Source organism: Equus caballus, chromosome X (assembly GCF_041296265.1).
Source record: "Equus caballus isolate H_3958 breed thoroughbred chromosome X, TB-T2T, whole genome shotgun sequence".
Lineage (NCBI taxonomy): Eukaryota > Metazoa > Chordata > Mammalia > Perissodactyla > Equidae > Equus > Equus caballus.
In genome coordinates, this window is record NC_091715.1 from 115,637,530 (window position 1) to 115,781,708 (window position 144,179).

The 144,179-nt window shown below is 43.1% G+C and overlaps 2 protein-coding genes across 8 annotated transcripts; one reads left to right on the top strand and one right to left on the bottom strand.

The window, feature by feature from the left end:
- Positions 1-725: 725 nt before the first annotated feature.
- LOC106781382 (cancer/testis antigen 47A-like) lies at positions 726-14,330 on the top strand. Its single transcript, XM_070257149.1, has 4 exons — positions 726-844; positions 10,994-11,556; positions 12,516-12,657; positions 13,717-14,330. The coding sequence occupies exons 1-4, from the start codon at positions 726-728 to the stop codon at positions 13,727-13,729; spliced, it is 837 nt and encodes a 278-aa protein (XP_070113250.1). The 3' UTR covers positions 13,730-14,330.
- A 2,651-nt stretch (positions 14,331-16,981) lies between these two features.
- On the bottom strand, positions 16,982-81,448 carry KIAA1210. 7 transcript variants are annotated; one of them, XM_070258295.1, is made up of 13 exons: positions 81,154-81,378; positions 61,505-61,628; positions 59,591-59,662; positions 58,529-58,599; positions 54,081-54,249; positions 48,255-48,381; positions 47,803-47,940; positions 30,735-30,935; positions 28,280-28,388; positions 23,315-26,560; positions 22,144-22,307; positions 20,576-20,681; positions 16,982-19,112 (listed from the first exon to the last, which is right to left on the bottom strand). In XM_070258295.1, exons 4-13 carry the CDS (start codon positions 58,587-58,589, stop codon positions 18,880-18,882), a joined length of 4,554 nt encoding a protein of 1,517 aa, XP_070114396.1. In that variant the 5' UTR covers positions 58,590-58,599; positions 59,591-59,662; positions 61,505-61,628; positions 81,154-81,378; the 3' UTR covers positions 16,982-18,879. The 7 variants fall into 7 exon arrangements, with proteins under 7 accessions (XP_070114396.1, XP_023489130.1, XP_070114395.1 ...); XM_023633362.2 differs by having other exon boundaries at positions 61,324-61,628; XM_070258294.1 differs by lacking the exon at positions 59,591-59,662 and having other exon boundaries at positions 81,154-81,317.
- Between the last annotated feature and the right edge of the window lie 62,731 nt (positions 81,449-144,179).

The window sequence follows — 144,179 nt, forward strand, 5'->3', positions numbered from 1 at the left end:
AAATATGCCTATCAACCTGTTTGATAAGAGATCAAAATCATCTTATGAGCCAACAGAAGATGAAAATAAATGGAAATAAATAGATGGAAATCAGGTCTCGAGGAGACAGTTGTTGAGGAAATAAAGACAAAACTTGAGAAAAGGTCTGAAGGTAAGATCTACCCTAAAAGAATTCTTTATTTGTGGGTGGAAAGTTTTGAAGACTGCAGAGTTGCTCTGAAATGTGGTTTGGAACCTGATGAACCTGTTTTAGAGCTCCTGAAAGATATTTGGCTCAAGTCCTCAGTTGCTAGTGAGCCTGTGAGTTTCACCATAGAATTCTCTTTGAAACCCAATGAATATTTCTCAAATGAGGTGTTGACTAACACATATATAATGAGGTCATACCTGGGTGATTCTGATCCCTTCTTTTCTCATGAGCCACAGGTTACAGGCTGCATTGGGTGCCAAATGCATTGGGAGAAGGAGAAGAATATCACTCAGAATGCATTAAGAACAGGATCGCAAAGGAAATGGGACATCTAGAACAGTGTACAAAGCAACTTCCAAAGACTCATTCTTTAATTATTTTTGTACTCCTGAAATGCCCAAGTTTGGAATCCTAAGTGGGGTTGTTACGGCTAAAATTCTTGAAGATCTTCAATTGGGGTTCTTCTTTTATGAGCATCCAGTCCCAAGATCCGTATTATACTTGGCAGGACAAGGCACATAGAATGATGACGACTATGACACAGGGGAAGAACCAGGTGAGAAGAAGAAAAGGAAGAGGAAGAAAGATTAACCAGAAGTGGAAGAAGTACCCTAAAACACACTATTTTGCAGAGTGCAAGCTGCAGCGAGTCCGGTGTGTGATATATCATTAAAGAGGACCCTAAACATACCAAGTTGCTTACAGCCTCATTTGTTAAATTTTCTAGATGGCTAAATAAGAAGCTTTTTAAAGACTTTAAAACCAATGCTTTCTCCTTAGAATTTCAATGGTCCCACTCTTCTGCCAGATACAGAACTCACTGCATCCTTGAACTTCCACCCTCCAGAGCTTGTGAAGTACTTTTGTCATAGTCATAAGACTACAGCTGTAAAATATCAGAATACTTAACGGAGACCAGGGGTGGTTTAGAAAACGTTCCCGAGAAACCAAGTGAAGTATTTTTCAAGCCAGCTTGCATGACTTGTGCCTTCATCGTTGTGTAGTAGAAATGTAGTCTGTTGTACTAACTAGTAAATGACACACTTTTGACCTGACTGTGTGCATAGTTAAGAGTTCCAGTCAGACCATATTCAGTAACTATTAGCTTGTTTGAGGATTTTTGTATTGACTGTTAAAGGAAACTTAGTTATAGTCAGGTGACTAATCACTGGGGTACTAATAAAGTCTTCACTTTTTACTTTATCATAAAGTACATTTAAACTGTTACCAAAGCAGTTTTTGCACCACCCGACCTGCTAGGAATGCTATCTTTTCACCTTTTTGTAAACTCGTATCAGACTATTTTGTTGAAGGAGGGCTAAATTATCAAGGGAAAAAAAGATGCTCTAGAGCAGTGGTTTTCAAAGTGTGGCTCCCAATGTGATGATCTTGGTGGGTACGTCGTGCAGCTGAGCCCAGCCCTGTATTTTGGCTTAGGACAACAGGGGAAGAAGCTGACGTTCACCTAAGGAAAGAACAACCTTTAGTCACTGGCTTGAAAGTGCTACAGGTAAACTGACCAGGATGGCAAGGACTCAGCTGGGGAGGAAACTAGAACTCCCTAGGGCCTGAGCCACATACCTCTCTCAGGGTAATGATTGGGTGGTGCTAAGGGAGAAAAGTGTGAGGCACAAAGCTAGTGGCAGAAGAATACAGATACTATGATGCCATTTATATAAAGTTTTAAAACATGCAGAAATACTATATACTTTGGGATATAAGTGTATATTTAACAACACATATTTCATTCCAGTGAACATAGGCAAAGTAAAGATGTGCATGGGAATGAAACTCCAGCTTCATAATACTGGTTACTATTTGAGGATAGGATGTGCAGAGCGTCAACTCCATTTCTAACGTTTTATTTCTTAAGCTAGAGAGAAGTTACATGAGTGCCAAGGAGGTTCATACTAGTGTTCATATTAATATTTCTATAGTTTTATGTGTGACTTTAAGTAGTAAATGGGCCTAATCTCTAGAATCTAGATGAGAAAGTAGGTGAAAATGCAGTTGATCAGAGAAAAGGAAGGTGACCCATGAGTTTGGGGAGAAGGCCTTGTTTCTACATTTAGTGAAGATTACTTAGATATCGAATCTGGATGACATTGATAACTTCCGCTCTCACATGTTCTAATAGCGCATTTCATAACCTGTTTTACATCAGGCTTCCTACATTGTGAGCTCCTCATTGGTTGGAACCTCAAAGGGTCTCATTCATCTTTCTGTCTTAAAGTACCAAGTACCTCCAAAGACAAGCTGGCCTGAAGCAAAGCTATGAAAATAGGACACTACTTGCATCCCTAGCTCCTTTGCCTCTCTTTCCAATGCCCTCCTCTTTCCAGTGACCTCTGTCCCTCTCCACAGCCCCATCATTATCTCCAGGCACCTAAAATCAGGGTTACCCACTGTCACTCCCCATACAGACCTCCCTTCCCTGGGAGCACCTTATGCTCCAGATCTTTTCTTCATTCCTTTATTCCTTGCCTCCTCTCAAAATTTCTGTTCTACTTCCTCAAGACCCTGCCTTGAAGTAATACCTGGTTAAGGATACTTTCAGGTAGGTTGTGATACCATGTTAGCTTACAGTGTACTTGTCCCTGAAAAGTCCCATGAAGTGATGCTAAGATGGGAAATTTCAGGCCCTGTGGCAAGGCGGAGGAAGAAAATGTTAGAAGATTTTAACTTACACTATGTAAAGACGGCAAGTTGGCTTACAGGTGACCAAACTCGCTGACCTCCCAAAGTTGCAATTTAGTGTTAGTTAACCACAAAGCAAACAAACTTTAACACTGCTATAATCCCATGCAACATTACATACACTTTTTTTTTTGAGGAAGATTAGCCCTGAGCTAACTCCTACCAATCTCCCTCTTTTTGCTGAGGAAGACTGGTCCTGAGCTAACATCCTACCCATCTTCCTCTACTTTTTTATATATGGGACACCTACCACAGCATGGCTTGCCAAGCGGTGCCATGTCCGCACCCGGAATCCGAACCAGCGAACCCTGGGCCGCCAAGAGGCAGAACGTGTGAACTTAACCGCTGTGCCACTGGGCCGGCCCCTTATATACACTTTTAATTGTCAAATTAAGACAGTTTTTCCTATGAAGTTGCCCCCTCAGTCTAAGGATAGTTATACCTACTCTGGCAATATGAGATGTACTGGTATCCAAGGACAGTACTAACAGTTTACAGAAATTCAAGGCTCAATTTTAGTCTCACTAACCTATTGGGGGCTCACGCAATTCATAAATGTGATCCTATGATCTAATAACATTTGGTTTTGCACCTTGTACAATTAACCAATATAGAGAAAGCAAGTTGCTTATAGTCAGTTAATAAAAGTTTGACTATTTATTGTGTTCCAGGCATTGTTCTAGGTGTTTGGGGGACATATCAGTGAAGAAAAAAAGACAATAAGCCCTACCTTTGTGGCATTTACCTCTTGGGGGTGGGGATAATAAAAACAAAGACAAAACTAGTTAAATGGGAAAAATCCCCATTTTTTCCCATTTAAGCTATGAAGGAAATAGAACAGGGTGGTCATATGAGAGTGATTGGGGTGGCAGTGGGTGACAGCCTTAGTTAGGTGGTCAGGGATGATCCTGTGAGTGCTCTATGACTAAAACCTGAATTCCAAGAAGGAGGCAGCCGTGGGACAATCTGGGAGGGAGAGTCCCATGAAAATGACTAAGAACATAAGAATGAGGTGGGGAGCCTGCAGGCACTTATTTCTAGGAATTTCTTCTATGTAGAGGGCAAGCATTTACTGATTGAAGGTGGACACGAGGACCAAATTAGAATTCTGTTTCCTCTGAAAGAACTGTATGCTTAAAAAGCAGAGACCCTTACAAACCTCACTAGTACCCCTTAATTGTGATAATGCTCATTGTATATTATCACATATGATTTTCACAAGAATCCTGTGGGGTAGTAACTATTAACTTTTTTTTTAATTAAGGTTATGAAAGTTAACATCCTTGTGAAATTACAGTTGTACATCATTATTAGTCATGTTGTAGGTACACCATTTCACCCCTAGTGCCCTCCCCCCACCCCCCTTTCCCCTGGCAACCACCGATCAGTTCTCTTTGTCCATATGTTAACTATCACCTATGAGTGGAGTCATACAGAGTTCGTCTTTCTCTGTCTGGCTTATTTCACTCAACATAATACCCTCAAGGTCTATCCATGTTGTTGTGAATGGGACGACTTTGTCCTTTTTTATGGCTGAGTAGTATTCCATTGTATATATATACCACATCTTCTTTATCCAATCATCAGTTGCTGGGCACTTAGGTTGGTTCCATGACTTGCCTATTGTGAATAATGCTGCGATGAACATAGGGGTACATGAAACTTTTGGAATTGCTGATTTCAGGTTCTTAGGATAGATACCCAGTAGTGGGATGGCTGGGTCATAAGGTATTTCTATTCTTAACTTTTTGAGGAATCTCCATACTGTTTTCCATAGTGGCTGCACCAGTTTGCATTCCCACCAACAGTGTATGAGGGTTCCCTTTTCTCCACAGCCTCTCCAACATTTGTCACTCTTGGTTTTGGATATTTTTGCCATTCTAACAGGTGTAAGGTGATATCTTAGTGTAGTTTTGATTTGCATTTCCCTGATGATTAGTGATGATGAGCATCTTTACATGTGTCTATTGGCCATCTGTATATCTTCTTTGGAGAAATGTCTGTTCATGTCCCCTGCCCATTTTGTAATTGGGTTGTTTGATTTTTTATTGTTGAGTTGTGTGAGTTCTTTGTATATTATGGAGATTAACCCTTTGTCGGATAAATAACTTGTGAATATTTTTTCCCAATTAGCGGGCTGTTTTTCATTTCAATCCTGTTTTCCCTTGCCTTGAAGAAGTTCTTTAGTCTGATGAAGTCCCATTTGTTTATTCTTTCTATTGTTTCCCTCATGTGAGGGGGTATGGTGTCCGAAAAGATTCTTTTGAAGCTGATGTCAAAGAGTGTACTGCCGATATTCTCTTCTAGAAGACTTATTGTTTCAGGCATAATCTTTAGGTCTTTGATCCATTTTGAGTTTATTTTAGTAAATGGTGAAAAAGAATGGTTGATTTTCATTCTTTTACATGTGGCTGTCCAGTTTTCCCGCACCATTTGTTGAAGAGACTTTCTTTCCTCCATTGTAGGCCCTCAGCTCCTTTGTCAAAGATTAGCTGTCCAACTATTAACTTTTTTAAGAGATGAAACTGAGGACCAGAGAAATAGCTTACCCTAAACCACACAGCTACTAATAACAGAGGAACAGGAAACTTTAACGTGATAAAGAATATCTATTTGCAATCAACAGCCAACTTCCTATTTAAGGATGGGGAGAAGGAATTTCTAGTCACAGAGGAGAGTTAAGAATTATAGTTTCTTAACAACTTGGAAAAATGAAACTGAACTATGCATCAAATAGCAGAGTGATTACTTCTGGGTAGTGAGATTAAGGGTGATTTTTATTTTCTTAATTCAGGCTCTGCCCCTTACTGGCTGTGTATCCTTGGGAAAGTCGCTAAACCTCTGTTTTAGCTTCTTCATTTGCAAAAGATGGATAATAGTACTCACATCATAGGGTAGTTGCAAGGAGTAAATAAGATAATCTATGTAAGTGCTTAAAATAGTGCCCAACCTATAATGAGCATTTACTAACTGCTAACGATTATCATTACCTCAATATAATTTTAATTTGCATTGAGTTTGAGCATATGTCCATATGTTCAAAAGCTATTTGTCCATATGCTTAAAAACAATTTGTATTTATCTATGATTTATCTATCCCTGTCCTTTGCTCATTTTTCTATTGCTTGTTATCTTATTGATCTGATGTGTGTGATTTTTGCATCCCTGTTTTGGCTTATGTGTTTTATTAATCTGTTGTACAAAGAATATGTGTTATTTTTATAAAAAGAAAAACTGTGGATACTAACACTTGCTGGAAAGAGCTTTGAAGGCCTTGGCAGACCTTTTCTTGACTCTATTCGTTCCTGAATGCACCACAAACTATTCTGCTAACTCTGCCAGCATCTCAATGGTCATTTGTTTGGAAGGCAGAGACCTATTTTCAGGACAAAGGCAAACTCCTTACTGAAACATTCATGGCCCCAATCTGCTTTAAAGGCCCATCTACCACTCTGCCCAATGCTCCAGCTATTTCATTCCCTGAATAGGTACACACCCATCTCTGCCACTGTTCGTGCTGCTTCCTTTACCTGCAGTATCCTCTCTCCCACCCCTAGGTACCAACCCACCTCCTTCACCTCTCCCCTGACACAGCTAATCATTCTCTCTCCCATGCTCCCATAGTACTTTGTGCTTATCCCTGTTATAGTACTTGACACCTGTGTCGTCATTATCCAAGTGTCTGTCTTGCCCTCTAGAACACGAACTAGGACAAGCCAAGAGTCTTAGGTACCTGGGAATCCCTGACCCCTATCATAATTCCAGGCAGACAGTAGGTGCTTAATACATGCTTAGTGAATGATTGAATGACTAGGGTCTGGAGTGTTTGTCCTGTATCTTCAAGTGGACAGCCCAGATTTTCATGACCTGGGAAGACATTTGTATGGTTTTTTGTTGTTGTTTTTTCCTTCTTCTTCTCCCCAAGCCCCCAAGTACATAGTTGTATATTCTAGGTGTGAGTGCCTCCAGTCAGTGCTGTGTGGGATGCCACCTCAGCATGGCCTGATCAGCAGTGCCATGTCCGGACCTGGGATCTGAACCGGAGAAACCCCAGGCCGCCAAAGCAGACTGCATGAACTTAACCACTCGGCCACGGGGCTGGCCCCCTTTATGGTTTTTGTTTTCTGTTTGGTTTTGGTTTTGGTTGTGGTAACACGCTATCTCCTCTAAAGTGAACAGTGATGGCCCTGTTTTGAAAAAAGAATGGATGGAGACAGGAAGGAGGTAAAGAAAGCAGGAATACTCTGCTTTTGTAGGAAAAAAAAATCTACCTGGGAGTGTTTGTTTCTGCTAAAGAAGAGAGGAGGAAGCCCTGGTCCTAGCATGCTGTAGGAAATGGGGGTGCCATGTTAGACACCTTCCCCACCACAGGACTTCCATCACATCACCTAGGTCTGCCCTGTGGCCAGGAGCAACATCCGCTTCCTTTCCCTACCCCAAGGCTCAGTCTTTTCTTATAGCCAAGGACCCTCTTAGGTTATGAGCACATTTTTACAAGGGCCATATGGAGAAAATGTCGTGCCTTCACTATCCTTCTCAGTCAGCGCGGGGCCAGCACAGTGGCGCAGTGGTTAAGTCCGCACGTTCTGCTTCAGTGGTCTGGGGTTCGCTGGTCCGGATCCTGGGTGTGGACGTACGTGCACTGCTTGTCAAGCCATGCTGTGGCAGGCGTCCCACATACAAAGTAGAGGAAGATGGGCGTGGATGTTAGCTCAGGGCAAGTCTTCCTCAGCAAAAAATGAGGAGGATTGGCGGCAGATGTTAGCTCAGGGCTAATCTTCCTCAAAAAAAAAAAAAAAAATAACCAAAACCCTCAGTCAGGGCATCTTGCCCATCGTTTGAGTCCAAGTCCTCCCTCCTCTGGAAAACCTTTTCTGAGAAAAGCCCACCAATTATGATGCTTCCTGACTCACTTGGCTGAGTTAATATTACAGTATAAAGATGGAAATGTTTTACATTGTCAACGTCCTTCAGCCAAAGACCATAGAAACACGCCTGTAGTTGAACAAGCTGGGTATATTACTCACTGCAGTGAGGGAGAGCACATACCACGCGGAACCATGTGGTGTCTCAGTAAGAAGTGCCAGAAAGAACCTATTATAGGATTTGGATTTTGGTTGAGTTATTTTGGGAAGTTTTGAAGGAAATGAGGGTTTGCTCCAGATTAGATGCTGTTAGAAAGCAGGGGCAACTCTATGAGTGGTATTTCATAAATCTTATCTACAGGAAGGGGAGCCTAGAACCAGGATAGAGCTATAATGGGTAAAGCGGTGGACACTCATTTTGGTCAAGAGAGGGAGATGTTTAGTATTTTGTGACCTTGTTTTTGTCACTGCTTAAATCTACAAAATGACCTTGTTTTGTCTCCTCTTATCATTGTCTCAGAGTGAGCTTGTCTGATGTTGGTGTTCTATGACATTCTGTATGTCCAATAGGAGAATAAGATGGCCCAGCTGTGAGTGCCAGTCCAGTTCTAAATGTCAGGGGCTGCCCTTTTTTTGCATTCTCAACATGCAGTCCTTTTCTCTCAACTAGACTATGAGATGCTTATCGCCAGAGATGATGGCACTTGCTTCTCCATCCTTGGCAAGGTCTTGCACAAAGCATTATATGTAGGTGCTTAGTAAATACTTGCTGATTGACTGGGATCAGGAGGGCTGGTCTGGGACATTCAGAGACCCTCAACTCATGGCCATTTACTTTGTGCCTGGTTAATTAACCTTCTGCTGTCAAGTTTCTCCTGAAGCTGCATGTATAAGAAGTAGGCCTGTCTCAACTTCAAATTAAAGGTCGGGAGATTGGTTCTAGTCCTGGCTCCTCCATTAAGTGACACGACCTTGGGGCAGCCAGTTTGCTGCTCTAGGCCTTAGTTTTGCCATTTAAAAAAAGAATGGGCTTAGATTCAATATCTAAAGGCCTTGCTAGCTCTAGAATTTTAGAAAAATATGCATTTTTCTCTTCCATCTCTTCTATCTTTGTAGAAAGTGCAAAAAGGTACATGGCCACACATCATTATAAAGGAGAATAACTACTCAATAAATGGTGCTATAGTTGAGCTGTTTAAAATAAAAATCAACTGAGATTTTAATCTTACATGTGTCAGTATTAATTCTAAACGGATTAAGGAGTTACATGTAAACATTCAGAAGACCTCCAAAAAGAAGAAAATATAAAATTTATCGCTGGATGCGAAAAGATTTGCAAACTTACAATGATGTTAAACCCTTGAAAAAGAAACTATTATTAGATTTTGCAACATAAAAATGAAAAACTACATACTTAGAAATATTAACCAATTTGATGGCAAAATCAAAGTAGGAAAATATTTTCAACAAACGGTTAATATCCTAAATATAATCCAATCTCATTACATCTACCTATCTCACTCAAATCTTGACTGAAAGCAGGGTGTGAACTCAGCCAGGGAGGAAGTGTGTAACTCCATATACCTGGAAACAACTGATTCCTCCAGAACCAAGTCAGATGAGTCTCTCTAAAGGCCTGAGGGACTACTCAATAGCTTCCCGCCAATTTTTCAAGAATGGAAAGATTATTATTGATATAACAAAACCTTGTATGTATAAAATTTCAGTATGAAAAAGGGCTTTCACCTCATTATCTTAGTTGATTCTCAGAGCAACATTGTAAGATAGCTAGGTAATCATTCCTCTAACTTAACAGATGATAAAACTGAGGGCTAGAAATGATAAGTCACTTTCCCAAGATCACACCAGAGGGCAAATCTTAAAACCAAATCTAGACCTCAGATTGGGATTTTGCCTCAGTTTTGCTGTCTTCATAGTGCAGATTTTGGATTACAGATTTTCTACATTACCTTCCAGATTTAAATCAATGATTTATGACAATACCATGCTCCATTCTTGAGGTGGGACCAGAGGAAAAATAAAAGCATTGAGATTTGGTTGTGTTGATGAAAGGAAAAAAACATCCCTCGTCACCTTGATGTGATTTATTGGTAGTATTTTTCCTAAATTTAATATCCAAATATTATTTTATTTGCTATGTCTTTTTCAAAAAACATTTTTAATATTACAAAACTTTTTTACAGACTAAGTATAAAATAGCAGTTAATTTTTCCATAATTTTCCAAATTACTTACATTTGAGGACTTAAGTGGATTTTGAAACCAATAAAAACTCTTTAAGACTATTGCCTCAGAAACATCCTAGGAAGTCTGATCTTTTAATGTCTATCATGCTTAGCTCTTAGGAGATGACCTGATCCTTTAAAAAGATCCTTTAAAAGAAGTTATCTCTTTTTTTATTCATTCTTTAGAGGCTTGAAGTGAATTTGTAAGAGTTCACTATATATCTCCCATCTCCTGTCATTTACCACTTCTTCAACGTCAGTTCTGACTGCAACCATTTCAATTGTCTATTCTTTTCCAACTAGTTCGATTCACGTTAAATGGTCCAAATTCTTCTCTCTCCCTTCCTAAGAGGTTTTTACTACTGCGAGGGTCTGAGCTATACAATTTATGACACCGTCTCCATTCACGTGAGCCATTACCAAGTGAAATTCCTCACAGTTCACATGGCCCAGAGTGCCTCCATATCGGACCACTATAGTTTTTGGACAATTGTAAAATTAAAAGGACAGGAGTTACGTGGACCTAAAGGTAGCGCAGGACCCTAAGGCCTCAAAGAACAGGGAGGTGATTGTGAGCAATCTTAGAACCTAAGAGTCATTCATTGGTTATTCATTAGACACAGGGCATGTCGATCCTCGCTTCTCAGCAAATGAGCTTGGAGCTCATGGTGAGGGGGCGTGGCCCTCTGACCTCTGGCCCCGCCCCCGTCACCTGCCTAGCGGGCTCTTCGCGCCTTGTCCGCTTCGGTCTGAGGCGCCTCTCCTGACACTGCTGCCCTGCCCTTCGCCCCTGGGGCCTCCTCGGGCACCCCACAGACTGTTGTCCCCTCAGCGGCGCACTCCTCTGCCGCCCCGTCGGTCCGCCTCAGGCCGGGCCCCACTGCCCACAGCCTCCCCTCAGCGGCGGCCACCTCGGGGGCCACCATCTTTGCTGTCGACGCCACAGCCTGATCGCCACCCCAGTTGAGGTACCGCCTGGCGCCATGTCTGCCACAGGAGAAGGAGACCTGGCCGCAGGTGGCCTGAACAGGCCTGTGGGCGTGCCGGGGGCGTGGGCCCTGGCGGCCGGCTGGTCGGCGACTCGGGGCCCCACGGGGTGGCGAGAGTCACGGCGGCGGCGGCGGGAGCCCTCGGGGAGGCGGCGGGGGAGCCGGGGGCCGGCGGCCCGGAGGGCGGGAGCGCCGAGGAGGACTCGGACATCGAGCCGGCAGAGGAGGGCGAGGAGGCGGCGGCGGGCCGCCTGGCGGTGGACGCGGCGCAGTTCCCGCGGGCGAGCTTACGCCTCCTCTTCCTGGAGTTCGCGCAGTCGCTGCTGCGCCGCCTCTTCTACAATAACCACGTGCTGCTGCGGCCATGGCCTCTGGCTCACGACGGCTTGGCCCAGCGCCCCGCGCCCCGCGGGCCGGCGCCGCAAGAGCTGGCCGCCTGCGCCCTGCCGCCGGTCCAGGAGCCGGGGAAGGGGGCCACGACCCAGGAGCCGGGGGCGGAGACCGCGACCCAGGAGCCGGGAGCGGAGGCCGCGACCCAGGAGCCCGCGGAGGAGGCCGCCGCCCCGGAGGGTGAGGAGCGCGAGGCGGGCGGGCGGAGGCCCAGGCGCGGGGCCGGGACGCGGGGCGGGCAGAGGCCCAGGCGCGGGGCCGGGACGTGAAGTGGGCGGGCAGAGGCCCAGGCGCGGGGCCGGGACGCGGGGCGCGGGGTGGGCGGAGGCCCAGGCGCCAGGCCCGGACGCGGGGCGGGCGCGTCCATCCGAGGCCCGGGCCGCCTCTCAGTCGGGCTGCGGGGCCGTGTCGTGGGCACCGTGGGCACCGCCCAGGCACCTGCCGGCCCCGGGTGAGGCCGCGGGTCGGGGTCCCCAACCCGCTGGGGGGCGAATGGGCCCGGTGCCAGAAGGCCCTTCAGGGTCTTGAGGAAAGCCCGCTGCCCTCTCCCGCCTCTGCTTGCGGAGCTGAGCGCCTCCGGCGGTGGTGTTGGGAAGCGAGCGGGAGGAAGCGGCAGGGCGGCAGCAGATGTCAAGCCTGTGTGGGGGTCGTGGCTTCCCAGATTCGAGATTCTAGAAAGTTGATCCCCAAACATTATGAACATCCGCCTACGCGAGCCTCTGGCAAAATTAAATGTCCAGGGGCTGCAGGAACTAATGAGCTTCACCATAGAGTTTGTCCTTGAAGCAAAAGGTATTTGCACAAGCAAGTTCTGATGGAAGCATACAGAATGCATGAGACCCCGATCACTGGGATCCCCCTTCTCCGAGGGCCAGAGACAACCAGCAGCACAGCGGGGCGGGTTCCTGGGAAGAGAGCAATCATGTCACCCACCGCGCAAACGAGCAAGCGGAGGAAAGGCAGGGCCGTGCAAGCGCTGCTCTGACCAGTAGGCCGGAAGGTGCCCAACTCTCCTTTCTTAGTTACGTCGAGCCGCCTGCTGCTCCCGAGGGGACAGTACTGGATGTCCCCAGTCCTTGTGAATTGGGACTTTTTCTGTGAATGTCCGGTCCCAACATCTGTATTATTCTTCACTACAGAAACAACTAAATATCGGTGTGAAAACTCGAATGAAGAGGCCCACGACGCTGAAGACAAGGACGAAAAAGAGAAGTTTAACAAAAAACAAGAAGGACCCGAAAACGCTCTGGACCCCACAGACAGCACACCGAGAAAATCCAGGTATCTGTCTAAATTGAGTATCACCCAACCATTCCTGGCATTTACCTGTTACTGACAGCTTTATTTTTCTTAATTCTTCCAGTAAATTAATTAAGGAAATGTTTGTTTAAAATTCAATTTTATCTACTTAGAATGTTACTAGAATACTCGTGTACCTAGTAATGTAAGATGCGTTCTGTACCGCAATACACTTCCTGGCTACTCATTGGTTCTTGTGACGTCCTTTGTCCTCCACCTGTAAGTCTACTAACAAGGAGTAAATGTCTCAGTAGCTAAGACCAATATTTGTTTAGAAAACATTCCTAGAAGCAGCAGCCAAAGTAGCTGTGCTGTCCACTAGTTGGGCCTTCATGACTTGGCTACAGAAATGCAGTCTCCTGTACTAACGGGGAGACAACGCCTTTTAAAATGTGACTACTTACAAAGAGCAAAACGTCAAGAATTTCAAGGGCCACATTCAATGATTAATACCTAAACATTTGTCCACTTGTAGATTTTTGTATTTGTGTGACAGTCAAAAGACAAGAAACTTAGTCATAGTGTGACTATTGTTTATCACTGAATTGGTAATTAAGTCTTAAGGTATATCTTGTCTTGGAGTATATTTAAATGATTAACATATTTCTTTTTCTTTTTTGCAATTTCACAGCTGTGACTTTCATACTAACAGCCTCTTTGTCATATGGTAGATATAGAAACCAAGGGTCTGGGAGGGTGAGGGAGTAGCATTTGTGGAATGAGCACAGGCGCTTAAGGTGACACGAGTTCCTTAAATCCCAGAATGGCCTCTCAAGGAAAAAAAAAAGCAAAGCGTTTGTGGTGTTGGGCAAGAGGGAGACAAGCTTGGTATGATCGCATGATTGAAGCCATCGGTTGCACGAGCACCTTATAGCCAAGGGTGCAGGTTACAAGAGCACAACGTGGTGTTCTTCTCTGCCCGTTGAGACAGCCCACAGATGCAGCAGCTATACTCGGGCTGACTATTTTCTTAGATTTAGAAAGTGACTGGTGCTGGCTGATGCTGTATAATTGTTAATTTTCTCTCATTTCATCCTGCAGTTGGGAGGAATAGAAAGAAGATGGAGAAAGAAGAAAGAACCTGCTCTTCACCCTTTAGGTTTTTCGTTTTTTAGAAGCCCAAGGGAATTTTATCAACACTGATTTCATTCCAACTTCATCACCCCAAAAGTGACATCCACTGACATCTGACTTTTCCCTTACATTTTGCAGATATATTTGACAGCATTTCTTCTAGTTAAAAAATTTGTTTTAAATTAATAAACTGAAATGAAGGCAGATTTTATTTACATAAATAATCCTGACAAATCTTTTACCTCGTTTTTTTTTTTTTGGCTTACTGTACCTTCATTAAGACTTATCACTTTCCACCATTTGGTAAGCCTATATTTATTATTTTATTGTAGCTCAAAATAAGTTAAAATGTCAAGTTTAAAATAATTTTGTGAAGAGAGAGATGGAGGTCAAGCCTTTAATGCTGCACTGTCCACTGTTAGTCACTAGCCACATCTGGCTCCTGAGCACTTGAAATATGGCTAGTCTGATTTGAGATGTGCTACAGGTATAAAAAAAAGTTACATGTCTTACTAATAATTTTATACTGATTACATGTTGAAGTGATAATATATTGAATTAAAATATACTATTAAAATTAATTTTGCCAGTTTCTTTTTACTTTTTTAATGTGGCTACTAGAAAACAAAATTACACATGTGATTGCGTTATATGTCTATGAGGCAGCGCTGCTCTGGAGCATGGTTTTGAAGGAAACCTCGTGGATGGCCCAGCTTGCCTGGAGGCCAGATGATGCTGCTAAGCCTGGGCCCAGACACTGATTTGGAGCAGTGGTTCTCAAAGTTTCGTCCCCAAACAGCATCAGCAGCATCATCCAGCATTTCGTAGGCTCTACCCAAGATAAACTGGGTCAGAGACTCTGAGAGTGGGCCTAGCAATCTGTGACCGTGTTTTAACAAGCCCTCCAGCGGATTCTGATGCAGCTAAGGTTTGAGAAGCACTGGTTTAGAGCCAGAGGGGAAGAAGCTGAGACTCACCTAGGGTAGGACCAGCCTTAATTCACTGGCTTGGGACTGTGGCAGGTCAAGTGAACAGGATGGCAAGGGGGGACTAGGGAGGAGACTAGAACTCAGTGGCTGAGACACAGACGGACTAAGATTGGGTGATAGCAGCAGAAAAATGCATAAGGGAAAAAGCTGGTTCCAGAAGGAGACAAACATTTTGATACCATGTATACGAAGTCTAATAAAACATATAATCACCATATATTGATTGTGGATACACATAAAGCATAAAAGGCATGCATGTTAAAGACAGATACAAATGTAGCACACAGAAAGGCATGTGTTAGAAAGATAAACACCACATTTAGGATGGTGGTTACCTCTTGGGAAAAGAAAGGGAGGGGGTCCTACTGGGGAGGGCTCCACAGGGGGCTTCAATGGTATTTGTAATGTCACACTTCTTAAGCTGGGTTGTGGGTAAATGGACGCTCATAGTAGTATTTTCTGTAATTTTATGTAGATCTGAAATATTTCATAATAAATAATGAGAAAAATAAAGAGGAAAGAGAAAGAATGGGCTTTATCTCTGGAATTTGTTTAAGGAAAAAAAAGGATAAAGTCAAAGTTGACCAGAGTAGAGGATCAGAGAAGGAGAAGAGGCGGGGGTTTGAGACTAGACAGCCTCATTTCTGCAATAGCTTAAGGCTTCCTAGGTGCCCCCTTGCTAGCACTGATACCTTCTCTTATATTCCGTGGTGGTACATGTCGTATTCTAACACATTATATATATATATATAATCTAACATATATAATATATGCTACTCCACCAACACCAACCCCTGGACTGAACCTCTGAATGGTTGGACCCTTAAAGGGTTTTATTTATCCTTCTTTCCCAAAGCCCTAGGCAACGAGTTTTCCTCTTCCTAGGTACTTAATTAGCGTCTGTTAAAGTGAAGTAAACTTAACACTCCCACAACTCTCTTTTTGGTCACCAGGGTTGACATTTTAAAAGGTATTATCACGTAGTATTCCTTATGGTTAGAAGCACATGGTGAGACAGAAGGCAAAGGGCTCATTGTCACCGTTATTTAAACTGAAAGGGCAGGCCAAGTGGTGTGATTTGAGGGCCTTCAAACTGGTTCTGATTTGTTAATGCTTCTGCTGTGCTAGTTGTTAATATAGTATTGCTTTTAGACCCAGGCAAGCGGGACCTCTGTCCTGAGCTCCATGCTTTAGAGGCCCCACTTTGGCTCCCTTCCAACCACACCCCTCCCTACAGGGCCAGGAGCCCAGTGCATGGGAACAAGGGGTGTGTCCCTGCTAGACCCTGTTCCAGGTGCCTGGCACCCCTAACAGTCCCAAGACGGCTGCCAGGGCCTGCGTGCCCCTCTTGCGGCTGTCCCCGGGAGGGCTGACTGCACGGCCGGCGTAGGCGCTCCCAGGCCTAAGGGAGGCTTGTATGCCCAACACGGATGGGGCCTGGCCTAGGAGCCGGGGCAGGGGCAGGGGCAGGGGCAGGGGCAGGGGCAGGGGCGGGGGCGGGGGCAGGGGCAGGGGCGGGGGCAGGGGCAGGGGCAGGGGCAGGGGCAGGGGCAGGGGACTGGGAGCAGCTCTTCCCACACCACTGGAGCAGAACGGAGAGGAATCCACCAATTCTAAATCCCAACTTGGCCTTTTAGGTCGTTATGAAGGTACATTTGTCATGGAAGGAGATAAACCATTAACTACAACATGCCTTATTAGGTGATTTAAACATTTCAAGTATTTAGACACGGTACATGGATCCCCAGCTGAACTCTTTTTCTGAACCCTGCAAATGTTACAAATGTTACAGGAGGGCCAGTTAAATGCCTGGTCTATCACCCCTTCCCCTTGCTCATTCCGTGTTACACTTTGTTACCTGAGTGCAGTGAGGCACCTTCCTTTTGCCAATGACTTGTTCCAATAGCCCATCTTTCTACAGAACTTAGACCTAGTCCCTGGGCCAGACTGGAGTACAACCACCATCTTGCCCCCTCTACTCACTCCCATGTGCATTCTCTCTCCCATCTGGCTCTTTGTCCCCCAGGTGTTCACATACATGAAAACCTCCTCTTCAATACCACTTCTCCCCCATACAAATACCCATCTGGAGGCCATCAGCTTAGTCAGGCACACCTGCATGGGGGCCCTTTATGCCCTGCACAACCTCTTAAGATCATTTTGCTTCTTTTACAACCCTTGGGTTTGAGTTGCCAATATCCTATTCAATTTCCCTCCCCCTGTGACAGAAACAGACAACAGAACAGGTGTTATTAAATTTATTTGCATACAGCAAAAATCGAGAATGCCAAAAGAAGCTGAAAACTTGTCAGAATGTGCCTCTACGCATTACTAAAACTTAATCTTCTTACTTAAAAGCAGGGTTTTGTTGTTAAGCGTGGAAAAGTCATTGTTAATAGAGAGTTCTTAGAGTGAGAATTACCTAATAGAGGTCCACCCTGAGAGAAGGGGGAAGGGTGATATAACAGCTAATCTACCAGAATTACCTGGAAAAGGGCATCAACCTTAAGGAACGGTTCACTATAGGAATACAAAGCAAATCAACCTCAATAAATCAAAAACCTAGAATTACCAAAAAGGCAAAGATACAGTATCAGGAAAAATAGATGTTTTATAGAGAAAATGCAAATTTCAGCATATGATTGTGCAATGTCACATTATACTGTCGTCAGCAAAACCAAGCGCCAGGGGTTTAAATAAGCTCTGGCAGCTCACTCCCTCTCTGATTTTTTTTTTCCACGAAGCAGCACTCCACTCAGAACGCAAAGGCACAGTTATGTCTAGGCCTGCATTTCTGTTTAAGCAAAGTAACCCTGAGGTCACAGAGGAAGACACAGTGAAAGGTAGACTGAGAAGACACTTCTGGGGCTCCTAAGAAAATGAGCTAGGTCCTGTCCAGGCATCCAAAGGAAGTTCTCAGTGTTTGGTGTGTTTGGGGGATGAAATAGAGAGGAAGGACTTGGGGTGAGTGGTTCAGTGGGGAGGTGGGGGCTGTCCAGCCTAGTAACTTTTGAGGTGTGTGCCTCTAGGAATGAGGGCAGGGAAAGGCTGATTTAATCACTTAAGGCTTCCAGTTAGCAGAAAGTTAATTGTTCTATGGCTTTGGGATGGCAGTCTTGCTTTGGGCTAAAACTTTGTGAAACAGAGCCTGCTGAGGGGAAGGAACTAGAAGTTTCACTACATGGAGTTCTCCACCTTAAGATTGGAGCCAGGGGGAAAGACAGCTCTCCAGTGGCCCTAGGCTTCCTTGTGGAGGGCTTCCCATCTGCCCATTGAAAGTATAGCTTTTAGCGTCTATAGAATTTTGAATTTCAACAGGGTCTTAAGTGCTTCAACAATAGGGTGTGTACGACATCCAGTACATTTCTGAGCAACTGGAGAGGGTCACAGTGGTGTTGGGGCAAGAGGTCAAACACTAATGGACTAACCATCCAGAGGAGTATGATAATCCCTAAGAAATGTTCCACATCATAGGAAGGTGCCCATTGCTGCTGGACCTGCAACAGCTTGACATGGGGCATGTGTAAAGAGAGAGTTCTGTATAAGTTGCAGGCATTGGGGTCCTCCAGGGAGACAAAGAAGGTGTTTCAAAGGGCAGTGGGCTGATTAGGGGACTGGCTGTGCAAAGTTTTTCTTGAAGATCCAGAATTTTTACTTCCACCACCTCTTCTAGGGGCCTTTGCAAAGCCTGGAGCAGCAACCAAAGAATTGAAGGATTTAACTAGGCTCATAAAACCCAAAAGCCAATCCTTAGGCCAAATTGTCTGGACATTTCCATTAGAATAAATTTATTTGATCAAGGGAAATGTCCATCTCTTAGTTGCCCCAATGAAGTGTTTTTGCTTTCTCCCTTCTAAAGCATATTGTCCAAAGTCAAAGATTTCCCAGTTCTACAGCAGTGCAAACATTTTACATAGTTTCATAGAGGAAATGCTGAGTTTTCAGGTGCTGGCAGTGACTATTGAAGATTAGGCATTCATGGCATTTGTTTCACTCAAATAATTATTAGCTTTAATTCCCATTTCTAAGGTTCTTTTGCTTAATAAAAAGTGGTTACAGTAAAAAAATGACTTTGTGGCATTAATACAGCTATTGGCGATTATCATTTGAAATGCTGATGCTCCACCCAGGAGCTATTTGATTACATGATTTCTGCTATTTGGCTCCACGCTTTGGCTTTCTTCTTGGCCAGGGAGAACCAGACTGGCTCAACCTGCTCGACTGACTCAACCAGCTCCACTGTATCAGCTGGATCCACTGGCGCAACCACCTCAACTGGCTCAACTGGCTCTTGGAACATGGCTGGGAGAGTTGAAGATCGCCGGGTTTCTTTTCCCATGGCAGGCACTTGAAATATCTTCAGATCTTCAAATCCTACCAGAACAACAGCAAATAAAACACAAGTAGTAAGAAGCCCCAGAGATACTGATATTGCATCATGAGATCCAATACAATTTTTCCTCCTTTCAGGTTTCTTCTGGCTTCTAAAAGTCAGTGCTTGGGCACTGCCATTGGTGGTATGTCAAAGATGTAAAATCAATGTGGCTATGACCACAGGGGCCTGGACATGGGAAGGTCTGAGAGAAAATACCCACAGCTATAACTGCCAGTCTTTGGATGGCTATTATTAGATTGTCTTACACTTTTGAAGTGAGACTACAGAAGAAACATATTGTATGGTATCTGTTCAGTTTTTTAAATTTTAAATAAGGTAATATTATTTTTGTTTTGCTAATCCACAATGTTGTGCGAAATGACTGATGACTCAATAGATCCATCCAGTAAAAGTAAAAGTCTGTGCTAAATGACATTGTACCAACTGCTCTGACCAACCAGACTACCTCCCTATTCCCCAATTCTATTCCTTCCCTCATCCTGCTTTATGGTTGATTGACTTATGGCTTAGACTCAAACAGTGGTTCTCAACCCTGGCTACACGTTAGAATCACCTAGGGCTCTTTTTAAAAGTACCAGTGCCCACGCCATTTCCTGAACTAACTGAATTAGAATCTCTAGCAATGGAGCCAGGGCCATCTGTAATTTTTTAAAAACTCACTGTGTGATTCTAATGCACAGTGAGAGTTGAGAACCACTTGGCAGGAGTACAGTGCCCATGAGGCCATTAATAGCTATAGTCAGGCACTGCTATTTCATGGCCAGACAGTGGGTTCCTAAATTCCTAGTCTAGTTAATTTCTTCATGAGGGACCTAAGGGAGAGGACAAAGATGATGCAATGTAAATCCATTCTCCTCTCCTCTTGCTCCTGCTGAAAAAACATCCCTCTGGCACACAACCCTACTGATAAGACCACATTCTATTCTATCCCAGCAGAGTGTTTTTTCAGCTTTCAACATTTCCCCACCTCTCACATCCCTGCTCAGAATATGAAGTGGCTGAAACAAGCCTTTTAAATAGTTAAAAAACAATTCAATACCATTGGGCCTTTATGGTGGATTATTTTCAACAGTTTCATTGGGAATATAGAAGGTGAGAAAATACTGCTTTGATGTGAACTGGAAGGTAGCTTGGTTCTTTCCTCTTAAATACTAGCTACAGGAATGTATAAGTGAGTGATCATAATATTGTGCCTTTACAGCTTCCTTGATGGGGTAAAAGACTGGAAGACTCTCTGAACCTTACACACTGGACTTCTAGTAGTCATAATAATTAGACTTTCCTAAAACAAGCTAATATTTGTATCTAATGAAAGAGTCACGAAAGACTCATGAAGCTGATTTGGGGAGGAAAAGACATGTATTGTCTAAGCCTGAAATTGTAAAAGTTTTACCACATTTCACCAGAGCTATTTTTTGGGGAGCGGGGTGGGGGTTTTTACCTGCTTTGGCAGACTTAGGTAGCTTCATTTGTGCCATCTTCTCCTGTCTATTGACATCAGAAGTGAAAATCATTCTTGGTTGGTTTTCATTTGCATGGCTAGTTCCCTTTAATACAAAAATTAAAACAGAAAGTTTATAAGTCCTGACATGAAAATAAAAATTATTTATTCAGAAGACCACAAAGTACCAGCCCTATCCTGGGTATTATGAGTTCAACATTAATCAAAGGGAAAGAGAGAGAGAGAAAGAGAGAGAGAAGGGAAGAAATAGCACTGAGAACACCTTGGTTCAGAATTTAGGTTCACAGAACCTAGCTGGTTCAAGTTTACTACCTTTCAGATCTGGAAGAAAATGTTGTCTAATCATACAAATAGTGTAAACAGGTTAACAGCAGAACTAATTTAAGAACAATCCTTTCCCTCGCACTTTACCAGCACCTAACAGCAAGCTAATAGAATGTGGTGGTTACACACAAATCTTATCAATTAATTGAAGTGAGTTCCATAGGATTTCTACTTAGCAAACCTTGTTGACATCTGACTGGCACTCCTTGCATTAGAAAGCTATATAACTATAGGTCTTTTCAAAATTGTACAGTTTAAGTTTTTCAAATTAACCTCTCCATAACTGGTCTAAGTTAACGAGTTTGTATTCTCTAGTGTATTTCCCCCTGACAAAAGCTTTAACCAAGGTGGACTTTTCCCCTGTATAATCCTGCTCCCATAAAAATACTAATGATGAAAATGAAAAGATCTTTAAAGCAAAGAGTTAAAGAGATCCTCACGTGATCTCTCAATGACAGTAAGCACTTAAAAATATAGGAACTTAGACATCTCTCTTGATACGTAAATTTGATGTTTTCTTGAGTCAGTTTTCTGCAGTTTTGACAAGAGGGAGTCTCATTCCAACACTTCCAAAGACATTGCAAATGGGACATTGGAAGCAAAACATAATCCCAGCACCCGTGATCCACATGTGGTACCATTAGCCTAGTTCATCACATAACTTTTCTTTTAACCTACAGGGAGGTGCCACACCAAACCAAATCAATATGTAGAAACCCAAACATCAAACATTACCTTTATTTACATGAAGGTAAATCGTTATGTACTGATATGGAAAGGTACTCAGAAATAAAAAGTTAAGTGAATAATAATACGTATAGTTTGATTACATTTATAGTTTCTTAAATACATATACATATCTATGGGCATAAAACATCTGTAAGAATAGTTACTCAACTCTCACCCCAGTGGTTACTTTTTTTTTTATAACTTACTCCTTATCTTTCAACCAATTTCATAGAATCCTGCTCTAGAATATTTAGGATAGGATTGATTTATAGAATCTTCTCATATTCATTACTTTTCACAGATCCTTTAAGAGCATAAAGTGGGGCATGTTTGTATGAGTACAAAGCAAGTCTTTTCCCTGAAGGGTCCCCCTGCCTTGATTAATGCACCCAAAGAGGTGGGGAGCTGTATGCCTGGCAAAGTTCCCAATGCAAGCTTAACCAACTGGCTCCAGCAAACTTTTGGAGTGTTTTCTGGGTTGCCCCAGGTCCTACCCCATGTCTAGGCTCCTTAGTCTCAGCCTTGGCTCCAGCTCTGTTCTTGGTTTTTGGCTCTTTCATAGGAGTGTGGGCCTGGGAACTCCTTTGCCTCTGCTTTATCATGGTTATCCAAGCTGGCTGTGGGGTAGTAGAATCTGACTGTTGATCAGGAACCTCTCCTGAGAAAGGAATGACAGGAGTTAGAACTGAAGTGAGGCAGGCAGGGTCTTGAGCCTGGCTAGGGCCTACCCACAATAATGTCCCAAATGAGATCCTTGTTAGTTGACAAGGGAAAATAAACAGATATCACGTAGAGAAGGGCCCCCTTCTTTTGTGCCCTCCCCACAACCTGGCAAGTCAGGAATTCCTTGGGTAGATAAGAAGCTTTACTTCAAAGTTTGCATACTGTCCTTTTACTGGTCCCCTTCCCTCCCGTCTTCATCCCTCTTCTTATCCCCAAATCAGGGTAAGATAATGGTTGCCAGGTGGGCTGGGAGAATTCCTGGGAGGCCAGAGACTCAGGTCATTGATATCATTCCTCTAACTCCAAGAAAAATCTTATAGCATTTGTTACTTCATAGGCCCTCATGCAAGTGTGTGGTTACATGGGCGTGGTCATAGGCATATACAAGACTATGTGATAGTGAGTCTGAAGGTAAAAAGGCTTTGAGAAAGATTAGTGCTCAAAAGATCACCTAGCTCTGGATTCTTAGACATTTCAAGTGATTGAAATAGCTGTGGAAATACAAACATTTACAGTAAATTAAGATTTCAAGCTGAGAATCTGAATATAGTGCTCTGTAAATGAGTTGACTTAAAAAACCCATATGGTATTGGGGGGAGCATAATGTATGTAAAAGTATCTTGAGAAAAGCATAAAATTCCATCTAAATGTAAGGTGCACAGAGGGTGGTAGAGAGGGAATTCCAGTCATGTGTCTATTACAAAATGTGAATGGATGTCCATAGGGGGCCCCCTGAGGAAATAGAAGACTCAAAATTAACCATCTCCAAATCCATTGATCTAGAATGGAGCACTATCCTGCCCCTAAATCCACAAGCCAGCCCAATCAAAGCAACAATTCAGCAGGCAAGGCTACAACAGACTTCCTCCCATTCAAGACTTTGACTTCCAGTTCTTCCCTCCATTTGGTACTTACTTGCCATCTGGAAAGATAAAATCTCACCTGGGATCGTGTAAGCCGGTTGCTTCCTGGCCATGCTTTCAGATTTGGGCCTGCTCTGTTGCTTCTCTGCAAAGTCAGATGTTGTGGTGAGGTTCTCCGCAGTGCCCAGGAGCCCCTGGGAGGTGCTTCTTCTGATTTGCTGTTCTCTAACTATGGAAGATGAAATTGGGCCCAAAGAGAATGAAGGAAGCTTGGTAAAATCACCTTGTTTCTCACTCTTGCACTTTGGTGAGGAAGAGATTCTTCTCAGTCGGACTCCAAAAAGGTTTTCAACATCAGCCCCATTGGCGAATAAATCTGAACAGCTAATATTTTGATCACCACTCTCAAGAACTTCCTCCTTAGAGTGAGTGTCCTCTGAAGTGGATGCTTCCCAGGCAGAAGCAGTGGTGAACTTCACAGGTTTGGTAGCAGTAGTCAGCATGTTCTTAATGAGGTCTTCAGCGACTTGGCGGTGTTTCTTGGTTTCGTTTGGAGAAGCTGGGCTTCTTGGTGGGGACCAGCTGCTAGAATTGCTCTCAGGAGTGGTTCCCTCAGCAGCAGCACTCACGGAACTTAAATAAACCTGTTGCTGATATTCAGGGTCTGCAAAAGCCTGAAAAGAGTGTCTTGGAGGCAGGTGCTCCTCAGAAATGTTCCACTCTACAGGTACACTCACTGAGTCTGTTGAGAAAATCTGTGGCTGGAATTCAGCTCCGTCCTCAGCTCGGAAAGGGCATCTGGAAGACAGCTGCTGTTCAGAACTCGGTTCTTCAGTAGAGCTCTCAAAAGCTGAGTAGACTTCTTGCTGATAGTCAAGCTTCCCCAGTGCCCGGGAAACGTGTCTGGGAGGCAGCTGTACTTTCAAACTTCTCCACTTCACAGGAGCACTCTCTGAATGTGACAAAACTTCTTGCGGGTCTTCAGGCCCCTCCGAGGACTGTAAGGGGTGTTTCGTAGGCAGCACTTTCAAAGAAATGCCTCCCTTGATATCGGCACTCTCCCAACTTGAGGAAACTTGGCGGTCAACTTTAGGCCTCAACAAAGATTTGGAAGGTTGATTTGAAGACAAAGGATCCACATAAACATCCCCCTCAGTAGCAGGGCTCTCTGAAAAGATTTGCTGTGCCATAAACTTCACAAATGACTGGGAAGGATGCCTCAGAAGCAGCGATTTCTTAGACATGTCTCCTTCAGCAGCAGTGTTCTCTACACATGAGAACATTTCCTCAAAATTAGACCTCGTTAAGAACTGAGTTGGATATTTGCCAGGGAGTGGGCTTCCAGAAATATCCCCCTCAACAGCAGCATTCTGAAAACTTGACATTTGCTGGACTTTATGTCTCACAAAGGACTGAGAAAGATGTTTGGGAGGCAGTGGCTCTGTAGAAGTGCTCCCCTCAATGACAACACTCTCTGGACCTGCAGAGATTGGTTGGTTGACTACTGGTTTCATCAGGGGCTGGGAAGGCATTGTGGGAGGCAGTGGCTCCATAGAAATGCTCTCCTCAACACCTGTGCTCTCTGGACCTGCAGAGATTTCTTGCTTAGCTCTTGGTTTCACTGGGGGCTGAGAATGATGTCTTGGAGGCAGCAGCCCCATAGAATTGATCCCTTCAACAGTAGCAATTTCTGGATCTGAGGAGACTGGTTGCTTGACTTTAGGCCTCATCAGGTGTTTAGAAGACGCTCTGGGAGGCAGCGGCTCCATAGAAATGCCCCGCTCAACAGCAGCGCTCTCTGGACCTGCAGAGGCTTGTTGCCCGAATTTAAGGCTTACCCAGGGCTGGAAAGGGTGCCTGGGAGGCATCGGCTCCACGGGACCAATCCATTCTACAGAAGCACTCATTGAACCTGAGGAGACCTGTTGCTGAACAGTCGGCCTCACAAGGCACTGAGAAGGGTGTCTGGGAGGAATCTGCTTCACAGAAACACTCCACTCCTCAGGTGTGTTCTTTGAAACTGAGGAGACTTCTTGTTGGTCTTTGGGCTTCCCCAAAGCCTGGGAAGGGTGTCTGGGAGGCAGATCTTCCTCCAAGCTGCCCCAATCCTCAGCACTATTGTACTTTTCAACATAACTATTTGATTCTGTGGAGACTTCTCCTTCAGCCTCCCTCAAAGCCTGGGAAGCGCATCTGGGAGCCAGCTGCTCATCAGAACCACTCAATTCCACAACAAAACTTTTTGATTCTGTGAAGACTTCTTGGCCATTTTCAGGCTTCCCCGAGAATTGGAAAGAGTATCCAGGAGCCAGCTGCTGCTCGGAACTGCTCAGTTCCACAGCTGAACTCTCTGATCCTGGGAAGACTTCTCGTTCATCTTTGCACTTCCCCAAGGACTGGAAAGAGTATCTGGGAGCCAGCTGCTGCTCAGAACGACTCCTCGCCTCTGAAGTGCTCCCTGAATCTGAGGGGTCTTCTTCAGCTTTGGGCTTCCCTAAGGACCGGGAAAGGCTTCTGGGAGGCAGCTTCTCTGCAGAAATGCCTCCCTCTGCCAAAGCACTTGCCATACCCGAAATGCTTGCTGTAAAGGCCTGGAGAACATTTCTAGGAGGCTTCTCTTTGCAGATAGTTGGGATATCTTGAGGTGACTCCATTTTAAATTGGATGTTTTGAGAATCAAAGCTGGAAGCTTCCTCCTCTTCTGACTGAAGATGAGAAGGATCCATACATACCTGAGCCTTCACTGCCACTGAGAAAACGACATCTTCTTCCGTTGTGGAAGGGCTTTCCACCACTGGTAAAAGAGAAGCTCTGACTTCCATCTTCTCAGCTCCAGAAGCCCCATCTTCACGGTATGGTGATTGACCACTATCCGTGGACTCTTCCATGTCTTCAGGTGTGGGTTGTGATGCTGATGCTTTGCTGGCTTCAAAATCTGCACCAGCATTTCTCCTTCCCATGTCCTCTTTAGCTGAAAGCAACTCCAGAAGAGTAGTGGTTTCTGCCTGTGGTGTTATGGGCTGCTTCATGACTTGCTTCTCCAGGGACAAGAGCCAGGGAAGGCAATCCCTGGCAGTGTTATCATCAGTTGGGGACCCAGCTCTATCAACTAGGCCAAGCCTGTGATTGGATTGTTTCAAGCTTCTTCCTCTGGAACCGCGCTCACTCATTACTGAAGCACTCCACCCTTTTCTTACATGTTGTCTTCTATACACTGCTGACAACGGGCAGCCCTGACTCCAAATAGCATCTGTGTTTGAAGCCTGATCTACTGTCTTCTTCTCATAAATCTCAGTTTTGTTGCTCTGTTCCTGGCTCGAGGGACCTGTACCAAATAGAAATAAGGGAAGGAAAAATACGTGTAAAATAAGAATACTCTGCCCTGGCCCAGTGGGTACCCGTTTGCTATTGAATTCCCTAGTATGCAGAAGTAGCTATGCAGAAGATAGAGAACAACTTGGTCACTATAAGCCTTCGGCATTTGGAAATTTTTAAATCAAAGTGAAATCCCAGTTTTACAAACTGATTCCAAGGTTGGCTCATCACCATTATATCAATAGTCTGGTCCACCGTTTGGTGTGAGACACATCAAAAGGCAATTTTTGAACTTGTAACAATTACCTTTTAGGAAACTGCCTGGGACAGGGCGAAGGGAAATTTTACTTTCTAATTAGCATTTATATTTTCTACTTAATTCCACTTAATTTTCATATCATGTGCACGAATTGCTTTGCGTTTTAGAAAGGTGTCAACAGGGGTTATCTGGGAGGTAGGATTATGGCCCTCTCCTGCTCTCTATTCTCTTGTATTAAAATAATCCAATGTAATACACATGCAAAGCAATTCTTGGAAAGCCTTAACAATTGCATTGGTCCATAGGCTTCAGGTCAAGCACAAAGCAGCAGTTATTCAGAATGCTCATCTCTCTAGTACTCTTACTAAGGAATGCAGTTTGCTCTCCAGGTGGGAGGGCCCCCACTGCCTTCCCTCCCTCATCATCCACTGCATCCCTAGCGCCATCTAGTGGTTTCATATCCATCATACAGCACTGAGCACACCTAGCTGCGCTCCACACCACTCCCATTATATGGAAAAGCAATCAAAGTATCTGCTCCCATGGACACTGAATCAGTTCTATCCTCTGTGTATAAAAGGGACAACTATTAAAAAGAAATATGAAAAAAGATAAAAAGAAAGTGAAAGATTACTCAATTTGTTTTTTTTCTTTTTCTTTTTTTTCTTTGCAGAACAGTTTTGTGGTTTTGTTAGTTTTCACGGGAAAATATGTTTAGGGATATCCTGTCTTTGAACCCACATGTGAAATCCTTTGTGACAAAAATATGAAAAAACTGTTTGACTTGATTTGTGGAACTGGAATTTTATTTTATCAAGTATTGCTTGAAATTCGATTGCCATCAGCTGGAGCCAACAGCCGCACGTATACACACACAAACACACAGAGAGATTTTCACTCCAGTGGTATTTGTTGTTTGGGGATCTAACAGGTGTTGGCTGCCAAGGACATCTGTCTGCAGCTGGCCAAGCCCTCTTTGCCCGTGGATATGGGAACTGGTCTCACTGTTAACATAAGACCTTTTCTCTCGACTGGAAGAGGAATGCAGCTTTAAAAAACTAGTTTTGGGCCAATTGTGTTATTATCGCTGAGGGGGAATGCTGAAGGGAACTCACTGGCTGCCTCAGATATCTGGGCTCACTGAGGAACTCAGCATGTACATTAGACTTGGAGAGGATTAAACCAACTTACAAACAAACACAAAACACCTCTCTGGTTGCAAATTCACTTAGATAAAATTGGGATCCAGGTATAACCCTTTACCTAAATCCCACACAAGTGGCAATTGTACTAATTAGGTAGTTTAGATGGAGAAACTTGGACCACATTAGTAAGTATCTTCAATTGAAAGCTCTCTGAGGACCAAGGACAGCAGGCCTGAGTAATTCTCATTATACAGCTCCTGTCACATAGCACTGTGCAACTAAGCTTGTAGTACATGTTTCTGGGTGAGGGTGAAGATGTGCCAACCTGCACTGTCTTTTTTTGGCTTCTTTTGGTCAGCTTCTTTTGGTTGGTTTGTACTCTTGTCTTCTTCAAAAACCAGTGCAAGGCTTGGCTCCTCCGGCTTTGGTTTCACCTAAAAGAGGGAAAGAAAGAGCTTGAATCAGACTGTGCTCTCCACCCACCCCTGCATGGTTGCCAAAGAAAAGAACATCAGGAAAAAAGTCCTTGATATCCAAATGGTTCGTTGGGAGCATAACAATACCATTAACGACGGAAATTCTTTCCAATGGCATTCATCACCTGGTGATCATTTTACCTATTGGAAGTAGTTCATCTAGATTGGAAATTTCTGATCTCTGAATGATATGCTGCAGGGAACTCTCTAAAACACCCCGGAAACCACTGAACCACACTGCAAGGCCATCAGTCTGAAAATGGGGTTGCTGGGCCTGACAACAATCATACTCTTGGCAACACTGGAATTCCCAAATTTGCTTCACCAGGTCTGGGAGCCAAATTCAAATCCTGTTTGGCTTCTTTTCAGGGAATTTATAAAAGCATGAATTACAACTTTCCAGCTGAAAAGAAGAAAGAAGATCGGGGTTTTGTTTGGAAGGAAGAGAGAAAAAGATGAAGCATTCAGCCTTTACACTGAAGGGGTCAAAATTAGCTTAGTATAAACAAGGTTTTCAGAGAATTACGGTGCAGCTTTGGGAATGTCAGAGTAGCACCACACTGAGCAGTGTTTGGAATTCGCTTAGTGTAAGCCTTTATGACATGCTTTTAAAGACAAATGTACAACTCTTTATGCTCCCAGTAAAAGTGCCTGTGCAAACAGACTCAGCTCAAAATTATTCACTTTTGAGTGATGAGGTCAGATAGACCTGGGTTCAAATCTCTGCTCCATCATTTTCTCTCTGTGTGACCTTGGGCATGTTAGTCTCTAAATCTCTGTGTCCACATCTACAAATCAAAGATAACGGGAAGCCTCCTGTGGGCCTTGCAGACGTAAGAAATTCGAAAGCAGGGAGCAAGTGGCAGCAGCCTTAGTGTCAGAAATGATCCTGGACCCTTTTATATTCATCCGTGTGTCAGGGAGAAAGTCACAAGGAAGAAGTAGATGTCACAGTCTTCTTCAAGAGTGCTGCCTAGGTCTTTCCTCAATTAGGCTATGCAGAAGGAAGAAGGTCAGAAGGGTCACACTAAGTTTCCTTTAGCCAACCCTCCCCACCTCCCAGGTTTGCAGTGAAGTGTCCAGGTTGGCCACCCTCTGCTTGACACTAAACTATGGAGATCCTCTCAGGGCCTGCCAAGTGTTCATTCAACTTGTACTTTGTTCTCTTTCTAAAGCTAAACTGAGATGACTAAGCAAAGGGCAACATGGTGAGGTGAAAAGAGTCCTGGGCTGGAAGTCAGAAGACTGGGTTCTGGCCCTAGCTCTGCCACCACCAGGGGATTTGACCTTGGGCAAATATTTATGCTTTTATGTCCTTCCCGGTAAAATGTTCGTAACTACAAAATCTTTTAGTCTCTTTCAGCTCTGATTTATAGCCCTTTACTTATAGCCCAGAGTCACTGAGGAATTGGGTGTTTGACCAAAGTGAATCTTCCAGCTAACTGACATATCCTTTTAAACACCAACATCTTCCCATCTGTCTTAGCTTTTAGTAAAAATCTTTTCCAAAGGCATTACTTCCCTATCTTCCTAAACAAAGATCAGGGAACATAGTTAAACTTTTCTTGATGACTCGGACAAATAATGAACACGATCTATCACACTGGACTATGATACAGTGTGGCCCTGAGGGACTTATTGAGGTGGGCAAGGTTCTTGGTCCTTATACTAAATGGCCCCAGATCGTTTCTGTGATCTCTCTCTGTTATCAACTCTCACTTCTCCTTGCTGTCAGATCTCTAAGTCTGATCTGTGGCCATGTTTTCAACAAAATTGGCTTGCCTAAGTGTAGCTCTGCCTGCTAGAAAGTCATGTGACAGGACTTTGTGACATCTATGTGACACCAAGAGATTTTTGGAGAGGTTAATAGCTGAGTTCTGAATGCTTAGAGTTGCTGGGAGCCTGACCTCAAGTGACTGGAACAATTTGTAACTCATGGGTCTTATCTGATTAATAATTAAAAGGATCCTGATCTGGACTATAGTTGAGTATCTTCTACAAAGAGGGCTGAGCGAATTCCCAGATGCTAAGCCAATAATCAGTTTCTGGGGTTTAGGTCACTGTTTCTGCTTTCTTCAGTGCCTTTTATGTAAGTTCCACATGGTTGGGGCATCCCACCCACTAGATGCAAATTTGCTCACCTCTCTGGGGGTGTCAAGCCTGGGACAGTGCTCTTGACTTTACCGTCCCTACTTAGGGTACGGATCCCCCAAACCATACCACTTCCATAGGAGCAGTTTGCAAAGGTTGGAACTCGTCTTTTATTTTATAGGAGTTTATTCCCGGGCCTCTTGAAGGACTTACAGTCACTTGTGGGTTATTCTTCTTTTGCTTTCGGGGGTTTAAAGCCATCTTGTGTCGAGCCGCTGAGGAATCCAAACAGCCCTGGGTGGTGGCTGGGATGCTGAAACTAAGAGGCAGCTGAGCGCTGCTGGGAGAGGCACGCGTGGCAAGCATGGTCACAGACTGTGAGTGAAGAGATCCAGGTGAGGGCTCAAAGGTGCTCTGGAGAGAGTGGGAGAAAAGAAATGAGTCAAACTCCATTTCCTGTCACTGCTCTCAAAGGTTGGAAATTGCTCTCACTGAAGCATTCCTAAAGAAGAAATCCTTCATGAACCACTGTTCATTTTTCCTACAGCAATATTGGCACTTTCAGTTAATAGGCTCATTGGAGGCAAGGTGCACACTTTCTGCTTGTTCCCTTGCAGGTGAAAACAAGAAACAAGAAGTTTGGGTTACTTCTCTGCTCAGAAAGCTCCCCTTTGACCACGGGATAGAAACCCAACCATTTAATGGAGTTTACAATGTCAGAGGGCTTGCATGTTCTCTTGTCCTGTACCGCCTTTTGCTAATAGGATGGGGTGATTGTGGTGAGAGGCACAGTCTGTGTCATTAAAACCCAACAGGGCTTTGGGATTCTCCATAGGAAGGCTTGGCGGAGGGAAGAAAATCAGGTTGGAAGAGGGCTTGTCTGTAAGCTGTGTTTGCATGAACAGCACACTACTTTTACTTATATTTACCGTTCATGGGTGCAAGGCTGATGGGAGCGCCCTGAGGAACTGAGTCCTCCCACCCCCAATGGGGTGGGGATGGAGACTGTCACCTTGTCCTCATTATGGCTGCCTCCACCTCTCCAAACTCTCTGATCCTGGGGCTCCTAGTTGGGTTCCCCTGTAGGAGCTTCAAAATAGTCTTTTCTGGGCTTCTTGACATAGCATTTTCCACACCTCAAAGAGACACCCCAGAGTGCCTCTCATTCCTAGGAAGCTCTAGACATTTGTATTAGCAGAAGTCCCTTTGAAGACCAGGTGATGAGCCATCTCTCTCCTCGACACCAGTGGCAAATGATGTAGTTTAGAAGGTGGGCAAAATTTCCATTTGTGTTTATTTATTCATTCTTTTCAAACTAGCTTTACACAGTGCCAGGGACCCCTTTGGTATTTTCAGCTTTCATATCCCTTCACATTTCCCCACCTCCATTGTATGTTGATCCATTGATAACCTTAGCTACTATCTTGGTTCCAAATATGGTTCTTTTTTGGCCTGTGATTCCAGTGCCTGAGGACTTAACACAGGGCTAATGGGTGAAGCTGATGATACATCTGGCTCATCGTTCCAGTGTTGGGTTTTTTTTGGTGAGAAAGATTGGCCCTGAGCTAACATCTGTTGCCAATCTTCCTGTTTTTGCTTGAGGAAGATTGTCCCTGAGCTAACATCTGTGCCAATCTTCCTCTATTTCGTATGTAGGACGCCACCACAGCATGGTTTGATGAGTGGTGTGTAGGTCCGCACCCAGGATCTGAACCCATGAACCCTGGGTTGCCGAAGCAGAGAGTGTAAACTTAACCACTATGCTACTGGGTTGGCCCTCATCCTTCTGTTTTTAATTCTAGGAAAAGGAGGAGGAATATTTCAGTCAACTTTTGTGGAGTCAATCACACAAAATTAGGAGTCATCCCAAGCCTTTCCTAACTTCTTTATGCAACTGTCATCCATGAATTTATTTAGCACTTCTTCCTGATACTGCATATTTGACTTACGTTATCTCTTGGAATTATGAATTTAATACTCAGTGTACCAAGTAATGTCTCTCGTTTTATTGTTCTGAAAATTTTTCATGCTTCAGGGTAGTCTCAAAGTTCTGGTCTCCTGGAACTAGACGAGAACATCTATGTTCCCACTAATCTCACATGATCTATCTCCCCATTTCCTCTCTGACCATGTCTCTTACTACTTTCTGCTCCAGACACACTGCTGGTTTGCTGTTCCTCAAACATGCTATGCATGCTCTTCCCTCAGGGCATTTGCACTTGCTGTTCCCTCTGCTGGGCATGCTCTTCCTCATGTCCATGTGTCTAGCTCCCTCACTTCCTTCAGGTCTTGATACAAAAGGCACTTTCTCAGTGACACCTTCCCTGGCCAACCTATTTAAAATTTTTGCCCTCCACCTTGACACTTCATGATCCCCTTCCCTGTGTTATTTTTTTCTCCTTGGCACTTTGATCACTGTCTAACATACTGTATATTTTGCTTATTCTCTTGTTTATTGTCCATGTCTCCCACTACAAAGATAAACTCCATGAAGAAGGGCTTTCATCTGTTTTACTTACTACTGTATCTCTAACACTTAAAGTTGTGCTTGGTACATAGTAGTTGCTCAATAAGTGCTTGTTTAAATGGTGAATTATTTATGTTAAAAGCTTCCACCAGCTGTTGCCTTTTTGAGACATCATCAGAGAAAGCTCCTCTGTTCTCTATCATTTTACTTATTCTTTCTGAGACCTCACCAGCTTCAGCCGAAGGGAAATGGAAAAAGTCAAGGAGGTCTGTGGGCCTGGAAACCCCAAAAGGACACCATGTAACTTGCTTTGCATGAAAGCTAATTTATGATGCCTAGACAGCAAGGAGATACACATTTAATAAATATTTTCAATTCAGTTGGTATCCCAAACCTTGTGGTATTAACACTATAGACAGAAGCACTGTTTAGTGAAACTCATTCTATAGCATAACAGAGAAATCTGGCTCAGCAAAATTCTAGCAATTTCTAGATTGAGTGTGCACAGGAGAAGGCTTACCTGTTCCCAATCACAGCCTAAGCCAAGAGTCCCTCAAACTTAATAAGAGCCACTATCCTTCCTGTGCTTTATTGACTCTCATTAAGGAATTGCTAGGCATTAGCTCTAAGCACAGAACCACAGCTATCCTCAATCCTGGGCTAAAAATGAGAGAGCAAAGCCATCAAGCATTATCCCCACCTGATTATGGTGCTCAAGCTCAGGCATGTGATTCAAAACAGCCTCAGGAGGCTCTCTGTTGTTGGGTTTAGAGTATGTTGTATGGGTATAGAGTATGTGTATATTTTATAACTTCCCTTAAACTCACCAGTGAATTAAATAAACTATGCATTAAATAAACTATTCAAACTCTCTGGAACTCTGGGCAGTGTCTCTCAAAGTATGGTCTAGGAACCCCCCAGCATCAGAATCACCCAGATTGAGTGATGAAAAAGCACATTTTAAGGACATTATCAAGATCAGATGAGTAAGACTATCAGGGGAGGGGCCTTAGACTAGCTTAACAGGCTCTCCACGTGAGTCTTCTGGGGACCAGGGTTGCAAACTACCGCCCAATCCTCTGGCATGAAAAGAAAGCCCCCCATCTTCGAACAGAGCACAGCAAGTCGCTAAATAGCCCCATCAAGTGCCTTAGAACAGGAGCCAGCAAGATCCGGATTCCTTCTGGGAAGTAAGGCTCCTGTTTAGTCCCTATCTTTTCCCTCAGCGATATTGGTTAGGAGAAGCCTAGAAAAGTTACCACAGGAGCCAACCTTAGAATTTTATGAGCTACCCAGAAAAAGCAAACCTAATCCCTTCCTGGAAGGTTTCTGAAAGAAAACTGAGTGGAGGAAGTGGGACTTGTTTCTCTACTTTTCCTTCTGCACCCCTCCTGCAACCCCACTCCTCCCTCCCTGCACTCTGAGAGCCGACACACCCTCTCTGTACCCAGTGGCAGATGTCTTCATTCCTTCTTCTGTGTTTAGATGGAGGTTAGAACAGACAACTGCTGATTAACAGCTAGAGTTGAATGAGCTCCTTTTGCCTCAAGATCTGGGAGCTGTACCAAGCCTGGCACCTATTAATCCAGAATCTTCCTGGAGAAGGAAGCTGGGTCAGGCCTCGGGCCAGGGGAAGGGATCCTTCAGCACTGGTTGCTAGGGGTGCTGGACACTCAGTTGCTGTAAGTTGGGGTAAGGGCTGCTCTTTGGAAAATTAAGACACATTTTGGCTCCTTTTTCCCCTTCTGTCAAGTTTCTAGGCCCAGTGCAAAATAGTTCCATCAATAATGCACCCTTTTGGTCTTCTTTTTGATGGTTCCTTGTCTGTTGTATGATGCTAGGGTTGTCCCCTTTTCCTTTAACGGTTGATAAGAAACACTTGAGTGGGGATAGGGAGCAGTTTGGCTGCTTCTTAGAACAAAGAAGAACCCCAATTACTATGTCTTAAATAAGGGCATTACTTGGTGGCTATTTAGGCCCAGATTTCATTAAGCACTTAGCCTGAAAAGCTGTCACCCTGGGGAAAAACTTACTCTGAAACTGTCTGGGAGGTTTGACACTGGGACGCTGGGGAGCTGGTTTCTGTGCAAGCCATTCAGCCAAAGGCTTGAAAGGCAAGTAGTCTTTCGAACATCTCCAGAAGAAGCAGCAGCTCTTGGTGGGAAAAGTGGTTCTTGGTGCGAGGCTTCTCTACTAAGATGTACTGGCAGAGAGGAACCGTCACACCTTTTGCCGTGTTGGACTTCTGTCCCTGACAGAGGGACGTCAGCAAAATGGCGGGGTGAGCTGACCCAGGACTCTCTCCCCACCAAACTACAACCAAAGAACTGGAACAACGGAATTTCAACCAATAACCCTAATACAGAGACTGTCAGAGACGTACAGCAGCAAGACGATGGAGGACAGAGAGGCTGCAGCTGGCTTCGGAGGAGCTGGAATGGGGTAAGAGAGAACTTCCCTCCCTCCCCTAGAGACTGGGATCGCTCCTGTGGGTGAAGGAAGGAGCAGGGATCTGGGGATCATCCAGGACTTCCACCACCGGTGCAGTGGAAACCCACTGACAGGGGGAAAGCTTCTGTGTGCGGGGACCCCGTCAAGCCAGGGCCCCGGGAGACCAGAGAGCAAAAGCTGATTGGAATCCAGATCTGCAGTCGAGAGAAACTGCCTCTCCTCTCCCAAGCCGTGCTTCACGCCTGCCATCGCGGCTGAAGGCAGAGGGTTCAGAACGTGTGGCTCTTGACCCCCATCTAGTGGCGACAGGCTGTAACTACAACTGAATACTACCATCATGTGAAAAAACCACTCCTCTACCATCCAGCAATTTATAAAAGCTCCAGACCAGAAGGAAAACAATAAAAACACAGAATTAAGTCCTGAGGACTTGGAAATAGGTAAACTAAGTGAAAATGAGTTCAGAGTAGCTATCATCAAAAAACTCAATGAGGTAAAGGGAAATATAGAGAAACAAGTCAACGAGTTCTGGAGTTACTTCACAAAAGAGATTGAAACTATAAAGAAGAATCAATCAGAAATACTAGAGATGAAAAATACAATGGATCAGATAAAACAGAATATGGATTCCCTGAATGCCCGTGTAGACAACATAGAGAAGAAAATTAGCATAATCGAAGATAGACAGGCTGAATGGCTCCAGACAGAGGAAGAAAGAGAACCAAGGATTAAAAAGAATGAGGAAAATATCAGAGAAATAGAGGATTCAATGAGGAGAACCCATTTAAGAATCATTGGAATTCCTGAGGGCGTGGAAAAGGAAAATGGAGCAGAAAGTGTGCTTAATGAAATTATAGAAGAGAACTTCCCAAATCTAGGGATTGAGGGAGAAATGTGTGTGGAGGAAGCTTTCAGATCTCCTAGATTTGTCAATGTAAAAAGACCTACGGGAAGGCATATAGTAGTAAAAATGGCAAAAATGAATGATAAAGAAAGAATACTCAGGGCATCAAGACAGAAGAAAATAACCTACAAAGGAACTCCTATCAGACTTTCAGCAGATTTCTCTACAGAAACCTTACAAGCTAGGAGAGAATGGAGTGACATATTCAAAACTTTAAAAGATAAAAATCTTCAGCCAAGAATACTCTATCCAGCAAAAATATCCTTTAGATATGAGGGAGAAATTAAATCTTTTCCAGACAAACAAAAGGTAAGGGAATTTGTAACCAAAAGTCCTCCACTACAAGAAATCCTCAAGAAAGCTCTCATACCTGAAAAAAGAAAAAAAGGGAGAAAGGGGTCACAAAACACGGAGTAGGGAGACAAATAGATAGAAGCAGAACAGGATAGCAAATATTCAATTATAGCATTAGGATAAAGGTAAGGAAACCACCAAAGCAAAGACGATCTTATCACTCTAACTACAAACTCATAACATGAGTTGGAATAAGAGATGAAAATAATAATTTAGGAGGGGAAGAGCAAAGGGACTAAATCAGTCTAGGCTAAGTAAGTAAGAGACCACCAGAGAATGGACTATATTATACACGAGATTCTAAATGCAAACTTCAGGGTAGCCACTAAACTAAAAAACGGAACAGAGACACAAAACATAAATAAGGAAAAATCTAAGAAACCCAGCATAAGAAATTGCAGAAGTCAATGGGTAGGCTAAAGCACACAGGAAGAGAAACAAAGGAAACACAGGAAAACCGGAAAACGAGCAACAGAATGACAGCATTAAGCCCTCATGCATCAACACTCACCCTCAATGTAAACGGATTCAACTCTCCAATAAAAAGACATAAAGTGGTAAAATGGATTAAAGAACAAGATCCAACAATTTGTTGCCTCCAGGAAACACACCTCAGCCCCAAGGACAAACACAGGCTCAGAGTGAAGGGGTGGAAGACAATACTTCAAGCTAATAGCAAGCAAAAGAAAGCAGGTGTCACAATACTTATATCAGACAAAATGGATTAAAAATAAGGCAGGTAAAGAGAGACACAGAGGGACAATATATAATGATCAAAGGGACACTTCATCAAGAAGAAATAACGCTTATAAATATCTATGCACCCAACACAGGAGCACCAAAGTTCATAAAGCAACTATTAACAGAGGTAAAGGAATATGTTAAAAACAACACAATAATAGTAGGGGACCTCAACACCCCACTCACATCAATGGACAGATCATCCAGACAGAAAATCAACAAGGAGACAGTAGAGCTAAACAAAAAGCCAAAACAATTGGACTTAATAGACATACATAGAACACTTTATCCAAAAACAGCAGAATACACATTCTTCTCAAGTGTGCATGGAACATTCTCAAGGACAGACCATATGTTGGGAAACAAGGCAAGCCTCTACAAATTTAAAAAAATTGAAATAATAACAAGCATCTTCTCCGATCATAATGCAATAAAGCTAGAAATTAATTACAAGAAAAAAGCTGAGAAAGGCACAAGGACGTGGAGACTAAACAATACGCTATTGAACAAGAAATGATCACTGAAGAAATTAAGGAAGAAATAAAAAAATACCCAGAGACAAATGAAAATGATAACACGCCATACCAATTCATATAGGATACAGCAAAAGCTGTATCAAGAGGAAAATTCATCGCAATACAGACACATCTTAACAAACAAGAAAAATCCCAAATAAGCAATCTTAAACTACACCTAACCAAACTAGAGAAAGAAGAACAAACAAAGCCCAAGTCAGCAGAAGGAGAGAAATAATAAAAATAAGAGCAGAAATAAATGCTATTGAAACGAAAAAGGCAGTAGAAAGGATCAATGAGACAAAGAGCTGGTTTTTTGAGAAGATAAATAAAATTGACAAACCCCTAGCCAGACTTACAAAGAAAAAAAGGGAGAAAGCTCAAATAAACAAAATCAGAAATGAGCGAGGAGAAATAACAACAGACTCTGCAGAAATACAACAGATTATAAGAGAATACTACAAAAAACTGTATGCCAACAGAATGGATAACCTAGAGGAAATGGATAAATTCTTAGATTTCTACAATCTCCCAAACCTCACTCAAGAAGAAGCAGACAATTTGAACAGACCAATCACAAGGAAAGAGATTGAAACAGCAATCAAAAACATCCCAAAGAATAAAACCCCAGGACCAGATGGCTTTCCTGGGGAATTCTACCAAACTTTCAGAGAGGAATTAATACCTATCCTTTTCACGCTATTCCAAAATTAGGGAGGATGGAACACTTCCTAACACATTTTCCGAGGCCAACATCACGCTGATACCAAAGCCTAACAAGGACACCATGAAAAAAGAGAACTACAGGCCAATATCACTGATGAACATAGATGCAAAAATTCTAAACAAAATTTTGGCAACCAGAATTCAACAATTCATCAAAAGGATCATACATCATGATCAAGTGGGATTCATACCAGGGACAAAGGGATGGTTCAACATCTGCAAATCAATCAACGTGATACACCACATCAACAAACTGAGGAATAAAAACCACACGATTGTCTCAATAGATGCAGAGAAAGCATCTGACAAGATCCAACAGCCATTTATGATAAAAACTCTGAACAAAATGGCGATAGAAGGGAACTACCTCAACATAATAAAGGCCATATATGACAAACACACAGCCAACATCATACTCAATGGGCAAAAACTGAGCGTCATCCCCCTGAAAACAGGAACGAGACAAGGATGCCCTCTATCACCACTCTTATTTAACATGGTACTGGAGGTCCTGGCCAGAGCAATCAGGCAAGAAAAAGGAATAAAAGGAATCCAAATAGGGAGGGAAGAAGTGAAACTCTTGCTGTTTGCAGATGACATGATCTTATATATAGAAAACCCCAAAGAATCCATTGGAAAACTTTTAGGAGTAATCAACAACTACAGCAAAGTTGCAGGGTATAAAATCAATTTGCATAAATCAGTAGCGTTTCTATAGTCTAATAACGAACTAACAGAAAAAGAACTCAAGAACACAATACCATTCACAATCGCTACAAAAAGAATAAAATACCTCGGGGTGAATTTAACTAAGGAAGTGAAAGACCTATACAATGAAAATTACAAGGCCTTTCTGAAAGAATTGGATGATGACATAAAGAGATGGAAAGACATCCCATTACATGGATTGGAAGAATAAACATAGTTAAAAGGTTCATTCTACCTAAAGCAATCTACAGATTCAATGCTATCCCAATCAGAATCCCAATGACATTCTTCACAGAATTAGAACAAAGAATCCTAAAATTCATATGGGGCAACAAAAGACCCAGAATTGCTAAAGCAATGCTGAGAAAAAGAACAAAACGGGAGGCATCACAATCCCCGACTTCAAAACATACTACAACGCTACAGTAATCAAAACAGCATGGTACTGGTACAAAAACAGGTGCACAGATCAATGGAACAGAATTGAAAGCCCAGAAATAAAACCACACATCTATCGACAGCTTATCTTCGACAAAGGAGCTGAGGGCATACAATGGAGAAAAGAAAGTCTTTTCAACAAATGGTGCTGGGAAAACTGGAAAGCCACATGTAAAAGAATGAAAATTGACCATTCTTTCTCACCATTCACCAAAATAAACTCAAAATGGATCAAAGCCCTAAAGGTGAGACCTGAAACCATAAGGCTTCTAGAAGAAAATGTAGGCAGTACACTCTTTGGCATCAGTATTAAAAGGATCTTTTCGGACACCATGTCTTCTCAGAGAAGGGAAACAATAGAAAGAATAAACAAATGGGACTTCATCAAACTAATGAGCTTCTCCAAGGCAAAGGAAAACAGGATTGAAACAAAAAAACAACCCACTAACTAGGAAAAAATATCTGCAAGTCATATATCTGACAAAGGCTTAATATCCATAATATATAAAGAACTCACACAACTCAACAACAAAAAATCAAACAACCCTATCAAAAAATGGGCTGGAGACATGAACAGACACTTCTCCAAAGAAGATATACGGATGGCCAATAGGCACATGAGAAGATGTTCATCATCGCTGATCATCAGGGAAATGCAAATCAAAACTACACTATGGGGGGCTGGCCCCGTGGCCGAGTGGTTAAGTTCTCGCGCTCCACTGCAGGCGGACCAGTGTTTTGTCAGTTTGAATCCTGGGCGTGGACATGGCACTGCTCATCAAACCACGCTGAGGCAGCGTCCCACATACCACAACTAGAAGGACCCACAACGAAGAATGTACAACTATGTGCCAAGGGGCTTTGGGGAGAAAAAGGAAAAAAAAAAAAAAACTACACTAAGATATCACCTTACACCCATTAGAATGACAAAAATATCTAAATCTAATAGTAACAAATGTTGGAGAGGTTGTGGAGAAAAAGGAACCCTCATCCACTGCTGGTGGGAATGCAAACTGGTGCAGCCACTATGGAAAACAGTATGGAGATTCCTCAAAAAATTAAAAATAGAACTACCATACGACCCAGCCATCCCACTACTGGGTATCTATCCAAAGAGCCTGAAGTCAGCAATTCCAAAAGTCCCATGCACCCCAATGTTTATTGCAGCATTATTTACAATAGCCAAGACATGGAAGCAACCTAAGTGCCCATCAACTGAAGATTGGATAAAGAAGATGTGGTATATATATACAATGGAATACTACTCAGCCATAAAGAAGAACAAAATCGTCCCATTTGCAACAACATGGATGGACCTTGAGGGAATTATGTTAAGTGAAATAAGCCAGTTAGAGAAGGATAATCTCTGTATGACTCCACTCATATGAGGAATTTAAACATGTGGACAAAGAGAACAGATTAGTGGATACCAGGGGAAAGGGGGGGTGGGGGGAGGGCACAAAGGGTGAAGGGTTGCACCTACAACACAACTGACAGACAATAATGTACAACTGAAATTTCACAAGATTGTAACCTATCATTAACTCAATAAAATTTTTTAAAAAAAAGATGTACTGGCACAGGGTATGAGACCCGATATTGGCTGTTAGGATTTTAATTTCCCTTCATGTGTCAAAGCGGCCTGTGTGCCTATTCCTGAGAATTCCTGTGCAGCTGCTGCTTCACTCAGAATCTTTGCTTCATAAAAACTGTTATGGCCACCATTTTGCCAACCTGAAAGTTCTAGGAGGTGGAATTTCACATATTCCCTGCTGCTCGCCTCCTCTCACAATCTCTTCAATTTCTTAGCTAGATAGAGAATAAGAACATGAACTTTGGATTTGACTAGGCCTGAAGTTGAGATCCTAGCCATGCTATTTATTAGCTGTTTGACCTGAGACAAGTTACCTAACCTCATTGAGAGCCTCAGTTTCTATGTCTCTAAATTAGGGGTAATAATAATATACACTTTAGTGTGCTGTGGTAAAGATGAAATGAAATGATACATGGGAAGTACCTTTCGCATAAGAAAGTCTCACTGTTAGCTGCTGCTGCTATTGCTGGGTGTTGGTTGCCCAAAGAGAGCTGCTGGAGTCCATGTGGTTTGGTGGCAAATGCTATAGATTTGGGCAGGAGTCGTGGGTTTGAGTCCCAGCTCTATCTCTGATTGGCTCTGTGGCCTTGGGCAAGTCATTTCACCTCTCTGAATCTCAGTTTTTTTCATCTAAAACGGGAATAATAGTATTTTCCCTATCTACCTTACAGAGTTTTTGAGAGAATCAAATACACCTATATATGCAAAATCACTTTGTAAACTACAAATTTCTATGGAACAATGGGGAGGCAGGCATTATGTTCTCCTTTGATGTATCAGAGGATTTAAAGAAAAAAAGAGTGATCTGAGTTTCAGAGACCTATTTGTAAATAGTAACAGTGAATTATGAAGTAGGCCATCGGGGGTAAAGCAAGAGACATGATAAGGAGGCAACGTTGCAGTAATCTAAATTAACTCTCCATTGGCCAATACAATGGAATAACTGGCAGCTACTTAACCCCCATCATGTTAAATAGCAACATCTATCCTGCAATGGAACTAAAGCCCAAGTGTTTAATCAGTTCAAACTTTAGGCACCAAATAGCTGATAGACCCCTCTCTCAAGAGTAAAAACTGATTGGGCTGTATATGCATGACTTCTTTTCCACACAATTACTTTTCACCATGAAAAGCAGTATTGAAGAAAAATATTCTACAGACTCATTAGGGAATACAGATGAAGATGAGCTGGGTTGAGAAGGTGGCAGGCGTCAGGGAAGTGCTAAGTAGGAGGTTCCCCTGGTCAAAGGGTGGGCTAGAGATGGTGAGGGTATGTGGGGGGCATGGATTAGTCAGGTCCCACTAAGTCAGACTCCCTGTGATGGGAGCCTTGGGCTTGTGTCTCTGTGTGGCAAAAGCTGAAGTCAAGCAGAGAGTGACAGTGGCTCAGTATGTCATATAAGCTACACAGAGATACCTGTTCATCCTCACTGCCCATCTCTCCTATACTCAAAGAATAGAAGCCACTGAACCGGGTCAGAGGGCTGTGAGACCCAAAGAGGAAGATCACTCAGGGAAGAAACAGCAAGCTTTGGTAACTAGAACTGAAAGGGACAAGGCACCTAACTCTTCACCCGAGGAAATGTGGAAGAAATAGGCTGAGACGACAAGGGTTTAAGACAGGCCTTCCTATTCTGTCCCAGGGGATTTAGAGGAGAAAATAAGCCTAGGGTAAAAGATTTCCTGGGATAACATGTGTTTCCCCCTGCCACCAGTAGGAGGTAGCAGCTCAGAGAAGAAAGAATAAAACAGCAAACTTGGAAAGACTCCTCTGAAGGGGTAAAGATTTAGTCATCTTTTATTGACCCCTTTATCAGATATATGACTTGCAAATATCTTCTCCCAATCGTTAGGTTGTCTTTCCGTTTCGTTTTGCTGATGATTTCCTTTGCCTTGCAGAAGCTTTTTAGTTTGATGTAGTCTCATTTGTTTATTTTTTCTTTTGTTTCCCTTGCCTGGGGAGACATGGTATTTAAAAAGATACTGCTAAGACCAATGTTGAAGACCATACTGTCCACGTTTTCTTCTAGGAGTTTTATGGTTGCAGGTCTTACATTCAAGTCTTTAATCCATTTTGAATTAATTTTTGTGTATGGCGTAAGATAATAGTCTATTTTCATTCTTTTGCATGTGGCTGTCTCGTTTTCCCAACACCATTTATTGAAGAGACTTTCCTTTCTCCATTGTATGTTCTCGGAGCCTTTGTCAAAAATTAGCTGCCTATAGATGTGTGGGTTTATTTCTGGGCTCACAATTCTGTTCCATTGATCTGTGTGTCTGCTGACTTCTCTGTTTAGATAATTTAGTCTTCTGCCTAGCTCCCTAGTTGATGCTCAGTGAGAAGGCAGTAGGAGCTGGGTTTGTGGTAAGGCCTTTGGGGATATAAGAGTTGGGGGTCATAATTTATGAGAAGCTCAGAGAAGCATCCAGGCCAGCACATCTGGTTGGGATGGTGATTACAGTTGCTTCTTGGGATGCTGCCGCTGCTATTGCTGCTGTTGCTGCCACCTGCCCCTCATGTGTTCAGCACAATGAACTAACAAACCAGGAAGCATGGCAGAAATATCTAGGGAAATCTCATACTTGGAGGTGGTAGGGGTTTGACTGTACCACCAAAGACTAGACTTTCTGCCTGCCAGCCCGCTATTTAACCTACAGCAACCTGACTCAACTCTTGAATTTACTAATAGAGAGTTTATTATATTCAAACACGACAAATATTTAAACTGATGCTTGGAAATGTTGACTATAATTTAACTCTATTAATTAACCTATAAAATACATAGCCTATTCAAATTAATAGAAAGACAAAACTACATGTCTTAAAATGTTAACTAATTTTCTTAATTGTAATCCCCAAGGTAACCACTGAGAAAATGTTTTAAAATATAGAGAGAAGGAAATGAGAAGGAAATGAAAACAGTACACTAAAAAAAAAGTCAATTAAATCCAAAGGAAGGTAGTAATGGAAGAACTGAGGAACAAAAACGATATAAGATACATAGGGGAAAAAAGAGCAGAATGGCAGAAGTAAGTCCTTCCTTATTAGCAATTACTATGAGTGTAAATGAAGTAAACTCTCCAATCAAAAGGTAGGAACTGGCAAGATTGATTTAAAAAACATGAGCCATTTATATGCTGTCTACAAGAGACTCACTTTATATCCAAAGACACAAATAGGTTGAAAGTGAAAGGATGATAAAAGATATTCCAAGCAAATAGTAGATGAAAGAGAGCTGAGGTGGCTATACTAACAGCAAACAAAATAGACTTTAAGTCAAAATTTTTCTAGGAGACAAAGATGGACATTACACATTGATAAAAGAGTCAATCCAGCAGGAAGATAGAACAATCATAAACACATACACACCAAACAACAGACTCAACCCCAAATACATGAAGCAAAAATTGACAGAATCAAAGGGAGAAATAGACAATTCTACAATAATAGTTAGAGACTTCAGCATCCCAGTTTTAATAATGAACAAGCAACTATACAGAAGATTAATAAGGAAATAGGGGACTTGAAATAATACTATAAACAAAGTAAACCTAAAATATATATACAGAACATTCCATCCAACAAGTACATAATACATATGCTACTGAAGTACATCTGGAACATTCTCCTGGATAGACCATATGTTAGGCCACAAAATAAGTCTTAATAAATTTAAAAAAGACTGAAATCATACAAAGTATCTTCTCTAACCACAACAGAATGAAACTAGAAACCAGTAGCAAAAGGAAAATTGGAAAACTTACAAATAGGTAGAAATTAAACAACACACCCTTAAGGAACCAATGGATCAAAAAAGAAATCAAATGAAAGTTAGAAAATACTTTGATGTGAATGAAAACTAAAACACAACGTAACAAAGATTATGTGATACAGCAAATGCAGTCCTCAAAAATTTATAGCTGTACATGCCTATGTTAACAAAGAAGAAAGATCTCAAATCAATAACCTAACACTTCACCTTAAGGAATCAGAAAGAGGAGGTCGGCCTCATGGCCAAGTGGTTAAGTTCGCGCGCTCCGCTTTGGCAGCCCAGGGTTTCGCTGGTTCGGATCCTGGGCAGGGACATGGCACCACTCATCAGGCCATGCTGAGGCGGCGTCCCACATAGCACAACTGGAAGAACCCACAACTAAAAATACACAACTATGTACCGGGGGGCTTTGAGAGAAAAAGGAAAAATAAAATCTTTAAAAAAAAAACACAAAAAACAAAACTACACTAAGATATCTCCTTACACCCATTAGAATGGCAAAAATAACCAAAACAAAAAGTAACAAATGTTGGAGAGGTTGTGGAGAAAAAGGAACCCTCATCCACTGCTGGTGGGAATGCAAACTGTATAGCCACTATGGAAAACAGTATGGAGGTGTCTCAAAAAATTGAAAATAGAACTACCATATGACCCAGCCATCCCACTACTGGGTATCTATCCAAAGAACTTGAAATCAGCAATTCCAAAAGTCCCATGCACCCCTATGTTCATTGCAGCATTATTCACAATAGCTAAGACGTGGAAGGAACCTAAGCGCTCATCAACTGATGACTGGATAAAGAAGATATGTATATATATACAATGGAATACTACTCAGCCATAAAAAGGAACAAATTCGTCCCATTCAAAACAACATGGATGGACCTTGAGGGTATTATGTTAAGTGAAATAAGCCAGATAGAGAAAGACAATCTCTGTATGACTCCACTCATATGTGGAAGTTAAACATGTAGACAAAGAGAACAGATTAGTGGTTACCAGGGGAAAGCGGGGATGGGGGGTGGGCACAAAGGGTGAAGTGGTATACCTGCAACATGACTGACAAACAATAATGTACATCTGAAATTTCACAAGGTTGTAAACTATCATAATCTCAATAAAAATTTTAAAAAAAAAGAATCGTGCTCCTTCAAGGGACCCAGCCACTGGCCAATTCCATTCTTGCCCCAGCTTCAATGCAGCACTGGGTGTCAGGACCCTTGACTTATTGCTATCAACTACCCTGTCATTTAGGATTGTTACCGTGGCACTTAAGGGAAATTTCCCAGGCAAAGGTCAATCTGGTTGTTGATGACTCAGGTTCTGGGAATACCCTATGCTGTCTTCACGCCTGTTTCCCAGGGGAGAGACTAGGGGAGCACACCAAAGGTGTGAGGTGTAGGCCCAAACAAGACATTTAAGAAAACTTGCCTTTGGGCTATTGTGGCTTTCCCCACCCCCTTCACTGTGAGAGGAAATGGCCCTGGAATCTTTCCCTTTAATTTTCACCAAAAAATCATCTTTTTTTAAAAAAAATGGAATATCTGTGCTATAAGAGTCTCTCTGTTGCTGGGACTAAGGGAGGAGGGAGAGAGGGAGGAGTCCAGGAAACAGGTTTCCCCTTTCTAAATATGAGAAGTAACCCTGTGGCGCTCAGTCACGTATACCTAGAGTTTTGCCGCTGGGTGGCAAGGGAGTGTAGCTGTGGAGACAAGCGAAAGCTGGTGTTGATGTTTAAAACTGAAGACTGGAAAGTTCACGGAAGTGCCTCCCCTGCTGTAGTGCAAGAGGGCAACAGTCCGCTGACCGCGGGGCTGCTTTACAACCATAAGATCAGCGCCATTGGAGACCAGCTCAGTGTTGGCTTCTCCACCCTTCATGGCTAATGTACTCAGGAGAACGTCCATATACGGTACAGAAACCATAGCGAGAGATATGGGATCTTCAGCAGACATGTCAGAAATAATCCCTAGTCACCTTTTGCCAAATTCCAAACAATTAGCTCTCCAGTGGAGAAGGGTCTCCTCCTGGGTGGCCTTTCCAGTTACACAGAGATCTTTGGGTATAATCCCACCCACAGCTGAGAGAAGGAGGAAGGTAGGTGCTAAGGGTTACTCCCTGGCAATATCTCCAGCTTGTCCTGGAGCATTTCTAGATCAGAGCTCCAGAAAAGTCTGACCGAGCAATGGTTATGATTAGCTGGAGGTAAGACACTGCCCTATGTACATGCTGCATTTTACGGAGACTACAGGTGTATCCTTCTCCCTGTTGAGGCAGGTACAAAGACGATGAACATCTTGGAGCTGGAATAATGGAAAAATCAGGGGTTTTGAGGTCAGCACATCTGAGTAAGATTTCCAGGCCTACCACTTACTACCTGAGTGAGCTTGAGCAATTTCTTTAACCTCTCTGAGTCTTTATTCAATCTCACAAGCAACCCTTTGAGGTATATATTAATATTATACCCATTGTAGATGAGGAAACAAAAGCTCAGAGAGGTTAAGCAATTAGCCCAAGGTCACAAAGCCAGTAAGTAGCAGAGCAAGAATTCAAGCATAGGTCAGTCTGACTGACTCAGCTGCTATACTTTGAACGATTTCACTCTATTACCTCAGTAAACTTGGAGCCTTCAACCCAGATTCCACTTCTGGGCACATATTGGGGCATAACTCCAAACACAGCTCTAGAAACAGCTCCACGCACACTACCAGTCCCAGTTCTAGGCAGAGTTCTGGAAACATGAGATCTCTGTGGAAGAAAGAAAAAACATGGTTAGAAGGCCTGCACATTAACAGCAGAATGTCACCATCATAGTACTTAAAACATTCTTGGGGTGGGTCAAGAGAAGTGACTAAGGTCATACCAGCCAACACTGCGCAGGGGACCAGGTAAGCACACCATACTCTTTTACATTCTCTCATTCAATGTTTACAACAGCCCTGTGGGGTAGAATCAACTGAGAAGCAGGTCAAATTCTTCCCTCCTCATTTTTTGGCAAGGTAGAAGTAGGGAATGAAAGAGAAATAGTCCAGTTAGGCGCTGACGCTCGAGTTCACACTTACCTGCAGAGGTCTGCCTCTCTGGGGCTCTGGAGAGGGGTATAATTTGCTTGCTGATCTTTCAGGCTCAGGCTGCAATATGAAGATGCTGTCATGGGAGAGGGCTTTGATCCCCATGCCTCTCTTGGGCCTGGACAGGAAGGAAAAGGTCTCTTAAAAGCAGTCCAAGGGCCATAGGAACCAAAGACACATGTATATCCAGAATATGGCCTACCATAGACACCTCAGAAGGAGGGCGAGGATGCATTTGTGCTGACATAGAAAGTTGTCCATGAGATATTAAGTGAAAAACATAAAGAGTAGTATGGTCCCATTTAATATATATGCATATATTGCATACATATATAATTTACGTTCACAGAAAAAAGTCTAGAAGGATATCCACCAAGTTGTTAGCGTTTGTTCCCTCTGAGGAATGGTCCTAGGGACACGAGAGGGATTTTCATTGTCTACTTTATGTACTTCTGTATAATTTTGATTTTTTAAATGATCAACACATATCTTTTTTATTTAATAGTTTTATTGAGATATGGTTTACATACCATACAATTCACCCATTTAAAATGTACTATTCAATAGTAGTAACCCTGCATAATGGGAGGGAACACCATGAGTCTTGCTATTATTAAGGTGAGAGTTATAAAACATCTTTCACATCGAAATTTCTCTCTAGTGTTATTATTTTGATTTGTTTTTAAATACCAAATATCTGCCCAGATACTGGAGACTTTTATTCCCCAGGTCTTTTCCTCTTTCACACAAGAATTCTGCAATACATCTGTCCTATTTTCAAACCCCTACCCCTTAGCTTGCTAATTCTAGATAGAAATACCTTCTGATTGGGAATGGAGCCAGGTTGATGCCAATTATGCGTTAAAACAAATCAGGGGAAAGTTAGAAACAAATGAAAGGCTAAAGGCACAAAAGACTCCTTTCGGGATGGAGGAATATATTTTACCTTTTAAAAATGTCAACCAAAGATATCAGAAGAAAAGAAAACTACAGACCAATATCTCTTATGAATATAGATGCAAAAATCCTCAATAAAATACTAGCAATCTGAAGCCGGCAACATATAAAGTCAATTATACACTATGACCAAGTAGGATAAGGTACACAAGGTTACTTTAATATATAAAAACCAATTAGTGTAATACACCATATCAATAAAATAAAAACAAAACCACATGGTCATTTCAATAGATGCAGAAAAAGTATCCGTAAAATTCAACCCCCTTTCATGTTAGATACATTCAACCTTGACAGAGGACATCCGTGAGAAAGTCACAGCTAACAGCATACTTAATGATGAAAGACTGGGACTGGATGCTTTCTCTCTCAGATCAGGAACAAGACAAGGATGTCTGCTCTTATCACTTCTATTCAACATTGTACTGGGGGTTCTAACCAGGGAAATTAGGTAAGAAAATGAAATAAAAGGCATCCATATTGGACAGGAAGAAGTGAAATTATCACAGATGACTTGATCTTGTGTATAAAACTCCTAGGGAATCTATTAAAAACTACTAGAACTAATAAGCAAGTTCAGCAAGGTTGCAGGATACAAGATCAACATACAAAAATTGATTGTATTTCTATATACTTGCAACGAACAATCCAAGAATGAAATTAAGAAAACACTTCCATCTACAATAGCATCGAAAAGAGTAAACAACTTAGGAAAAAATTTAACAAAAGGCATGTAAAACTTATACTCTGAAAACTACAAAACACTGATGAAAGAAATTAAAGAAGACCTAAATAAATGGAAGGACAACCTACGTTGATGGCTTGGAAGAATAATCTTGTCAAGATGGCAGTACTCCACAAATTGATCTATAGATTTAACGTAATCTCTATTGAAATTCCAGCTGCCTTAACAAAATTTTTTTTGCAGAAATGGACAAACTGATCTTAAAATTCATAGTGAAATGAAAGGTACCACAAATATCCAAAACAACCTTGAAAAAGAAGAACAAAGTTGGTGGACTCACATTTGCCAATTTCAAAACTTACTACAAAGCTACAGTAATCAAGACAGAGTAGTACTGGCATAAGGATAGACATATAGATCAATGGAATAAAATTGAGAATCCAGAAATAAATCCATCCACCTATGGTTAATTGATTTGCAACAAGGGTGCCAAGACCATTCAATGGGGAAAGAATAGATTTTTCAACAAATGATGCTGGGACAACTAGACAGTCACATGCAAAAGAATGAAGTTGGACTCATCTCACACCACATATAAAAACTAACTCAAAATGGACCAAAGACCTAAATTTAACAGCTTAAACTCTTAGAAGAAAACATAGGGGTATATCTTCATGACCTTGATTTGGCAATGAATTCTTAGATATGACACCAAAAGCTTAAGCAACAAAAGAGATAAACAGATTTCATCAAAATTAAAAACTTTTGTGTCTAAAAGGATACTAGCAAGAAGTGAAAAAACAACCCACATAATGGGAGAAAATATTTGCAAATTTTACATCTGATAAGGGGACTTCTATCCAGAATACATAAGAAACACATACAATTCAATAATAAAAAGATAAATAACTCAATTAAAAAATGGGCAAAGGATCTCAATAGACATTTCACCAAAGAAGATATACAAATGACCAAGAAACACATGAAAAGATGCTCAACATCATTAATCAGCAGGGAAATACAAATCCAAATCATAATGAGATACCACTTCATACCCACTAGAATGGCTAGAAACAAAAATTCAGATAATAACAAGTGTTGGCAAGGATGTGGAGAAATTGGCACCCCCATACACTGCTAGTGGGAATGCAAAATGGTGCAGCCACTTTGGAAAACAGTCTGGTGTTTCCTCAAAAAATTAAACATTAAATTATCATATGACTTGCAATTCTACTCTTAGATATATAGTCAAGAGAAATAAAAACATATATCCTCCCAAAAACTTCTACACAAATATTCATAGCAGCATTGTTCTTAATAGCCAAAAGGTGGAAACAACCCAAATATTTGTCAACTGATGAATAGATAAAATGTGGCATATCCATTCAATGGAATACTATTCAGTAGTATAAAGGAATAAAGTAATGATTCATGCTACAACATGGATGACCCTTGAAAACATGCTAAGGGAAACAAGCCAGTCCCAAAAGTCCACATATTGTATCATTCTGTTTATATGATATCCAGAATAAGCAAATTTATAAAGGCAGGAAGTAGATAAGTGGTCACCTAGGGCTGGGGTGGGGGTAGGGTAGAATGGGGATTGACTGCTAATGGTTACAGGGTTTCTTTTATGGAGGGATGACAATATTTTAAAATTAGATAAAATAATTTTTTAAAATTTCAAATACTTTTTTTTTTGCATTTATTACCTTTATTACCAAACAATACATGTAGGTTGGCACTTTAAAAAACAATCTTTAAGGAGTAAGTAGAGCGGCCACTTGGGCACTGTAGGGCTAGCAGCCACCTGTTATCGTGAGCCTGTCCGGCTGCAGGAAATGCACATGGGTATACTTGATCGTGACACACTCCAAGGACAATCGGGTGTCATGGGGATTAAAATGGCACCCACACTAAGGTGGCTTGTGAGCCAGCAAGAGAGGAGAGGAAGCAGGCGTCTGCCACTTTGTATTAAACTCCTACCCACCTTTTTCCTAGAAAACGCTGCTACCCAGGTGGCCTTGGTGCTAAAGGCAACATGCTCTGCTTTATTAACATAGCAGCCCAGCAGAAAATTAACGTGACTCTAAACAAACACTTAATGGGCATGTATGACCGATGCAACATTGAGAGGGCAGCATTTCCAGACATCTCTAAATACACACATTCGCTCATTATGCACACAGATACACTTTCATTCACTGTGTCTCTATGTCCTGCTGGCTCAAATCAGTCTTGGGACCAGCGTAACATCAGTGACTACCGTGTCTCCCCTGCTTTGTGCAGAAAAACCACAAGGAAATCTTAGGCCCTGAGTGCACGAGCAAGAGTGCAGCTGTTGGATTGACTCTCTAGTGCCAGGATCTCCCTGATCAAAGGGTTACATTAGCACCAGCTGTGGCCAAGTTTGTCAGAAACCCAATCTCTTGTCCACTGACCATATCTAGTGCTTATTGATCTGTTCCCTGGAGGCAAAAAGAAGAAAATATACCCCAAACCCCAAATTTACTCTCGGCCTTAATAAAGGGCAATAAAGCACATTACATCAGCACCCATTCAAAAATCAAATGGAGGAATGGGATTTGTTTGTTCCATCAGATACAGCTTAACATGGTGTTGGAAATAGATACTGGTCCTGTTGTGCAGGCCAGGGAGGGCTGCCTATAAGTTTTGTTATGATTGATTGCTTCGATAGAAGTAAAAAGTATGAGTGACATTCTCCAGGGTTTCTCCGCTAGCACATTAAGCAAGAGACTGGAGTCAGGGGTGATCTTCAGGCCTCCTAAGTTATACTCTTAATTAATTTATGTTCCTTGCAAACAAAAAAGATCTATCTTGGGTCCTTAGAAAAATACCCTTTCCTGTATGTGAACTAGTTCATGCACTGACACAGAACTCTCTCCTCCTCCCTCCCTCCCTCATCCCCCATCTCTCAGAGAGGTGCACGCGCACACACCCTCTTAGTATGGAGAAAGCGTCAGACTACATGGACCATTCTGGAGGGGGAGGGACAAGTCAGAAGGGGAAATGTAGGACTTCAGTAGAGACAGCCCTTGCCAATTGGTAGAGACAACGCAGAGTAAACCCAAACGCCCCTCCCCGACCCCACCCTCGGGCTTTTGGCAGGGCCAGTCTTACTTAGAGCTATAATGCAATGGTCTCTAATGGTATGATTTGTGAGGTATGAAACAAGCCCGTCTGTCCAAAACCATCTCCTCCACTAGCAAAGTTGCCAGAAGTTCCTCACATTCGGTGCACTCATTAAGGTCCTTCTGAAGGAGCCCTCCGTGATAACTGTTAGGGGCAGTAGAATGTGTTCACTAACTGTCCCTTACCACCAAGCCAAGCCTTGAGGCAATGGGCAGCAGCACAGGCGAGCTCTGTGGGGAGTCCAGAGAAGTCTGGAGTTGAAGACCCGAGAACAGGCCCAAGTGGAAACCCGTAGAGGGGGATCTGATTGATCCAGGAACAGCTGGGGTTAGTGGGTGTTCAGATTTTCCACAATAGGGTGTGGAAGTTGGGCCAACACAGATGAAAATGTGAATAACGGTGGCAGTGGTGGCTGAGAAACAGTCTTCCCCACACCTTCGGTGACCAGTTGCAGCGTTTCTCCCAGTCTCCTGGGATGGAGGGAGAAATGGATTTGCATTCTTTGCTTGCTGTTTGTTTTTACATTATCACAGTGATGGGATTTCAATTACACATTACAAGCTCTAGCTCCCCTTGCCTAGTCATCACAGATCTGCAGTCTGAGGGCCAGGCAAGCAAACCAGACCAAGCTTCCTGAACGAGGTAGGCTATCCTTACCTTAAGAAATAGAGGCCTCCAGCTCCTTACTAGGGGTCTGCCCCACGTCTCCAGCTATTGTCACTGTAACAGGGAAGGGGTTCCCTTATCTACCTGCACCCTCTCACCCAGTGCTCTTGGGGAATGAGCTGTGCATGTGCCATGCTCCAACCCACTGACTTGTGCAGCCCAGACAATAAGCATACATATGAGCACAGAGAAAGGCCCCCTGGGACATGGCTGCAGACCCAGCCCCCACAGGCAGGGAGCCCAAGAGTTCCTGGGACCAAAGGCCCAGCGGTGATTTGGCTGCCAAGGGGGGGACCTGGATCCAGCTCTCCACCTCCTGTCCTGTCCTCACCCGCCTCCACCCCACCTGAGCTTACCTGGGCTCAGTTTCTCGGCTTTCCTGAACTGGCTTCAGAGAACAGACCTCAATATTGCTGCTGGACAAGCTTGGTTTCAGCCTCTTCCCTCCCTGGGCACTTCTAGGCTCTTTTTTCTTTTTCTTGACAAAAAAGCTCTTGAAGACTTTAAATTTGGATTTCTTCTTTCCTGGAAGTTAGAAATGAAAGTGAGGCAGAGTGTGATGGAGGAAGAGAAGACAGAAGAGGAAACAGGGCTTTTGTGATGAACCAGGACTGTGATCCAGGTGCCCTGAAGATCTTAGCCTGGCCCCCAGTGCCCAGAGAACCATTCATTTTGTTTGTTCTCTTCTTAATAACTCAGTAACAAAGTGTCTAAGTTTCTAGTGAAAGCAGAAGCCTGGACCACAGCTTGTGGTCTTTGGGCAGCCTCTTATTCAGGCCCAACCCACCAGGTATTTACTTGTTTCTTAATTTCAACTATTAGCACACACCTCTTTCTTGGCCCTAAGAAGTTCATTCATGCGCCGCAGTTATTTAGCCAATGTAAGCACTTGGTACCCCCCTGACAACACCCTGATGGCTGAAGGCATTGCAATCCAGTTGGGGAGCCAAGCTTCCACATGTGAAAAACACTTCAGGACCCTTGGAAATCCATGTGGGAGTTGCTACTGCCCAGCCTGTGTGCTGAAAGGATGCAGACCCTAGGAGTGAGTGCGATCGGTTGGTGCAGTCAGGGAAGACTTCCTTGGGAAAGGAATTTATGAGAAAAGGAGAGGGCTGGGAATCAGAAAAAAGAAAGGGCTGCTGGGCAAAGAAGCTGCTTGTGCAAAAGGCATGAGAAAATTGGACACCAAAGGTTTTGCAAGGGGTGCATACAAGCGTGCAGGTGTGTGCACGTATATTATGTGCATTGTGTGTGTTCTTCAATTATTGCCGATTGGTTTGGATTATCTACAGGGCTGCTGCCCTCTGCACATGCAGATAATTGAAAGTTTTCTCTATCTATAATAACTACCAGGGCAGCAACGAGGAATGTGAGCTTTCAAGGCTCCTCAGGCTGTTTGGGCTTTCTTTAGTTTCCTAGTAAGCACACACATCCTTATCAGGGCTCAGAAGAAAAAGCGAAAGGGGAGGGGAGTTTGTGCTGCATTCTTCAGAGGGGAGGAATTAGCTCTATTGCTTTCACATGCAGTAATTTACCAACTCAGGCGTCTCATTCCAATCCCCAACAGTCTGGTCTCCGGAAGGCCGCTGGCAGTGACGAACCCCGCCAAGGGAGTTGCCAGTGGGGCTGCCATTGGAAAGGCTTGGTGGTGTAACGGAAAGCACCACCTAAGAACTGGAAAACTCTGGAATCCTTGCAGTCAATTAGCTCTGTGACCTTGGGTAAGTCACTCAGCCTCTCTGAGATTCAGCAGGAAAATAAGGTGACACTAATCAGCATCTCCTAACGTGTGTTCAGAGAGATACTCATAGGCCTGTTGCCTGAAAAAAGGACCTGCAGTCCAATTAATTGCATTACACAAAGTTTAGGGGTCTGCTTTCCAACAAGACTTTTCTGAAACTTCAACATGCTTATGTGTACGGTGAAGCTGCAAGAAATTAGGCAACAATACTGTCTCCCATTTGCACCTAAGCAAAACACAATCTGAGAAATGCTGAACTAGGGTCCCTCTAGCTCTGAAATGCTGTGACCCATTTGTGTACTGATTCCCCCTGGGCCTGCCTAGTAGAAAGCTTTCTAAACTTCAAGGCCTGCCTTAAGGCCAGTTCCCCACCAATCACTACAATTCACACTTCTCTCTGCATACCTAAAACTTGACTGTTGGCACCACAAGTTTTACAACTGATTGCTAGTCTGTGCATTCATTCATTCATCTATTCAATAAATATTTATTAAGATCAAGCACTTACTATGTTTGGGGTATCAATGAGAAAGGAATAAGATACAGTTCTATGTCTTAGCTACTGTTCCTCCATCAAGGCTGTAGGCAGCTCCTCTTTAGCAGCCCCTTTAGCAACTAGCACAGTGCAAGGCATGCAGTAACACTCGAGGGACAACTGAGTCCATTGAGGGGTGCACAATGACAACACAGCTTGTCAATTCCCTTAAATTGAGATCACTCAGCAGAGTCATCCTTAAGCATCCTATAATTTAAACACTGACGCTTATTGGGGTTGATGTAAGTTGTAAATAATGTAGGTAAAGAGCTTAGCATAGAATCTGGCATGTAGCAAGAGCTAATAAATGTGAACTAGTACTAAGGAATCAATAATTACTTGTTTATTAAGACCAGATTCAATTCTATCTGTAGAATTGATCTATCAATTCTATGTATCTAAATTTATCTATCTATAGATAAGGAGAAGCAGCTCCATATGTATAACTCAATAGTGAACTCTAAAATATACATGATTAGAAGCAGGAAGCAGCATGGGGTAGGGCAATGAAAGAAAACAGTAGGACTGTGTGCTTGATAATCACCATTTGAGTAATTTCAGTTTTAAATGACTTGGGCCATTTCTCATCTACTAGGATGTACCTATGTAGGGTCACGGTTGAGACAAACTTGTCAATTCTACCTAGAGGTAAAAAGAATAAAACATGAAGATACAACAGGAAACATCTATTTTCCCAAGTTCCCTTCTTTAATTTTTTTCAGAAAAAATTAAACTAATTTTTATGATAATAAAATATTTAAAATGATGTTTGACCACATAGAACTACTGTGATGGGTCACCGTGAAAGTGCTGAAAAGTCTACAGTACAGAGTAGGCTGAGTCTAAAATAATCCATATTTTGCTCTCTGGGCTCCTCTCTTAATCCCCCCACCCTCAAATGATTTCTAAAATCTATGAAATAATGAGATTTTTATGGAAAATCCTGATGACTATACTATACTAATTACTATAATCCATTTTTTGCTGGAAAATGTTTATCATTGGATCTCTGGGGAAAATGCCCTTATTTGTAGTATTTGCCTATTTCTGTGGTATAAATACTCCCACCCCGGCCATTTCAAGCTACCAACATGACAGTGGGCAGTGTCCTCTCACAAACAGGAAGGAGCATGCTGTTCTTCAAACAGAAGGAATAAGATTTATTGATTCTTGACAGGTGGCTCTCCTTCTGGCCTTCTGAAAGGGGAACAACTTTATGCTCTGAGTGTTTGGAAACAATAACTGAATAAAAACACGTCTAATAAACCTTTCAGGCTGTAAAACTGACTGTACCAAACATAAGGATGTATGAGCAAACAAAATTATTCATTAACACATTTTTATGTTCGAAATTAACAAAATGACTAGTGAGTGACTTTAGCACTGTAACAGGTGCTAAAAATTAAGTAGGCATATATTCCAACTTCCCCCCAATTTTCCATTTTTTCTGTGGAGAAACAACAACTTATTTTTCCATGAGGATTCAAAATACCTTGAGGAATGTGTGTCTCTTTCAACTACGGGCACTAGAAGGAAAAGAGTGTTTCCATTCCTTCCTGTGCGGGAGCTCTGAGTATGGTGGTGGTATAGCTTTGTTGGTGGAGAGCTGGGCTGGGGGGGCAGCAAGAGATAGCAACCACCACACAGTGTGGATTGGCTGCTCGTTGACCTGGGGTTGCCCTCAAGGATCCATGCACCAGGCTCAGCATTCCCCACCCCACATCATCCGTGAAGTCAGGCCTCTGAGAAACCACAAGAAGGTTCCCCTCTGTCTGTCCTTCCGGAGCAAGCTTTCTGCACCACACACTGCAGAGGAAACTCAGCACAACTTGAAGAACAACCCAGTGAACTGTTCAATTCAGTTGTCTTTCAATTCAAGGTCTCATTTTATGTCTTAAGATTCCTTTGTTTCTGTTTTTCATTTGTTGGTTGTCTTTTTGTTTTTCGGTGTCAATAAAGCTTATCATTATTTAGTGACTTTTGCCTCCCTTTCTATTATCCCACTCACGGTCACCTATCACTCATAGGTGGCACTACAATTTAGGCAATGAATACACACCTGAGTAAGTTTTGCAAAAAGAGAATTTTTGTCCATTGAATGCTACGTAACAGAAGCCTGTGGTGGACTTTTGTTTCTCTCCTCTCTTTACTCTTCGAATTACAAATGTATCTACCTGTTGGTTAAACCTGAATTGCTCTCTCCGGTAAAACCCTAGTTGAATCTCTCAGATTATGGCCTGCTCTGATTTTTTTCTGATTAAGCAGAAATACTCCCCCTGCCTTAGTAAGCAGAACGTGGTAACCATCCCCAAAGAAGACTGCAGGGCCTCAGACAAACCTCTTGTCTGTCCGAGTTGGAGATGAAAGAGAAGAGGTAGAAGACTGAAAAGTAAACGTGGCCTGAATCTACTCTTATTAGAAATCTGACATGAACTTCTTTTCTTGTGACTCGACTCTTTTTCCCAGAGGCTAAACACAGTAAACAAATCTAGTTCTAGTTATCAAGACTTTATTGGGGTACTTACTCTCATCACTGGCCTCCAGAACTTCCAGACAGCGAGAAACTTCACTTAGGGATTCAGCCATGGTAAGAGCACTGAAAGAAAATCCAGAGGAAAAAAAAGCAGAGCATCATTTGATATCCAGGACATAACACAATCATTTTACCCTACCCTTTATCCTTCAGTTAGATTCTTAAACTATTCAAGAAAAGATATACAAAGGGAATTGCCATTAAAGAGAATTATTCTTCCTTAAAAAAGACAAGGATTCCATCTATATGACACGTCCAGAATAGGCAAATATGTAGACACAGAAGGTGTCTTGCTTAGGGATAAGGGGATTTTTTTTTTGAGAGATAGAGTACAGGGTTTCTTTTTGAGGTGATGAAAATGTTCTAAAATTAATTGTGGTGATGGGTGCACAAATCTTTGAATATATTAAAAAGCAGTGATTTATATACTTTAAATGGGTGAATTGTATAGGATGTGAATTATATCTCAATAAAGCTGTTATCAAAAAAAAAGACAAATGTAAAAGTCCTGATCTATTGCTTTGTGTTGGGCCCATTAGATTTGGAGGCCCGTTACTATTCATGGGTGTGCCCAGGCAGACAAAATTGTATTGATAAGCCATAAAGGAAAAGATTGAGATATTTGAATACATAAAAAATTTAAACTTTTAGCCAAAAAAAGTAGAGTTGACAGAAAAAAAACTAGGAAACAATACTTGCAACAAATACAGATGTAGGGACCAATTTTCTTAATTTGTCACGAGTGCATATAAATCAATAAAAGACAACTCGATATAAAAGGGGGCAAAGGATACAACAGCCAGTTTATAGGAAAAGAAATAGAAATAGTTAATAAGCACATAAAGCAAAGCTCAGGCCCGCTTAGAACTAAAGAAATGCAAATCAAAACAGCAAGTTAACATTTTCACCTATCAGATTGTCAAAAAACTTTTAATTTTGATGATGTTCCATTGCTGAAAAGGATGGGCAAAATAGACACTCTCATACATTATGGAGTGTCAGTCGCTCTCTGAAGAGCAATTTCACAATATCAGAATTCTAAAAATGCACATACCTTTTGATCCAGTAGCATCACTTCTAAAACTTTACCCTGTAGATATACTCACACTTGTACACAAAAATAGACCTGCAAGAATGTTTATCACAGCATTGTTTTAAATAGCCAAAAATGGGAAACAACCAAAACAATCATCAAAAGGATAATTCTCCCACGACTCTGAGTCTATGTCATGGGGGAGTTATCTGTCCTTGTGCTCTTTTCCATTAGTGCCGATAATCAAGTGATAGTCAACTATAAATCTCCATTCAATCCAGCCTTCTAGCAAAAGCGAGGGATGACAGGTCTGGGGAAGCCTGTCAGTTGACAATCAAACCTTTATAAATCAATGCTGACATTTTTAATGGGAGTTTGGGAGGGGGAGGGGGATCTGATGAGCACCTTAATCCAGACAAAGGGTGTTACATTCATACACCAAAGGAGGGCAGTACAGAGGCATGCAGAGACTGCCCTCATAATAGCTCCCCCTGGGGTCTTGATGTGACTGACTCAAGTACCATCAAGAGGGGTTAAGTAGGCTCTGGGGTGCCCTCACCACCCTAGATGTGCTCTGCTCCCAGATATAGTCAAGCTGCCATTGCTATTTTATAGATGGGCTCCAAGCCCATCTTGTGCTGCTCTCTAGCCATAAGCCCCTGATACAACTCTGGAGGCAGAGAAGGGTGACCATAGGCTCTGAGGTTAAGGCCAACTTGAGAGGTCACCCAGCAAGAGTGACTGAGACCTTGGAAAGCAAAAGCTTCCAAACCGCAATGAGGGCTGACAGGCCCTGGTGTCAAGATGGCTTCAGATCCTATCACTGAGAAGTCCTATGGTTCCCCTCGGTGTGTGTTCCTTCTCGCTGCAATAAGTACAACCCAACTCGTTCAATGACAAGTATGTTACTGGTGGGCTTTGGCCGAAAGGTATTGACACTTTGTTCAAGTCACTTAAGCTCTATGAGCAATATCACAATTCTGCCTGAAGATGACTTAACCTCAGGTCCATACAATGCTCACTAATCACCACACACACACACACACACACAAGTTCCATCTGGAGATCTGGAACGGTCAAAGGGTAGGGAAATTCAGAACCCCCTCAGAAATCCAGAGGGAGAAGAGGAGAATTCCTTGGGCTAGGAGCAATTCACATGACTGGTGAGATCCTGGGCTATCTTAATAAACATGGCAGCACGCCTGCCCCTGCACTCAAGAGGCTTTCTAGACACTGGGGAAATAAACTGTCTCTGAGCTTCAGAGAAGTCCGTGGAAAAGGAGCCTGTTTTCCAAAACACCAGGCCACAGTAGGCTAACCTTGTCCTTGACCCACACCTGTTAAGGGTAGAAAAAGAAAAACAACAAACGAAGAGAAAAACATGAAAGACAAAGGAGAGAACAAAGAAAGAGGGCATCTTGGTGGCATCTGCATCCCTAGAGCACTAATAGAATCAATAATTTGCACTAATAGCACTAATAGAAGCACTAATAGAAGCACTGATTTGGATTTCACTAACTCTTGAGTTTAGCCTGTCTCCAATTCTTTACAGCACTCTTGCCCTATTTCCCCAACTGAATCCTAAGGGCCCTGAGGACAGCGCCACCATCAACTGAGCTTTCTCCCCCTCTAAACAAACCAAAACCCACAACAAAACACACAAAGCTCCTCTTGTCTCGAAATCCTCTTCCTATTTCCATCCCGTTTCTCTGCATCTCTTTAAAGCAAAACTCAAGAGAGTGATCTGTACTTACTGCCTTTATGGCTTCACTTATCCTCTTGAGCTCTCTCCATTCAGGCTTCTAAACAGAACTGCTCTCGTTAAATCCAACTGTCGGTTACACGATGTCCCAGCAGCATCTGACACGCCTTCCTTTTTGAATAATTTTATCACTTGCCCTTCCGAACACCCCGCTCCCCTAATTCTCCTCCTACCTCATTTGCTGTTCCTTCTCAATCTCCCTTGCTGGAACTTTCCTTTCTCCGTGAATTTGAAATGTTGTAGCACCCAAGGGCTCTGTCCTTGGCACTCTTCTTTTTCTACAATCATTTCCTAGACCTACACCATTAAATAGAAATGTTAACGTGAGCCACAATTGCAAGCCACGTAAGTAATTTTAAATTTTCTAGTAGCCATATTTAAAAAAGCAAAAAGAAACAGGTGAAGTGACTTTTAATAATATATTTTATTTAACTCAACAGAACCAAAATATTATTTCAACATGTAATCATTATAAAAATAACATTAATGAGATATTTTACATTCTTTTTTTCATACTAAGTCTTTGAAAGCTTGTGTGTGTATTTTCCATATACAGTACATCTCAATTGGGGCTAGCCACAATTCAAGTGCTCGAGAGTCACATGTGGCTGGTGGCTCCCATATCCTGGATGATCCCATTCAGACTTTAAATACTCTCTATACACTCCGGACTCCAAAATTTCTATCTCTGGACTGGACCTCTTCCCTAAACACCATATTCCTATAACCAACTGCCTAGTCAACATCTCCACCTAACAGCGCACATCAAGCTCTTGGTTCCCCTCACACTCACTCCTTCGCCCAGCTTTCCTCATCTCAGGAAATGCCACTAACCAGATGCTCAGACTAAAACCTCGGAGTCATTGATTCCTCTCTTTCCTTCACATGGCACATCTAGTCCAACAGTACATCTCGTGACTCTTCCTTCAACGTCTTTCTGTAATGCAACCATTTCTTGCCGTGTTTGAGCCATCATTATCTAATTGCTGGATCACAGCAACAACCTAACTGGTCTCCCTGCTTCCATCTTTGCCTCCCTGTTCTCCAGACAGCAGCCACATCAGTCATGTCAGCCCCCTGCTCAAAACCCCAGTGGCTTGCCATCACATTCAGCAAATCCCAGCTCCTTACCCTGGGCCTTAGGTAATGTGGCCCCACACACAAGCCCCCCCGACCACCAACCCTGTTACTTTCTCCCTCTTTCTCCCGTTCTTTCTCCTGCTTTCTCCCTCCACTCCAGCCTCACTGGCCTTCTTCCTCATCCCCAGCACACCCAGCCCCTTTCCATCTCAGGATCTTTGCATTTGCTGCTCCCTCTGCCTGGAGGGCTCTTTCCCCAGCTAAACGCAAGGCTGACTCTTCTGTAGCATTCAAGTCAGCTCAGATATTACCTCCCAAAGAGGAACTCCATGATCATCCTAGTTAAAGCCCTCCCAGTCTCTCTCCACTGCCAGTATCCTTTATTAACATCTTCATAGCACTCATCACTACCCAAAATTATATTCTATATTAATGTAATTACTGGTTTCTTGTCTGTCTCCTCTACTAGAATGTAAATTCCATAAGAGCAGGGGCTTTGTCTACTTTGTTCATCACTGGATCTCCCAGTACCTAGAATGGTACCTGGCAAATAGCAGGCACTCAATAAGTGTTTGTTGAATGAATGCCTAAATTCAATAAAAGAAGAGGAAGTAGTGGAAGAACCATCTTTGCAGTCAGCAATTTCTCAGAAGTAGAGGCATGCTATAGGAGGCAGAGGAAGACTTGTCTTGGGGAGGGAACCTCCTTGTTTCCCAACTTAGCAGAGCCTGCCTTCCCTCCCAGCAAGGTGGGCCCCACCCCTAGGTTATTCACCCGTGCAGAATCAAGCACTCTTGGCCCCTCTTGTCCTTGGTGCAGAGAGTCCATTCCCAGGTGTCCCAGCCACAAGGACCCTGGGTGTGGAGTCCCATCCAGCTGGGCTAGGCCTGAACCCCCAGGGAGGAGGTTTTAGGAACAGATGCCCTGCTTCCTCCAACTTTACAGCCACCACCATTGGTAAAACTTCTTTCCCTTTGCCCTCAGGCTGACTTTAGTAACCAGAGCTTTGCCTCCCAAGCATCTCCTCATAGAGGCATCACTGTCTATCTTCCATGTGTCTCATTACGGCTAATATAAGTTTAAAGTAAACTTGTTCTTAATCACACCAGGGCTCTTTAATAGTGGCCTTGGGCCTGCCTCCTCTCGTCTATACTTTTATTTATGATATTTTGCAAAAACTACTGTCATCTCACTGGTATCTCAAAACAAGTCACAATGTTCTCTCTAAAATACCAATCTGACCACAAGCCTCCCCTGCTTAGTTTACCAGCTTCCTGCTGCCTGCAGGATGAAAGCTGAGTTCTTCACATTCAAGCCCTCCACAAGCTGATGTTCCCTGTCCCCTCCATTCTACCAGCATCCACCCCCACTCACACCCCCATGTTCTGGTCTCCCTGAATCACCAGTCATTCCCTAAACACACCGTGTTCTTTCGCATCCTCTGTACTCTGCACAGGCTGTCCACTTGGCCCAGAACACCACCTTCCTAATCTCCACATCCTTGAAATCCTACACATTCTTCAAGACCCAGATCAAAGACGACCACCCACGTCCCATGCTCTCGGCCCTTTGCACACGCCTCTGTCACAGCTGATGTCATCCTGAAGACACGGAGCACATTTTGCTTATCCGGATGTCACCAGCACCCAGCATGATCCAGGCACAGAGAAGGTGCTCACTGCGCATTTCTATGGATGGATGAATGCAGGAGTCGGGGGGTGGGGGCAGGGAGTTGCTCTGACAAGTAGGAATCAGTGGCAAAAGCGATCCCATTTGTTAAACATATGGGGACAATTTGAGACACACTTTGGGTAAAAGACCCCTCTGCATGAAATTCATGAAAAAGCTGGTAAGCTGAGTAAGGAAAGAGGAAACAATGTAAGTAAATGATGGGAGGCCTTCAGAATCACTTCCAAGGAGCATAAAGTCATGGCATACTGGTCATCAAGAAGTTTGGCCCAGCAGAGATATAAAGTTTCATGATCAGTCATTATTTAAATGCTTGCTTGTCTCTCTTGGCCCCCAGATGCTTAAGCCCCAGAGCTGCCTTTTCCTCCTCAGACTGTCTTACTTGAGGGCTGAACAAGGGCTCTAGGGGAAAAAAAGAGAAAAAACAAGGGGAAACAGCCTATCTTCCAAGGTCGTTGAAATTTTTAAACCACAGCCTGGTTCACGTTCAAGGATTCAGAAGACTTTGCTTGAGAGCTTTGCTGTCTTCCCAGAGTGGGGTATGCTAATGGAAAGCAGCTGGCCTCGTTTAAAAAAAAATAATCTGATAGCATGAAATGCTTTTCATAGAGTCTGTGGTAGGCAGAATTCTAAGATGGCCCCCAAGTTTGTTGGCCCCCTTGGTGTGCATGCTCTGTAAATCCCCTCACCTTGAGTGTGGGTGGGCCTGGCTTAATCAGGTGACCTCTTATAAAAGAGTGTCTAGAGGTCAGATATAGAATTCAGAGAGATTCGAAGTGCAGCTGATACTCTCCCACTGGCTTTGAAGGAACAAACTGTCATGTTGTGGAGAGGACCACATGGCAAGAAAGGGCAGTTGGCCTCTAGTAGCTGAGAATAACCCTTGGTTGACAGTTATCAAAAAAGGAGGGACCTTAACCTTACAGCCTCAAAAAACTGAATTCTGCCAACAGTGAGTCAGTTTGGAAGATAACTTGGAACTTCAAATGAGCCCTCAGCCCTGGCTGGTACACTGATTACAGCCTTGTGAGACCCTAAGCAGAGGACTCAGCTACACCAATGCCGAGACTCTTGGCTCGTGGAAACTGAGAGATAGTAAATTTGTGTTGTAAGACACTAAAATTTTTGTCATTTGTTACACAGCAAAAGAAAATGAATACAAGTCCTACAGGCCCCAGCTGCTAATTGAAGAAGAAGCCAAAAGTGGAATAGGTTTCGAATCATGTAAGTTGCAACACAGAACTTGGTAAGAAGCCCGTGAGGAGACTGGCTTGCTCCTGACCCCAGCCCACCCCATCACAAACACTTCTTTCTGAAGAAACATAAGTTGCTACTCTCTCAAGCGAGTTGTCAGCCAAGCAGGTTAGGCCCTGCCACAACGTTAGAACAAAAGCCCCCTGAAGGCTCACCTTATTTGAGATGGCTTTCCCTACCCCAGGAGGATGTTTCCAACTCCTTTCCAACTATTGCTATACTCTGTGCCCTAGGCCAGGGGTGTGTGTATCTGCCACTTGGTGGATGAAGAGCCCTGGAGTTGATCATTCCGAGGCATGGCTTGTGGGAGAGAATGATGGCGAGTGCCTTTCTCCTTGAAACTGCCCAGCTAGTTCTAGAGGAAGTGTCTGCTGCCAGGAAGCCAACTCATTGAGGAACCTGGGCTCCCCCTGAAATGAAAATATCAGAAAGGGTCCCCATTCCCCTTATTAACTGAAAAATAAGCTAACCTCCAGGGGAGAGGAGCCTGTGATCACTCCCCCGTCTTCTTTTTTCTCACATGAGCTTGGCAGGGGGGCAGCTGAGGTTCAGCCAGCTCTTGAAAAGCAGCCCTTGGACTCCATGGTGGAGAGGGCTGCTCCTTAAATCACACAACGAGCTCCAGAAGTCCCACTCCACAAGCCCACCGGTAGCCAGGATGGCTCTGATGTGGACAGTCACCCCACTAATTGGTAGAATTCTTTAGGGTGGTAAGGGTTTAATACCAAGTTCCACCCAGGAAACAGCTACTTCCATACAAAAAATGAGAGTTTTCCAAGGGAGTCAGCATGACTGGCATTTTCCTAGCAGGGGCCAAGAGCAGCAGCAGCTCGCAGCAGGCTCGAGGCTGACTAGTTACCTCTAGTAAGTTACCTCTTACTTCTGTTGACTTCCGCTCCTAAGAGCAGATGTGAGCGCCCTCATGGTATCCTGAATAGAGGAGAACAATATTTTTTTTCTCCCCAAAGCCCCAGTACATGGTTGTACATCACAACTGTAAGTTCTTCTGGTACTTCTGTGTGAGCCACTGCCACAGCATGGCAACTGACAGACGGGTGGTGCGGTTCTACAACTGGGAAGCAAACCCAGGCCGCTGAAGCAGAGTGTGCCAAACTTTAACCACTAGACCATCAGGGCTGGCTCTAGAGGAGAACAATCTTGATGGTCATTTCTCTTGGCTCTGAGAGCCCTGGGTGTATATCTGCCCAAAGCAGAAACTGCTGTGTGGCTTTGGTAGCACATTATATGAAAAGACATCTTCAGCAACTTCTGCACAGCCAACCCTCAAAATGCCCATGGGTGTCAGTAGGAAGACATATGAGGAATAGTGGGTCACCTCTCTACATTCCATACACTCACCCATGGGCATGGGCATTTGACCACCAGAACCATTGAGCAGATACCCAAACATGCTCTAGGGGACCCCTGCCTCAGATACCTGCTCTGGAGTAATCATCACCCAGGCCTTTCTTCCACTCTAGGAGGTCAGAGAAAAATGAAAGCCTACTACCCACCACTTCCCTAGCACAGGGAACCTCCTGTCAGGAATACCTCTTAGCACCCTGATCATCATCCAGGGAGCATGTCCTCGTCCTGGAGACTGGAGGCAACCTCAAAAGAATAGGTTATCTTGGGTAGAAGACTGCTCAAAATTTCTGTTGGGCTACATTCCACTACTAGGAGAAGACAGCAACCAGGAAGGCCCACTCCTCACCTCAGGGAAGCAGCTACAGCAGTCATACTGGCTGCAGCTTCTCCTCCATCTCCTCCTCCTCCTCGTCTTCTTCTTTCTTCTTTTTCCTTTGCTGTGCCTTTTCCTCCTCTAGCGCTTCCACTTAAAAGGTCTTTAGCTCCACCTCCAGTCCTGCCTTCCCTTCCTCCCCATTGCATCATTGCATCTCTCCCCCAGAGTAATAATCCAGCAGAGGCTCAGAAAGACCCAACTCACACCACCCCTAACACCTTAGATCCTCGGGGGCGCGCAGTTAAGAAGGCAAAGAACTTGGTCTAAAAGGTTCTTTCTGCCATCTCTTTAGCAGCCTCAAAGCCTAGCTGATGAGAAGTCCTATTCTGTCTTGCCAACCCAAATATCCCAGGATTAAAGGCTCTGTTTTTGCAGTCAGGCGCAATTAATATTACATGATAAATACAAGGAATAAAATTGTTGAGTTCTTACTCTGTGCCAAGCAGGCACTGTGAAAAATGATTTTACACGCATTACTTCATTAATACTCACAAGAGCCCTATGAAGTAGGTGTTGTGATTTTATTTTTATTATTTCCATCCCCATTTTCCAGATGAGCAAACCTAAAAACTCAGTTTTAGGTTATCTGTGCAAGGTCGTGTAAGTAGTAAGTGAAAGAGCCAGGACTCACATTCAGTTCTAGTGGATTTCAGAGCCCACGATTTGACCACTACTCTTTGCTCCCTCCTAACCTGGCAAAATCTGGTAAGTATTAAATGCACATCCACTCCTGCCCCAGAGAATCTCACGGACTGGCCTATTACAGGACATGAAAATAGGATAACCCGCCAGGTCATTATCAGCCTCTAACATCTTTGCAAAGATTCATTGATCATTTTAACAATGAAGAGTCCTTCCAAAAATGGCTCACTGGACACGTATATTGTGATCAGAGATCGCAAAATATTAAATGGGATAGGTCTGTAGCGTGGGCCCCTCAGGCGGCCAGGCTGAAGTGGGGTACCAGCAAGGGGAGCAGGAAGCATGACCCTGGGGGACTCAAGGAAGAGCCAGAATTGAGTCAAGGTACCCTGAGGATGGATTTCACAGCTTTAAGTGTGTGTTGGGGACCAGGAGCTTTGGCTCCAAACTCTCCACCAGCTTTCAAGTCCACCCCCAGAGACTGTGTCTGAGGCTTTTTATTTTATTATGTATTTGTCGTGGTTGTGGTTATTACTGCTCCTAGCAGTCAATAATCCATCAGTTGGGGGCAGGGGGAAAATCTCCAAGGAAGGGAAAAAGGCAAAAGAAGAAAAAAAGGGGGTGACGGTGCTGGTGCAGGGTGTGAATTCCACGTGGCTGGTTAGATTCTGCGGGCTCTGACACAGATGTTTCCTGGACTTAGAATTCAAAAGGCTGCTAGGAGAGCAGCTGGGCAGGACACAGCAAAGCGAGGCTAGAAAGTTGAGATGTACATGTAAATGAGGTTAAAGAACAACCAGCAGTCATTCCCTGGCAGGGGAGGCAGGGGAGAGAGAGGAAGAGAACCAGGCCACAAGAATGTGCCCCTATCCCAAGCTGAATTATCTGTGCCTTTTGTGAAGGCAACTTGTAACTTTTTCGCTTCATCTTAGGGCCCCTTAGCCCACATGGTGGGGTCCGGGGGAGGCAATCTCTACATGACCTCATGGTTATGATAAATAGCCTTTGGTCTCTCAGTTCTGGGGTGCAACAGAGAGCGGTCTCAGAGTGAACTGTGGCTTAACAGGGAGAGAATGGGTCTAAGGAGAGGTGATGCTGCTGTCCCCAAGGGGTACTTGCCCATTGAAATAAAAATGCCTCCAAGAATCTGAGGGCCCTGGCCACCCTCAGTCAAGGTTCTATCTGAGAGCCTTTAAGCTCTCAGACTTCCTTAGCCCTTAACCCTATAGACAGCCCTGCAGCCAGGCAAAGAGGCAGCCGCCTATCTGGAGTTGCACGAAGAATTACCCAAAGGTTCCCTGGGCTTCAAGTCTCTCCCCTTACACCAGCCATGGCATTGTGCTCTCTTTCTACATGAACTAAAATACCCACCATTAGAATCATTTCCCTTGAACCAGACAGCAAAGTCAGAACATTATTTCCCAGGGCCTCTCTCTTTAGTACGCCAAAGTCTTTATTGCAGACCTACTATGCACTCAGACCTGTTTTAGGCGCTATAGAGGTGATGACCAAATAAAATAGTTAACATTTCCTGGACATTTAATATGTGTAGACACTGTTTGAAGTGTTTTGCATGCACCATTTCGTTTAATCCTCAGAGAAGTTCTATGAGGTAGGATTATTCTTCCTCCTCCTCTATTTTGTAGATCAGGAAACTGAAAGGCCAAGTAACTGCCCAGGGTCCCACGCAAATGCATGGTGAAGGCAGGATTTGAACAGAGGCAGGTGACTCCAGAACCCATGAGCGCTACACTAAGATGACCCACTGCTTGATTACAAAGAAAAAAGCACACACGAAAAATTCAAGAACAGTGCTTGATTAGGAATCAGAAGGCCTGGGTCCTGATTTTACCCTCCCAATAGATTATCCTTGGGGCCTTGCCCAAGTCATAGCTCCTCGCTAGGCCTCAGTTCCCATATATGTAAAAATGAGGAAGTAAAACAAAATTATCATGTGTTCTCTTATGATATTTTATGACAAGGATTCATTTCACAACAAGGACCCAAAGGCCAAACTTGAGGGTATTGACTATCTACATGAGGGGCCTGTGGGCCCCAAGAGTCAGGAAACAGGAAGCTGGAGTGTGCGTTGCTTGCATGTGTCACACAGGGGGCTAGAGGGCAGAAAGGAGGCAGAGGGCCAAGGTTAAGCCAGAGAAGTATGTCCAAAATACATGGCAAAGCCAAGTTGGGCAGGAAGCAGCAAAGCAAGGCTAGAGAGCTGAGATCTAGGTGTCAATGGGGGCAAAGAACAAGGGAAGGTGAGAGTGAAGGGGAAAAGCGGACTGAAGAATTGGAGGATAGGAGGCTGTCTTGCCACAGGAGGTCCTAGAGGATGCTTTTGTGGGTAGCTCCATTTAAAGCAGCAAAAGAGACTAAAAAGGACCTCTCGGTGTAGGCTGGAGTAATCATGAAAGGTCTGGTAGAGGAAGCCCACCTTAAGATGGGCCTTTTTTTTTTGGAGGAAGATTAGCCCTGAGCTAACATCTGCTGCCAATCCTCCTCTTTTTTGCTGAGGAAGACTGGCCCTGAGCTAACATCTGTGCCCATCTTCCTCTACTTTATATGTGGGATGCCTGCCACAGCATGGCTTGATGAGCGATGTGTAGGTCTGCACCAGGATTGGAACCAGCAAACCCCGAGCCACTGATGTGGAGGGCATGAACTTAACTGCTAAGCCACTGTGCCCACCTTTTGCTAGGCAGAAAAGTTTGGTGACAGCTTGAGCACTGAGGCACTGAGAGTCAGCATAGGTGAGCTGAGGATTAGGGTAGAGGGGGCAGATGACAGCCACAAACTCTGAGTGACCAGGAAGAGCCTGAGGACTCTGGCCAGAATGATGCACTTGGGGCAATGAAGTATGGGCAGCACCTGGCTCATTTATAGCCCTTTTGCCCAGGGTCAAGTCTGCTCTCACACCAGACTCTTGTACCTCTTTGGTCCAGTGCCTAGAAAAGAAGCTTCTGGAGTAATATTGGCAGGCCACAGGAAGGAGTCTTCAGGACAAGGGACACCAGATAACAATGGATTGGAAAATGGAGTGCCCCAGGGCCTAGGACTAGACAGGACACCAAGAGGGCAGAGAAAGAAGGGCCACCTGAAAAAGAGCGTGGAGCTGGGCCAGACTAGAAGGCAGCTAGTAGGGGAGGAGAGAAAGGCCCAGAGGGCCAAGTGCAGAAAGGAGATTCCTGGTACCCTCCTCCGGTGTTCACTTTAGGCCACAGAAGCAGACAGCATCCCAACATGCACCGCTCAAAGAATTCTCTCACTCATTCCTCATTCAACCCATGTCATTGCTAGGCAGGGAAAGGAATAGGATTGCCACTTTGAAGAAGTAAATGATGTGCAAAAAGTTCTTCCCACTAGGGTAACCACCTCAAGGGAAAAGTGGCAGCGAGAACCAGGAGAGCAGAAATCTATTGGGCTTCCTTAAACTTTAAGGTTCAAGAACCCCTAGTTGGAATAGCTTAGGAAAATAAAAAGCCACATTGGGAGTAGCGCCCGGGAGGAGCACTTAACTGGGGGTGGGAGGGGCCTGGCCCCTTCTCCCAGCTGGATACTGCTCTGTTATCCACTTGAGAGTAAATGGGAAGCACTCAGCCAGCATCTGAGGAATCAATGAGATAATGTGTGAAAAACAGCACAGAGCCTGGTACAAAGTAAGTGCTCAATAAATAGTAGGGTTTTTGAAAACTACTGCTACAGATATGGACAATGGTATAAGAAATGAGTTCCAGGAGGAAGACGGTAAGTAAACACCCTATATAACAATCACTGACTCCTTGGCTCTCATCCCCAAGGATTCTGATTCTTCTTTGGAGGCGGGGCCCAGAGATCTGCATGTTCCATAAGCTGTCAAATGATTCTAAGGCAAAGAGTCCAAACTCCCCGCTTTGAGGAAACACTGCTGTAAATCAAATTGGGTACTGGACATGACTGGAACAGAAAGGCTGAAATGGGAAGCCACAAGAAATGGATGGCTGGGCAAGGGTGGTGAAGAAAAAGCAACTTGAATGATATTTAGAGAGAATTGTCACCACAAAGGAAGATATTTTGTTTTTCTAATAAACATCTCTGAGACTTGACCCTCTAATGAGGCCCTATAGCAACTTTCGGAGAGTTGACACCTCAGTTCTGCTATTAACTAGCTGTGAGGCCTTGGGCACACCAAGTTCTTTCTCTGGGCCTCTGTTTCCTCACCTAAAAACCAAGGGATTGGACTAGACTTGAAGTCTAGGGTTCCTTTTAGCTCAGGCTTTCTAGGATTCTAGGATTCACTGAGACAATCTTTCAGAGTTCCCAGTTCATCCCCGGAGACCCCTATTGGTCCTGTGTCAAGCCAGTAGGGACCCAGCCTCCAGAGCAGGCACTTCTGAAGCCTGTCGACATTTTCAGAAACTCTCCTACTTTCAGATTGTTTAGAAACCTAAGCTATTTTTTCCCATTTAAAAAAAGCAGAGGGTGGGGCCAGCCCGGTGGCATAGTGGTTAAGTTCAGCGTGCTCCACTTCGGTGGCCCAGGTTCGCGGGTTTGGATCCCAGTTGTGGACCTACACTGCTCATCAAGCCACACTGTGTTGGCATCCCTCATACAAAATAGAGGAAGACTGACACAGAGGTTAGCTCAGGGCCAATCTTCCTCAAGCAAAAAGAGGAGAATTGGTGATGGATGTTAGCTCAGGACCAATCTTCCTCACCAAAAACAAACCAAAAACAGCACAGGGTTACAGGAGATTTGACTTAAACTTCACCACTCATTCTTTCTTCCCCTCAAAAAGAAATTTCTCTAAACTCTTTTCAAATCAGGAGTTCATCCCTATCAGAGAACTACCTACCTCCTCCCAGAGAGTTTCGTCTTTCCTCCAACTCTGAACAAGCAAACATAGGCCATTTCTGCATGAAATAGGGTCTTTGGATCATTGACACTTGGCTTCTGGAGCCACAGGCACAGAAGAAACAAACATTCCTCACGTGTAAAAGTAAAAGTATGTCCTTCAAAAAGAGGCAATGGAGGTTTAGTGGGGATTTTCCCCCATCTCATTCCCTTAAAGGGCTTCTGGAGACTCTCTCCAAGTGTCACAAATCAATAGTGAGCCAATGCAGAAACCTCTGTCTGTATGCTTTATGCAAACTCAGGAGAGTAGACTTTTCCTGCCTTATCTCCTGGGCTCTGCTCAAAATGTGAACAGTCAGGGGCCGGCCCCATGGCCGAGTGGTTAAGATCGCACGCTCCACTTCGGCGGCCCAGGGTTACCCCAGTCTGAATCCTGGGCGCAGACATGGCACCACTCATCAGGCCATGCTGAGGCGGCGTCCCACATGCCACAACTAGAAGGACCCACAACTGAAAATACACAACTATGTACGGGGGGGCGGCTTTGGAGAGAAAAAGGAAAAATAAAATCTTAAAAAATATGTGAACAGGCAGATGTGCCTGGGACCCTTTCCTTTCCCCAACCTCCATGTGTCTCAGAAGCGTCCCTTTGATTTACTTTCCTCTCCACTTTTTCAGAACAGTTGGGCTTAGGGAAAGGGGAGATCTGAATGCAAGAAGAAAGGGGAAGAACCGTGACTCACAGCTTATGGGAGGGCTGGTCCTTGGCTCATAAGGACCCCAGGATAGGAAATAAGAGATAATGACCTTGCTGATAAAAAAATGCAACATGACTTTATCAATCTTCCTGAAATACAGTGCCTACCATTTTTAATTTTTTTCTCATGCATATCTAGACTTTCCCATGCCTGTATCTCTTCTTTTTCTCCTCCCTTGTTCCCATTCCTCATTTTGAGCATCTCCCTTACATGCCCTAGTAGATAACTGAATTATATTGTAATAACTTGTTGTGTTTGCAACAAAGGACACAGTTTCAAATGTTCAAATTAGATGAGTAAAATGTTTTATGTCTTTACTTTTTAAAAAATTCAAGTAAGTTGCTTTAACAATATGGGACCCTTTGTTAATTTTCTCCCATTTAGTGTTGGCCCCAGTAGATGAAACTCTTTCCCTCCCTATGAGGCTCTGAGCTTTTTGAAGACTAGAACTTCAAACTCATGAAGATCCTGTCAAGCTGTGTGATCTCGGACAGGTCATACACTTTCTTCATGCCTCAGTTTCCTTACCATAAAATGAACCTGCCTGGAGACAGAATTTGGGAGCTGGAGGGAGTAGGTGGGATGAAGGAGGTATGGATGTCACAATATCACGTCTTTCTGCAGTGTTCTTGATTCTCTGATCCAGTAGTTTCTGAGCAGACATTCCTTTGTTGCAGAAAGAGAAATCTGGCACCTTGACCTTCCGAGGAGGAAGAATAGCATAGTTGCATAAGAGTTAGGCTATGGAGTTGGACAAATCTACGTTTGAATCCTGGCTCTTGTCAATCACTAGCTTGTGGTCTTGGGCAAGTCACTGAACTGTTCAAAACCTAAATTTTCTTATTTCTTAAGTGGGGCTAAGAGTAGTACCTTCACCATAGGCTAACTGTGAGGACCCATTCATTTAGTAAGTGTTTGCTGAGCACCTACTATGTGCTTATGACTAATTAATGGTTAAAAGTCACTCTTTGTTTATCAACATTAGGTGGCAAGGGAACTCACATTTACTGAGGTCAACCTATGCACCTATCAGTTACCTGATTTAATCCTTGTGACAATGCTATGAGGTAGGAACCATTATCCCCATTTTACAGAGGAGACAACTAAGGCTCAGGAAGGCTAAGGTACTCGCCCATGGCCACACAGCTAGTAAGTAGCATTGTGAGGATTCAAACCCATGTCTGACTCCCATACTCTTCCCACTGTATGGTGCCAAATATTTTCAGTGTGTGTATGTGCCAGACAGACACTATGCTGAGTGGCTGGACCCTCGAGCAGTAGGGGATTTGACGGCACATTGTAAGCTGCTATGAGGGGCTCTCTTCTCACCCCTGGGTCAGATGGCTTGCTCCTTCATTAGCAGCCTGGGAGCCAGGCTGGTCCCTACACTGCTCCGGTTTCCCAACCCCAAATGCCAAGCTTCCGTGCATCCTTAGGTGCCCGGGCTCTCCTGCCACATTACTGGCTGGGTGACGGACAGAGGAGGACATGACACTGTGAACAGCTTCTGGCTCTGCTGTTCTCCAGTACAACCTCCTTAATTCAGGCGCTCTCATTCCAAATTTAAGACAATTCCACCAAGGCAGAACTTTTACACTGAATCTAAACAACAGCACCCTTGTGTGCTTAAAACTCAGTTCCTCAGTCATACTAGCCACGGTCAAGTGCTCAATAGCCACATGTGGCAAATGGCTCTCATATTGGACAGCACAGATAGAGAACATTTCCATCACCATGAAAACTTCTATCGGATAGTGCTGGTCTAAACACTTAAGGAGGGTCGTCCTCAGACTTCTACTTTGATAAAATGTTATTAGTTTAAGGCAAGGTTTCTCAGTCTTGACACCATTGACATTTGAGGCTGGAAAATTCTTTGTTGTGGGGGGCTCTGTGCGTTGTGGGATGCTGATCGGCATCCCCGGCCTCTACCCACTAGATGTCAGCAGCACACCTTTCCCCTAGTTTTGACAACTAAAAATGTCTCGACATTGCCAAATGTCCCCTGGGGAGCAAAACTGCTACCCACACCCCTGCTGAGAACCTCTGGGTTAAGGTTAGCATATGTGTTGGAAGTAACCAAAATGGCAAATCTTTTCACTAACTTAGCTTGGCCTTCTGAAAACAAGCCATTTCATCAAAATTCATTTCTTCTAGTGAATCATAGCTTACAGCAGTGTCCGTTGAATGGCTGGTTTTAATAGCTATTGAAGATTTCAGGAAAGAGTACAACCACCCAAAGCAGCAGCAGGAGAGTGGAGATGCCAAGAAGGGATTACTATAACGTACGGTACGCTTAGTTCCCCAAATTTGCTCTCCATTAACCATGACTATGAAATCATGAAGGAAAGATGAGAAGTGAATTACTTTAAAAAGCTAAAAGAATGTTAAAGTAGAAAATCAATTAGGAAATGACAGGAGCAACCACATTGCATACTACATTTTGGCTGCTAATTTCCAGAAATAACAAACAACAAAAAATTGTGCTACTTGAGAAATTGGTGAGAGAATCCCCAAGACGCTAAAGTTGGCCCGACAGAAAATGGGCTTTCAAAGGATTCAAAATAAACTACTGCAAACATTCCCATGTAAAATGCTGAAATTTTGGTTACTGATGAAATAAGGTGCCATTCCACATTTTTAATAAATTCCCAAGGAAATGAAACCTTGTAACAAATGGAACACTCCTTAGAATCCTGCTAAAGACCAAATGAAACCTGTCAACTGCATCTTCAGAGAAATCTCCGGAAGCTTTTAAAACTATTTCTTCCTAAATGAATCTTTACAAAGAGCTAAATAACTATGTTATAAATAAAGAGACGAACTTGTGGTAAACTGGTAAATATGGCAAATAGTTTATTCAAGAAATTTCCGAGAACTGGCCCTCCCCCGGCAGAGGGTGAGGCTGGGGGCCTGGGACAGCGCCTCCCCAGAGTGGGCGCCCGCCACTCCATCGGCTCCCCTATCGCTCTCATGAATGGAAAGTGCCTCAGACAGATGCCACAGGGTGAATGCAGGTTAGCAAATGCAATACCCAGTCTGGGCGCCTTGCCAGGGAACTGGCGTTAACAGCCTTCTAAAACTAGAAGGAAAAAAAAGCAGAGAAGAAGGGAGGGAAGGAAGCGAAATGCCACAGGGATCTCTAATGACCACATTCAACACTTAATTACAGTGAGGAGTGGAAGCTGGGTCTGAGCTGGCACGCCGAGTAGCTGCAGCTACACATTTCTAGTGCAGAATTTGCCTGTATTTGCCTTCCCCAACTGGAAGCTCGCAGGGCCAGGCTTCACGTTCATCGTTGTCCCCTGGGTGCAGGTGGGCCCCAAGTTCAGGAGAACAGTTGCAGATGGGCTTAGGAGATAGATATCCCTAAGGCTGTCAACCACTGGAGGGACCTGCGGGGTCGGATCTCCTCCAGCGTCTGGGTGCCGGGGGGCTACCCAGGGCCAAAAAAGAATGCATGGGCCCCCTGAATATCAGCAACTGAAACTCATAAAAAGTCAATATTTGTGGCCTCTAATCTCCGATAGAAGCCCGCACCGCGTTGGGGGGCACCAGGGAGGTCTTGCAGCCCAGGGAGCAGGCTGGCACATAATTCACACTAGTGCTTCCCTGCTCGGGTGTCAGGTACCTTTGCAGAAGTGCTCAGCCTCACCTCCCTGAATCCTGTTAGAGTAGACAAAGCGGACTAGCATGATGTGAGGGGCCCACTAACCTAGCAAGCTCTCCCAGGTGACCACCAAGCCTAAGAGTGATGCAAAAGCATCCAGGTCCTATTGAAATACACATTGTCAGGAGGAATCCATCCATGCCCACTAACCTAACATCACAGGTCAGTTTGGCAAAGAGCTAGCCCGTGGGTCACAGGAGGACAATGTCTTAGCCAAGGGGAAGTCCACAGCCTAGGATGGCAGAGGCTTGGAGAAGACAGGCTTGGAGAGAAGGGCAAGGTTCAGGCCCAGAACACATGGAGTGGGAATGGTGGCAAAATAGGAAGGGGTTAGAACAGGAGAGATCGGGGTTGCCAAAAATGAAGTTGCCCCAGCTTGCCATTTTGCCTTGGGCTGAATAGACCTCGGCAGCAGCTCCAGCTAGGAGCCACAGTGTCCCACGATGTGTGCTTTTTTTTTGCTCAGAGGTTGATCTTTCCTCTATCCCAGGCTGTATGGCTCTATGCTGGAAGTCAGGGTGCCCAGGATTCTAATCTTGGAATTGTCATTGACCCTGTGACCCAAGGAGAATCACTTAACATCTTTGGGGTCCAGTTTCCACACTCTTTTTATTTTATTTTATTTTATTTCGAGGAAGATTAGCCCTGAGCTGCCAATTCTCTTCTTTTTGCTGAGGAAGATTGGCCCTGAGCTAACATCTGTGGCCATCTTCCTCTACTTTTTTTTATATGTGGGACGCCTGGCGCAGCATGGCTTGGTAAGTGGTGCGTACATCCGCACCTGGGACCTGAACTGGTAAATCCGGGTCCGCCAAAGCGGACTGCATGCGCGAACTTAACCGCTACGCCTCCGGGCGGGCCCCTCCACACCCTTAAAATGAAGACATTTTCACCCGTCCCACCATTACAGGATCTTGTCTGGTTAAGAAAGTTCTTTTGCTTTTCCTTCATCTTCTCATATACTTGCACAAAATGGTGTCACATAATTAAAGACTACTACTATTTTCTTCCTTCTACCAATAAGCATATTCACTGATCCCTTGATAATTCTCCTGTCACCTGCTGTCATTCTGTGTCTATGAAAAGAACAGAACTTAATAGCTAGTTATCTTAAGCAAGAGTTATATCTACAGTAACCAGTTCAGAATTTAAACACCCAAAGTGGTACCCTAGCAGCTCACTTGCTTAGAGCCAGGTGTCAATGAGGCTAGTGACATGGAGTCAAGGCCTACAAGGATATGGGTGGCTCTGAATATACCCATTTCCACCACTGGCCAAATATCTCAAACATCTCCAACTCACATGGTAAGTGTACACACCTCTATATAAAATCTGGAATGCAAGTGTGATCTGGAAACTGTGAACCGATCCTGTATTTCCACCCAAATTCAACTTTCAAGGCCTATTGGGGTTCCTTGAAAGGGTGCAGCCCTCCTGACATGGCCAAGTTGTGATTATAGAAAACCCCTTTTTGAGGGGTGATGGGGTCATGGAGGGTGGGAGAGAACCAAAGGCTTACAGGGGGAGCAGTGAAGGTCGGAGCAGAATGATTTCCCTCCTGGCGTTCCTCTCCCTCTACCTCCAGAGCCCTGGCAAAAGCTCAGAGAAGGGACCCTAATGCCACACGAAATAACTAGGAAACCGCACATTGTATAGCTGGGAACAAATTTAGAAACTTAAGACAACTCAGAAAATTTAAGGTGTTTTTCTCCACTCACCCAGATTCCACTCCCTCTTTCCATCCCTCTCTCCTCTTTCCTCTCATGTCTCTCCCACTTCTGGCCTCCAGTTCCTCCCTCTGCTCCTGTCCTCCTTTACGTTCTCTCCAACGGAGCTTATGCCTCCCACCCTACCTCCTGCAAACCGCCGTTTAGCGGGCTGACCACTCCCTGGGAAGGCAAGCTCCTCAAGGGCATCTGGGTTCAGTCAACATCATTCCCTCAACAAATATTTGTGCCAAGCACTGTGCTTGCTTGGCTCCAGGAAAGGAAAGCAAAAGTTTCTCCCACAGTGCTCAGCTCAAAGTTTGCTAGAGCAGGTACACAGTATTTTTGAATGTTTACTGAGTCTCTTTACCTTTTAGGTCCCGTGAGGGACTCCAAGCCACTTATCTGTAGAGGCCTTGACTCCTTAATCTCCTCAAATGCTCTCATCATTTGTCCTGGCCCTTCAGCCCAGATTCAACAAGCCATCAGATGAGCTCAGGCCTTCAACTGCGGCCACAAGAATAGACCATTTGCTCTACTGAATCTCCCCTTTCCACGCCAAAGACCTCAGGCTGCCCCAGATCCTCTCCACGGAAAGCAGACATCAGGATGAAGGGGCTCTGAGAAAGCTCCCTTGTTCCTTTGCAAGCAGGAGAATCGTATGTAAGCCGGCACTGAGCCCCACGGAGGAACGGTTTGGACACTCACCTGGGAGCAATAACATCACAGTTATCGTCTCCCACCACAGCAGCCGTCATCTCCCTCATCCTCCCAAAGCCTTCACTGTCCACCTCTCTGTCATCTGGCGCTCTGGCGAGTTTCACAGAGAAAGCCTTGTAATTTCCACAGCATCCATCCAAGGCCAACTATTATAAAATAGTTGCAAGAACACTTTTCAAGTTTCAAAAGCCCAGGCCCATTCACCACCCGGAGAGTGGGAACGCACTCTGGTACCGATTTTGAGGAAGAAGCAGAAGGGGGCGTCTAGTCTACACACACCTCCATGCCTGAACCACCTCACTTTAGCCCCCAAACGGAGTGCCACTAAAAATCACATGGAAGATCACTTTGGGCCTGCAGGCCACAGCCTGCCAGTCCCTGTCCATACAGTGCTTTTCCATGAGGGTACTGAACTGCAGGGGCCAGGTGAACCTATGCAACTCTCAACTACTGGAGACCTGCAATGAGTGACACGAGTTCCTGGCTGTGATTCCAGATTTTGATAGCTGAGAAGAGTGTTAGCTTCATGAATGAAAATGGAAAATTATCATGTACACTCCCACACCCACTAATTAGCCATATGACTAGATCTGTCTTGGCTAATATCTTCTTTCCGTTGTCACTGCTTGAAATATACACACACAGCATCCAAAGACACCACTGTGGATACATAGTGAGGATAAACAGCTTGGAGCTAACGCCACATCAAATAACTGGGAGATGGCACACTGCACATCTTGGAACAAATTTAGAACTTAACTCAAAAAACTTAAGGTGATTTTCTCCACTCACCCAAATTCCACTCTCTTTCCATCTCTCTCTCCTCCTTTCTCTCTCTCTCTCATTTCTTGCCCCCAGCGCCCCCCTCCCTTATATCTTTCTTTTCAGTCATGCTGGCTGCTGACTGGTGCGAGAACAAAATGTTTCTGTGTAACTGAAGCACATTATTTAACTGAATTATCACGGCGAACGTTATTTTAATGGTGCTACTAGTCAATGAAACTAGCCTTTTAAAATCCAGGTTTGTGGGGTGCTTTATTTTAAGATGACGTGGGCTAGGTTTCTTGACACATGCATGTTGGAACCCATAGCTTAGCCCCAGTCTCTCTCCCCAGCCCCCTGTTAGATAAACATCCTCCTCATGCAGCTCTCCCTTCTCAGACCCTTGAGCTATTTCTTAGAAACTCCGGTAAAGCCAAGGCCATAGGGGGGCCACAAGGTACCCCTGCACCAAGAGGTCGGGCATCAAGATGCATGAAAGGAAACCCCCGGAATAACCAGGTATTCCGCGTCAGTCCCTGCGGCGCGGCTCTATCTTCCCTTTGACGCCTTCCTCCTGCCTTTGCAAGTAAATGAATCAACAACCACAACAGCCTGGGCCGCAGGTGAGCCAGGCAGGGGCCGCGGCGGGAAGGAGAACGCCTGCAAGCCGGGACCCCTGCAACATTCGGTCGCCCCCGCCGGCCCGCCGAGTCCTGGGAGCCCGCGCCGCCGCTTCCCCGCGCGCACGCGCGCGCACGCACGCACACCCGCGCGAGCCCTCCCAGGAGCCGACCGCCGCAATCGGCGGGCGCGAGGCCGCGAGTTCGAGCCCCGGCGGAGGCGCGCTGCCCGCCGCCCAGCCCGGAGGCGCTCCGGGCCGCCCCTTTCGCGGCGATCGCCCCGCTCTGCCACCCTCCACCCTGCGGAGTCTGGTTGGAGCAGGTCTTCTTCTGCGCCCGCCACTTACTCTGGAGTCCTCAGGCAAGCGTAAAACCCAGCCATGGCGCTTCCGAGGGGGCCGGCGGCTGCTTACGCGCCTCGCCTGCCGGGGCACCTAGGAGCCCGCGCTGCGGGCGTGCCGGTGGGCGCAGCTCTGCACGCCAGGCGCCCGCCCGTACGCAGCCCCAGACCAGCGGGCCAATGCAATAACCACCAGATAAAGTTTCTTCTCTGAGGCCTCTCGCGGTCTTCTGAACTAGATCCAAAAAAGGCTGGGCCTGTTCCCTACATGGTTAGGAACTGTTAACTCCCCTTTTCTCTCTGCCTCCAACTTCCCGCGACCGCAGCATCCTTAGGGCAGAATACCAGATGCTCGTCTTTTAGCCTCTCTGTATCCCTGCAGGGCTAAGGAGTGTGAGGAGTAATTTGGGGAGTTAGTAGAGACTTCTATCCGGGCAGAGAAGGACACTTGACAGCTTTAGGAAGGAAATGTAAATAAGTCGCTTTCTGGCATTTTAGATTCTGCAGGCTCGGGGGAGGGAGGAGCAGATGGGAGAAGAGAGAGGTGAGGTAAGTTTAAAATAGCGAGGCTGCGAGCATTCCCACCTCAATCTGAACACTATTTTTGACCCGTCTAAACTGTTCTTGTTCTATCCTAAGGAAAACGATTTACTCCCTGAGCAAGTCTGGCGTCCCCCCCAAAAAAGCAACAATATCCTTAAAGTTGTGAAATCTCGAGGGCAGGAATGCCTTTGAGATGGAAGTCCCCAGCAGAGATTGTGTGTACACGGGGGATCCCACTTGTAACATGGCTCACATTACATGGATTCAGAGAGACCGCTGGGCAGAGTGTCTGCAGAAAGCCGAAAGAACTGGAGAGAGAGCAAAAGTGTGGCTTAATGATGCCGGCTGCCTGGAAGATCCAGGAGGGCACCTTTCCCAATCGCAGTTCAATAAAGGGGTGTCCCTGTCCTGGCATCTGAGATGCAAGGGTTTGCAGTGTTTGCATTTCTGAAGTGTCTAGTGAGAGCGTGAAAAGCAAAGCAAATGAAGATGCAGGCTTTGGCTTCTTTAACTTACCAAGAGAAATCAAAGATTTTAAAAGGTCAAGATGTCTCCTGTGCATGCATTCAGAGGGCCTAATCTGACCCGCAGGACTGGGCCTGATCTGACAGCCTTTCTAAATCTGGCTTCTGTAAATTAGAAAGAAGAAAGCCAGGTCAGGGCCCCTCAGGGGGGCTTGGCCAGTTGAGTAGCAGAGGGCCTGCTTTCTCCTTCAGTCTGCAGTAGGCAACACCCTGCTTCTGGAATTTCATTGGGTGAGTAAATTTCATTGGGTGAGTCTTTGGAGCAGGGCAGTGCATGGACCCCTCTCTTCTTAACTTAGTGAACGGGGGAAGATGCATAACTGACCAATGACTAGATTTATGTTGTAGATGCTGAATCCTGACCTGTAGCTAAATTTCTAGCTAGAATTCCTCTCTAGCTAGACTCTGTGGTCAGTTCTCTATGATTCACGTGTGGCTTACCCACTTAGTGGATTTTCTGCAGTTATGTTTTAATCAAAGAGTAACTTCTAGAGTAGCTGCCCCAGTTGTAATGTCACTGGGTGGTTAGGAAAGACCGATTTTAATATTGGCAAGAGGAGAAGCTAATTAGGAAGGCAAATCTTTGTCATTCCCCTCCCACCCAAATAGAACACACTCCAAAAATCACAGAATTTTGTTTTTTGCTTATGCATGCTCTGTGATTGTTTGGCCAACCCCTTTTCTCCATTGCTATGAATAATCAGAAGTAGAGGGTCCACGGAAAATCCATCCTGTAATTCCCAGACCGCACTGATGGCGCCTTCTACTGAACTCGTCTCACAGCACCTGTGGTTAGTGCTCTAGAGTCAGAGCTGGGTTCAAATCCTGACTCTGGCTAAGTTTCTGAGGTGTGATAACTGCATTGGGATTTTGTGGGAAAATGTCTTTGTTCTTAGGAGATACATGCTGAAGTACTTAGAGGTGAAGGGTAATGATGCCTGCAATTGATGTTCAAATAAGTCAGAAAAAATGTGTAGGTGTGTGTGTACACAGAGAGAGACAGAGAGAGAATGATAAAGCAGATGAGGTAAAATGTTAACAGTTGGTGAATGTAGGTGAGGCATATATGGGTCTTCATTATACTATTCTTTCAACTTCCTATAGTTTTGAAGTGTTTTCAAAATTAAAAGCTTAGCTTAAGATCTCAGCTCTGCCTGCCCTTGGCAACTGTGTAGCAGCAAACTGTTTACTCCTTGCAAATCTGAGTTCCTTGGGCTCTAAAATGGAGAAATTAATAGAACCTACCCCATACGGTTGTTATGAGGATTAAAATGAGATGACAAATGTAATGCCCTTAGCATGGAGCCTGGCCCTTAGGATGGCCTCACTAACTGATAGGAATTGCTGTTATCAATTGTCATTTAACATTTGATTATATACTGTCTTTTATTGGTTCTCGAGGTGTTTCAATTGCATATATCCTATCTCTTTAACTCCCATTTTTAAGCGTCCAGAGGGCAAGATGCATTGCTTACATTTTTTCTTGTACCTACCACAGCAGGTGGCACAGCACTTTGTGAAACATTGAGAATGAATAGAATGCCTTGTTCAGTTGACTTTGAGGTTACTGTTCTGTGAGATCTGTGGTCATAGCATTGACTTGAAAATGATCACATGCCCAAAGGCCAGTCATTATGTATGACAGACCAGTAGAAGAGAATGTTCGCATAGCATGGTGGGAGCTGGCTAAGAGGGTAGGACTATAAAAACAACTATTTGGGGAATAGATTTTTTTAATTCTTAAAATTGAAGGTAGATACCTTCATGTACAGCCAAACTTTTTGAAAAAGTGTCCGCCTTTTCTAAGTGCCAGGAAGCCACACATTCCATTACTTGGATTTCAGGATGGAGGCGACCTTTGCTAAGCAAGGTGGGCACATCCTTAGGATGCCTGGCCAATAAGGCAGATTTCCAGGGGTATCAAGGCACAGCTGCTCCCTCTCAACAAAAGCAAGAGTGCAAACACTGTGAGTGCCCCCCGCCCCAGTTTTTGGATAAATGCCTCCGCTGCTTTTGAAGGGAATCTGATCTTCCTGGCTCTAACCAGTGATTCCAGTGAGTCTAAAACACGCAGCGTATATTTGACTGAAACCTTCAGGACTGACTTAAAACTCCTGCCAGGACTTTGAAACATCTGGCTCTTGAAAAAAATCTCTGTAATCACTAGAGCCTGAAATGGAGAATGGTGAGACTCCCTCCCTTCTGAGCAGATACAAACCATTCCAGAGGGTTCCTCTCAGTCCCTGCCTCTCCTTGCTTTCCTTTTGGCTTCTGTCTCCCTTCTTGCTCTTTCCCTTTCCCCTCAGTCCACCTCCTGAGGCTCTCTGAACGAGTTCCCACTAAAGGCTAGCAAAAAAGCAGTGGGTTTAGTGGTTAGGAATGAGAGAGAGACAAAGCAGTTTAGTGTCTGAATCCATGTGACCTGCTGATCACAGCATCCCAGATGGAGTGACATCTCGTGAAGCCTGGGAGGATGAGCTAGAGAGCTGAGTTGTGGCTTCTATGGAGCCATTCGTCCAGATATCTCAGAGTGCCTTCAGAACATCTGCTCTCACGACACCCTATGGAGTCTGAGGGCAAGTAGGATTCGGGAATTAAAGACCAACAGAGCCAGAGTCGTCTCTAAGAGAGCTGGAGTGGGGAAGACCATACTTACTGGGGCAGAGACCTCCTCCAACCCCCAATGTTTGTAAACAGGTTAAGTCTGATGTAAATTGATGTTAAGGGCAGAGGAGGTAGCAATGGGGAGAGGAAAGCCAGGAAGATAATATGGCTGGGGAGGCGTGATGCCTCCCTGGGATTGCAGGGCTGCAGAGGAGGAATGCTTACATAATGATGCTTATAGAGGCATTTGCTAATGGGAGTTCCCAATCCTGACTACTTCTTCCTTCAAATTCCCTTCCCACTCCTCCTCCTCCTCGTCCATCAGGCAGTCTTCAGAGTCACTGAGCATCTCCTTCTGCCTGGACACCTTGGATTGCGGAGGGGAGGGGACAACCTGGAAAGTAACCATCACTTGCCACATGCCAGGCTTGTTCTTGTGGTGGAGGAGAGCAACCAGCTTTGGAGGAAGTTTGTATTATATAGAATGTTTAAAATATCGTTTTGTTACTTTCAGGCTATATAGCCATAACACAAACTTGGCTCCAGGTGTGGTCCTAGGGGGCCTGCCTGACTGAACAGGGATGAGAAGAGTTTGTAAATAGACATTGTGAAATGTTTCTGAATGCACACGCATCCATCTGCCTGCCTGCTTGATCTGCCCGTGTTTCAGATTTTCCCTTTCCTAGGTGGAAACTGGAGCTCAGATGGGGCCAATGATGCTGGAAGTAAAGGTGCACAGATGTGGAAGGTCCTTGCCAGTTTCTTGCTGGATGCCTTCATTTCCTTTCTCCTGGCTGTGTGAAAACTCCCAAGTGATTCCCTCCACTCCCCCAAGCTCCTTGGCGCTCAAGAGCCTGGGGACGGAGCAGGGCTCAGGAAGGAGGAGGAGTCCAATTTTCTTTTCCCTCACTTCCATCATGGCCAAAATAATGATCCCCAACCTGAAAATCACCAAGAAAGAGAAAAGCACACACATTTATCACTCACCCTTCACTTAGCCCAGAGCTTGGAGGTGTGAAGCAGCTGGGGCCCTACAGCTGCCACCTCCAGGGTCAGAAACCCTGCCAAGCTGCACTTCCCCTTACAGGCAGCGCTGTCCAAAGCCCACACACCCCCTTCCACCCAACCATCAGCCCAGGAAGCAAAGGGCCCAGCCAGGGATGCCACCCCCGCTGGAGGAGGGAGACTTGCTTGGCGCAGTGAATGGGGTTTTACCAGCTAGCCAGGCAGAGAACTATTCTGACTTCCTTGCCCAGGCAGCTGAGGGGGAAGCGACCCTCTGGGTCTAGAATCAGTGATTCACACTGGCCTACCCAAACAGCCTCCTGCTGTCATTTTATTTCCTTCATTACTTAACATCCTGGAGAAAGAGTTCCTAGTCCTTCCTCCTGGGCCACTGGCATCCTGAGTTGAATGCTCGGTCAGTGGGACAAGTAAAGGCATGTAGCCAGGGCAGCTGGCCTCCAAGAACTCCCAAAAAGAAAGAATGGTTGGAAAATTCTAATGGCACACAAAGGTATAAAATGATGAAGCATGAAAGCCCGTCTCTACCCTTCCTCCCCAATAAGTCCATATTCTACGTCTTGAGTTCCTTCTAGGAAACAAAAGAGTTGTATGCATATATATTTTTGGTTCTTTTTATTTACAAAGCCGAAAACCAACCAACCAAACAAACAAAATCATGCTTTACACTGCTTTTTCATTTGCTTTTGTTCAACTAACGAACTATCTTGGCAATCTCTCTTACAGGCTGAGAAAGTGTTCCCCATTCTTTGATAACTGCACACCAACAGACTCTCAAATAATCCTTGGAAATGAAAATTTGAGAACTGCTACACTGGCCTCTCTCTCATACTCACCTCTAAAGTCTCTGTCCTGTTTCCTGAGCACCTCAGAGCCTTGCTGTGTGCCAGGTGACAGTAGCTGGTAATAGTAATCATGCCAACAAACCAACGTGTTATTGTCTCAAGCCACAAAGAGCATAGTCCTGCTCCGGTGAATTACCACTAGCCTCAAATGACTTAGTTTTTACACCTAAGTGCTGACCCAAACAAGGGCCCAAGAGAAGGGGACAAACAGAGGAACAGACAGATCTTTTCTTTTTTAATTAAACTTTTTCTTTTGAGCTGAGTTTACATTCAGTTGTAGGAAATAATACAGAGAGATCCCATGTACTCCTTACCCAGTTTCTCCCAATGGTAACATCTTGCAAAACTATAGTATAATATCACAACCAGGGTATTGACATTAATACAATCAAGATACAGAAGGTTTCCATCAATACAAGGATCCCTCATGTTGCCCTTTCATAGCCATACCCACTTCCCTCCCACCCCAGATCCCTCCTCAACCCCTGGCAACCACTAATCTGTTCTCCATTTATATAATTTTGTCATTTCAAGAATGTTATAGAAATAAAATCATACAGAATTGGTACAACCTCTATGGAAAAAGTATGAATCTATTAAAAATAGAACTACCACGTGATCCAGCAATCCTGCTTTTGGATATATACATAAAGGAAATGAAATTACTATCTCAAAGAGATATCTGCACCCCCATGTTCATTGCAGCACTATTTACAATGACCAAGGCGTGGAAGCAACCTAAATGTCCATCAACAGATGAATGGATAAAGAAAACGTGACACACACATACAATAGAATACTACTAAGCCATAAAAAAGAAGGAAATCCTGCCATTCACAACAACATGGATGGACCTTCAGGGCATTATGCCGAGTTAAATGTCAGACAGGGAAAGACAAATACTGTATGATCTCACTTATATATGGAATCTAAAAAAGCCAAACTCATAGAAATAGAGAGTAGAATGGTGATTACCAGGGGCTAGGAGGTAGGGGAAATGGGGAGATATTGGTCAAAGGGTACAAATATCCAGTTATAAGATGAATAAGTTCTTGGAATCTAATATAGAGCATGGTGACTATAGTGAACAATACTGTATTGAATACTTGAAAGTTCCTGAGAGAGTAAATCTTAATTGTTCTCACCACAAAAAAAGGTAATTATGTGAGGTGATGGAGATGTTAACTAATTTTATTGTAGTAATCATTTCGCAGTATATACATGTATCAAATGATCATGTCATACACCTTAAACTTGTACAATGTTATATGTAAATTATATCTCAACAAAGGTGGGGAAAAAATCATACAGTAGGACTCTGGTTTCTGGTTCCACACATAAGGAGCTTGGATGTCACCTCTTTGTCCTAACAACAGTAAAAAGCTGAACAGACTGAAAAATCAACAACTCTTCTTGGATCCATGAGAGAGGGAAGGACTCAGGGCAAACTGCTGCCCCTAAGATTAGAGAGACAAACAAGCAAACACAGGGAGTTGTGGCTTCCCAAGGCCAAGATTCACAAGCAGAAACTGCTTTAGGAACCAGTGCCTGGGTAGGAAAACCTGAACTGTAACTGACAAATTGCTGGAGGATCAGTATGGACAACTCTGAGAGTTAAAGACTAGCCACACTGAGCCCGCCCTGAGGGTCTAGTGGTTAGTTCCACACTCTCACCCCTGTGGCCCGGTTCATTTCCTGGTCGCAGAACCACTCCACCTGTCTGTCAGTTGCCATACTGTGGCAGTGGCTCACATAGAGGAGTAGAACAACTTACAACTATCATATACAACCGTGTACTGGGGCTTTGAGGAGAAGAAGAAAAACAAAACAAAACTAGCCACACTAACTAAGAAAAAAAGAGAGAAGGCACAAATTACATATCAACTGATGCAGAAAAAGTATTTGACAAAATCCACCACCCATTCATGATAAAATTCCTCAGTAAACTAGAAATAGAAGAGAACTTCCTCAAATTGATAAGAGATATCTATTTTAAAAAAAAACCCTACAGCTAACATTATACTTGAAGAGAAACTCAAAGCTTTCCCACTAAGATCAGGAACAAGGCAAGGATGTCACTTATCATCACTCCTCTTCAACATCATAGTGGAAGTACTAGCTAATACAATGAGACAAAACAAAAGAAGTAAAAGATATACAGATTGGAAAGGAAAAAATAATATTGTCTTTGTTCACAGATGACATGATTGTCTATGTAGAAAATCTGAAAGAATTGACAAAAAGATTACTGGAACTAATAAGTGCTTATGGCAAGGTTGCAGGATACAAGGTTAATATACAAAAGTCAATCACTTTTCTATATATCAGCAATGATCAAGTGGAATTTGAAATTAAAACACAATACCATTTACATTGGCACTCCCCAAAATGAAATACTTAGCTATAAATGTAACAAAATATGTCTAAGATCTTCAAATTTCTTATATGAGGAAAACCACAAAGCTCTGATGAACGAAATCAAAGATGATCTAAATAAATGAAGAGATATTCCATGTTTGTGGATAGGAAGACAATATTGTCAAGATGTCAGTTCTACCCAACTTGATCTATAAATTCAATGTAATCCCAACCAAAATCCCAGCAAGTTATTTTGTGGCTATTGACAAAATGATTCTGAAGTTTATATGGATACGCAAAAGACCCAGACTAGCCAAGACAATATTGAAGGAGAAAGACAAAGTTGAAGGACTGACACTACCCGACTTTAAGACTCACTATAAAGCTACAGTACTCAAGATAGTGTGTTATTGGCAAAAGAATAGACATATATCAATGGAACAGAATGGAGAGCCCAAAAATAGACCCACATAAATATAATCAACTGATCTTTGACAAAGGAGCAAAGATAATACAATGGAGCAAAGATAGTCTTTTCAACAAATGGTGCTGGAACAACTGGACATCCACAAGCAAAAAACAGGAATCTAGACATAGACCTTACACCTTTCTAAAAAATTAACTCAAAATGGATCACAGACATAAATGTGAAACACAAAATTGTAAAACTCCTGGAGATAACAGAGGAGAGAACCTAGATGACCAATAGGTATGGCAATAACTTTTTAGATACAACAACTATGATGCACGATGCATGATTCATGAAACAAATAATTGATAAGCTGGATTACATTAAGATAAAAAACTTCTGCTCTGTGAAAAACAATGTCAAGAAATTGAGAAGACAAGCCACAGACTGAGAGAAAATATTTGCAAAAGACAGATCTCATGAAGAATTGCTATCCAAAATATTCAAAGAACTCTTAAAACTCAACAATAAGAAAACAAACAACCTGATTTAAAAAATGGGCCAAAGACCTTCACAGACACCTCACCAAAGAAGATATATGCGTGGCAAATAAGCATATGAAAAGATGCTCCACATCATATGTCATCAGGGACATGCAAATTAAAACAACAATGAAATACCACTACGCACCAATTAGAATGACCAAAATTTGAAACACTGACAACACCAAATGCTGGCGAGGATGTGGAACAACAGGAACTCTCATTCATTGCTGGTGGGAATGCAAAATGGTACATGAGCTTTGGAAGACGTTTAGCAGTTTCTTACAAAACTAGACATACTCTTACCATAGGATCCAGCAAACCTTGGTGTTTATCCAAAGGAATTGAAAAGTTATGTCCACACAAAACTCTGCCCACATGTTTATAGCAGCATTATTCATAATTGTCAAAGCTTGGAAGCAACCAAGATGTCCTTCAACAGGCGAGTGGATAAATAAACTGTGGTACATCCATACAATGGAATATTATTCAGTGCTAAAAGGAAATGAGCTATCATGCCATGAAAAGAATGGAAGAACCTTGAATTCATATTACTAAGGGAAAGAAGCTGCTATCGTCTGAATGTTTGTGTCCCCCCAAAATCTGTATGTTGAAAACCTAATGCCCAAGGTGATGGTATTAGAAGGGGGACATTTCAGGAGGTGATTAGGTTATGAGGGCAGAGTCCTCGTGAATGGGATTTTACGTGACCGGGGCACTTTCTATAAGTGCCCTTATAAAAAGATGCCAGAGCTAGCTCATCCCTTCCACCATGTGACAACGCACAGAGAAGTCAGCAGTCTGCAACCAGGAAGAGGGCCTTCACCAAGAACATGACCATACTGGCACCTTGATCTTGGAATTCCAGCCTCCAGAACTGTGAGAAATGTTTGCTGTTTATCAGCCACCCGGTTTATGGTATTTTGTTATAGCAACCCAAATGGACGAAAACAGAAGCTAATCTAAAAATGCTATATACTGTATGATTCCAACTATATGACATTCTGGAAAATACAGAACTATGGAGAGAGTAAAAAGATCAGTGGTTGCCAGGATTTGGGTGGAGGAAGGATGAATAGGCAGAGCACAGAGAATTTTTAGGGCAGTAAAAATATTCTATATGATAGTATAATAACGAATACATGCCATTATCCATCTGTCCAAACCCATAGAATGTACAACACCAAGAGTGAACCATAATGTAAACTATGAACTTTGGGTGATTATGATGTGTCCATCAAATGTAGGTTCATCAATTGCAGCAAATGTTCCACTCTGGTGAGGGATGTTGATAATGAGGGAGGCCATGCATGTATGGCTGCAGGGAATAGACGGGAAATCTCTGTATCTTCCTCTTTAATTTTGCTGTGAACCTAAAACTGCTCTAAAAAAATGAAGTCTTTACGAAAAATAATTAATAATAAATAAGATTAAAATAAATGGGAAACAAAGTCACAGTGGGGTGTGGTGTGGGGGAATTAAGACAACTGATTTGCTGCAAAGGTATTCTGAATGGAGGGCCCCAGTTGAAAAATGTCTTGGAAGCTCCTTTACACCCACCCCATTTCATTTTCGGGGCACTCACTCTTGAATGCCCTCCTCCAATCCCCAGCCTAGTCTCATTAGACTGAGTTTCGCCCCGGGAGTCCAGACACTACACCCACTCTCCACCATGGAACACAACTTTTTATCTGGACTCTCTTCTCCCATACACAGGAAACTGCTTTCTGATGCATGACAGTGACAGGCACATATGGGTCGATCAAAATCAACTAAATAATGAAAATTCTGCTAGAGTTCGTGTTAAAAATCTCCAGAATCACAGTAATCCCATTTAAGCCTATGGGAAAAGACACATATTTTTAAGGAGCTTAGGAAATCCTTTCATTCCTTTTAATTCTGATAATGGACATTTTAGCCACTGCAATAGATTTTTCAGTTAGGGCCATTTTTTCGCTCCCTTATATTGAGAGATTGAATATACAAACGGACCATATATAACAATAGAAGTCTGACCCACACCTCTACAGCAATCAGCTAGGAAGTCAAACAACAACCTCTCAGTAATTGGCCCAGATTCCCTATTTTTGCCACTCTCCTGCCCTTCCTGCCTTCTAACTCAAGAATAATCAGAAAAAATCAAATAGGCTCCACAAGTCTGTCACATAGGATACCCTGCTTCCCGTTAGCCTGCCTCTGGCTTCCCCATGCCAATAGCCTCCTATCAGGTCTTACCTGAAGCTTTCCCTTTTTTTCACTGTAAAGCTTTCCCACTCTCCTGCCTGCCTCTGAGTCTCTGCCACAGCCCAATGATGGTGGCTGACTCCCTTGTACAACAAGCTCTGAATAAATAGCCTCTTTTGGCTCTCATTTGGGTGGTCTTTGTTTATCTCCACAATGTCATACCACATAGCTGACTGCCTGCTCCAGCCTGCTACCTGCCATTGGCCGGGGCTGCCCAGAATGTCTATACTGGCATACTTGAACTGTCATAACCACGTTGCGATATAGCACTTCCATGGTTAAGTCCCCTCCCCTACCCCCCAGGGCCTTTTGGCAGCATGGTAGCTTGATGTAGTGATAAAAAATATTGATATTGAAGCCATATATTCCTGTACTCATTAGCTGCATGACCTCAGGTGTGTTACTTACCCTCCCTGGGTCTCAGTCTCTACATCTCTCAGATGAAGGCAATAATGTCCTCTGGACCTCTTTCATAGAGTTGTTGCATCTCTGGAGGGAGACAATGTTGGCTTAGAGAAGTATCTAAATGCTTGGGTCCCTGACCCTCAATGCAATGGTACCAGCCAAACACCCACTGCTGACCAGTGGGCTGAAAAGCAAACACTTAATGACCTGCAATGCTTTCATGTGGGAACCATGGGTCAGGCTCTGGCCCAGGCTGTGGAGAGGTTAGCACACCTGGCTTATTGTGCCCATTTGGCCCACTGGCTGGGGAAGGAATAGTCTCCTTTGATGAATGTACAAAAGATTTATCAAGGAATGAATGAATAGATCCAAAGACCTTTGTTTTTTTCTGACTTGGCGGCCAACTGGATCTTTTGATAAGCCACTTAAGGTTCCTGAGTCTGTTTGTGCATCCGTAAAATAGTAACAATAACCCCGACCCTTCCTGGCTGACTGGATCACTATGACGATCTGATGGAATAATGTGTGTGTAACTATGTTTAATTTTCTAAGTGTTATACAGATGCAAGGCACTATTCTTAGGGGACATACATTTACAATGAGAGTGCTGGCAGAGAGAGGCCAAATGAGAAGGGCATGTCTTCTCATGTTCTGCATGTCTTGTGGCTGGGCTTCAAAGCTCACATTCTATACCAAGGGCCCTGTCCCTTGCAAAGGGATCTCCTTGACTCCTCATGATCCTAGTGTGCCCTGGAAGTGGCTTGTCCATATCAATGAACCCTCACTACTCTCTGAATATGCCCAGAAATGAAAACCACCTCTTGTCTCTTTACAGCAGTTAAGAGTTTACAGGCCTTCCTCACGCCTTGGCTCCTCACAAAAACAGAGTGAGGGAGGCAGCCTGGTGGAATGGGTGATGCATGGGGTTTAAAGCCAGGCTATTTGGTAGCATCTCAACTCTGGCACCTGCTAGCTGTATAGCTTTAGAAAATAACAAGTGTTGGGGAGGATGTGGAGAAATTGGAACCCTTGCACACTGTTGGTATGAATGTAAAATGGTGCAGCTGATACCGACCCAGATATCAGTTTCCCTACATTAAACCCAGCATATATGGGGTTAAAACCAAAACACTCATTCCCTGCTTACTCTCTGGCTTCCTGGCTCCAGAATCCACTATCCTGCATGGAGACAGACACTGCCAAGGACAAGCACCTAGATTTATTATCTCCTCCTCGCAAAGAGACACAGGCTGGTGGGAAAGCTGCTGACCAGCAAGGTCACGGGCTCACTCCTCTCTGCAAGTAGTCTCAAGGCCAAAGACAGGCTGGTGGGAAAGCTCCGACCAGCAAGGCCATATGCTCTCCCTCCCCTCCCTAAAACCCCAAATAAAAATCCTTCCTTTTAGCTTTTCGGGGAGTTTGGGATTTTAGCATTAGCTGCCCTCTCTCCTTGCTCATCACTGTGCAATAATAAAATTCCTGGTTTCTCCCACTACCCCCAGTGTCAGAGATTGGCTTGCTGTGCAATGGGTGAGCGAACTCACTTCAGGTTCGGTATCACAGCCACTATGGAAAACAGTATGGTGGTTCATGGAAAAAATAAAAATAGAACTACCACAGGATCCAGCAATTCCACTTCTGGGTATATACCCAAAAGAATTGAAATCAGGGACTTGAGCAGAGATTTGTATACCCATGATCAGAGCAGCATTATTCACAACAACCAAGAGGGAGAAAAAGCTTAAATGTCCACCGACATAATGGATAAACAAAATATGATATATACATACGATGGACTATTAGCCTTAAAAAGGAAGGAAATTCTGACACATGCTAGAACATGGATGAACCCTTAGGACTGTGGAAATTAATAAATAGAAACCTCATTAAACTGGAATCAGGGGACCAAAAGGGGGAGCTCTTTTGCCCTATGTTGATAGCAGAAGCCGACAAGAAGAAGAAAGACTTCCTCTTCTTGACCAGCAAGAGCTCAGCTGGTGAGAGACTGTTACAACTTGGCCACTAAGTGAAAAACCACTAAGACATCAAACTCTCAATTCCTCCAATGGATTCTTCATTCACAATAGCCCTCCCAACTTCCTCTTCCCCTCTGTAAAAGAGTTTCTCCTCCCTTGCTGCTGGGGGCACTCACATGTGGCTTGCCACGGTTGCAGACCCCAAATTGCAGTTCTTTGCTGATCCTGAATAAACCCATTTTTGCTGGAGAAGTAACTGGCTGTCTATTTGTTTAAGATCAACAGGACATTATGCTGAGTGAAATAAGCCAGTCACAAAAAGACATACTGTAAGATTCCATTTATCTGAGGTACCTAGAGCAGTCAAATTCATAGAGACCGAAATTAGGATGGTAGTTACCAGGGGCTGGGGGATGGGAGAGTGGGGATTTATCATTTAACGGGTACTGAGTTTCAGTTTTGTAGGACGAAAGTTCTGTGGATGGATGGTGGTGACGGTAGCCCAACAATATGAATATACTTAATACCGCTGAACTGGACACTTAAAAATGGTTACGATGGGGGCTGGTCCCGTGGCCGAGTGGTTAAGTTCCCGCACTCCGCAGCAGGCGGCCCAGTGTTTCGTTAGTTCAAATCCTGGGCGCGGACATGGCACTGCTCATCAGACCACGCTGAGGCAGCGTCCCACATGCCACAACTAGAAGAACCCACAACGAAGAATACACAACTATGTACCGGGGGGCTTTGGGGAGAAAAAGGAAAAAATAAAATCTTTAAAAAAAAAAAATGGTTACGATGGTAAACTTTATGTTATGTGTATTTTACCACAATTTAAAAAGAAATTTTAATGAGTGCATTGGTTGGAGGGGAGATGGAGACCTGGGCCAGATTATAAAAGGGAGACCACAGTTGGGAAAGTGCTTCTAAAGGAACAGTGTCAGGCCCACAATTCCCAGCATGCCACAGGTCTCATCATCTTGTTAGGCTCTTCCCAGCCTAAAGATTTCTGTCCTGTTTCAGGAGGATTTTTCCCCTTGAAACCCAAGACAGTAGGAAATAAGATTTATTTACATGTTAATATACCCACATATGTTCAAAGAAAGAAAATAACTCTTTTCTTTCCTAAGTAGTAAACTGCCACTCCAACAGGCTGACATTTTCAAAAAGAACTTGACCAAGAACTTTCCTTGGCTCGTAAGATAAAGATCAAACCCTCATAGTTTGGCCTTGGAGGCCTGCTGATTTTGTAGCCTCAACTCCCACTATGCTTCCCCTTGATCCTCTCTCTGCTCCACTACACTGGTCTTCTTGCAGGCCTACCACCGGGCCTTTGAATATACTGTTTCCTCTGCCTTAAATATCCTTCCTTCTACTGTTTGCCCTGTTAAAGTATGCTTATTCCTCAGGTCAAAATCCTCACTGCCTCAAGGAAGCCCTCCCTTATCTCCCGACAAGTCAGAACCCTCCTATTATGTGCTCTCATAGCATATACCTCTCCTTTCTAGAACTTTTCACAACTGTATTTTTGCATTTATTTCTGTGATTATGTTATTAATGTCTGGCTTGCCAACTAGACTGTAAGTTGTATGAGGGCTGGGACCATGTGTAGTTTTGCTCATTACTATAGCAGCACAGTGCCTGCCCGCAGTAGAGAGCTTAACAAATATTTGTTGAATATGAATGAAAGAACAAAATTAAATATTTACAAAAATTAAAATAGTATAGTCAAGTTTCCAAAGTACAGATTTCTTATCTTAAGAATCCCAAATAAAAGCAATGGGGTATTTCCCTCGGTCTGGACGCTCTTTAAAACCCTTTCTCTTAAAATGACCGTATTCTGATTAGGTGGGACAGGCTTATAGAAACTACGTCTGCTTCCCTTCCTCCATATCCCTGCTTTCCCCCAGTCCTATGGCCCTCGAGTGTCACTTCTCCACACACGAGGGGTGCATTCTGCGACACTCATCAAGAGTGAGGCAAGGCCTAGCCCCGTGAGCATAATGCAGGATCCAGAATCAGTGTAGCTACAGCAAGAGGATGGCAGTTCTTGTGAGTTCCCCACTCAGGCTGAGAGGCTAAAGGCCAGGGATGGATGGCAAAATCCTGGGTACCTGGAATGCAAAAAGCTCAGGGTGAGGGGCAAAGCCGAGGGGCAAAGCCTTGGGGCTGGGGAGGAAGGAAGGAAGCATCCAGAATACTCACTCTGGAGTCAAGGAATACCACACCCTCTGCTATCCACACAGCCCCTAAGCCCTGCCTAAGTGGAGGTATGTGGGACTGCCAGCAGATTCCAGACGGGAGTCAGAAAGAGGAGATTTTTCCCCTATAACTTGGCACCTCCGTTCATCTGCAAAGATAAATACAGACCTAACGGAAAGGGTTGCCTGCTGATTTACGAGGACTCCATGACAAGGTGGTCTGGGAGCCAAGAGAGTTGGGATTCCAACCCCCACGTCTTTACCTCTGTGGAGCAACATTTTTGTGGGAGGAGATGGAAAGTGGATTAATTTTTGACACCATGTAAAAAACTGGTATTTCCTGACCAAACACCAGGGCAGCCAGAAGTTTATAAACGAAGACTCTATGATTCCTTTGTTTGAAAATATGTAAGTTGCTGTTGGAATAAGGAAGCTTTAGTTCCTTATCGGAAATAGTCTGTGCTTGGTGAATAGAACCCATAAGCATGTTCCACTGACAGTGTGGCTTCAGCCTGGGCAAGCCAGTGAAATGTGCACTGTCAGCCCGGACTGCAGAGGCACATGGCAAGAGCAAGCCACACACTGTCACCACAGATGAGGGAAGCCCATGGAGTAGGTGGAAATCAAAACAAAACCTCCTAGACTTTGCTGAAATGCGCTCCGAACAAGGCGGCTTTGTGACTGCTCCTGGTCTGATTCTTCCCTGCAAGTGACCTCTTAGCATTGCTAGGACTTTGTTCATGCTGGTATTACACCTCCCCTGATCCAGAGAGAGAACATTGGCTGGAGTGTCAGGAACCCTAACCCAAGCATGTCCCCATTCCTCTCTTATTACACTTCTTCATCTAGAAAATGAGAAGTCCAGGCCAGAATCTAGTAACCAGGTGTTTTCTCTGGTCCCTCCTGGCTCTGATGACTTCTGAATTCTTCTAATAAGAACCTAGCTGCCTCACCCCATCTGTCTATCTCTTACTCCTAGGTGAGGAAACAGCTAGCCTTTGTCTCCAGAAAGCCTTGCCTTAGTATCAATTCCACTCAATCCTAGCCCCAGATTGCATAATCTCATTCAAGTCATCTCATGGGTGTCTTTTGCTAGGTAGGTCCTTGAATACAGGAACTGTGCTTTCTAGTTCTTTTGTCTCATACCCCATCCTCAAGGTGTAGTATAGTTTTCCTTTAAAACTGTTATGCAATCCAGGTTGTTGATTGACTAGCTGACTAATCAGGCGGTTACATACTGAAGATGATAGAAAACTAGAAGACTTTCTGAAAAAAACTCAACAGCAATCATGGTTAAACAGCCTTCCTAAGCAGGCCAAGTATGGTTAAGAATAAGGATTCTGGAGTCAGATGGATGCAGATTCAAAACCCAGCTCTACTGAGTACTAACAGTGGGCTCTTAAGCAAGTCACTGACACTCCCTGTGCCTCAGTTTTCTTGTCTATAAAAATAGGCATAGTAATAGTAACACCTTGGGGCTGTGACCAAGCTTCAGTGAGATCATGCATGAAAAGCCCTCAGCAGAGTATCTAGCACATAGGATATGCTCCAAGCTGTTGGCTCTTTCCGGATGATGGTGATGATGATGACAATGGTTATGATGATGTCAACCCATCCCAGGAGGCCAGGCCTCAAGGCAGAATGTCTATAGGCTTGGCCCACTGTTGCTTCCTTTCCATTACTAAAAAAGTAGAAGTGACTTCTAGAATCTTGAACAAATGCCTGGCTACCTTCTAGAATATCCACACTTGACTGCAAGGAGTCAGGAGGTGATGATCTGAGATCCTCTTCTAATTGCCCTCATGATTTAGGGAAATGTCTTTATGAATAATGGAAATTCAAGGGTGGATATGTGATGTGTTACAAACAGTGGTATTCGGATATGAGAGAATTCGGAAGGAGAAAGTATAGAACCTTAGATATCACCAAAATCTGTTCTTAGAAGTGTATTAAGAGTGAAAAAGAACACATAAGGAGGGAATCCACACAGGATCCAGAAATCCTTTCTCAGAAACACCTCTAAGCTAGGCCTCTCTCTTGTTATCCAGCTGGCTACTGGACATCACCTGATGTCCAATGGGTAATTCAAACTCAACTTGTCCAAAACCGAACTCGTTTTCTCTCCTTAATCCACAATTCTGTAAGTCTTTGCCTCCCTCCAAATTTTCCAAGTCAAGAACTAGGAAGCCATCCTTAACTCTACCCTTCTTCCTCAACACTCCATTGTCAACTAATCAACAAACTGTGTAGATTTGAAATAAATAGTCCATAGCTCACCCTCTCCACTGCACTGCCCTAATTCATCAACTCTCCTTAAACCAGAGAAATAGTCTTCTCAATAGTTCTTTTGCTATTACTCAATTCATTTCATCCCCACCATCTACAAAACCACCAGGGGGAACATTCTAAAACTCAAATCTGCCCAAGTCAATTCCTGCTTTCAGAACACTTCCCTGTCTCTCCAGGGCCTTCTCCAGGGTGAAGTAGAAACATTTGGCAAGACACAAGCAATGACCCCAGCTAAATTGTGTCCATTACTTCCTCTTCCCTTGGAGGCCTCCTCTACCCAGAAAGGGCTCCCCTCTTCCTCCAACAACCTGGTGAATCTTACCTACCTCCTCTGTGAGGTCTTCCCTGCCCCTTGCCACACTACAGCCTCTCTTTACGTATGTTCCGTATAAGGCTTTGAACACACCTGTCACATTGTAATTGTCTGCTCAAACTGAGGCCTCTCCAGAGCAAGGGCAATATCTTATTCATTTCTGTATCTTTAGCACTCAACACAAGACCTAGCCCAAAGTAGGCATTCAATAAAGGTTTGTGGAATTAACTAATGGCCTCACTAAATCTCTATCTCCAATAACAAGAAGTCAGTGCCTAACGAGAGTTCTCAGGCTTTGGCAGGGACAGGATGTGAGAAATTTCAAGGGACTTGAGGTCTAGTCTTGGCTGGTGCTCAGTGTGACTCCTTATCCCCAACTGAACTCTTCCATCTCCACCCCCCAGGTAAGAAGCACAAAGAGAAACAGAGACGCAGTACCACATGGCCTTGAGCCTTTGGTCACATAATTCCCCCACTCCTTCAAAATCTTCCCTGCACCCTTGGAGGCCGAGTTTGGAGTCTCTCTGGAAAGAAAGACCATTCTCACCTCAGCCCAGCAAGGGATTCTCCTTCCTCTAATGGCCTTTCCTAGAAGGCCATTTCCCTGGGTAAGTCTGGAACCCATTATAGACCACCTTGCTGGGTTAGCGTATCTGGCTTTCCAGGGAATCTCAGAATGTCAGGACAGGAAGAAACCCAGGAGATCATCTGGTCTGACTGTCTCATTGTGCCAAGGACCCTGAGGCTTGGAGAGAGAAGTGACTTGCCATAGATAACAAGTGTCCTGGGGAGTGTGATCAAATAGATTCCTGAGTCCCACCCTAGACCCATGAAATCAGAATAAATGTCTGGAGGATATCATTTGAGAAGCCCCAAACTACCTCATGCTATATCTGTGTTGTATCTCCTCAACTGGCTCACTAGGGGCCATTTGATAGCAGAGGCTGTTTCTTACTAGCTCTCTGTATCCCCCGTAGTATCCAGGACGGTAGTGCCCTATGAAGTTTTCTTTGGTAATTAGCCCCTGGGCCACTTCCCCATGAGAAAACTCAAGTGAGCAAAGAAACCCAACTCAAAGTTAGGCGAGCTGAGAGCACTAAGCAAGAGGTGGCTTTGGCAGCCCTCCCCAAACACTGCTTTCTGTTTGATTTTCCAAGTCGTCCCTGACCAAAATGATTTCAGATTGGAAGGTTCTGTTTCCTAGGAGGATAAAGGGTCAATTACTTGGACCCTCTCAAACATTTTTCTTAACTCTCCTTTAGCAAGAAAAATAAACATTCCAAAACAAACACACATACACACACGTAAACACACAAGTGCATGATTACCTGGACGTCTACTGGGGTCACAATCTCACAATCTGTTCTTGTCTATCCCCAGCCTGGGCAATGATTCCAAATAGTCAGGAAACTCAATCACCACATGAAGGCCCATTACAGTCACCAGGCTAAACTCATGAAGCCAGGAAGGTGGCCTCAGACACTTTGGTAACTCTTCCAATAAGGAGGATGACAAAATAGGCTTTCTGTTTGTACCTCAGTTTCTCAGAAATTCGCACTAAGCCCCTTCCCCAAGATTCTGACCAGTCAAGGTTTCACCCTGCTGAGAAGGCCGCATACCTTAGGCCTGGCTCCCCTCTGGCTCCAATGACCCTGAAGCTAGAGGCCTCTGGAAAGAAAAGTAGCCTACATGCTTGTCAGCCATCAAAGAACAGACATAGGACCAGCCCTAGCCTGGCCCTCAAATTTCCTTCTGTTACCAAAAGACCACTGCCCTGTCCCTCATTCTTTGAACACAGTTGGACAGGCAGGAGTGCTGGCTAGAAGGAGAAGGGTTGTTCATTCCCTCGCTCATTTTACTAGTCTTCCACTTGCAGTAACCTGGACAGCAAGTGCTCTCTGGAGCCCGTTATGACTCGTTTGCATCCACAGCTTGTCCAGTCACCCTGCTGGGGGTGGAGGTAACCAGGTTACCTGAGCAGGAGGCTCAGGGGCAGGACAATTACCTGAAGTCCCCAGAAAATTACAAGCTGTATCCTGGGAGACCAAAGGGTCTGTGTGGGGAAGGCCATGTTTGGCTGTTAATTTCCAAGGGCTAGTGCAGAGCCAGAAACAAGAGATAAGACCTGAGAAATCAGACAACAGAATGAAGGCAGGATTGGAAAACAAGAGCGACAGCAAAGTGAGAAAGTCCCCTGGGGGCAGGGGAGTTGAGAGATAACCATAGCCCTCAGGGTTCAAGAGCAGATGATCCTGGGATAAAGCCCAGGGGAACTAGATGGATACTACAGTTTTCTGGTGGGGCGTAGACAGGGCCTTGCCCTCAGGGAGTTTGAAGTCCAGCAGGGCCTTTCCCTCATATAAAGAAATCCAGACCCAGCACTGGTGCCTCCCAGCCCTGGCTCCCCAAAGACCACCAGTTTTGAAGCTAGAAAAAGGTCATTGGCACAACAGTGAGCCCTTGTGCATGTAACAGGATTCCAACATCATTGCTCTTCATTCCCCCATTAGCTGGATGTGAACTTTGAGTTCTTTTCCTACAAGTAAGATGGACTCGCGCTGAGTCATCCACATTCTCTCATCAAGTCTTCAGTGTGGCTAAGGAAACACGTTTGCCAAATTGGGCTGGCTTTGCTATCGAGGGTTTCCTGACTGTTGGACCGTGTTCTAAACAACTGAGATAACAAGACTGCCAACAACCGGAGAACACCTCGGGAAAGAAACATTCGTTTCCGCCGGCCCACGCGGCTTGATAATACCACCTGAACTCATTGGTTTCCTGAGCTTCATTTTTGTCACTTGAAGTCAGTGGAGCCCACACGACCCATGAATCAGATTAAGTTTCTGATACTTTTTAAATCTCTTCAGTTCTATGAGAAAGACAATAAACCCTTATAATCCTGGGGGAATTAATAGGATCCCTTCCAAGGTCTGTCACTCTGGGACATTTTCTTTTTTTTGAGAAAGATTAGCCCTGAGCTAACTATTGCCAATCCTCCTCTTTTTGCTGAGGAAGACTGGCCCTGAGCTAACATCCATGCCCATCTTCCTCTACTTTATATGTGGGACTCCTGCCACAGCATGGCTTTTTGCCAAGCACTCTGGGACATTTTTAACAAGAATTAGAAGAAGACAGGGCCGGCTCAGTGGTGTAGTATTTAAGTTTGCATGCTCTGCTTCAGCAGTCTGGGGTTCGCAAGTTCAGATCCCAGGTACAGACCTAGCACCGCTTGTCAAGCCACGCTGTGGCAGCATCCCACATAAAATAGAGGGATATTGGCACAGATGTTAGCTCAGTGACAATCTTCCTCAGAATTAGAAGAAGAACTACCATCCAATTGAGGCTTATTCTTTATGCAAGGCACTATGTGTGCACTTTGTGTATGTTGTCCAACCTAATCCTGACAACAACCCTAGGGCAGAAGGGCTATAAATAGGCCACTTCCCAGAGAGCTTTAATGACTTGCCCAAGGCCATATAGCTAATATGAAGCAGAGCCAAGATTCAGGTCCAGGGCTGTGGAACTCCAAGGCCCATGCTCTTAGCCACTGCACTTGCGTTTCTCAAAGCCGGAGCTTGTAAACATGAGCAGATTTCCAGGCTCCACCTCAGACCTATTAACTCAGAACCCTGGATGGTATGCCCAGGAATCCACACGCTTAACACCACACCAGGGGGTTCTGAGGCACTGGGATGTTTTAGGGCCCTGGCATTTGGCATACAGGGCAGGCTAGAATGCTAAAGCCTCCACGCCAGGCCTGACGCTGTTTGGCGATCTTCCAGCATATCTGCTGCCCAGTACTGGTCACTGAAAAGCAAGACACTTTAAGCCAGACCAGGACAGCTTAGCCCCTTCATCTAGACCATAGACTCGAAGCTGTTATGGGGTCCTATACCCCTTTGAGAATTTGTTGAAAGCTCTGGATATTCCCCCTCCTCCCTCCAGACACATACACACAGACACTTGCACTCTTTCAGTGGCCCCCTCACACACACAATCCTTTGCTTATTTTCAGTGAGTACATAGATCCTCTGAAGGCCCTTCATGAACCACCCTGCCCACCCAGCCCAAGGACCCCATATTACAGAAACTTCCGATCTAGAAATCTGGACACAGACTAGGTCCTGTGGTTATTTTTTTCTCATCCTTTCAGTGTTAGAGATATATACCAGAGTATTATAGGTAGAAATGATATACCGTCTGGGATTTGTTTTAAAATGCTCCCAGGTATGTGGAGGTGAGGGGCATGAGAAGTGGCAAGATAGATACGACAAGATTGGCCATGAGTTGTTCATTGTTCAAGCTGGGAAGTGGGTATGTGGGAATTCATTCTACTGTTCTCTCTACTTTTATATGTGTTTAGAAATGTCCATAATAAAAAGCTATAGAAAACAAGGTTGAATTACATGGCATGTGAATTATGTCTGAATAAAGCTGTTTTTTTAAAAAATTAACCTCCTGTTCTAGATCTGCCTAAATCTGCTGACGGACATACTAAAGACCAAGAGAGAAACATTTACTTTACTGCCTGCTGTTTCTTAAAGTCACAGCAACTATGACTATGACTAAAGTCATAGTCAACTGTTGGTCTTGCTAAGATGGCAGGAACCATGTCAAGCAGGCCTCACTGGGGGATTGAGAAGGCTTGTTGCTGTACATGAAGAGCCACAAGCAGGAGGCCTAATTGATTCTAATAATAGGCATTACTCTGCTAATGATGAGCACAATGATGATAATTATCATTTACATTCGATGTTAAGAGCACTTTACAAAGAAAAATTTAACTTAGAGTAACCATTACCCTCTCAAGAGACCAAAAAATATAGCAGACATCCCATTACCAGGCCTACTTCCCTGCTGTCTAAGGCTTGGAATAAGAAAGAGGTTTCCTGAATGGATTTTAAAAGGAATAGTTCTTAAAGCTAGCAATTGGTGATGAGGTTTGTTAGCAAGACAGTCCTGGATAATCAGCAACAGGTTTTCTATACAGAAGGCTATGGGGTGGGGGCTGAGGAGTGACGTCACTGCCTATATACAAACATCTACAAAGAGTCCCCTCATCTCCCCTCCTGATGTGAAGCCTAAAGAGGCCTCCTCCCAAGGGCCCCCCAGATACTGTGGCCCTCACTTGGGAAGTGACTAAACCTATAGAAGTCTGTAGAATTGGCCTAACCCTACCTTCATTTTTTAGGGCATGTGTCCCTTTGTCACTGTAGTCTCTTTGTAAAATGGGGATGACAATAGTCCCTACCTCAGAGGGTTGACATGAGTTTTAAATGAGATTATCTAGGTAAAACCCTCGGAACAGGGCCTGGGCACAGAGCAAGCACTCGGTAAATGTTAGTTATTCTCATTAATGTTGTTTTCTCTGGATGGCTGCAATACAAGCAGATATAGCAGAGCGGATATAGCAGAGTGATAACCCCTTTGATGCACATTTTCCTCAAATTTCATCTGGGTGTGCACTAGGTCAGAGGGGAAATGACCAGAATATGACCCCCTCTCCAATCTTCACCCAGGGCTGGCCATCCATTTGCCAACACTACAAGTGCAATGACTTAAACTATTATGGATTACACTGAATCAGCCCGTCACATTCAAATGGCAATTGTCCCCTCCCTCAAATTCTCCAAATGGAAGTCCTACATTAGCTGCAAATGGAGAAGAGATGCCCTCCTCCTGAAACCTACTCCTTCTCTATTCTCTTGCATTAATTAGTTTTGTTTTTAATAACTTTGATTATTTCTTTAAACAACTTTTCTATCCAGAAGGGCATTAAGGCATTTTTAACCAGTTCAACCCTCTAAGGACACCCTCTGAAGTCCAGCTAGTCTACAATACTATAAGCGGTGCTTTGTAATCTGCTCTTAAATATATACCCTTCTCCTTATTTTGATTTTCTGTGAGTGGTATTTAATAAGGATGCCAACTTAACAAACAAGACCAAAAGAAACTTCCACAGCTCTTGGTAAATAAGCAACATGGAGCATTTTCCCTAAATAGAATCTTGAGTGTCTCTTGGATGAATTTTAAAAAATACAAACAAATCCTTTTTTAGTGGATGTAACAAAAAACATAAGGAGAGAGTAACTAGCAAGCTCAGGGTGAGTCCAGCTACCCAATAAAGCAGATCCCACTGCCATTGGTCACAGCCACATTCCTCTGGGACCCTGGAGACAACATCTGCAGAACCATAGGCTTTTAGGGCCTGGTGAGCAGAGGTCAACAGATGACAAATTGTGTGCAGTCCAGAGCCCAAAGAGCCTATTATATCTCTCCAACAATAGCTCTTCTGGGTGACACTGGCCCCATTGTTCTTCTAGTCCCATTGTTTTGCCTAGGACCCAGGGTTTCAGGGGCAGATTCTGACTGTCTTTGATGATAAGACTCAGTTGTGAGAAATCGTAAATGGGAAATGAGAGCATATGCACTCTGGGCCATACTTACAGAGGGTGTTAAGGCAGGAGCACTCAGCACCCCAGCCATATGATCACTGAGGAGTAGAGCATGGCTCTGCCTTTCAAGTGATTCCCTCAGAAGCCACTCTGCCACCAACTTAACTGCCTGCCATGTGGTCCAATGACACTGGATTCCTTTTCATATCATTGCCTCTCTACCTCTAGCCTGATGTCAGATGTCAAAGCAATAGCCACACTGTGGGACAGAACTGAAAGCCCACATGTTAGCAAAGCAGCTGGTTCCTCTGGGCAATCTGGATCTAGCCCTAAATGTAGGGGTCATGGGGGAGGGCACAGAGCTGGGCAAGAAATGCAGCAAAGTCAATTTTTCCTTATGCAAGTGGGATTTGTATGTTTTGCAGATCACTGTGATGAATTTTAAAAACAATTCCAGGGAGTGACATCAGCATCATGGTGAGTGAGTGCTTCCCTTAGACTCTCCCCTCTAAGATACAATGAAAAGGACATTCATATACCAACAGAGGACATTCACACAACACAAAAGACATCTGAGAGACCCACGTAGCAATCTGTCTGAAGGTAGAGGTACTAGACACCCAGAAGAAGTGGAAGGAGGTAAAGGGATCTGTTCTCTCTCTCAAGTGGCAGCGACCCCAGGACTGCACTCAGCTCTGAGAGGAGGGGGTGAAGGGTGGCCCTTTGAAAGAACACCTTCGCTCTCCAAGCTCTCTCACAGCTCAAAGGAAAGCCCCACACAGAGATGGCCAAGCTATTGTGGGGGTGTCTTCATCAAACCAGCACCCCAGGCGAGCAGATAGCAAGGGCAGGGCAAGAAGCCTCCAGGATTGCACAGGTGAAAGAAAACGCACCTCCCCTGTCTCAGTGCTGCAGCTCAGCCACTTGGCCTAAGTGCCTGTGCATACAATAGAAAAGCAGCAGCTATGAGTGAGCAAGCCGTGGATCAAGGTGGCCTCAGACTACACAGCTCTTGATGCTGACCCAGTGGAAGCAGGTGGAAGGTGCGACCAAATACTATCACTATGCGGAGGCCAAAACCCATGCCATCAAACAATATGAAAAAATATTTTAATACTCTAGACAAGAAGGAAAATGACAAGCACCCAGAAGTCAATCCTGAAGGCACAGAAATTTATAATCTAAATGACAGAGAATTCAAAATAGCTATCATGAAAAAACTCAATGAGTTACAAGAAAATACAGATAGACAGTTCAATGAAATCAGGAACTTCTTCACAGAAGAGATTGAAACTATAAAGAAAAAACAAGCAGAAATGTTGGAGATGAAAAACACAATGAATGAGATAAAGAAAAATCTGGAATCCCTGAATAACAGAGTTGATATTATGGACAAATGAATTAGCAGCTTGGAGGACAGAAATATAGAAATGCTTCAGATGGAGGAGGAGAGAGAACTAAGACCAAAAAGAAATGAAGAAATTATCTGAGAAGTATCTGACTCAATAAGGAAATGCAACATAAGGAGAATGGAGCAGAAAACTTGGTCAAAGAATTAATAGCTGAGAACTTCCCAAACCTGGGGAAGGAGATGGAAATACAAGAGAAAGGAGTGACTAGAACTCTTAATTATATCAATGTTAAAAGACCTTCTCCAAGGCATATGGTAGTAAAGCTGGCAAACGTCAATGACAAAGAGAAAATATTAAGGAAAGCAAGGCACAAGAAAATAACTTACATATGAACCCCTATCAGGTTTTCAGAGGATTTCTCAGCAGAAACTTCACAGGTTAGGAGAGAGTGGAATGATAGATTCAAAATTCTGAAGGACAAAAACATTCAGCCAAGAATACTCTATCCAGCAAAAACATCCTTCAGATATGATGGAGAAATAAAAACTTTCACAGATAAACAAAAGCTAAGGGAGTTCATTGCCACAAGACTCCCCCCACAAGAAATGCTCAAGAGGGCCCTCATACCTGAAAAAAAGAGAAAGGGGTTACAAAGCCTTGAGCAAGGAGATAAATAGGTAGACGAAATCAGAAAATTGCAGCTATCAGAACAGGTTAGCAAATAATCAATTATAACATAAAGATAAAGGGAAGGAAAACATCAAAAATGAATATAATCTCATCATTTTAACCACAAACTCACAACACAAGATGGAATAAGTTGTGACAATAATAACTTAAAAAGGGAAGAGGAAAGGGATGGAATTGGCTTAGTCTATGGAAATAAGAGGCTATCAGAAAATGGACTATTCCATCTATGAGATGTTTTATACAAACCTCATGGTAACCACTAAACAAATAGCACAGAGACACAGATGATAAATAAAGAGAAAACTAAGAAAAGCCCTCATATATCAATAATCACTCTAAATGTAGATGGATTGAATTCTCCAATCAAAATACACAGAGTGGCAGGATGGATTAAAGAACAAGACCCAACAATTTGTTGCCTCCAGGAAATGCATCTCAGCTCTAAAAACAAATACAGGCTCAAAGTGAAGGGATGGAAGACAATACTTCAATGGGAAACAAAAGAAAGCAGGTGTTGCCATACCTATATCAGACAAAGTGGACTTCAAGACAAAACATGTAATGAGAGACAAAGAGGGTCAGTATATAATGATAAAAGGGACACTCCACCAAGAAAACATAACACTTATAAATATATATGCACTCAACACGGGAGCACCAAGGTACATAAAGCAACTATGAACATACCTAAAAGGAGATATTAACAACAGCACAATAATAGTAGGGGACCTCAACACCCCACTTACACCAATGGATAGATCATCCAGACAGAAAGTCAACAAGGAAATAGTGGACTTAAATGAAACACTAGACAAGACGGACTTAATAGACATATATAGAACATTCCATCCAAAAACAGCAGAGTACACATTCTTCTGAAGTGCACATGGAACGTTCTCAAGGACAGACCCAGTGTTGGGAAACAAGGTAAGCCTCAATAAATTTAAGAAGATTGAAATCATATCAAGCACCTTTTCTGACCATAATGCTATGAAACTAGAAATCAACTACAAGAAAAAAGCTGGGAAAGTGACAAATACGTGGAGACCAAACAACATGCTACTGAACTACTGAACAACCAATGGATCATGGAAGAAATTAAAGGAAAATTCAAAATATATCTGGAGACAAATGAGAATGAAAATACACCACACCAACTCATATGGGATGCAGCAAATTGGTCCTAGGAGAGAAATTCATAGGAATACAGGCCCACCTTAACAAATAAGAAAAATCTTAAATAAGCAATCTTAAACTATACCTAACAGAACTAGAAAAAGAAGAACAAACAAATCCCAAAGTCAGCAGAAGCAGGGAAATAATAAAAATTAGAGCAGAAATAAATGAAATTAAAACAAAAACAGTAGAAAGGATCAAAGAAACAAACAGTGGGTTCTTCGAGAAGATAAACAAAATTGACAAACTCTTAGCCAGACTTGCTAAGAAGAAAAGACAGAAGGCTCAAATAAATAAAATTAGAAATGAAAGAGGAGACATTACAGTGGATACCACAGAAATACAAAGGATTATCAGAGAATACTATGCCAACAAATTGGGCAATCTAAAAGAAATGGATAAATTCTTAAACTCAGACAACCTCCCAAAACTCAACCAAGAAGAAACAAAGAATCTCAATAGACCAATCACAAGTAAAGAGATTGAAACAGTAATCAAAAACCTCCCCAAAAATAAAAGGCCAGGACCATATGGCATCTCTGGAGAATTCTACCAAACATTCTCATAAGACCTAATACCTATCCTTCTCAAACTATTCCAAAATATTGAGGAAGACAGAATACTTCCTAACACGTTCTACGAGGCGAATATCACCCTGATACCAAAGACAGACAAGGACAATGAAAAGAAGGAAAATTACAGGCCAATATTGCTGATGAAAATAGTTGCAAAAATCCTCAACAAAATATTGGCAAACGGAATACAGCAATACATTAGAAGGATCATACACCATAATCAAGTGGGATTTATACCAGGGACACAGGGATGGTTCAACATCCACAAATCAATCAATGTGATACACCACCTTAACAAAACGAGGAATAAAAACGACATGATCATCTCAATAGACACAGAGAAAGCATTTGACAAGATCCAAGATCCATTTATGATAAAAAACTCTGAATAAAATGGGTACAGAAATAAAGTACCTCAACATAATAAAGGCCATATATGACAAACCAACAGCCAATATCATACTCAATGGGGAAAAACTGAAAGCTATCCCTCTGAGGATAGAAACAAGATAAGGGTGCCCACTCTTGCTACTCTTATTCAACATAGTACTAGAGGTTTTGGCCAGAGCAATTAGTTAAGAGAAAGGAATAAAAGGAATCCAAATAGGCAATGAAGAAGTGAAACTCTTACTATTTGCAGATGACATGATTTTATATAGAGAAAACCCTAAAGAATCCATCAGAAAACTATCAGAAATAATTAAGAACTACAGCAAAGTTGCAGGGTACATAATCAACTTACAAAAATCAGTGGCATTTCTATATTCTAATAATGAACTAACAGGAAGAGAACTCAAGAATACAATCTCATTTACAATCGCAACAAAAAGAATAAAATATCTAGGAATAAATTTAACCAAGGAAGTGAAAGAGCTGTACAATGAAAACTTTAGGACGTTATTGAGAGAAATTGATGATGACATAAAGAAATGGAAAGGTATTCCATGCACATGGATTGGAAGAATAAATATAGTTAAAATGTTCATACTACCTAAAGCAATCTAAAGATTCAATGCAATCCCAATCAGAATCCCAATGACATTCTTCATAGAAATAAAACAAAGAATCCTAAAATTCATGTGGGGCAACTAAAGGCCTCAAATAGCTAAAGCAATCCTGAGAAAAAAGAACAAAGCTGGAGGCATCACAATCCCTGACATAAATATATACTACAAAGCTATAATAATCAAAACAGAATGGTACTGATACCAAAACAGACACACAGACCAATAGAACAGAATTGAAAGCCCAGAGAGAAAACCACACATCTACAGACAGCTAATCTTCAACAAAGGAGCTAAGAACATGCAATGGAGAAAGGAAAGTCTCTTCAATAAATGGCGTTGGGAAAACTGGACTGCCACGTGCAAAAGAATGAAAGTAGACCAATACATTTTTCCATACACAAAAATTAACTCAAAATGGATCAAACACTTGAAGATAATACCTGAAACTATAAATCTCCTAGAAGAAAATATAGACAGTACACTCTTTGACATCAGTCTTAGAAGGATCTTTTTGAATACCATGTCTACTCAGACAAGGGAAACAAAAGAAAAAATAAACAAGTGGGACTTCATCAGACTAAAGAGCTTCTGCAAGGCAAAGAAAACCAAGAACAAATGAAAAGACAACCCACCAACTAGGAGAAAATATTTACAAATCATATGTCTGACAAGGGGTTAATCTCCAAAACATATAAAGAACTCACACAACTGATTAACAAAAAAACAAACAACCCAATCAAAAAATGGGCACAAGATAAGAACAGATATTTTTCCAAAGAAGATATACAGATGGCAAACAGGCACATGAAAAGATGTTCAACATCACTAATCATCAGGGAAATGCAAATCAACACTACACTGAGATATCACCTTATACCTGTTAGAATGGCTATAACTAACAAGACGAAAAATAACAAATGTTGGAGAGGGTGTGGAGAAAAGGAAATGCTCTTACACTGCTGGTGGGAATGCAAACTGGTACAGCCGCTACGGAAAATGGCATGGAGATTTCTCAAAAAATTAAAAATATAACTACCGTATGACCCAGCTGTGCCACTACTGAGTATTTATCCAAAGAACTTGAAATCAACAATTCAAAGAGACTTATGCACCCCTTTGTTCATTTCAGCATTATTCACTATAGCCAAGAAGTAGAAGCAACCCAAGTGCCCATCAACTGATGAATGGATAAAGAAGATGTGGTGTATATATATATAATGGAATACTACTCAGCCGTAAAAGAGACAAAATCTTCCCATTTGCAACAACATGGATGGACCTTGAGAGTATTACGTTATGTGAATAAACCAGAGAGAGACAAACACCGAATGATTTCACTCATATGTGGAAGATAGTTTAAACTAACACATGGACAAAGAGAACAGTTCAGTGGTTACCAGAATGGAAGGGGGTTGGGAGTTGGGCACAAGGAGTGAAAGGGCACATTTACATGGTGACCAACAAATAATCATGTACAACTGAAATTTCACAGTGTTATAAACTATTATGACCTCAATAAAATAATAATAATAATAATAATAATATTGAAACCTAAAAACAAAAAAAACCACAACAATTCCAGATTGGCTTTGCTCTGACTCCCAAATCTCTATTGTTAACTGCAGGGCACATAAGGAGATCACACTGGTTTTTGTTATGCCTGTCAGTCAAGAATGGTTTGAAAAGGCATAGATGTGCTGTAATAAACTCTCAGGCTGAAATATAAAAGTATTTCAACTTCCTTGGACCTAGACCTGAACCTTGCTGAATAAAACTGTCTTGACCAGTGACTTCAAACAGCCAGCAATTTTCTCCTGGCTTGCCCCAGCTCTTTATAGGGAAATGAGCCAAATCACAAGATAGTGGGGGAAATTTTGAAGAGGGGGACATTTTGAGCACATCCACCACATTCAGCCCACCCAGTCTCCTACTTTTATATTTCTAGGTCTTGGCCATCGGTTGTCAAAGTTTAGTGGGCACCAGAATCACCTGGGGCAATTAACAGGTAATGTCCCAAGCTCACCTCCAGTCACCAAACTGGATAGTCAATTCATATTTAGGGAACATCTATTATGTGCCAGGCACTGTTGTAGGCACTGGCGATCCAATAGCGAACAACCCAGAGTCCCTATCCATAAGAAGCTTACAATTTAGTGGATGAGATAGGCAAGAAAGGAAGAGGTCATTGTTATCCATGAGTGCTATAAAGCAGATATAAGATGGAAGTGGTATGGAGAGACTAGGGTGGGGTTGTGATTTTAGAGAGGGTAATCAGGCCAGGGCTTTCTGAGAAGGTGACATTTGACTGAGGCCTGAGTGAACAGAAGAAGCCAGCCATGGGAAGGGCATTGTATCAGAAGGAAGAGCAAGTACAGAGACCCTGACCAGATAGAAAAATGCTTGGTTCATTCAAGGGCAGGAGAACAGACAGACAGAAGGCCCAGAGTCATTATTAGTAGATCTTAGATAAGGGCCAGGAAACTTCATTTTTAGCAAGAGCCCCCACCCCAGCTGCTTCTGAGGTGCAGGCCAAGCAGAGAACCCCCAGAATAGACTGTCATTCAGAGCTCTGACCCCAAGGCCTGCATCACCCTAGTCAGCAGACCTGTACTAGCATTGTTCACTGAGAAGGGAAAGATTTCCAAAACTAATCAGCTAGAAAGCTCCTTGAGAGAAGGAATTTTGTCTGTTTCATATCCATAGTACCTACAATCGTGCCTGGTACATAATGATATCTGATGAATAAATAAATGGTAAATGGCATCAAAAAGTTCCTGGTGCTCCATGAGCTCATTTTCAGTGAACTAGACTTTTTCTCAAAGAAACCTTTGTAAAAACTGAAATAAAAAGCTGTTTCTTCCTGCCCACTAGTTGCTCGGGAATGCTTCATGACAACTTCCCACTTTCTGAGCAGCCATGTCCAGGGCAGCCTCTGCATTTTGGGGCAGGAGCTCAGTTTCACTGCAGGGCCTCGAGGGCTTAGAGGAATGAGGGCTGAGCTCACACTTGAGACCAACCAGCCATGGCCACGGCCACTGGGCTCCCTGGAAGGCCCACATCTGAATTCCTTGATGCCAGGTGCCACCTACAGGCTGCTGGGAGTCTGGCCGACTCACTCAGGAATCCTGGCCAAGGCTGCTATAGGGCCTGTGTAAGCCTTCTGAAGCCTCAGCACACTCCAATTGGATAACTAGGGTCTGGGCCATGTTTGGGGGCCTCTTATCTGCCCCTTTATGCATCCCTCTCAATATCTCTTACTTCAGGCGACCAGGACTATTGGGATGACTTTAACCTGGACCCATGATGGTACCCAGTCCAGAGGCAGACCCATCATGCCTAGGCAAGGTTGTAAAATCTGAATTCCAAATCTCTTCCTCTCCTTCTTGCCTCCTTTACCAAACAAAACCTTCCTGTGTAGACTTCCACTTCTGGAGAGATGGAGTAGATGTACTTTCCCCATTCCTCCCGCTAAGTATAAATAAGAACGCTGGACATTATATACTAAAAGAAGAAGAAGATGATGATGAAGACTCAAAGGCGGAGAGGAGAAAGCGGACCAGAGACTTTAGGATGTGAGAATCAACAAAGGTGGGGGATTCCCTGGGTTTTCTTTTTGCCTCACACATCTCAGACTTTGAGCTGAAGAAGCCAACAACCAAGAAAGGATGACAGACGCAGTAAAACAAAAAGCCCCAAGCAAAGCTGCTCTCCCTACCCAAAAGACCAGGAAAGGGGGAGCCTATAAGGTAGAAAAAAATTAAAAATAACTGCTTTACTTCAGCCAGACACCACAGAAAAACTGTGGCCCAACCCCCACTAAAGCCAGCAAAGGCCTAGGGGGAGCCCACACTTCCACCCTCGTGAGGCTGTAAGAGGTACTCCTACCTCCTGCCAGGGTGGTATCAGAGGAGACCTAGCTGAAAATGATGAATTTCACTGCTGCCCAACAGTAATGAGGCTCTGCCAAATGGGAAGGCACACAGATATAAAAGAAAGAAACAAAATTATCCCCATTTGCAGGTGCATATAAAATCTCAAGTGAGCTACAAATAATCTCCTAGAACTAATAAGTGAGTTCAGCAAGTGACAGGATACAAGCTCAACATAGAAAAATCAATTATATTTCGTATATTAGCAATGCATGCATGGAAACAAAAATTTAAAATACAATACCATTTATAATCGCTCAAAAAATTGAAATACTTAAGTATAAATCTAACAAAACATGCATAGCACTTGTTTGCTGAAAACTACAAAATGCTGGTGAAAGAGATGGAAGATCTAAATAAATGGAGAGACATATGGGTGTTCATGGATTAGAAGATTCAACATAGTAAAGATGTCAATTCTCCCCAAAATTATGTATAGGTTTAATGTAAAATCCAGCAAGCTTATTGTAAAATTTATATGGAAAGTCAGAGGAACCACAATAGATGAGAGAATTTTGAAAAAGAACAAATGGCCAGAATCAGTCTGTCTGATTTCAGAACTTACTATATAGCTACAGTAATAAAGCCAGTGTGCTATTGGCAGAGGGTTAGACACATAGATTAATGAACAAAATAGAGGACTCAGAACTAGCCCCACACAAATATGCCCAATTGATTATTGACAAAGGTGCAAACGGTGCTGGAGAGAGTAGGCATCCATGGGGGGAAAAAAAGGACTCAAAATGGATGATGGATTTAAATATAAAATGTAAAACTAAAAACCTTTTACAAAAAACTGTAGGAGAAAATCTTCGGGATGTAGGGCTGGGTAAAAGTTATTAGACATGACACAAAAAGCATGATCCATAAAAGGAAAAATTGATAAAAGGGACTTCATCAAAACAAAAACTTTTGCTCTGTGAAAGGCCCTGTTAAGAAGATGAAAAGACAAGTTATAGACTAGGAGAAAATATTTGCAAACCACATGTCCAACAAAGGACTAGTATCTAGAATATATAAAGAACTCTCAAAATCAACTGCAGAAAAACAAACAGTCCAGTTAGAAGATGGCCAGCAGCCAGCCCCGTGGCTGAGTGGTTAAGTGCGTGCACTGTGCTGCGCTGCGGCAGCCCAGGGTTTTGCTGGTTGGGATCCTGGGCGCGGACATGGCACAGCTCGTTAGGCCATGTTGAGGCGGCATCCCACATGCCACAACTAGAAAGACCCACAACTAAGTTACACAACTATGTACTGAGGGGATTTGGGGAGAAAAAGCAGGGAAAAAAAAGGAGATGGCCAAATGACACGAACAGACATTTCACCAAAGTGTTACAGGCTTTTAACATCAGCCCTGATATCAGTTCCCCCACATTGAACCCAGCGTACTTGGGGTTAAAACTAAAACCCACCACCCCCTTTCCTGCTTCTCTAGCTCCACTCATATGTAAATACCTGTTTCTTTAAACTTGGACTCCTTGAGCTTTACAACTAAATGGGAGTTACAAATTGTTAAAAGCCCAGGTGGCCTGGAGTTGGAGGCACACTAAAGTTTAGCTCATCATGTGTCCTTGAGTTTGCCAGGAAAGCCGCTGTCTCAAGAGTCTCAAGGAGCGGAGGCTTCCCAGACCTCAACTCCTCGACTCCCGGTGCTCGAACCCGCCTCAAACAAGAAGAGGAGACAACGGCGAAGGACGCCCGCCTGCCATCCTCCTATCTCACCCTCCCCCCTGCCTTGCTGCAAGCAGCCTCTCAAGGCCAAACGCAGGCTGGTGGGAAAGCACCGAGCTGCACAAGCTACGTGTTCCCCCCTCCCCTACCCAAACCCCAAATAAAAATCCCTACCCATTCCTCATCGGGGAGCTAGCAATTTTTGAGGCATGAGCCCTTGCTTTGCTCCCTGTGCCTGGCATAGTAAAAACCTTTCCTCTTCCACTCAAGACTCTGTTCTCGTTATTTGGATTGGCATCGGGTTCAGCGACTGAACTTTCGGTTACAAATTAGAATAAACAGATGACCAAGAAGTACATGAAAACATGTTCAATATCATTAGCCTGTAGGGAAATGAAAATTAAAACCATGATGAGCTACCTATCAGAAAGGTTAAAATGAAAACAATAGTGGCAGCACCAAACGCTGCTAAGGATTTAGAGAAACTGAATCGTTCACATGTTGCTGGTGGGGATGTAAAATGATACGGCTGCTGCAGAAAGAAGGTTGGCAGTTTCTTAAAAAGGTAAACATGCAGCTACCACATGACCCAGCAAGTACTCTCTTGGGCATCGATCCTAGAGAAAGGAAAACTTATGCTCACAAAAACGCCTGTACACAAATGTCCACAGCAGCTTTATTCACAATAGCCGAAAACTGGAATCAGCCCAGATGTCCTCCAAAAGCTGAATGGTTAAGCAAACTGTGATACCTCCATACCATGGACTACTACTCAGCAACAACAGGAATCAAGTCTTGACACATGCAACAACCTAGATGAATCTCCAGAGAATCATGTGGAGTTAAAAAAGCCAATCCCTAAAGATTGCACATAGATGATTTTATTCAGATAACATTCTTGAAATGACAGAATCATAGAAATGGAGAACAGATTAGTGGTTGCCAGGGGTTGAGGAGGGGACTAGCAGGGAGGGAAGTGGGTGTGGCTATAAAAGGGCCACATGACGGATGATTGTGGTCATGGAAACCTTCTGTATCTTGATTGTACTGATGTCAATACCCTGGTTGTGATAGTGTGCTGTAGTTTCGCAAGATGTTACCACTGAGAAAAACTTGGTCAAGGGTACATGGGATGTCTCTGTATTATTTCTTATGACCGCATGTGAACCTATCTCAAAAGAAAAAGTTTAATTAAAAAGAAAAGACTTTTCTGTTCCTCTGTTTATTTACTCCTCTTAGGCCCTGTTGTAGCAATCCACGCTGAGGTGTTAGTGGCTATAAAGGCACTGACATGATCCCCACTTCCCACTTATATCTCAACATGGGTTTCCTGGCCATCATAGAAGGGCAGCTTTTCGTAGAAGAAACTGCCTTGAATTGAAAATCAGAATAACTCGAGGCCTGGTCTTAATACACTTTGTGACCTTGGATAAATTGCTTAGCCTCTCTGAGATTCCATTTCATCACCTGTAAAAAAATGTTGACGATTAAATGAAAATGAGAAAACGCTTGGTAAATTGTAAAGCAATACACAAAAGGAAGATCTTCTTCCTCTCTTCCTCCTTTCCTGTCCTCATTACTCCAGTTGGAGGAAGGGACTTTGTCCTAGGACTTCTCGTATCCCCATGGCTTAGCCCAAGTCTCTGTCCCATGAGGTGCTTAGGAAGTGCTTGTTAATGCTGATAATGGCGGAATGCTTAAAATCCGGGGTTGGCTTTACTGGAAGAGAAGGAAGGTCCCACCCCCAGTGGGACAGAGGTCTTTGCTCAGTGAGACTTTGAAGAGCCCTTTGTAGCATCCCACGCAGACAGCTCCCTGCCTTGGGCATAACTCCACTTGGAGACATCATGGGATGGAAGCCAGGGCCTATGGAACAGGCCAGTTGCCAGTTTGGGGGACCAGAGAGGACTGGAGAGAAGAAAAGCTTCTCACTTTGATGGGGAATTTTCCTATCGAGCCAGCACTGATGACCTAGTGGTTAAAGTTCAGCGCTCTCACGGCTACAGCAGCCCAAGTTCATTTCTTGATCGTGGAACCACACCACTCGTCTGTCAGTTTGCCATGCTGTGGTGGCGGCTCACATAGAAGAACTAGAAGGACCTACAACTAGGATATACAACCATGCACTGGGGCTTTGGGGAGGGGGAAAAAATGAACTTCCCTATCCATTATCACCTTTGCTCCTCACCCCGCTCCTGAGGCAGTCATAGCAGGGAGCATGTTTGTTCTACATTTGCAAAGCCTGAAGCTAGACAGGGCTGAGACCTGTCCAAGCTTCACACAGTGAATGAGTCAGCAAACAGCACTGCTTGCGCCAGACTCATGAGCCAGACGTCTTCCACAGCGTGGATGGTGTCCAAATGGAAAAGCTAAGGCAAAGAAAATGCAGCTCTTCCCTGCCCTGACCTGGAGCCTCTCCTGAGGGAATTGTGACCAGGCCTCACCATGCCTTTCCACACAATTCTTATCTGAAGGAGCTGCTGTCACAGCAGGTCTGGCAGTCTCTGCGGGGGTGCTGCCCCGGGAGACAGCCTCCCTCCCTTCCAGCTCTGAGCTTTCAGTGACCTATTTAAAGGCAGAGAAACAAGTTTGGGGTTTGGGTCTCCCACTGCCTCTCAGAGGTGACTTTCCAGGGCCTTCCCAGATACCTCTTCCAGCCTCTCCTCAGTGGCAACAACTGGGGGTGGGGTGGGGAGGGCTCTTTTTTTCTTACCTGTCCCCAAAGGCCCAGCATGTCCTCGGAGGCTCGCTCAGAGATTGAAGGGAACCAAGTCAGCACCTCTCTGGAAGGCAGGCTGAGGAGGGGGTAGCAGCACCCCCAGCCCAGGGTCTGGATGCTTTCCCCAAGGGCCCCATCTCTCCACTGCTGCCCCCACTAGGTCCCTGATAAGACTGAAATGTGAAAATGCACAAGCTGCTTGAGAGGAGGAGTTCCGGAAGCCATTTGCTTGGATTAGTTCTTCCATTTGCAGGTTGCCAACTTGGAAAGCAGAGAACAGCTCTGAGGCCAGGAAGGTTTAAAGGAGGGGGAGAGGAGGGGAGTGAGGTTGCAGCGAGAACTCTTGAGCAGTCAGCAAGTCATTCAGCAAGCCCTTACTGAGTACCTCCTCTGTGTCTGGCCCCATGCTGTGTCCCGGGGGCCACTGCTTCTGCTGTTTCGTTGCTCCCAGTCTAGATGAGGGGACAGAGCCCCCAGGGAAGATATGAGGCAAGAGGTATGAGAACAAGAGCATATGCTCAGGCTAGTCAGTTTGGGCTCCCAGCCAATTTGTGGGAGCTTCAGCAACTTGTCCAACCATTCATTTCTTCATTCATTCATTCACTCATTAACCATTCCTTCACTTAGCAAATATTTATGAAGTGCCTATTGGGTACTGGGCACTGGAGATACAGTGGCGCACAGGGCAGGCTCTCTGCCCCTCTGGAGCTTACAGCCTAACAGGGGAGAAGGGGTAGGGGGGCTCCTTTAGATAGGGTTTAGACAGAGTAGTTGAAAGAGGCCTCTCATTACTGTAAGGCCACACCCAACCTCTTAAAGATCCACAGATGCTTCCCAGTTAGTGCTGCCAAACCTAAAATCTAAGTGTCCCGAAGAAACTGCCAATATTTTGCAGACATATAAGACTCAAAAATGGGTCCCTAGCACCTCATAAAAACCTTCTCCCTTCACAGGGCCTCTCACCCGTAAAGGAAAGTTTGAAGAGGGAAGAAAGAGGGGAGCGAGCTTGCAGCGAGGCCTCATGAACATACAGCTGTTTGGTCAGCGTGTTGTTCAGTAATCCCTTCCTCCCAGTGGCTCCAGAAATTTCCTCCCTATCTTTTAAAGTCACAGTAACTTATGACCAGTTGGTTCTACTTTCCTTCATTCGTGTACTCAAGAAGAATCTACTGAGCAGCCACAAAGAGCTGACACTTCTCTGGGAGCTGAAGATTCAAGGGTGAACTAGATAGTCATGGCCTCTTAGGGAGCTTATAGTCTAATCAAATGAAAGTGACAGAGATTAATTAATTTCATGAATAACTAATTAATTACAATTTTGCTTTGAAAGAGACTCTAATAGGGAGGCCCTCATTCAATGGAGGGATCAGGGAAGGCTTTCCTGAGGAGGTGACATTTAAAGCTGAAAGCTGAAGGATGAGCAGGATTTGGCTGAGTGTGGAGGTGGGAGAGGGAGAAGTGTTAACTTACAGAGGATACAGCATGCGGAAGTCCAGAGGCCAGATGGTGTGGTACTTTCAAAGAACAGAAAGTAGGCCAGGGCTTGGGGCTGAGTGAAGTAAGAAGAGAGAGGCTCAATATGAGTTCTGGGAGATATGCAAGGAGGTACGAGACAGGTGGGGCCTCACAGGCCATGAGAAGGATTTAGGTTGCAGCCTGAGAACTTTGGGGAGCCATCAAAGGGCTTTTGGCAGGAGACAGAATCAGGTTTGCATTGGCTTTGGGGGCGCAGCCAAGAGTGGAAATGGGGAGACAGTCAGAAAGCTGCTACAGTGGTTCAGGTGAGAGATGATGACAGAAGCCTTGACTTAGTGTGGCACGGTGAAGATGGAGAGCAGTGGACAGTGTTTAGATATGTTTAGGAAGTGGAATCAACAGGACATTGTGATGAATTGGCTATGGAACTTCCAGGAAGGGAGGATTTGTTCCTATTCTCTAGAGTGGAGGGTGAGAACACAGGAGAAAATCTGCAGAACCAAGGGCTTGATAATGTTCTTAAACATATTACCAAAAGCACTATCCATAAAAAAAAAGAATCAAACTGTTGATACACACAATGACCTGGACGGATATCAAGGGTGTTATGCTAAGTGAAAAAAGCCAACCTCTAGAGGTTACATACCGCATGATTCCATTTATATAACATTCTCAAAGTGACAAAATTATAGAGATGGAGAACAGATTACAGTCATGTGCCACATAATGACATTTCAGTCAAAGACGGACCACATATATGACAGTGGTTCCATAAAATTAGCACCATCTAGCTTAGGGGTGTAGTAGGCTATACCATCTAGGTTTGTGTAAGTATATTCCAGGATGTTCACACAATGACAAAATCGCTTAACGACACATTTCTCAGAATGCATCCCCAACATTAAGCAACGCATGACTGTAATTGCTTTGGGGAATGTTGGGGAAGGTGTTGGGGAAGCTAGTGGAGTGAGTGGATGTGACTGTTGAGGGGTAGCTCAAGGAAGATTTTTGTGGTGGTGGAATAGTTCAATATCTTGATTGTGGTGGTGGCTACACATGTGATAAAATGACAGAACTGCACACACACACATTGTACCAGTGTCAATTTCCTGGTTTGATATTGTACTATGGTAACATAAGATTTAACCATTGGGGCAAACTGGGTGAAGAATCCATGAGAACTCTCTGTACAGTCTTTACAACTTCCAGGGAATCTATACTAATTACAAAATTTTTTAAAATTTGGAAAAAAAGAAACAAAACATAGCTCCTATCGTGGAAAGTATTTGACGAAACGTAGCTACTATTAAAACCAGATGTTGCCCCTGTTTTCAGGGAGCCTCTAGCATAGCCCTCTGGCAGGGAAATAAAAGGACCTGTGGCTAGGGTGTCATTCTGAGTCTGAGAGACTTAAGTTGTGTTAAATAGAAGGGACAGGAGTTGGGCAGAGAGGGTAAGGGAATCCAAGCTTTTCTTTTTAGGTTAAAAGCACAAGTTAGGCAAGTTAGAAGTTGAGATTACAGAAGGAGTACCCTTAAAGATCTTTAAAAGACCAACCTGCATTTATGAATTTGTTTACAGATCACTAACTCTTTAACTAAAAACTTGAGGTGTGAAAGTCAGGGAAATCTTAGGTTTGGAAGACATGGTGGCGTGTCATTGGAAATGACTGTGTCCTACTAGGACCATGTAACTTCTTTAATACCTCCTCCTGACCAAAACACACTTTTTTCTTGTGTGTGGAGTGGGCGGGGATTTGGAGGCACTGAAGCGAATATTTCCCATCCCGTTCTTTCCCATCCACTGGTTAATGCTTATTTCCCCCTTAGAGTTTCAGTCCTTCAGCTTAAGGCCAGACTCCTTGTTACAACCTTAATCTTACCTAAGAGTAGATTTTGATGGGGGGGAGACTATGCCAGCTCTCAGCTGAGGGATAAGGAGACAGAGGATATGGGAAGAAGGGAAAAAAGTCTTCCTTTCATGGCCTTTGTGGACAACTCGTCTTGTCAGGGCACATGCCTCACTTTTTTTTATTCATTGCTGAGAGCTGAATTCAGCAGGGCAGAGCAAGCAGGCTGCTGTTGCTGCTGCTGCTGATAATGATGATATGAGCTATCATGTTTTAAGTACATACTATGTCCCAGGAACTATGCATGCATTTTCTCTAATTTTCACAATAAATCTTACAAAGAGGGTACTATTTTCAGCACCTCTTTAAAGGTATAGAAACAGCTTCAGAGAGGCCAAGAAGCTTGGTATAGCCAGGTTAGGAACCCAGGTCTAGTCTGGCCCCAAAGAACTGGTTTGAAAGACTATAATAGGGAGGACCTCATCCAGTGGAGGGGTCAGGCAAGGCTTTCCAAAGGTGGAGTCCAAAAGACTTCTCTGGACACCCCTCCCGTTCTCAGGAGTCAGCCAGCACTTGCTCACCCACAGCTTTTAAACTCCCATGTCCCTATTGACAGGCTGTAAGATAGGGATTAGATAAGGAGTCAAGGTATGATCAGGACCCCAATTTGATCACATATTTTGTTTCAAACCTCCTGCTCCTTCAGTTTAGTGTAGGGGAGGAAGAAATTTTCCTCTATGCTTGTAGGTTCTTCTGGCTGGTCTAAGAATTAAGTTGACATGAGACAGAATAACAGAAGAAAATCAAACAAGTTTAATAACATGTATATATGGGAGAAACCCAGGAAAACCGAGAAACTCACCAAAATGGCCAAAGCCACCGCTTCAAATATCATCTTCAGCTAAAGACAAAAGAGGATGTTGGGGGTAGTAGTTTGGGATTTCAAAGGGAAGGAAGGCAGTTCACATGGAGATGGAAAAGCAAATGTTTGGTAAACAAATGTTTCCATGCCTTGCAAAGACAATGTGACATGGAAAGGACTTCGATCAAATGGGCCTTGCTATTTCTATCACACCTAGTTCACACTATACTATAGTTATCTATAGTGATAGCTCCTTCATGGAATAGGCCTTCTATCATAAACTCTTTTAGACAGTTAAGAGGAAGGTCAAAGTTTCTTCCTGAGTCTTTTGTTCTTAAAAATAATCAAGCCAAAGAGACACATTTTAGGGTGGCAAATTCTGCTCCCCTGCGTTGCACATCCCTCAACCCTCATCCAGAAACCCAGGTGGCCTAAAATCCAAGTGGTATAATTTCATGGTGCCTACCCCTCCCCTCATTTACTAAGCCTGAACTTTCACCCTTCCTTTAGCCTAGGGCCCCCTTTTCTCCTGTGTGAGGTAGAAATCAACTAGGTCCCTTCAGCTGCCAAAAAGCATGCCCTGCCCCCAGCAGCTGCCAAATGCCACACACTCTGGTGTTCTCACAGTGACTCTCAAGTAAATCTCAAATTGGAAAAAACTTTTGATAGATGTGGAGACAAAGAGAGGTGGGCAAGTAGAAAGGGAGAAAGAGCATAATGGGATGAGGGCAGGGCTGAAGACTGGTGGTGATGGTGTGTTCAACGAATGTACTAATTTTGTGGAGGTGTCAGAGGGGAAAATCAGTGTCTCCTAAAGTAGTCAAATAGCAGGCTTAAAGTCTTTATGCAAAGAAAACCAACAAATGAAAACCTGGGCACAGAAGAAATGATTGGAAAGAAGAACACTAAGTTAATAGTAGTTGACTCTGGGTTATGGGAGTATGGATATATATACATATGTGTATATATATATATATGGATATAGTATAGTAAGATAATATGATAATGTAATATAATGTAATGTAATATAATTTAATACATTGAAAAAGAGAGAAGCATCCTCTGCCATCCAGGAACTGGCCTGGCACTATCAGTTAGGCCCTGGTGTGACTGGCAGCTGGCCCTGCACTCACTGCTAGGCCTTGGTGTTCTCCTGTTGAGCGTAAACAATTTCATGAACAGCAACATCAGACAAGGCCACTCTGTAACAGCGATGGACCAAGGCAAAAACAAGCCCACTCCTTAATCATGTCTGAACACAGACAAAACACCAACATTGTCCAAACCACAGAAATGACCAAACATCCCCCTCTCCTGGCTAATATGACTGGCTGCTGCTTCTTTACCAGTTATAGCTTTAGCCTTGCTCTAGTCTGTCCTCCTTCAATGAGATAAGATTTACTGAAATATCCAGTTGCAGAAGCGGCCCTGCTTCCTGATAGCATCCAATCTAGAGCAAACCCTGGCTTCCTTAAACCCTCCCCAAATCGCAGAACACAAGCCCAAATCCTATAAGTACTTTTTAGCACCCTCTTCTTGTGATGGCCGTGGTTCCCTACAGTATGCATTGTTCCTTGCTGCTGGGGAGTATTGAGTGTGCATATGTGTGTGTGTGAGTGTGTGATAAATAGAAATATCTAAATACACATATAGATGTATCTCACACATATAGTTTTTTCCTATGTGATTTGATTTTAGTTTTAGAGTCTTTACTTAACATTAAAATGGAACCTTGGTTGGACCTCTGGAAACACAAAATCTCATTAATTGAAAGAGCCATAATTTACAGCACATGAGGAGTACAGGCAGCTGAAATTTACCTTTGCTCCAACTATGAAAAAAGAGTAAGCTATGAAAATTAATCATCTGAATAAAAATGGCTGGAGACTGTTCAACTAGTTTAGAAGCAGCACCATCTGCATGCTAATTATGTGCTAACTGCTTTACCTTATCTGTTCATTAACAAAGATCAAGGGAACCTCTACTTAGTTACATCCTGTTAGGCATTAGTTGAGGTTACTGTTTTAGTTGAAAACTTATTTTTAAACAATCTCTGAAGTGAACTTCTTACTATCATAGGGGACTTTCACTTACTAATTATTCAGAAGCAATGACACCAACTACCCATCATATACCTTCAGGGTTCTCCAGTTGATTCACGGGGCAAAGGCACATGAGTCAATTCAGTTATTTAGGTTATTTTGGCAGACAAGTAATGTGATATCTCTTCACCATTCAGGGCAGTTCTGAGCCCCATCTCTCACTCCTCACTAATCTAGGGTTTCTCAGTCTCACATCATTAACATTTGGGGCTGCATCACTGTTTGGGAGTGGGGGGAATCTGTCCTGTGTATTATGGCATCCCTGCCCTCTACCAACTAGAGGCCGGTGGCACCTCTCCTCCCCACCCTATCCCCAAGTAACAATCAAAATTGTTTCCAGACATTGGCAAATGTCCCTGGGGGGCAAAATCTTCCAGCTGAGAATCACTGTTCTAAGCCCACAGTTTGTCAAGTGGCGTGTACTTCTAATCTCTTTTACCTCCCTTCCCCACTCACTTAAAACAGATAGTGCAGAGTCATCCAGAGTCTTAACCCTAGGCCTATTGCTGCCTCCACACAGGTGAAAACGCTGCACAAAACCAAGGCACAGTTGGAGGAATCAGGCTCAGAGCAAACCCCTAATCAGCCTCCTGCAGTGGAAGAAGCTTTCTGGATGTCTGTCATTGGCTCCTTGGCCTTTCAGGGATTTCCAGAGGGGCCCATTGTTTAACTCCCTTCACCCTACAATCGTAGGAAAGATCCCTTGCCTCCCAGATGTCTAGGTGCTCCCTACTGGACACCTACTCTGTCTTGGCCCTGAGTTAAAGAGATGGCTAAGATAGACAAGTAACAGACAATCCCAATGCAGTTTGACCAGAAATCTGAGAGGGGAAAGCCCAGGGAGACTGTAGGATCCCCAAGAAGAGTACCAGGCCCAGCCTGGGAGGTCAGGGAAGGAGCCCTAAGTAAGGTGACATTTGAACTAAGTTATGAGAAAAGAATGGGAATTAGCAAGGCAAATACTGGGCTAGGCTGGGCTAAGGCCAGAGAGGCATTAGAACAGATGGATGAGATAGTATGGTCTGTGTGTGGAGGATAGTGGTAACCCCAAGTGGGTGAGTATTTTCCCAGCTTCAGGAGGGGAGAGATAAAAGATGGGGGAAGAGTGGTAGGCAGGGGCCTGCTCACAAAGGGCCTTGTAAGTCAATCTAAGAAGGGAATTCTTTATCCTGAAGGGTTGTGGGTCTTGAAACACCCCCAGAAACACCTGGGAGACTTGCTAACATGCAGATGTCCTGCTCCCGCTCCCAAAGATACTGATTTACCTGGTCTGAACTTGAGGCCTAGGCATCTACACTTTCTTCTTTAGACTTCTTTAGATGGTGGACTACACCGATTGATTTTCAAATACAGAATCTGACTTGCATTACATTATTGGATAACCCCACTTGGTCGCGGCGTATTGTTCTTTTTATATGTTACTGAATTCTATTTGCTAATACATTTTTGAGGATTTTTGAGTCTATATTCATGAGGGATATTGGTCTGTAGTTTGAGTGATTGATTTTTGGAACATCTTTGACTGGTTTGGTATCAGGATGATGCTGGCCTCCTAAAATGAGTTGAAAAGTGCTCCTTCCTCCTCTATTTTCTGAAAGAAATTATGTAGAACTGGTGTTACTTCTTCTTTAAATGTTTGGTAGAATTCACCAATGAAGCCATCTGGGCCTGGGCTTCTCTTTTTGGAGTGTTCTAAATTACTAATTCAGTTTCTTTAATAATTATAGAACTCTTCAGATTATCTAATTCTTCTTGGGTGAGTTTTATTAGTTTGTGATTTTCAGGGAGTTAGAACATTTTATCTGAATTGTCAAATTTATGGGTAGAGTTGTTGGAAGTATTTCCTTATTATTCCATTGATGTCTTCAGTGTCTGTCCTGATGTCCCCTGTTTCATTCCTGATATTGATAATCCGTGTCTTCTTTCTTTTTTTTTGTCAGTCTTGCTAGAGGTCTGTCATTTTCACTGATCTTTTCAAAGAACGTGTTTTTGGTTTCATTGTTTTTTTAATATTATTTTTCTGTTTTCAATTTCATTGATTTCTGCTCTTTATTATTTTCTTGTTTCTGCTTTCTTTGGGTTTATTTTGCTCTTCTTTTTGTATTTTCTTGAGGTAGAAGATTAGATTATTGATTTAAGACATTTCTTCTTTTCTTTTCTTTTTTTTTTGAAGATTGGCACCTGAGCTAACAACTGTTGCCAATCTTTTTTTTAATTTTTTTCTGCTTTTTTTCCTCCCCAAATCCCCCCAGTACATAGTTGTATATTTTAGTTGTGGGTCCTTCTAGTTGTGGCATGTGGGATGCTGACTCAGTGTAGCCTGATGAGTGGTGCCATTCTGCACCCAGAATCTGAACCAGTGAAACTCTGGGCCACCAAAGTGGAGCACGTGAACTTAACCACTCGGCCATGGGGCTGGCCCCCTTCTTTTCTTATATAAGCCTTTAATGCTCTAAGTTTCCCTCTCAGCATTGCTTTAGAAGCATCCCACAAATTTTGATACTTTCATTTTCACTCAGTTCAAAATATTTTCTAGTTTCCCTTGAATCTTCTTCTTTCACCCAGGGATTACTTGGAAATCTGTTGTTTAGTTTCCAAGTAGTTAGAGATTTTCCTCTTATCTTTCTGTTTTTGATTTCTAGTTTGATTCCATTGTAGTCAGATAACATACTATGGATGATTTCAATTCTTTTAAATTTATTGAGGTGTGTTTTATAAACAAGGATATGGCCCATCTTGGTGAATGTTCTATGTACACCTGAAAAACAATGTGTATTTTTCTGGAGTGGGTGGAATGTCCTATAAATGTCAATTAGATCTAGTTGGTTGATTTTATTGTTGAGTTCTTCTATATCCTTGCTGATTTTGTCTCAGGCATCTACATTTTTAACCAGATTTGGGGAAATAAACTGCTGCCCTCACTTGAGACCCATTGCTCTGGGGAGTGAGTAGGGGATGGCAAAAATCCAATCTAAAGGGAGCCAGGAAAAAAGAATTCCCTGACCCCAAGTCTCTCTCACACAGGTGCAGAATGTGAGAGTTTTCACTGACCTAAAAGCTCCATGTTCCTTAGGACAAAGCACTTTGGATTATACACATTTAGCTGGTTAAGTCTTTTCTACCTACAGAGCAGGATGTTGAGATTGGTTGGCCTGCAAGAGAATTTTGATTAGGGGAAGGGAGCACAAGCTGGGGAAGCATTACACTGGGGTTTCTATTACAATTGTTTCTGTTACAGCTTTGCCTAAGTTCTGCCCCCTGGCTCTGTGGCCCTGTAGGGGCCTGGTGTGAAACCCCTCAGAATGCTGACAGCTTCCACAGGGCATGTGAGAATGAAGGAAATCTTGATGATCTTCCACTGGCATGGCCTGACCTGGGTCTTTGCCCAGAGATGGTCCTGCCAAGTACAATGCCCATGCTCATACTGGCACAGTTCTCTGAGGTGCAGGTAGCCTAGAAGTTCAAAGCCAAGGGATCAGAGATGGCACCTTCCTTCTTTTCTTCCCTGGGGCAGGTAGCGCCAGTAAGGGCCATGATTTCCTCCTAGTGTTTACTCTTTGCTCCAGCCCCAAGGTGCACACTGCCCTCTCCTCCTGCTCAAGCACAGGCCCATATGTCCCCAGCCCCCAGTCCCAGCTGCAGTTTTCCCTGGGAACAGTGGGGTGGGGGCAAAAGTGTAAGGAATTGGGAGAGGGGTTGCATGGAGAATCTTACAAGTTTTAGCCAGATCCCCTCACCCTTTCTTGCCCCTCCCTCCCCCCAAAGCACGGCTAGAGCATAGATAGGGGCTCCAAAGGGGGCCAGGTGAAGGAGGGGGAGGAGGAGACCAGAAAAGAAAGCAGCTAAAAGCAGTGGTTCTTACATCAATGGGTCCCAGAGCCTTTTGGGCATTTGATAAAATTGTTTTGGACTTTCTTCCCAGAAAAAACTGCCCTTGAGTTGGACACACAGTTATGCCTTCAGTTTCAGGTAGGTTTGCAGCCCCCTGAAGAGTAGTCTTTGGGCCTCACTTGAAGAACTTCTGGACTAGAAGAAATGACAAACTATATGTCTCTCTTCTCCTTCAGAGAAAGCCTCCTTTCTTTCTGACCCCTGTCAGGGAGGGGGAAAAATCCCCTTTCTACCCTTCTTGTGTTCTATGGCTGGACTAATAACAAAATTGACACAAGACCAGATTAACAGGAGAAGAACCCAGTTTAACAGCACATTTTGGAGATCATGGAGAAATGGTGCTTGGAGAGTGAATATGACAGGCAGCATATATATCTTTTACACAAAGAAACAATAAATTTGTGAGGAATGACATGACAAAGAAACTCAGATTTGAGGTACATAATTAGTGAGGCATTTAAGCAGAGTTGAGGCTTGAGGGAGTAAATTAGCAAGGTTTGTCTCTGCAGGCTCCTCGGCCCTGACTTCCCCCTGGCTCCCGGGATCAGGATGCAGGGAGAGCACCCTTCACAGGGGAGATGGATTTCCTGCTTTCAGGGGGAACAGAGACAGGAGGGTCAGAATGCCCTTGTTGCTTCTCAAGTAACATTAATTCAAAATAACCAATATGCTATTGTGGGATATTTTGGGGTGGGGTGGCCTGCCCTGGGCCCCAACAGTTCCCTCCTCTGAAACTTCCCTGGAAGTTTCCCATATTAAAAATCGAGTTGGTAGATTGTTCCATTATTTCATGGAATTAAACTTTTAGTCTTCAAAATGGATTGGTTCAGTTAAACAGTTGGGTCACATTACAGGAGGCCGTAATGCAGGTGGGCTCCCAGAGTTAGGTCTACAGTATAAGCAATCAGGTATTTAATAAGAGGCATTTCTATGGAAACAGAAAAACAATGGTTAATGGTTGGAGCAAATTATAAACCAGTTTCTGAGCCTAGGGGACAGCCAGTCAAGAAGATTTCTAGATGTCAAGGTCGAAGCATCTTTTACAGCTTGAAATGTCTCTGATGATATCATTGGGTGTTCAGGTAAACTTTCTGACTTACTCAGCAATAGCTTTGAACACAGGCTATTGTGGTGATGTCTCTTCAGTTTATATCAAGTTGTTCAGCTCCAGTTTTAGGGCTTCAGGGAGAAAGGACAGCTTTAGTTCTTAATGATTCCAAGTCAAAAGTGGGAGAAAAATTGGAAAAGGTGGTTTGGAGAGTTGTAGTCAAATATTTGAGTAAATTAGAAGAACTTAGGATCTAGTCCAGTTTTTAGGTAAATAAAACTTCAAGGAAAATTAATAGCAGTAGAATCGAATATTTACAGATGTATATTATAGTTTTTACTGAAACATAATTTTTCTCTCAAAAATTACCCTTATTTTATCAAAGATTGTCAAATTAAGACCAATTTGCTTGCAAAATAAGTCTAGTTTCAATAAACTTGGCCCAATTATTGACATAAGTGCAGCAAGAATAGTGATTGATCATATAGACTCTTAAATTTGCTTTGCTGAGACTTTTTATAAAGAATCTCCAGACTGAGGGGCCAGGCTCATGGTGTGGTAGTTAAGTTTGCGTGATCTGCTATGGTGGCCCAGGTTTCACAGGTTTTGATCCTGGGTGTGGACCTACACATCGCTCATCAAGCCATGCTGTGGTGGCATCCCATGTACAAAATAGAGGAAGATTGGCATAAAAGTTAGCTCAAGGACAATCTTCCTCAAGCAAAAAGAAGAAGATTGGCAACAGACGTTAGCCCAGGGCCAACCTTCCTCACCAAAAAAAAAAGAAAAAAACCCTCCAGATTTAACTTTTAATAGCCTCTCAAGGCTAAGGAGCCAAGCCAAATATTCTATGTCAAATGCCTATAGATTTGGCTAAATTCCTCTTCTTGAGGCTCCCAACATATCTTGAGGTTCTTACACCTGCCAGGAAGTGACCTTCTTTACTCACCTGGTTAGGCTAGCAGGAACATTGTAAGTAAGGTACCAGGCTGGTTTTTTTTCCAAGGGCTTTATTGTTTTCATAGAGTCAATCTTAATATCTTAAAGCTGTTGGTCATATTTTAGTTTATGCATATCTCTTTCAAACATAACATTCCAGTCAAAGCTTTGGTAATATAACCGGTGTTTCCAACTGTGTCCTATTACAAGGAGAACAGATTCTTATCGAACTCAGGCAAATAAACAGATTGTCATGAAAATAAGAATACTTACTGAGAGTTTCTGAATTCTGGAGGGATTAGGTAGGGAGAAAAGTAATAGTTTCAATTCTGCTTACAAAGGTATAATTCATTAAATTGCTATAAGTCATAAATAGCTTAAGAGAAAAGAAAAAAAGACTTCCTTACATCTGGAAAAACAAAGATTAAAAAACAGTAACGTTTTAGACAAAAAGTCATAAAAATTATCATCATTCTCATCAGTTCTCTCAGTCCCATGTAATTCTTGTTCTGCTTGAGTCCATTTTTTTTTTCTATTAGTTCTCTCAACTTTGCCTGATGATTGAGAGTGATATAGGCAATGATAATTGCAAAAAGTTTGCAAGATTTTCATTAAGGCTTATATCATTTTCCTGGTGAAGTGGTTGCCTCAATCACTGGAGATTGTGGAAGGTATACCGCAAGTGGGAAACACATTTTTTAACAGTTTTCTTTGCCACTGTGAGGGCATCAGCTTTGTGGCAAGGGAAGGCTTCAACCCACCCAGAAAACATACATACAATAACAAGAACATATTGATAACTCTCAATAAGTGGCAGTTGAATGAAGTCCAGCTGCAGGTGCTCAAAGGAGCCAGAGCGAGGAGTTCTGAGGCCTCTGGGGACAGAAATAGTTTCTCCTATAGTGGGTGAAGGAATGTAAAACCTAAAAATGGAGTTTTCCAGGGAGCTGGGAAGAACCAAGTAGCTGTCTTGGGTTTGTTTCCCATAGCCCCAACTGTTTCTTTGATTTGCAGCCCTTGTTTATCCATCTTAATTTCCCTGATTCAGGAGCAGACTGTTTCCATGTTACAAGGACACTGGGATGACAAAGGTCTATCAATGAGGGGTCTCTTTTTTGCAGAAGCAGAATGGACTTCATCCACATATGTCATAAGCTTTATAGATCCTGTTGTTGCTGCCTCTGCATGAAAGTCAGCTAAGGCACTTTCCTGACATTTAGTGTGAGCCTCAATTTTGATAACAGACAGCATTTTATACCAGGACATATTAGACTTCCAGGAATTTCACATAATTTCTGGAACTCTTACAACATATAATTATATAGATACAACGTAAAGAAGGCTTAATGTTACTTCTTATTTGATTATGTTCCCCATGTAATTTAACATATCGAATAAGGCTAATTAGTTTAATATCCCTCTTTTTATAAGGAGAGAGAACAAATCTTTTGAGATGTTTTAGGGATCCTCTGAAAACCTCCAAAGTTAGCTAGAGGTCAAAAAGACTTCCCTTAGAATTTGACTTGGGGGAGTTCATAAAAAATATCAAAGAGGTTTTAAAACACTGGCCTGAATAGGATCACAGATCATTATGAAAGAATATTTAGTTATCTATTTAACCAAAGTGACAAAAAGATTTCAAAGACAAATAAAGCAGTTTACATAGCTGCAAAACCTTAGATCTTTTTAACATAATGGACTCAGCTTTTAAGATAAGGCACAGGAAATAGCTCTGATAAAACAAACAGGGTAAGGAAAAATCCTTCATAATCTCTTATCAGGGGCAGACCAATACTCCAAGAATACTTTGTTCTTTTAAGAGGCAAAAAGAAAATCAAGTTCCAGTTTTATATGAATACACTAGTGATATTAAAGCTTATTTTAAAAATTCTTAAAATAACAATCTAATTTTAGCTAATTTGACCACACACAAAGTAAGAGTTCTCTTCCTCTTCTTTAATAGGGAGAGAAAATAAAATTTTAATTTCGTACCAGATTACTTTTGATATTAAAACTTGTTTACTTAATTAAATTTGTTTTTTAAAAGATATTTTTCCTTTTTCTCCCCACAGCTCCCCAGTACATAGTTGTATATTTTATTCGTAGGTCCTTCCAGTTGTGGCATATGGGATGCAGCCTCAGCATGGCTTGATGAGCTGTGCCATGTCCGTGCCCAGGATCTGAACCGGCGAAACCCCGGGCTGCTGAAGCGGAGTGCATGAACTTAACCACTCGGCCACAGGGCTGGCCCCTTTAATTAAATTTATTCCAATCTTAGCCAGCACCCTCACCCTGGCCACACATAAAATCCCTTTCCAAAGATTCCTTTTCTATGGAATTTCTATGTCCATTTTAGTTTGTCCCTTGTTCTTTTTTTTTTTTTTTTAAAGATTGGCACCTAGGCTAACAACTGTTGCCAATCTTCCTTTCTTTTTTTTTAAGGATTGGCACCTGGGCTAACAACTGTTGCCCATCATTTTTTTTTTCTGCTCTATTTCCCAAACCCTCCCAGTACATAGTTGTATATCTTAGTTGCAGGTCCTTCTAGTTGTGGGATGTGAGACGCTGCCTCAACGTGGCCTGATGAGCCATGTCTGCGCCCAGGATCCAAACCCTGGGCCACCGCAGCAGAGTGCGCGAACTTAACCACTCGGCCATGGAGCCGGCCCCCCTTGTTCTTTTTTTATTGAGAAATAACAAGCTTTATTTTTGGAGAAAATTATTACTTTTTTCGTCAGCAAAAATATATCTCTATTCCTCATGCCATTTTTTTTAAGCAAAAACATACATCTTATTTTCCTTTCATACAGGGATCTTTTAATTGTTTTTAGAAGCTTTAATTACATATATTGATTAGAATTTTAACCCTTAGAAACCTTAATTTCTAGTGAAAACTAAGAAGTAAGCAATGGTGAACTGTATGTTATATCCATATTCTTCAGATTGGCAAATTTATGAATACATTTTTATAATTCCTAGAAACATATCTTTCCGTAGTGCAATCTTTCAATAAATCACAAAACATGTTTATTAACAGACTGAAATTTATCTTTCAGTTCCTCTGTAATAAAAAGCCAGAAGTAGATAAACCCCGTACACTAATTAATGTTCTATTATTTTATCTTATCTGTAGATGATATAGATATTTAATGAACTTTTAATCATTTAACCTTACCTAGTAAAACTCTAAAGTTTTAAGCCACCAAAAAGACTTTAGAAAGGGGCCAGCCCTGTGGCCTAGTGGTTAAGTTTGATGTGCTCCACTTCAGAGGCCTGAGTTTGGCTCCTAGGCACGGACCTACACCACTCATCAGTGGTCATGCTGTGATAGCGACCCACATACAAAATAGAGGAAGATTCACACAGGGGTTAGCTCAGGGATAATCTTCCTTAAGCAAAAAGAGGAAGATTGGCAACAGATGTTAGCTCGGGCCAATCTTCCTCACCAAAAAAAAAAAAAAGACTTGGGGAAGTTATTTTTAAGTATACATATGTAGGGGAGCAGAATTTGCCACCTTAAGATGTGTCTCTTTAGCATGAGGATTATTTTAGGCTGGTTATTTTTAAAAACTGCAGACATAGGAGAAGCTCTGAAAACCAAGTAGAAGTTACCCTTTGTAAGAGACGTTTACATTTGTAAGGGAGATCTCCATCTGTAAAGGTGTCTTTCTCTCTGAACCAGGAAGAAGTAAGGATGACCTTATCTCTAGAAATGATGATCAATGAGGAAGGCAACGACTTAAATCTGCAAAATACCCTGTACTCTTGTTTACTGTGCTTTTTCTGGTAATCTCCCATAACTGACTCCCCAACATCCTCCTTTGTATTTAGCTGAAGATAGTATTAAAGGTGGCAACCTAAGACATTCTGGTGAGTTACTCAGTTTTCCTGGGTTTCTCCCATGTATACATGTTGTTAAACTTGTTTGACTTTCTCCTGTTATTCTGTCTTATGCCAATTTAATTCTTAGACCAGCCAGAAGGACCTAGAGAGTAAAGGAATTGTCTTCCTCCCCTACACGTACCATAAAATATAATTATCACACCTAAAAATCTTCATTTTATTAACATCTATATAATTTATTTGTTCTTAACAATCATACTTACATTATTCATGAAAATTTCGTGAGACATTAAAGCAGTTATCCATCATTGTTACCAGCACATTGAGTTCTCGTTGTCCCCCAGGATAGAAATCAACAGAGACAACAAGCGGGAGTAGAAAAGTAAAAGTTTATTAGCTTGTGCACAAAGGAGGCACAAGGGAGCAAGTGCAGAAAGGAAAGGGGCAGGTGACCAGCTCATTAGGGAGTGGGATGGTGGGGCTTTTTATTAGGCAAAAGCTGGGGAGGAGTGCCTTGTTATGGCATGTGGAGGTGGGGTTTTTCTTGTGCTTGCACTATTGTTCAACATCCCATCACATATGTTGCTTGCATCATTAGCACACAAGCTCTCCACCCCGGGTGTGATTTTTACTATGGCAATGGGGCTAGGATTACCTTCAGTCAACTCCCGGGTGCTAGGGCACATGTGTAAGCCCAGGAAAATCCCAAGGCTGTGGAATGTGGATCTTGGTGGTCTCTATCTAATTCTCCTAGCTTGCCGACTGGTTAGGGGCCTGGTTGTTAGGCCAGGGGCCTTGTGGACAACCCCAACCCATTAGGCTGGTTCCTGTCTCATCATCACAAGTTATTACCAGCTTTTTTTGCTGACAAATTTTATTTTAAGTATTTTATTTTTATTTTTTCAATTATTTTATTGAGGTCACATTGGTTTATAACATTGTGTAACTTCAAGTGTACATTATTATATATCTGTTTCTGTATAGACTGAATCATGCTCACAACCAATAGTCTAGTTTTGAGCTATCACCACACGTATGTTCCCCTTTACCCCTTTCGACCACCTCCCCACCCCCTTCCCCTCTGGTAACCACTAATCTGTCCTCTTTATCCATGTGTTTGTTTATCTTCCACATGTGAGGGAAATCATGTGGAGTTTGTCGTTCTCTGTTTGTCTTATTTTGCTTAACATAATACCCTCAAAATCCATCCATGTTGTTTCAAATGGGATGATTTTGTCTTTTTTATGGCTGAGTAGTATTCCATTGTATATACATAACAGGTCTCCTTTATCCACTCATCAGTTGATGGGCACTTGGGTTGCTTCCACGTCTTGGCTATTGTGAATAGCGCTGCAATGAACATAGGGGCATATAAGTCTCTTTGAATTGTTGATTTCAAGTTCTTTGGATAAATACCCAGTAGTGGGATAGCTGGATTATATGGTATTTCTATTTTAAATTTTTTGAGAAATCTCCATACTGTTTTCCATAGTGAATGCACCAGTTTGCATTCCCACCAGCAGTATATGAGCATTCCCTTTTCTCCACACCCTCTCCAACATTTGTTATTTTTTGTCTTGGTGATTATAGCCATTCTGACAGGTGTAAGGTGGTATCTCACTGTAGCTTTGATTTGCATTTCCCTAATAATTAGTGATGTAGAATGTCTTTTCATGTGCCTGTTGGTCATCTGTATATCTTCTTTGGAAAAATGTCTCTTTGTATCCTCTTCCCATGTTTTGACTAGCTGTTTGTTTTTCTGTTGTTAAGTTATATGAGTTCTTTATATATTTTGGAAATTAAGCCCTTGCTGGATATGTGATTTGGAAATATTTTCTCCCACTTGATGGGTTGTCTTTTCATTTTGTTTGTGGTTTCCTTTCCCTTGCAGAAGCTCTTGAGTCTGATGGAGTCCCATTTGTTTATTTTTCCTTTTGTTTCCCTTGTCTGAGTAGACACGGTATTCAAAAAGATGCTGCTAAGACTGATGTCAAAGAGTGTACGACCTATATTTTCTTCTAGGAGTTTTATGGTTTCAGGTCTTACATCCGAGTCTTTAATCCATTTTGAGTTAATTTTTGTGTATGGTGTAAGATAAGGGTCTACTTTCATTCTTTTGCATGTGGCTGCCCAGTTTTCCCAGCACAATTTATTGAAGGGACTTTCCTTTCTCCATTGTATGTTCTTGGCTCCTTTGTCGAATATTAGCTGTCCATAGATGTGTGGCTTTATTTCTGGGCTTTCAATTCTGTTCCATTGATCTGTGTGTCTGTTTTTGTCCCAGTACCATGCTGTTTTGATTACTATATCTTTGTAGCATATTTTGAAATGAGGAAGTGTGATACCTCCAGCGTTGTTCTTTTTTCTCAGGATTCCTTTGGCTATTTGGGGTCTTTTGTTGTTCCATATAAATTTTAGGATTCTTTGTTCTATTTCTGTGAAAAATATCATTTGAACCTTGATAGGGATGGCATTGAATCTGTAGATCACTTCAGGAAGTATGGACATTTTAACTATGTTAATTCTTCCAATCCAGGAGCAGGGAATATCTTTCCACTTCTTTGTGTCTTCTTCTATTTCTTTCAACAAATTTTTATAGTTTTCAGTGTACAGATCATTCACCTCCTTGGTTAAGTTTATTCCTAGGTATTTTATTCTTTTTGTTGCAAGGGTAAGTGGGATTATATTCTTAATTTCTCTTTCTGCTACTTCATTGTTAGTGTATAGAAATGCAACTGATTTTTGTATGTTGATTTTGTATCCTGAAACTTGACCACATTCATTTATTATTTCTAATAGTTTTCTGGTGGATTCCTTAGGGTTTTCTATATATAAAATCATGTCATCTGCACATAGTGACAGTTTCACTTCTTCCTTTCCAATTCAGACCCCTTTTATTTCTTTTTCTTGCCTGGTTTCTCTGGCTAGGACTTTCAATAGTATGTTAAATTAGAGTGGTGAAAGTGGGCCTCCTTGTCTGGTTCCTGTTCTTAGAGGAATAGCTTTCAATTTTTCTACATTGAGAATGATATTAGCTGTGGGTTTGTCATATATGGCCTTTATTATGTTGATGTGCTATCCTTATATACCCACTTTATTCAGAGTTTTTATCATGAATGGATGCAGTATCTTCTCAAATGCTTTCTCTGCAGCTATTGAGATGATCAATAGTGGTTTTTATTCTTCATTTTGTTAATGTGGTGTATCATGTTGATTGATTTGTGGATTTTTAACTATCCCTGTAGCCCTGGAATAAATCTCACTTGATCAAGGTGTATGATCTTTTTTATGTATTGTTGTATTCAATTTGCTAGTATTTTGCTGAGGATTTTTGCATCAATATTCATCAGTGATATTGGCCTGTAATTGTGTGTGTGTGTGTGTGTGTTGTCCTTGTGTGGTTTTGGTATCAGAGTGATGTTGGCTTCATAGAATGAGTTAGGAAGCTTCCCCTCTTCTCCAATTTTTTGCAAGATTTTGAGAAGGATAAGTGCTGTCTTCTTTGAATGTTTGGTAGAATTCACCAGGGAAGTCATCTGGTCCTGGACTTTTATTTTTGGGGAGGCTTTTGATTACTAATTTGATCTCCTTGCTGGTGATTGGTCTATTCAAATTCTCTATTTCTTCTTGATTCAGTTTTGGAAGTTTGTTTGATTCTAAGAATTTATCCATTTCTTCTAGATTATCTAATTTGTTGGCATATAACTTTTCATAGTATTCGCTTATAATCTTTTGTTTTTTCTGAGGTGTCCATTGTAATTTCTCTTCTTTGACTTCTGATTTTATTTATTTGAGCTCTCTCTCTCTTTTTCTTAGTGAGTCTAGCTAAAGGTTTGTTGATTTTGTTTATGTTTTTAAAGAACCAGCTCTTCTTTTCATTGATTTTTTTCTATCATTTTTTTAGCCTGTATTTCATTTATTTCTGGTTTGATTTTTATTTCCTTCCTCCTACTGATTTTGGGATTTTTTGTTCTTCTTTTTCCAGCTTCTTTAGCTGTACTGTTAGATTGTTTATTTGAGATTTTTCTTGTTTGTTGAGGTAGGCCCATATTGCTATGAACTTCCCTCTTAGAACCACTTTTGCTGTATCCCATAAATTTTGGCATGTCATATTTTCATTTTCATATTTCTCCAGGTATTTTTTGATTTCTCCTTTGATTTCCTTACTGACAGAATCATTGTTCAGTAGCATTTTGTTTAACCTCCACATATTTATGGCTTTTCTAATTTTCTTCTGGTAGTTGATTTCCGGTTCCACACCATTGTGGTCAGAAAAGATGCTTGGTATGATTTCAATCTTCTTCAATTTATTGAGACTCTTTTTGTGGCCTAATATGTGATCTATCCTGGAGAATGTTCCACGTGCATTTGAAAAGAATGTGTATTCTATGATTTTTGGATGGAATGTTCTGTATATATCTATTAAGTCTGTCTATTCTAATGTGTCATTTAAGGCCAGTATTTCCTTATTGATCTTCTGTTTGGATGATCTATCCATTGGTGTAACTGGAGTGTTAAAGTCCCCTACTGTTGTATTTCTGTTCTAAATTCTGTTACTGTCTATTTCTCCTTTTATGTCTGTTAATAATTGCTTTATATATTTAGATGTTCCTATGTTGGGAGCATAGATATTTACAGGTGTTATATCCTCTTGTTGGATTGTTCCCTTTATCATTATGTAGTGCCTTTCTTTGTCTCTTGTTGCAATTTTTGTTTTAAAGTCTATTTTGTCTGATATAAGTATTGCTACCCCAGCTTTCTTTTCATTGCTGTTTGCATGTAATATCTTTTTCCATCCTGAAGGATGCTCATTTTAATTAAACCAACAAACTTAAGCAAGCTTTTATTTACCAAAGATTATTTTATATCACATTAACTTGAAAAACGTTTGGGTTGTTTTCTATTATATTTAGAAATAATTCATATAAGTGCTTACTTTAAGTTAATTAAATAGAGCTCTTCAGAAATGAACTTTGCTAATACCATCTGCAAGTAGAAAAATAACATATAGACAGACACAAAGAGAGATCTTAAGGCTTTTATTTTAAAAATTTCAGCCATGAATCAGGTAAAATATAGAAGTAATTAATTTATAAATCATTGTGTCTCTAGAAGATGGAACAAGTTAAGATTATCTCTTAAAAGTTTTTGGTTATTTATTTATTTATTTATTTATTTATTTATTTATTTTGAGGAAGATTAGCCCTGAGCTAACTGCTGCCAATCCTCCTCTTTTTGCTGAGGAAGACTGGCCCTGAGCTAACATCCGTGCCCATTTGCCTCTACTTTATATGTGGGACGCCTACTGCAGCATGGTATGCCAAGCAGTGCCATGTCTGCACCCGGGATCCGAACTGCCCAACCCCAAGCCACCGAAGTGGAACATGCGCACTTAACCACTGCACCACTGAGCTGGCCCCGTTTTTGGTTTTTTAAATATTTGTGGGGAAGGTTTTTAAGATTTATATTTGCCTTAGACAAGGAGGATGTGGATTAGATTTGGAGCAAAAGAGCCTCTCTATAAGCCTGCATTTAAAACAAAACATTTTTCCCTGTATTTCTTTAACCTTAGGTTTTATTGATTGAACTAACCAGTCTTAGTCTCAGGCAATTGTGAGCTGTTATCTCCTGGTGTGTTTACATTGTAAAGAAATGGTAAAATTTATAACTTCAAAAGATAGAGGGAAAAAATGAACTTTTTTATAGGAGTTTCAGGGTAATTGCAATTTAAAATTTTCCTTCAGTCTTAGGAACTGGGGATGGTCTAAAGAGTTCTGGGAGAGGTTATAAGCCTTTTGAGACAAATAGGGAAGGTTTTGGGATTGGTGAAAGGGAATGGGTTGAATCTGAACTGCCTGTAGAGATGCATTTTCAGCTTTGCAAGGACTTGTAAGGTAAGGACAGTGGGCTCTCAATTCCTCAGAAACTGGGCTGTAACTTAAATGACATCATAGGTTGATCTACCAGTCTGGTTACATTATTCCTAATTTGCTTCTTTCCTCTGGGTACATAGTTTTATTCTAATTGAGCAAGGAAGGCCTCTAGAAAAATTCCTATCAGGCTCTGAATATCAGGTTTTAGTTTGGCCAATTTTTGACCACAGAGCTACTAAAAAAATCTCTTTAAATATCTTGTTGAGTTTTTTGATGAGACAAACAGTAAATGTTTCTGCCAGTATTAAACAACTCTGCAGACCCAAGAGGCGTCCTCAGAGGTTACTACCTTCCCAAGATCCAGAGTCATTCCCAAAGAGAGCCAAAAGAAAGAACTGACAGCCTGCATGCATGTCCCAGGCGGGTGGAAAGTTAAGACAAGCCCTTGGGACACAAAATGAGACAAGCGAGAAGGTAGTAGCTGTCCCTGGGAGAGAAAGGGTCAATAACCAACAGGTCTGGACTTGGAAAATAAGGGACAATGTGAAATTTTGTTTCATTTTTCTGTTGACTGGGCATTACAGAAAGGCCATTGGGTAGAGGTAAAAGGGCTGTTGTCCAGGGGACATGAATTCCCTGGGGGGGGGTGGATTCTGGGATAAATCTGCAAAGAATATTGCACAGGAAGGCTTGAAGTTGGCAAAGCCTGATTATAGAGCCCAGCAAAGCAAGCTTTACTGCCTGTCCCAAGTGTTTCTACTGAATTCATATTTTGGCTTCCAGTATTTACATGAGGAACCTGTATACTCTTAGAGATTAGGCTGGAGTGCTCTCTGTAAATCTTGTAGGAAAAGGAAGCTAAAACAGGTAGATGGAGCCAGATATTAAAAAGGGGGGGTTTACGTTGGATTTTTGTGTGGTCTAAATTTTTGTTTTCTCATCTTGTTAGAGAGCCTTTAAGGCTAGCTATTGTATTCATTTTTTCCTTTTCCTTCTTAAGTGACAGAATTGTACTTTCAATGTCCTGATTTTTTTTTACACTATCTGCAAACGTCTGAAGGCAAATAAGGGATCTGAATGGACTTGCGTGGACTTGATTTTTGTTCTAATTTCTGCCTTTTCATCTTATTAAGGGAGTCTTTTGGTGGGGGCGGGGAGGAAGATTGGTCCTGAGCTAACATCTGTTACCAATTTTCCTCTTTTTTTCTCTACAAAGCCCCAGTAGATAGTTGTATATCCTAGTTGTAAGTCCTTCTAGTTCTTCTATGTGGGATGCCACACAACATGGCTTTATGAGAAGTGTGTAGGTCCATGGCCAGGTTCTGAACCAGTAAACCCTGGGCCACAGAAGTGGAGCGTGCAAACTTAACCACTATGCCACCAAGCCAGCCCCTAAGGGATTCTTAATGGCTAGTCATTATACCAATATGAAAGCGCTATAAAAATGTTTTCCAATTTAGAAGTTTTTCTAATTTAAAGGATCCAACATCTGGCCATTGACAAATAGGATCTTAATAGCGACTCAAACCAATAAGCCTTTTTATGGCTTAACCATGGACACAAGAGGCATCACCAAAGGAGAGTGTAAAGGATGCAGCCTTGCAAGATCCAAAAAGTTCATTCTCAAAAATAGTCTATAAAGCAAAGACCTTCGTTGCACAGGCAGTAAGGATGGTGTAGTGAAAACGATGTCCCCGAGAGCGTGGGATGCCTCCAGTCACAGACCTGCTAATCTGTGACACGAGTCAGGCATTACTGGAATGGGATTTTTCCAGCACTAATAGGCAACGAAGGCTGAGACGACAAAGGCCCCTTATGGACTGGACCCTTTATGACAAACTCTCATGAGGCTGGCACAGCTGGGCAAAGAGAGTGCTGCTTGTGACTGTGTGTCTTGGAACCCCATCTTTCAACTGGCCGCCAGATGTACTCCGGTAAATGCACCTTCTGGGTGGTCGAGGCCAGAGAATATTTTTACTGACCGCAAAGCCAGGCTCTTAGGATATAGAACAAAACAGAATGTACAACCTCATCTGGCTTTTACATAGAGGACCCATGGCAAAGTTTGTCTAAATAGACGCCAGTCTGGTGAGAACCATAAAACTCATCAGTCTGTGATACCGGCTCGAATGGTAGGCTTACCATGGGCCTGTACCTGCTGTTCTACCCCGTGGCTTTTCCTCCTTATGACAAACGACATGCTAGACAGGGACAAAGGAAAGCAAAGACCTTCCCTGGGAGGAAAGGATCTTTACCAGAGTCACATTTCTCCAAGAAACAGTTTCACAAATATTTTCTCCTGCTAATCTACATTTAGAGAGAGAAAAAGAAACCCTCACCACTCCTGTTCCCATTGGACTCTAAAGAGAGAAAAAGAAACTCTCACCACTCCCATTTCCAGTGGACTCCCATCGGTTCCCAGAGATCTGGGAGGCTGGCATAGTAAGAAGGCTTACCTTTTTGCCAGCTTCTGTATCAGATGTCCCAGGATCTCTTAGCTGTAGCAGCCCCAGGGACAAAGCAGTTTCCCAGCTGGTGACATCTACCGGCTGGCTCGCCAAAACTGTCGGGGTGGGGGAAGATCCCCTTTCGACCCATCTTGTATTCTATGGCTGGACTAACAATAAAATTGACACAAGACCAGATTAACAGGAGAAAAACCCAGTTTAATATGTACATGTTGGAGATCATAAAGAAATCACACTCGGAAAGTGAACGAAGCTTGTTATATATATATATATATCTTTTACACAAAGAAACAATAAATTTGTGAGGAATGACACGACAAAGAAACTCAGATTTGAGGTACGTAATTTGTGAGGCATTTAAGCAGAGTTGAGGCTTGAGGGAGTAAATTAGCAAGGTTTGTCTCTGCAGGCTCCTCAGCCCTGACTTCCCCCTGGCTCCCGGGATCAGGATGCAGGGAGAGCACCCTTCACAGGGGAGATGGATTTCCTGCTTTCACGGGGAACAGAGACAGGGGGGTCGGAATGCCCTTGTTGCTTCTCAAGTAACTTTAATTCAAAATAACCAATATGCTATCGTGGGATATTTTTGAGTGACCTTCCCTGGGCCCCAACACCTCTAAGACATCCCCTCCATCTTCTTGAGTGGCCAAGATGATTTCTTATTGTTATATGCAAAGACAAAACACAATAGGCAGAATCTTAAGGGACCTTGAATAGCCAAAACAATCTTGAAAAAGAAAAACAAAACTGGAGGACTCATACTTCCTGATTTCAAAACTTATTACAAAGCTATAATAATTAAAACAGTGTGGTGTTGGTGTAAAGACAGACATATAGACCAAAGGAATAGAATAGAGAGCTCAGAAATAAATCCTGACATATAGAGTCAAATGATTTT

Excerpts from the sequence above, each read along its gene's own strand:
- LOC106781382 (XM_070257149.1), top strand. The coding sequence starts at position 726 with ATGACACAGGGGAAGAACCAGGTGAGAAGAAGAAAAGGAAGAGGAAGA. Across the intron at positions 845-10,993 it reads TGCAAGCTGCAGCGAGTCCG|GAGAAGGAGACCTGGCCGCA; the intron begins GTGTGTGATATA and ends TGTCTGCCACAG. Across the intron at positions 11,557-12,515 it reads GGAGGCCGCCGCCCCGGAGG|AAACAACTAAATATCGGTGT; the intron begins GTGAGGAGCGCG and ends TCTTCACTACAG.
- KIAA1210 (XM_070258292.1), bottom strand. The coding sequence starts at position 63,910 with ATGTGGAGATTAGGAAGGTGGTGTTCTGGGCCAAGTGGACAGCCTGTG. Across the intron at positions 61,629-63,834 it reads AGAGGATGCGAAAGAACACG|GTCTAGGAAATGATTGTAGA; the intron begins GTGTGTTTAGGG and ends TTAATGGTGTAG. Across the intron at positions 47,941-48,254 it reads AGAGAGGCAGACCTCTGCAG|AGATCTCATGTTTCCAGAAC; the intron begins GTAAGTGTGAAC and ends TTTCTTCCACAG.